This window comes from Malaclemys terrapin, chromosome 5, assembly GCF_027887155.1.
Source record: "Malaclemys terrapin pileata isolate rMalTer1 chromosome 5, rMalTer1.hap1, whole genome shotgun sequence".
NCBI classification, from domain to species: domain Eukaryota; kingdom Metazoa; phylum Chordata; order Testudines; family Emydidae; genus Malaclemys; species Malaclemys terrapin.
In genome coordinates, this window is record NC_071509.1 from 133,253,189 (window position 1) to 133,397,367 (window position 144,179).

General features: G+C 43.6%; 3 protein-coding genes across 4 annotated transcripts; all 3 read left to right on the forward strand.

Annotated features, from left to right (window-relative positions):
• The first annotated feature begins 10,174 nt into the window (after window positions 1-10,174).
• On the forward strand, window positions 10,175-74,818 carry MTHFD2L (methylenetetrahydrofolate dehydrogenase (NADP+ dependent) 2 like). Its single transcript, XM_054028790.1, has 8 exons — window positions 10,175-10,318; window positions 33,303-33,487; window positions 36,951-37,073; window positions 43,912-44,064; window positions 45,456-45,563; window positions 59,374-59,466; window positions 64,388-64,513; window positions 73,167-74,818. Exons 1-8 carry the CDS (start codon window positions 10,206-10,208, stop codon window positions 73,277-73,279), a joined length of 1,014 nt encoding a protein of 337 aa, XP_053884765.1. The 5' UTR covers window positions 10,175-10,205; the 3' UTR covers window positions 73,280-74,818.
• A 7,043-nt stretch (window positions 74,819-81,861) lies between these two features.
• EPGN (epithelial mitogen) lies at window positions 81,862-93,435 on the forward strand. 2 transcript variants are annotated; one of them, XM_054030462.1, is made up of 5 exons: window positions 81,862-81,898; window positions 82,435-82,524; window positions 89,965-90,082; window positions 91,012-91,164; window positions 91,513-93,435. In XM_054030462.1, exons 1-5 carry the CDS (start codon window positions 81,862-81,864, stop codon window positions 91,544-91,546), a joined length of 432 nt encoding a protein of 143 aa, XP_053886437.1. In that variant the 3' UTR covers window positions 91,547-93,435. The 2 variants fall into 2 exon arrangements, with proteins under 2 accessions (XP_053886437.1, XP_053886438.1); XM_054030463.1 differs by lacking the exons at window positions 81,862-81,898; window positions 82,435-82,524 and adding an exon at window positions 88,136-88,244 and having other exon boundaries at window positions 91,904-93,435.
• Window positions 93,436-128,432: 34,997 nt separating this feature from the next.
• Window positions 128,433-142,329, forward strand: EREG (epiregulin). The gene is made up of 5 exons (XM_054031005.1): window positions 128,433-128,816; window positions 137,011-137,097; window positions 137,663-137,786; window positions 138,618-138,764; window positions 140,355-142,329. Exons 1-5 carry the CDS (start codon window positions 128,768-128,770, stop codon window positions 140,443-140,445), a joined length of 498 nt encoding a protein of 165 aa, XP_053886980.1. The 5' UTR covers window positions 128,433-128,767; the 3' UTR covers window positions 140,446-142,329.
• Window positions 142,330-144,179: the final 1,850 nt, after the last annotated feature.

The window sequence follows — 144,179 nt, forward strand, 5'->3', positions numbered from 1 at the left end:
GGAAAATGTTCAAGATGGCCAATTTTTAATTTTTCTGAACTTTTGGAGAGTGCTCCGGTTTCCCCCCTCCCTCCTTGCAGACTGTACATAATGCCCCATTTCTGTATATTTCAACACATCAGTTTATTTGCTACTGCTATGCAAGATTATCAATTATATCCATTTAAAAGAAAGCACCACTAGATACTACCTGAAAGACAGCATGCAAGCACAGTTTAAACCAAGTGTTTTAGATAGGGTAGTATTAATGGCCTATACATGTTAAACCCCTTTACTGTATACGTCAATGCTGTGTGTCATTAATATCTTTTTTTTAAAGTGTGATGATCAAGTATATCACTTCATGTATCAACAATGCTACAGTAATAACTTCAAATAGACATAAAACTAAATGGGAAAACAGCTCATCTATTTGCTGGATGAACACACAGATGATAATACAACACAGGCAGAGCATGCTGTCAGCCAAGGGCTCAATCTACTTTATTCATGTCATTGCTTCCAGTGTTCCATTCCCCAGAATGACATTTCTGTGCCAAACAATGCTGGTTTAGTAATTGCTAGACCATCATTCCCAGAAGCATTGGATCTTTGAGGGCAGCAAATGCCGTTTTAGCATTGGTAGTTCTGTGACTAAAGAAAGGCATCAGTAAGTAGTTGAGGTAGAAGATAGTTTATTGTCTGCTAATCTCTAACATGTGCAGATGACTCCAGCTTATCCTTTAGTCAAGAATTCTTTCATTTCTGATTCTAGGAAAAATCATATATTTTTTACAAGACAGACTTTCTTGTGGGAATAATACGATAATTAAACTAATTCCCATTGGTGTAAACCAGGGGTCGGCAACATTCGGCACGCGGCTCGCCAGGGTAAGCACCCTAGCGGGCTGGGCCAGCTTATTTACCTGCTGACGCGGCAGGTTCGGCCAATCGCGGCCCCCACTCGCCGCGGTTTGCCGTCCCGGGCCAATGGGGGCAGCGAGAAGCGGCACGGGCTGAGGGATGTGCTGGCCGCGACTTCCTGCCGCCCCCATTGGCCCGGGATGGCGAACCGCGGCCAGTGGGGGCCACGATCGGCCAAACCTGCTGCGTCAGCAGGTAAATAAACTGGCCCTGCCCGCTAGGGTGCTTACCCTGGCGAGCCGCGTGCTGAACGTTGCCGACCCCTGGTGTAAACTCTGATGACACCTAGTGGTTATATGGTTACAGAGACAACTATTTTTGACAGGTTTCAGAGTAGCAGCCGTGTTAGTCTGTATCCACAAAAAGAACAGGATCCGAAGAAGTGGCTGTAGCCCACAAAAGCTTATGCTCAAATAAATTTGTTAGTCTCTAAAGATTTTTGAGAAGGCGTGCCTAAAGTTTGCTGCCTATATCTTTATTTAAGTGCCTAAATAAGTGGCCTGATGCTGATCTCCCCACAGCTCCCACTGAAGACAGCTGCTCTCTCATGAATGTAGTTCTTGCAGAGGAATTTATGTGTATTTGCCACTTCAGATGTCATCAGCTATGTACATGCTGTGTGGCCTCCAGTTGTTCTCGCATTAGATATATTGCACTGCCATTATCTGTCAGAAAGATCGTTATGGAGATTCTAATACTAACATTAACAGAAAGATTTGAGGATCTTATTTCTTGTGATTAATTTTCTCTATTTTACATCATGATGGTCTTAGCTAAATCCACTGTTACTGTAGTATGTGTGACATTTTTAAAGACTAGTTTGTGCATTTCAAGTGTTTTTCCCCAAAGTACTGTACTGCTGTTTACATAGAAAGTTGCACAAGAACTGGAAATATGCAATAGTGTGGATCAGTAACATTTAACTAACATAGCCCCTGAACTCATGTAATTGCTGCCATCTAGTGTTTAGTTTTATACCATGCATTGTTTTCTAAACAGACCTGACAAGTACTTTGATTTCTGTAACTGTCCCTTGCATCTGATGAAGTGGGTATTCACCCACAAAAGCTCATGCTCCAATATGTCTGTTAGTCTATAAGGTGCCACAGGACTCTTTGCCGCTGTCCCATAATAGACGTTGATTTTATGGGAGTGCGAGGGATGGGGGAGTCGCTGTGATATACAATCTTGCATACAGGTAAATGAGGAGATCACAATGACTGTGCAGAATGGGAACCTTTAGACCTTGTTTTGACATAAATCTCAAGACTGAAGGTCCAAAAACCTGGAGATTTTTTGAGTAATATGCATTTTTTTCATTTATTTGTGTGAATTATGTGACCACTGAAAGCAATAATGAGCTGGAAAATGAATAAGTAATCACAAACTATTTTCATGTGTGTTTTGGCACACAAACTATCTTTTAATATGGTGAATCTGTTCTTTTAGAAGGATAGCGTGTATTTTCTCCTCCAGCTGAGTCAAGTGCATCTTTATTGATGAACCACTTATCTGTGGTGTTGCAGGCATGAAAGATAGCAGAGATATATTGTTTAACCATCCTTTTTAATGCCTCGCCATTTAAATGTTTTAACATAACAAATATCTGAGATATTAATCCAAATAATTCATACTTGTTAGTTTTTCCCATGTGTTTTGAATTAATGAGATGTAGAGTGACTGACATGCATGTTCCCATCTTACACAGGGTACAAACCTTTTTAATAATGAAATCTCTTTCAGGGCTATAATGGACTGGGTTATGGGACCCAGCATAGTGGGAAGCTAATAGCTGTGTGGCTCTGCTGACCACTACCAGAAATCTGCTACCAGGACAGCTGTACACCCCACTATTCTTTGCAAAATCACTACAGGCAACATCTAAGAATCCAGGATCACGGACCTGGAGAAACCATAAATGACAAGCATTCACCATAATCACCTCCATTTTCTTGTTACTTGGCAAAGTATTTCCCCAATTTACAATAGAAGTAGTTTACAGTAAATGAATCTCTTTTCTGTATTACTTAGAGATCAGCCTTTATTTCAAGTTCACATAGTATCTCAGAGATGTTTGTAGGAGCAGACAACATTGGTGTGTTCATGGATGCAGCCTGCAATAATCTATGTATTTATATGGTCTCAGCACCATAGTATCTCAGTGCCTCACAATCATTAATGGATTTTATCTTCACAAACTCCCTGTGGGGAAGGAAAGTATTATTCCCATTTTGTAGATGGGGGAAGTGAGGCATAGGGTAGATTAAATTAGTTGCCCAAGGTCACACAGGAAGTCTGTAGCAGAGCCAGGAGGGAGCAGGGAAGACGATAATCAAGTACAAGGGTTTCAAGCTCATACAGTGGAAAGGGCATAATTCCATTTTTATTCATGGTCTATGGGGTGGGATATTCAAAGCAGAACTCCTACTGATGTCAAAGAGAAGCTTGCACAAAAGTTAATTGATACGTTCTATGTACCTTGAGCATCACTTAGTGGGAAAATATGCTGATTAGAGTAGCTTGAAAACAGGGGGGGGAGGGGTCATGAAAAAGTTTTTAGTGAATGAAATCTTTTTGTAATCACTTTGATAACACTTGATAAAATGTATATAAAACATAAAGATGTTGACAATTACAATAAAGGGGCTTCACAACATTTTCATTTTAGAAAAAAGGGTCTTTGATGAAAAAACTTTTCCTTTGAAAAATTTCAACCATTTCTAATGCTCATCTTTAGGACCACTGCCTTTTTCTGCCCATTGGTTCTCTTCTTTCCCCATCCTCCTTTCTTTCTCTCCGCTTTTCCTGTCTTTGTGTCTCTCCTACTTTCTCTTCTCTGAATTTCTCTCCCTTCAACAACTCCAAGTTTCCCCCATGTGGTTCTCTCACTCCCTTTCCCATTCTATCTGCTAAAATGATCAGCAATGAAATAGTTACAATTCAGTGAAATAGTTAATAAAGTGTCACTATTAAGCCTTAGTGTCAGCATCCCCATGAGATGAATGGGATATGGGGGAGTTCACACCTCTCAGAGCCATTGTTGCAATGATTTATATTTGTTTCAAGCTTGGGGTTGGTTTTGTTTAATATCTTTATTAATGATCTGGAGGATGGTGTGGACCGCACTCTCAGCAAGTTTGCAGATGACACTAAATTGGGAGGCGTGGTAGATACACTGGAGGGTAGGGATCGGATACAGAGGGACCTAGACAAATTAGAGGATTGGGCCAAAAAAAACCTGATGAGGTTCAACAAGGACAAGTGCAGAGTCCTGCACTTAGGACGGAAGAATCCTATGCACTGCTACAGACTAGGGACCGAATGGCTAGGAAGCAGTTCTGCAGAAAAGGACCTAGGTGTTAGTGGACGAGAAGCTGGATATGAGTCAACAGTGTGCTCTTGTTGCCAAGAAGACTAACGGCATTTTGGGCTGTATAAGTAGGGGCATTGCCAGCAGATCGAGGAACGTGATCGTCCCCCTTTATTCGACATTGGTGAGGCCACATCTGGAGTACTGTGTCCAGTTTTGGGCCCCACACTACAAGAAGGATGTGGAAAAATTGGAAAGAGTCCAGCGGAGGGCAACAAAAATGATTAGGGGTCTGGAGCACATGACTTATGAGGAGAGGCTGAGGGAACTGGGATTGTTTAGTTTCCAGAAGAGAAGAATGAGGGGGGATTTGATAGCTGCTTTCAACTACCTGAAGGGGGGTTCCAAAGAGGATGGAGCTCGGCTGTTCTTGGTGGTGGTAGATGACAGAACAAGGAGCAATGGTCTCAAGTTGCAGTGGGGAAGGTCTAGGTTGGATATTAGGAAACACTATTTCACTGGGAGGGTGGTGAAGCACTGGAATGCGTTACCTAGGGAGGTGGTGGAATCTCCTTCCTTGGAGGTTTTTAAGGCCCGGCTTGACAAAGCCCTGGCTGGGATGATTTAGTTGGGAATTGGTCCTGCTTTGAGCAGGGGGTTGGACTAGATGACCTCCTGAGGTCCCTTCCAACCCTGATATTCTATGATTCTATGGAAGGTTAACTTTGCAACTAAGAGGGATAGAAACATTTTGTCTTAAATAAAAGTTTAAATTCTCCAGAATCTGTGTACACAGGTCACATAAATACATCAAACAGAGCAGGGGTTTGACTCCATTGAACTAAGTCTAGAATGAAAGAAGCGGAAACTTTGTGGTTGTTTACCTGAAAAATTTCCTTTCTCTAAAGGATAGGTCCACAGATCCTCAGTCTGTAGCTGAAGGGGGCAGAATCAAAGCTGATTGGACAACTGATGAGGGACTAGTCCCCACCTTCCAGAGAACCCCTGAGTTTGAAGATATTTCCAAAGCTAGCTCTTCCAAACTCCAGAAAAAAAACACAAATCTCTTATGCTGCATCAGCAGCTTGCAATACTGATATTCAATAAGAAAATATTATGAACTTTAAGAAAAAATTAACTACTGCAGAGAACTTTAACCATAAGTTACAGATCTCCCTTTTCCAGGTAGGGCCAGATCTATGGACCTATTCCTTCAAAGGGAACATTTTTCAGGTAAGCAACCACAAATTGTCCTGTTCTCTCTTAGGGTTAGGTCTACAGATCTTCAGTGTGGGATTGTCTTAGAAGTGACAAAATTCTTAGAGAGAGAACAAAATAAAGTCACTGAGAGAAAGAATTCCCTTATTCTAAGGAATCACCACAGCATGCAGGACCAGCCTGCCAAAGCAACAGCTGAAGATTGACTATCTATCTTGTAAAATTTGGTAAATATATGCAGATTTAATTGTAAGGGGCTTGCCCTTTCTCTGCCCATGGTGCCGCTACCACTCAGATTGAGAGAGCTCTGATGCTCACTGGAGGACCAAGTCCTTTTGTTCTATACTCCTCAGCAATGCACCAGCATATCCACCATGAGACTGATGATTCAGATTCCTTAGCACCTCTTATTCTTGGATGAAATGAGACCACTAAGGCTGTTGTTTTTCTTATGCTCTCAGTTCTTTCAAGATAAAACATTAAGGTTCACCTTACATCCAGCAAATACCAGTCATTCTCCTTTGAGTGAGAAGTTTGTGGACAAAAAGAAGGCCATGGCGTGTGCTGAAAACATCAAAGCATCCCTGGCTGCACTGGCTATGAATACAGAAGCCACTGAGATTTTCTTTAAGTCTGAACCTTACTGTAACTATTTCTTAGCCTTTTTTGGCAGTGTGGCTGCCCAACTGTCAGTCCAGGCTAGTACTGCTCTTGCAAAATATGTTGCCATAGCAGAAACCACCAGAGAGGAAGATGCATCCTCAAACATACAGTACAGTGATATTTCCATTCTGCGGTCATTGGGTTCTTTCGGGGAAAAAGCCCCCTTTCATTGGGACAGCAGTGTCTTTGATTAGTGCTGAAACTGCCCTGTCCACTTTGGGAAGAGACACAAAATCCGCTTTGCTAGAGTGCACGTTGTAGAATTTTTTGGCATGCTTGGACAATCTCATAGACTTTGCTGGTGTTTCCCAGTTGACCATAATTACTTTTTCCAAAAAGGCATGAAGGGGAATGTGTGGTTCAGACTTTGAAAATACTTTGTTGTAATTTCTGTACAAATCCTCTATTCTTAATCCTTAGAATCTTTTCTAATGGGTTCATCCTCATCACCTTTCATAACATTGTCTCAAATTATTCAGTTGGAAAAAGAGCCTCTTGTTTCACTTAGTCCTCCTGTGAAGAACATCCTGGCTTTCCTCTTGACTTCTTTTTTTCCTCTCTTGGACTTAGATTGAATGCATTTCCTAGTCTTCCTTTTCTTTGGTGATGCCCATGAATATGAGGATGAAAATGAATTAAATGATGATGGAGAAGAATAGACACATAACAATTCTATTTAATTCCTTTTATTATGTTTTTCTTTCCATGTATGGAAACTTTGTGAGCAGAACCTTTAGCTCTGATGCGCTTTGGTGATATCCGAGGTACTGCGGCTATCTTCAGAACAGGCCAGTTGTCTCCTAAGTTTTGGAGGTAATTTCCTGAACATTTTAAAACTTGTTTAAATATTACTACTTAGAGGAGGTGGAGATTGGGAACCTGAGTCAGATGAGTAGTCCTGAGAACCTCTTCTGCTAACAGACGTCTCTCTATCTTTGCCCTTTTGAGAGTGGATAGAAGTTCTATATGGGACATTGCAACTGCTGCCTGAGGCTCACAAGATGAGCCTTCTGAAGTAAAGATGCTTTTTGTGCCAAATCCAAGAGCTCCCTTCCCCAAGAGGGAATGTCTTCCTGAGGGGGAGATTCCCTTCAACTCCCATCCATGCAGAATTCCTGTCTTTCCCTGGGGCTTAAGGAGGGAGACTGAATTCCACAATGAGGGAAGGGGGAGGAGGGATGATGAGACCTGTACTGCAGGAGGACACACGTCCAAAATGGTCTGACCAGGATGCTTCTTTCTCTGTCTGTGGATTCAGATGGTTCTGCTTTTGTTTCCACACGCTGGGCCAATGCCCTTTGTTGTAACTCCGACATCCGAAGAGCTCTCTTCATTTTCCTACCATTCTTCAAGACATTCATATGGCCTGGCTGTCAGACCCTGCTGGAGAGGGAACTCCTGGGGAACCAACTCTTGTCTCAGGGTAAGGGGGCCAAAACTAAACCTTTCTGATTTGGTAGACAAGGAGGCTGGAGTGTCCAAGGCATAAACCTCTCCTGCACCCTCTGGCAAGGACACAGAGCAGGACGGACAGTCTGGTTTCCTGTTTGGACCTTTCTCCTCCATCCTTCTAGCCTGTTATCTAAGCCATCATAGTGGTGGTCTGTGTGCTGTGGTAATTCTAGGCAACTACTGTATTCCACCGCCCTGTCAGTAGCTACAGAAGGCAGAACAAAACTGAGGGGGTTTCCAGAAAGTGAAAGAATATTTCCTTGTCAGTTGTCCAATCAGTTTGATTCTGCCCCCTACATCTACAGACAGGTTATGATCCCCACTGAGGATCTGTGGACCTATCCCTGAGAGAGAAAGGAAAATTGTTTTCTGTAAACAATTTTAAAAGTAAGAATTTGTTAATTTAGAACAATAAGAAATGCAAAAATAAAAAAACAGGTCTGTGTATAATGAAGATACATTTAAATCATCAGTGAGTGAGGCACTATGTACTAAGATGCAGACTAGTGTAATTTTTCTAAGCACCTACGTAAACACAGTCTCAATATATAAGTGGCTATAAGGCATCCTTTTGTATCTGTGCATTGTACATAAACATGTATTATTAGCAACAAAGAGTCCTGTGGTAAGGAGCCACAGGTAAGGAGCCACAGGACTCTTTGTTGCTTTTTACAGATCCAGACTAACACAGCTACCCCTCTGATACATGTATTACACCTCTACCCCAATATAACGCGACCCGATGTAACACAAATTCAGATATAACGCGGTAAAGCAGTGCTCTGGGGGGGCAGGGCTGCGCACTCCGGCAGATCAAAGCAAGTTTGATATAACGCGGTTTCACCTATAACGCGGCAAGATTTTTTGGCTCCTGAGGACAGCGTTATATCGGGGTAGAGGTGTATTAGATATCACAATGTGAGAATATGCTGCTCCCTTCTTTCAATGAGAGGAAATGAAACCCCTTCCTTGTTTTATCATTTTTAAGGTTATTTCTCATAAGATTTTAGCAGTGGTGATCCCTGCCTCTTTTGTTAGGACGCTCATTTTTGCACAAGATCCTGGAACTTGTTCTTTATACCACAATTATAAATTTGTTTCCAATTTTTTTTATATCCTTAGCTTGCTGCCATTATTAACTATTGCAGGAGCATGTATAAGCCTGTATGACTTACACGTTTGCTAATAAATAGCATTTTATTAATAGCTGGCAACATGTATGACATCACTAAGAACAGCAGACCATGGTGTGCTGGAGGCTATTACCCAGCTAGCACTTGTTCTGTCAGGTCTGCGATACAGAAATATCCTCTGCTTTTATTCTAATCCTGCCTGCGTATTTCATCTTGTTAAAACAATGCAGGGGGCTGGACTAGATGACATCCGGGATCTCAACGCCCTTTTCAGCCATACATTTCTATGACTGCAGGCCAGCAGAGTCTGACTAGTTCAGAAGAAGATGCCCTGGCTTTGGAGGGATGTTTTCCCAGTGGGGATGGAAGGTTTTGTAGCATATGTCTGAGGAGGGTGGTTTTGAACAGTAATTTTACATCTCTTTCTGATCCTCCAGTCACTTAGCATACGTCTACATGTCAATAAAACACCTGCCGCAGAACCATGTCTGACTTGGGCTGCAAGGCTATAACATTGCAGTGTGGATGTTCGCACTTGGGCTGGAGCCTGGCCTCTGGGACCCTTGCAGAGCCCCAGGGCAGAGCCTGAACCTCTACACCAGGCGTGGCCAACCTGAGCCTGAGAAGTAGCCAGAATTTAACAATGTGCGTTGCCAAAGAGCCACAGTAATACCTCAGCAGCTTCCCAACAGTTCCCCCCGCCCCACTCCCAGCACCTCCCACCCACCAGCAGCCCCACGGATCAGCACCCCCCTCTCCCTTCCCTCCCGATCAGCTGTGCAGGAGGCTCTGGGTGGGAAGAGCGAGGGCACGGCAGGCTCAGGGGAGGGGGCAGGAAGGGGTGCAGTGGGGGCAGGGCCTGTGGCAGAGCCAGGGGCTGAGCAGTGAGAACCCCCCAGCACGTTGGCGCCTGTAGCTCCAGCCCCGGAGTCGGTGCCTGTGCAAGGAGCTGCATATTAACTTCTGAAGAGCCGCACGTGGCTCCGGAGCAGCACGTTGGCCCCCCGTTCTACACTGCGATTGTGTAGCCCCAGGAGCGGGAACCTGGGGAGAGGGGCCAGCCACAGGTGTTTAATGGCAGCGTAAACGTACTCTCTGACTCCGCTACCTGGGCCGCCCCGGCCCCACTGCTGCAGTACACCGCCCAGTCGGTAAGAGTTTATTCTCCCGCACCCCTGGGCGGGAAGGGGCGATCAGGCCATCGGGGGTCCAGACCTGAGGCCCAGAGGGGCCCGTCTCCGCCTGCTGTCACGGGGAGTGAGGGCGGGGCCTAAATACCTTTGAGGACCTGCCCATGGGCACACCTGGGGCCAGGGCACTCGCCCCCCTGAGGGGCCTGCAGCTCCCAGAGCCCCACCTGGCTGTGACCGGCCGCTGCCCCTGGGCTCCCGCCTTACACTGACACCTGCGCGGCTGCGGCTCCTCCGCCATTGTGCCCGCGGGCCCGGGGCGCGGCGCGGCGCCTCGGGGTGTGGAAGGGAGGCGGGGCCCGGGCTCTCTGCGGGCGGCGGGGATGAAGAGCGGACATGGCGGCGGCCGGTGGCGTCTCCCCGCTGCGCTCCTGCCTGCTGCGTCTGCGGAGATGGCGACCCCCGCCCGCCGGCTCCAGCAGCAGCTGCTCCCCGCGCAGAGCCGCCAGGTACCGGGGGCAGGTCATTTCCCTCGCGCTGGAGCCGCCCCCCGGGCGGGGAGAGGGGGCTGGGTGGGAGAACGCCTGGCTGCCCGCCCCGTTAGCGGCTGGGGGCGGCGGTTAACGGCTGGAATTCGATGCTAACGGCTCCTCCGCGAACGTTCGGGGGGGAGCAGCGCGCGCGCGGCGGGGTTCGGCCACCTGGGGCAGCCCGGGCCTCGGGGCTTCTTCCCCCCGCATCCCTGTGCCCATTCAGCCCCTCGGGGGGGGGGGGCTTTAAGACCACGTGACCCCGGTTGTGACGTTGAGCACCCCAATGAGGTGCCCAGCTCCCATGTTTGGGTATCGAAATGGGTGTCTGCCCTTCCAGACCGCCCCCAGGTACTGGGGCGCTCTGTCTGCGCCCTGGGTCAGTGCCAAGCCCAGGTGTGCAAAAATCGTTAGCCAGGCCTGGGAAATCCTGAGATTCTGCCTGGAAATCGTGAGATTTTCTTTCCAAAATAATGCACGTCTGTCTCTTTGCCTTCTGGGTTCTGCACCTCAAGGATTCCCTTGCCTCCCCTTTTCTAGCCTTGCTCTGCAACCATGGGGGCCACTTGTTTTTTCCCCCCGCTCAAAGCTGAGATTTGCATGCACTCCTCTGACTCCAGTAGGTGGAGCTTTAAGCAAAACTACAAACATTGCCAGACTCACAATGAAATCATATAAGAGTTGCCTGACTGAGAGCTAAAATATAGGTGCTGGGCACCTATGTAAGCACTTACATTTGGCAGTTGAGTTCCCGGATTAATCTTTCCATACAGTCTCTGGATAGGTATATGCTACAGGGACTGTATTGGCATAGCCACATTACTATAGCTGTGCTGGCATAACCCAATTGTGTAGACACAGCCAACAGTGACAGAAGAGTTTTTTCCATTGGCGTAGGAACAGCATCTTCCCAAATGGCAGTAGCTAGGTCAACAGATGCATTTTTCTGTTGACCTAGCTATGTCTACATTGGGAATTAAATTGGCATAGCTACCCAGTGTGGATTTTTCATAGCCCTCTCCAACGTAGCTATGTGGATCTAAATTTTAAATGTAGACCAGTGTCACAAGCCGTTCAGACAGATTGAATGAAGGAAGATAGAATTGCAAAATATTTATTCTGAAAATTTATCTGTTAATGGGTTTATTGAAACCTAAGAAAATCCTTAATGCCCAGAAGCAAACACTGTAAACATGTTTTGAACCTTAATTGCTCCTGGGAGGGGTACTTGGAAATCGATTTGTATTATTAAAAACTTTTATTTGACCAAGAGCCCCTTTTTGCTACCATTTGTTCTGGGTCCAGAATTGTTTCTGTGTTAATAGCCCACAATCTAATATTTTCACTTTGTTAAATAGTGTTCTTCTTTATACAAATACAATACAATATAATATTGTGGCACTTGTTTGTCCTTTTGTATGTGATGTGAAAAAAAGAAATGAAAGATATTGTAGATGGATGCATTGTGTGTGTTTGTTCAAGAACATTGTACAAAAAAGACCTAAATATTTTTTGTGGAAAGTTTGTTCAATTTATCACAGCAATGAACAAAAAGCCTTGTCAAGTCTCTCACCTAGAATGTGTAACATATAATTTAATGTGCTCGCCTGCTGGTTTACTAAGTATTCTTGGTACCATGGTATGACAATTCTTTGCTCCTGTTGGATATGGAAGAGGGGATTTTAGTCAGTCTCTTACCAGAGACCCTTTTTTATCTAAAGAGTCTGTTCCAAGATAAATATTAGTAACACTGGACTTTATGTACATCATGAAAAATATCCTACATGGATGCAATGCCATTTGATCTTCACTAATTCTAAAAGGAAACAATCCGCCAACACTACTGTGACAACATTAAGTAAATGTCCACCCGAATCACTCTCCTTTCATTGTTCTAGAAAATAGTGGAGAGAACTGATCCCATTGTTCCTGAGATGGATGTCGAAAAACATTGCCTTTTTATATGACTAGCTTTTTGGATGTGTGGTGCCAAAAATAATTGCTTCTAAGATAATGAATTCAGCAAATCACATAGTTTTGAGTGTATTGATCTTAGGGCATTGGGATATCAGGGATTGGAAGGGACAGGATGTAATGGACCATGTGATCTCCTGGGTTTGTAGTATTTCTATGACCCTCTGAAACTGATGCTAGGCAACTTTATCTTTGTTATACTTTATCAGTTACTGCATTTATTAAGAAGAAAGTATATACTATAGTAAATTTATACAAGCTTTAGAAACATAAGACCACATTATTTCCCTGCTGGGTTTTCTCAGAGCTCAGTTATTGGGGCTTTGTCTATATAGGGAAAAAAACATGTTGTGTAACCTAAGCTGAGAGTTTAAACTGATAGTTAAACGAGTATAATCGCCCTGTGTAGACATTCTTATTCTGGCATAAGAGTGTCTTTTTTGTTTTAATTTATGTTGCTTGGGAAGGAGTTTTAAGATAAACTGAAAAAAGCCACTCATATACTGGAATAAGAACATCCACATAGGCGCGTTACACTGATAAAACTATGTTAAGTATAGCTGGCTGAACTTGCCCGTGTAGACAAGGTCTAAACAAAAAGGTTTTTCTTCAACTGTTACTCTCATTGACTTGTTCAGTGCACAGAAGCACAATCTCATATTTGTTTGTTTGTTTTTCTGAAGTACTGATATTTTATTTCTTGACTTAGTAGTTTAAGTACATATATTAATTTTGTTTTATTTGGAGTAAATTGTCTAGATTTTGACCTGAGTAGGCAAGTAGGGGAAAAGGTTTAAGCTGGGCTTTTTTATGCTTTAAAAAATTGTTGAAATCCCATTTCTTGATGAAAAGTCGTATAAACTGTTCTTACCAATATCATAATTCACAATAGAAGGAAAGTAGTTTGAGAGTATCAGGGTGCCAAAGGGAGAGATGGCAAAATATTAGAATTTTCAATTTGTTTTTCTGTTTCAACAATACCTTCTAGACAGAATCACTTGTGATTAAATGGGCAATTGAAATAATTTCCTGGCGTTTGCTAGTCCAAATGCCAAAAGTAACAGTATTTGCCGGCTGTTATAAAAGAGCGTTCAAATAGTTGCCTCAATTATATAGGGAATCCCTGGATAGTTGGCTTTCTACAGATGAATAAATTAGAGATGTCTCATGCAAAACAATCATCCTATATGAATTCAGAAAATCTCAGTTTTTTTTAGAAGCAGTCCATGTTGGTTTTACTTTAGAGAATTCATGTTCCTGATGGTCTCTTGAATTAGGAAATGAACTTATTTGGAATGTTTTTGTATTAGGCCAACTAAAACAAGAGAGAGCGTGCATGTGTGTGTTACACTATGAAAGATATACTGAAGTAGTATTTGTCCCACCTCCTTTAAAGTATGTAAAAACTCATTTTAGCATTAATAGCAGTTACAGAATTTAAGAGAATGTACTCTATAAGATTCCATGGATAGCTAGTGAGCAAATAAATGGTTGAAACCCTCATATTTAAGATGAAAAATATAATTTACATTACATGATCTTTGCTTTCAGTGTAACTGGTATTTTACACTTTTTTTAGAATGTTTGCTGCTGATGTGAAAGAATATAGACTAATTTTAAAGAGAAATGCACAAGATGGAAAACGTTTACTTTGGAAGGAGTATATTTTTGCTTAAATATTAAATGGTGGCATTATCTTCTGATTTTTATATCCATATGGATGCTGGGAATTGGTTTGCAATTTCTGCCTGTTCTACTGTAGTCCCAAATAATAATTTTCAGCAAGTTGGTAGATATTAGCAGGAGGCTTAGAAGTGATAGTAAAAATTTGCAGTTTAGATATGGTGAAAAAAATTCTCATAATAGGAATTTCCAGAATGTTATACTGATAAAAGTGATATATTTCTTAATATAACATAATTCATGCAAAACAGTGCCATGAAGAATTAGCGTCAGGTTGTGAATGGCGTCTTGTTGAGTTGTGGGACAAGGCTGGGGTGGATATAAGGCAGTGTGTTTATTCTTATTGGTTTCTCTCTTCTCTTCTAGGACCAGCAGAGAGAAGAGATTCCATCTTCCAGAATTCACCACTGTCTGCTTTCCCCCATATGCCCCCTAGACTGTTTTTTTTTTTGTTTTTTTTTTTAAATCACTAAAGGGACACTGCCAAGTAATATTTTAAAATAATCCTTAATATTAATTTTACCCTAAATTGTGTTTAATTGCACTTAATCTTAATCTTCTTAATCATTTTAGAAGTCTAAACATCTGTATCTATATTTTTTCTATATCTTGAATAATCAACAATTTTCATGTTATTTTAGTGTCTTATTGTCATGCCAAAACATCTTCCTGTCTGTAGACATGTACTCTATTGATGTTACTTTGGGGAAGCAATTTAAGTGTTGCTCTAGTAGAGAAGGAGCACAATACTGGTTTTAGGAGACTTGAAGAAATATTGCTTCCTCTAAATACATTTATTGTTTGATCAAATAATAAGCTTAAAAAATGAATTCAGAGGACTGTACTCATCAGACATCAATTTAAAATTGGTCAAAATTTTAAATCTAAAAACTCTGACAGTGTCCCTTTTTAAAACTCGTTATAAATGTCAAACTACATTTTGCATTGGTGATTTTTAACTGTTGTATGTGTATTTGCACAAGAAATTGGGTGGTGGTTTTGTATTGAACATAGAGAGTGGATAGCCTCTCCCTCTCAAAAAAAAAATCATATTGATTGCTGTCACAACAAAACATGAGCAATTTATTTTACTAAATCGAATAAGAAACTAGAAATTAACAACCAGCATTTTTCTTTTAACATGCTCTTCTTTATCATCAAAATCAGCATATTCTCTATATAGCTTTTTACTGAAGTTATAGCCACACATTTTGTGCAAATCAGACTAATATACTTTTCCAAGATGCCTTAGACTTGTACATTAGGCCTGGACTTCTAGGATGAAATTCTGACCTCAATGGAGAGTCCGGTGGCACCTTAAAGACTAACAGATTTATTTGGGCATAAGCTTTTGTGGGTAAAAAACCCACTTCTTCAGATGCATGGAGTGAAAATTACAGATGCAGGCATTATATACTGACATATGAAGAGAATAATAATATGTATTAAATTATATATTTATTAAATTAAGACTGTTAGGCTTTAAGGTGCCACCGGACTCCGTGATGTTTTTGTGGATACAGACTAACACGGCTAGCCCCTGATACTTGACCTCAATGAAGTCAATGTGAGTTTTGCCATTGACTTCAAAGGGGCCAAGATTTCACTCCCAGTTGTTCTTTTCATAATGTCCCACATCCATATTTGTCAAACAGAGCTTAAATAGAAATACATATTATCAAATAACAAAGCACTGATAAGAAATTTAATTAGAAAAATCTCATTATAATAGCCATTGTTGGTATTGCGCTTTATAAAGTTATCCTACAAATGAAGAATAATTTATTACTCTACTGCACTAATACTTGACGTGTACAAGTCTATTCCTTTTTTAAATGTTGAAATAAATAAATTTGTTGATGTTGTACCTAAAAAAAAAAAAAAAAAAAAAAAATCTCCATTGTATATCTACTATAGTAGTCTCAGGAGTTCTTGTCTGTGTAACTGAGATATCTCAACACATGTGGCAAATATGGCTAATTGTGAAAATATATTAATATATTCTGTCAATGTGCGTTCTGTTTTTCTGAATAAAACATGATAAAGAGAATAAGTGTTTATGAATAGCCCCAAAGCATTTAATATCTGTACTTCTTAAAGAATTAATACGATAGTCGACGCATCACTATTCTTTCTTTGTCCTTACCTTGGTTTGAAATAATTTAAGTACAAGTGGAAATTGGGCAAAAATTTTGCTGGCTGTTTGGCCAGTAAAGGAAGAAGATGGAGTAGTCTGCAAGAAAAAAGAGGCAGCCTGTAATTATTTTGACAAGAAGAGTACATATGAAGAGGCGGCAAGCCCCAAATCTATTTTATTTATCTTCTCTCCTTCTGGAAAGAGGTTTCTTCAGGTTGTTGTAGTTCCAGAGAATAACTATAGGCATAGCAAACAGAGAACTGCTGCACCAAACACGGATTTGTGCCACAGAACTATCTACATTTTGGCTCTTGTTGTGTCACCTCATGTATCTTTTCATCTTATAACTGGTCCAGTGGATTAGGGAGACATTTTTAATAGTCTGGGAATAATATGGTAGTTGTGATGTTAGATTTCTGAATGAGTAAAATGTTGTTAGTCTTTGCTCTTCAGGGAATTTGTATTGATGACAGTTGTGCTAAGATTTTGTAAACTATAATATGGCTAAGGCTAAAGAACATTAAAAATGCAATATATTAACGTAGTGTTAAAACTCTAATGTTAAAGCCAGGCAAGCAAACAGTTTCAAAACTGGTGATTGTAGCTATGACCTCAAAGGCACACTATTGAATGGTACAGTAACTCCCAGAGTTCTGCTTGGCATAGATGGAAATACATAAAGGCAGTAAAAATAAGATGTTTGGGTCCCAAGGACCATGCTAAAGACAAGAGGTGAAATCCTGGCCACTTTGAAATCAATCGTAAAACTCCCATTGCCTTCAAATGGGGTCAAGATTTCACTTGATGGGTTTGATTCACAACTTCAGTGAGTCTTGAGTGAGTAAAGGGCTCACAATCAGATCCAGAGGGAGTAATCAATAATAGCTTCATTGATAATACAGAGTTCTATCACCCTCATTAATACAGATAACTAAAACTTAGGGTACGTCTACACTTACTGGAGGGTCCGGCGGCAGGCAGTCGATATTCTGGCATCGATTTATCGCGTCTGGTTTAGATCCCGGAAGTGCTCGCCGTCGACACCGGTACTCCAGCTCGGCGAGAGGAGTACGCGGCATCGACGGGGGAGCCTCCCTGCCACATCTGGACCCGCGGTAAGTTCGGACTAAGGTATTTCGAATTCAGCTACTTTATTAACGTAGCTGAATTTGCGTACCTTAGTCCGAAGTGGGGAGTTAGTGGGGACCAGGCCTTAGTGTCCTTAGTCGCAAAGTTTAATAATTAGCAAAATAAAACGTATTCCTTTTACATAGCCAGTTTCAAACTGAGAGTTTCCTTTAAAATAGAGATGCATATCAAATAGTTACCATCCGTTTCTGCAGAAGTACTCAGCGAGAAGTACTTAAAAGTGAGCCATGTGTAGGGTTATAGTTCACTTGCTTTTTCCTCGGTACAAATAATGTTTTAAATAAAATATTATTAGCTCACTGTTACCTACCTTACAAAGTGAAATGTACAAAGTCACATATGTTTTCTGATAAAGATCTGTTTCATCTCTGTAACTGCTAATAAAATAATTTCCGCATCCTTAAAATAATTTAAATGTATAAATTAAAGAATACATGGAAAAACCAATTTGGGGACAAACAGGAATTTTCGGTCATTTTAAAATTTAATCCCCTACATGTAAATAATCATCATAGCATATAATGCTCTTTATACCCCAAGAAGACACTGGTTTTCTAGTAATCCTTTTATTTATTTTTTTCAAACTTGATTAAGGGGCTTTCTGCAATTACATTTGGGGGTTAAAAATTCAGAACACTTGAATAACCTCTACGATGGAAAATGTTCTCTATGTATTTAACGCAGCCTGAAAAATCTGGCCTGTCAGCTCACTTAGGACTTATTTTACATGCCTGACCACAATATATTCTATATTAGCCTTACCAGCTTGGTAAAGGTGAGAGAGAAGATTCAGTGTATGGGTTGTTACATTTCCTTAAAAAATGTGCAAGACTGCTTTAGTGCATGCTTTTGTTTGTTTTCTATGTCCATGTGTCTTTTTGTTTTGGTTGCTGAGTTTAAGCAGACCCATCCAGCTTTAGCAATTTTGGATAGAATGGCAAACTATTTATTTTCCTACCCCTCCAAAATGTATGCATTCACAAAGGGACCAGCCTAAGGCCTTGGCTACACTTGCAGATGTACAGCGCTATGAGTTAAACCTGACTGCGTGCAGCTGAGTAGGGAAAGCGCTGCAGTCTGTCCACACTGACAGCTGCCCAGCGCACTGTCGTGGCCACATTTGCGGCAATTGCAGCGCTATTGGGAGCGGTGCATTATGGGCAGCTATCCCACAGAGCACCTTTTCCCATTCTGGCACCATGGGTTGTGGGAAGGGGGCATGGGTGCAGGGGATTCTGGGTCCTGTCCCAATGCCCCGTGATACATCGCTTCACATCCCAGAAATCCCTTTGTTTCCGTCCACCTTTGGCGCCATCTTTCAACGGTTTCTGTGCAGCGCGATCTGTCTGCAGGAAATGGAGCCCGAACTGCTGAGGCGTATGCTGACAAGTCTCGCCAGCACGTCACATTTGGTTGTCGAACTATTCCTTAAGATCCAAAGGGACAGTGAGAGTGAGGGTGAGGAGTCTGACGATGCTATCGAGCCGCGTAACGCATATGACACGAAATTGCTTGTGGTATTCACGGACATGCTCAGCACCGTGGAATGCCACTTTTGGGCTCGGGAAACAAGCACCGAGGGGTGGGATCACATCGTCATGGAAGTCTGGGATGACGAGCAGTGGCTGCAGAACTTTCGGATGAGAAAAGCCACTTTCATGGGACTGTGTGAGGAGCTTGCCCCTACCCTGCGGCGCAAGGACACGAGATTGAGAGCTGCCCTGCCAGTGGAGAAGCGGGTGGCTATTGCAATCTGGAAGCTGGCAACTCCAGATAGCTACTGGTCGGTCGCAAACCAGTTTGGAGTGGGAAAGTCGACGGTTGGAATCGTGTTGATGCAAGTTTGCAAGGCCATTAATCGCATCCTACTCAGAAGAACCGTGACTCTGGGTAACGTGCAGGAAATAGTGGATGGCTTTGCACAAATGGGGTTCCCTAACTGTGGAGGGGCGATAGATGGGACGCACATTCCTATTCTGGCACCACCCCACCTAGGATCGAGTACTTTAATCGGAAGGGGTATTTCTCTATGGTTCTCCAGGCGCTTGTGGATCACCGTGGGCGTTTCATTGACATGTACACAGGCTGGCCTGGAAAGGTGCATGACGCACGCATCTTTCAGAACACTTGGCTGTTCAGGAAGATGCAGGCCGGGACTTTTTTCCCAGAGCGGAAGATCACAGTAGGGGAAGTTGAAATGCCCATTGTGATCCTTGGAGATCCCGCTTACCCGTTAATGCCCTACACAGGAGCCTTGACAGCAGCAAGGAACGGTTCAACTACAGGCCGAGCCGGTGCCGAATGACTGTGGAGAGTGCCTTTGGCCATTTAAAGGCCCGCTGGCGATCTCTGTTTGGGAAGCTGGACTTGGCCGAAAACAGCATCCCTGTGGTTATATCCGCATGCTGTGCCCTCCATAATATTTGTGAAGGGAAGGGTGAAAGCTTCACTCTGGCATGGACCTCTGAGGTTCAACACCTGGAGGCTGAATTTGCACAGTCAGAGAGAAGGGCTATTACAGGGGCCCAGCGTGGGGCTGCAAGGATTAGGGATGCCTCGAGGGAGTGATTTGAGGCTGAAAACTAACAGTGATATCTCGTGCCGTGCACGGGAGTGAAGTGCAGTAGTTCCAATCTTTAGGAATCAGTGTTTGCTAAGCAGAAAAGCAGACTTGCAGTGCCTGTTTATTTCCTGGGCTAAGGAGTCTTTTACTTTATGCAAAAATAAAGAATGTTTTCAAAGCCAAAAAATCCATTTATTGAAAAGAAACAAGGGGGTGGAGTGGGGAACAATACAATCACAGATTCGCGTATGTCCTGTCTGGTGTGCTGTGCAGTGAGTGCTGCACTTCAGGACAGCTAAACTGCATGGTGATGGGGGTTGAGTGCAGAGGGTTGGCTCGTGGTTTTCAGGGCTGGGTGGTGAAGATACTGGTGTTGGAGGCAGCGGGTGGCGTAAAGAACACGGAAGTTGGGGAAAGTGGGTTGGAGGTGACAGTGGGGCACAACGGAAAGAGTTTTGGGACTAGGGCTATGTGGGGGGGTGGCGTTTGCGGTTCTGCTCCTCTTTCTGCATGACTACCAGCTCCTGGATAGCGTCTGCTTGGCGCTCCAGGATGCTTATGAGCCTATCAGTGCTTTGCTGCCGGTGCGCTGTGCTTTGCCGCCGGTGCGCTACATTTTCCTGGCGGATCCTGCTTTCTCTTTCCCTCCAGTTCTGTGCTTTCTCATTCTCTTTAATAGATTGCCGCATCACTTCTTGCAGCATGTCTTCTTTGCTTTTTCGCGGTCTCTTCCTGAGTCTTTGCAGTCTCTGAGCAGGCGATAAGAAGGACGGCTGAGGTCTCAAGGTTGATGCAGTTGTATAGGCAAAATGCAACATTTAGACTCATAGACTCATAGACTTTAAGGTCAGAAGGGACCATTATGATCATCTGGTCTGACCCCCCTGCATGCTGCAGGCCATAAAACCGTCCCTACCCCTTCCCTGGACTCTGCTGTTGAAGTCCCCAATCCTGTTTTTAGTGACTTCAATCGGCAGAGACCCTCCTGCTAGAGATCCCTGCCCCATGCTGCGGAGAATGGCTGAGCCTCTGGAGGTTTTTCGCCTATCTGCCCTGGAGGAAAATTCCTTCCCGACCCCAAATGTGGCGATCAGTAAGACCCCGAGCATATAGGCAAGAGTCTCCAGCCCGACCCCGTTAGCCATTATACTATTTACCCACCATTGCTTGGCTTTCCTTGACTACTATGGTTTACCATTAAACCATTCCCTCCATAAACTTATCTAACTTTATCTTAAAACCAGACAGGTCCGTCGCCCCCACCGTTTCCCTTGGTAGGCCGTTCCAATATTTCACCCCTCTGACGGTCAGAAACCTTCGTCTAATTTCAAGTCTGAACTTCCCCACAGCCAGTTTATATCCATTCGTTCTGGTATCCACGTTAGTACTAAGCTGGAATAATTCTTCTCCCTCCCTTGTATTAATCCCTCTAATATATTTAAAGATAGCAATCATATCCCCTCTCAGCCTTCGCTTTGTCAGACTAAACAACCCAAGCTCCTCTAGTCTCCTTTCGTACGACAGCTTTTCCATTCCTCTGATCATCCTAGTGGCCCTTCTCTGCACCCGTTCCAGTTTGAGTTAATCTTTTTTAAACATGGGAGACCAGAACTGCACACAGTACTCCAAATGAGGTCTCACCAGCGCCTTATACAACGGAAGCAGCACCTCCTTATCCCTACTAGATATACCTCGCCTAATGCATCCCAAGACAGCATTGGCTTTTTTCACCGCCACGTCACATTGTCGACTCATAGTCATCCTGCGGTCTACAAGAACCCCTAGGTCCTTCTCCTCTTCCGTAACTTCTAACCAATGTGTCCCCATCTTGTAACTAAAATTGTTATTAGTCATCCCCAAATGCATCACCTTACACTTTTCACTATTAAATTTCATCTTATTTCTGATACTCCAATTCACAAGCTCATTCAAGTCTCCCTGCAGGATATCCCTGTCCTCCTCCGAATTTACAACGCCTCCCACCTTCGTATCATCCGCAAATTTTATCAGCCCACTCCTGCAATCGGTTCCGAGGTCAGTTATAAATAGATTAAATAAAATGGGTCCCAAAACCGAACCTTGAGGCACTCCACTAGTAACCTCCCTCCAACCTGACAGTTCACCCTTTAATACAACCCGCTGCATTCTCCCCAGTAACCAATTCCTTATCCACTTCTGGATTTTCATATCGATCCCCATGTTTTTCAGTTTAACCAATAATTCCTCATGGGGTACAGTATCAAACGCTTTACTGAAATCCAGGTATATTAGGTCCAGAGGCAGCATTGTTTATACCAGACAGAGTAATGATTCCCCCCACACTTAAGGAGTAGAAAACACACAGGGTCTACATAATAGCTGAGGGTGACCTGGGAAGCAAGGGAGAGTCTTCTACTGCAATGCAGCTTCCGCCCTGGCCCATATGTAGCTTGCCTGTGGGCAGCAATGGTCCCCCTGCCCCTCACGGCACAGTGGCGCAGACACGTTAGCCTGGCTGGGACAAGGACCACTGTGGCTCTCCCGATAAACCTGCGCAAGTGCATTGCTCACGTTCTGGATGAGACATTCAAGGAGATTACCGAGGCTGATTACCGCGATGTGATAAACCACATCAATGCATTATTCCGCATCTAGGCACGTATGCCTAACCCTCCTCTCCCAAAGAGTCCGCAGCGAAAATTTCCTTCCCGAAAAAAAACCCTGCTTAGCGGGAACCTGCTCTTCTGTTTGTCCTCCACCAAGTACTGGCCGCTGCGATTGGCTACCTTCCTCCTGGCTCGAGAAGAGCTCCTGGCTGCATGGCTCCAGGGATTCCAGGGTGTCTCCATCCGGCCCACCACCATCACTCCCATTTTCCTCCTCCTTCTCCTCTTCCCCCGCTCCCCCGCCACCGGCTCTGAAGTGTCCATGGTGGTGCTCAGAGTGGAGGTGGGGTTAATGCCAAGTATCGCATCCAGCTCTTTGTAGAATCAGCAGGTCACGGGGGGGGGGGCACCCGAGCGGCCGTTTGCGTCTCAGGCTTTGCGGTAGACACTCCACAGCTCCTTCACTTTAATCCTGCGCTGCAGGGCGTCCCGGTCATGGCCCCTTTCCATCATGTCCTTTGATACCTTCCCGAAGGTATCGTAATTCCTACGGCTGGAGCGCAGCTGGGACTGGACAGCTTCCTCCCCCCAAACACTGATGAGGTCCAGCAACTCCCCATTGCTCCATGCTGGGGCTCGCTTGGCGCGTGGAGGCATGGTCACCTGGAAAGATTCACTGATAGCACTCCACACCACGCCGGGCTGAGCAAACAGGAAGGGGATTTTTAAAATTCCCGGGGAATGTAAAGCGTGGGTCTCATGGTTGGTTACCTGAGGCCAGGGCAGTAGAGTTTGAACTGATGACCAGAGTGGCTAGAACAGGCATTGTGGGATACTGTCGAATAATTCTGGAGGCCAGTCACAGCGCATTGGGTGGCCATACTGGCGCCGCAGCGCTGCAGCGGCAGCGCAATACTCGCTATTCCTCTCGGGGAGGTGGAGTACATGCAGCGCTGCAACCACGGAGATACAGCGCTGCAAATGCCTTGCCAGTGTGGACGGGGAGTGAGTTACAGCGCTGTAACTCGCAAGTGTAGCCAAGGCCTAAGGGTTTGGGGAAGGTTTAACAAGATTAGGTTTGTTTTTGAAGGGAGGTGATACCTACAACTTAACAGGCTCTTTTTACATACGAAGTGTGAAAATAGCCTTTAATGCTCCATTCCCCGAAGGCCTAATGATTCCTTTACATTGATTTGCATTTTAAAGTTTATCTTCACAAGAAAAAGGGCTTTTCATCTATACAAAATTAAATATTTTTTAACATTTCTACTTTCCCCATATCGTGGGAATCTGCAGTGCCATGCTTCTTGGGTTGTAAAGACCATTTCCATAAACAAACCGCAATAAGATCTCTCTCCCCCAGTGGTCTTATCTTCAATTTATAGAAGCCTATCATAGATAAGGCCGTCACTACTGTTTGAGTTTTCATCTTCTTTGGACTTTTCTCCAGAATTTCTACATAGGCCTTGGCTACACTCGGGACTTCACAGTGCTGCCGCGGCAGCGCTATGAAGCGCGAGTATAGTCGCACCGCCAGCGCTGTATATACTCCGCCTCTCCGAGGGGAATAGCTTGCAGCGCTGCGAGCGAGTGTGCAGCGCTGCAGGCTCTGATTACACTGATGCTTTACAGCGCTATGCTCATTGCACTCAGGGCGGGGGCGTTTTTACACCCCTGAGCGCAGCAAGTTGCAGTGCTATACAGCGCCAGTGTAGCCAAGGCCATAGTTGTGGAAGTAATATGCCTGAAACCGGGCATGGTATTCAGAGGGGCTTTGCCATGGCCTTCTACAATGGTATAATTTTTCTTGTTTTGCTTATGTTTATTTACATCTTCTGATGTAGCCTGGAATCCTTTTGATCTTCTGTGCTTTAACTGAACAAATTGTGTCCATTTTCATATCAGTGCTAACTTGAAACCTTCCTTTCATTGCCAGGATATTCCAGTATTCTACCTTGCATATTGTAGTTTTTAAGCAATCCATCTCGGCTCTTAAATTTGCTCATATTAAAATCTCTCAGCTGTTTGATAGTTCGCTCCCTTAATGTGTTTAGGTCTTCTTGAAGATTATCTTTCTTGCTTAAAACATGGATATTTTGAATGTCAACGATTTCAGCAAAATACACCACTAGGTAGGAACAACCCTCCATTAGGTTGTTAAAATACATTGAAAAAGCTACATTCTTTTGTGAGCTGTTGCCATTTACAATTAGCTCTGGCTTATGCTTATATGATTTGCTTTATATTATATTTAGAAGGGACACTAAGTAGGTACAGGTATATCATATCTTCTAAGAAATGTATGTTACCTCTCAGCCACAATACATTGGCATAACATTTGTTCTTGACCAAGGTCAATGCACTGTATTGATCCGTTACATTTTTAATTTGGCACTTCACGCTCTAAACCATATTAGTTTATACCACCAATTTCAGCTTGATGAATGTTAGAGAGTCCTAACTATTTTGTGTGTAAGGTCAGACTTGAGTTATGACCGCTCTTTTAGACCTATGCCATGGGGCTGGTGTTACTCTTTAAGGGTACAAGCTTGCCCTTAGACGTTTTAGAAGGTTAGACTGTATATGTAGGATTAAGAAAATTAGTCCTTTGATAATACAATTACAGTGAAAACTAGGAGGCTAAATGAGAATAACATGATTTCACTTATATACAGTATGATATGTTTTAAAGAGCAGATTAAATACGTACAGTATTGCCCAACACAGGTGACTTTCAATATTTAATTGGCATAACAAGTGCAGAAAAGGAAAGATCAGAGCCAAAGTATTGTAATAGCCAAAGCATGTAACGTGCAAGACAAGAGAGTACCACAGGAAGGGTAAATAAGGGCATGTATGTAACTGAGAAGCGTGAAATTACATCTGTCTCCTATCTCTGGTATCACAGTTAAGGAAGGATAGTGTTTCCCAGTACAAAACATTGTGGGAGAAAACGGCTAAAGCCAGCTTTTGAATTAAAAGAAAAGAACAGCAGCTGTATATTAGTGGTTCCATTTAAGCTGATACATATTTATCGTTTTAGTGGCTTTGCTGTGGAATAAATTGAGTTTGTTCTCACTAGGCTGTTCATACCAAATACTGACCTTTCAAGGATACCTCCTGGGTTGGTAGTATTACACCTTTTCGTAAAAAATACTTTCTAAACAAAGTTGTTCTTGTTACTCACGTATAATTCACTTATTCTAAATTGAACTCGGTTCAAAGCAGGGCTTGGTCCCTTGCATAGTGTGCATGTGCGTATGTATAGACACAAAACTATAGTTCTCTTTCAGAAGAAGAAAGCAAGATGTGTGAGTGGGAGGGTGTCTTGCTCATAGTCCTGCTTCCTATCTAGAAAAGTGGGAGCAAGCTTCCTATAGGATTCTGATCCTTGTGTCATGGATATGTGGACCACCAGCAGTTCTTCTGATGCTGTGTGTAAGAATAGAACACTGGTATCCTCCACTGTGCAGTTCTGTGTTTCGCAGGAAGAGTAGACATGTCCACTGGTACTTGGCACTTCATACATATCTTATTTAATCCTCTGAAAGTAAGATTTACGTTCTCTATACAAATGCAGTCAGACATAATAGACATAATTTAATATAGAAAGATATAATATTCCTGTCTAGAAACAATATTAAATATATATATTTATCATGCTTGGCTTCCTTGATTTTCCTTGGAGTGTGTGAAAAGACAAGGAGTTGAAATATTCGAGGAGATAAACACATAACTTCAGAGGAGGGGTAGTCCAACCAGGGTTATATTGTATGCAGGCAGTGTTGGCGCAGAGCTAATATGCACATTTACATATATCAGATGAGACTGGAAAACTCAGTCAAGGAAAACCGAGTGGGTACAGACAGGAGAGTCAAATGGGAGATCTGGATGGAGAAGATGGAATTGCTCCTGAGGATGCCCTTGTCCAAGTGAATGACTTCCATTTTCAGACAGTTAACTGAGGGATGTTGAGAGAGAGCTGCAAACTCGCTTTGAGACAAGAAAGTCAACAGAAAGGAGTTGGTAAAGAAGCAGCTGAAATATAAGTTCAGTTAAGTATCAGCAGCATAAGAGTGGCCGTTAAGGTTAAAGGTAGTTATAATAGGACCGAGAGAAAAAGTTAGTTTACTCAAAAACTGCAGCTAGTGAGGAATTCAGCTGCTCACTTGCTTAGCGGTGCTTCGAGCAGGCTGCCTATTAAGCTGTACTCCATAGTCCATGCTCCTATTTTCAAGTACAGTTCAACATATACTTACTACTTAAAGACTATATATATATTTAAAGGGGAGTGAATAGTGGCAGATTTTAGAGAGTTTGAGAATGAAAGTTCCTATAATTTCTGTTGCCCAGAGATGTGGGAAGTTGAATTTTGGAATTCTTGGTTGAAACTGGTTCCAAGAGTCTGGGCTTTTTTTTCAGAGCTACAGTAATTTTACAGTGGCAACCTGACAAGAGTGAAAGATTCTTTAGTTAGAAAAAAAATATGGGTTGTGTTTCCCTGCAGTTCTGTATTTGGTGGATTAGTTTGGCCCCGTGTATCTGTCTGGGTCAGTTAATTTTCGTTCTGAGGTCCATTCGGACAACAGCCCACATTAATATTAAAGAGGATGCACAGATTTCTGAAATAATAAAGTAGGGTTGTAAGAAGAGATTGGTGTAAGGAGGGGACAGTTTGATATTTTGCTAGGAAGGCAGACCTGGCCTGATGCAACTTAAGCAAAAATAGAGGTTATAATTTTAGATTTTTGTTTCATTTTTACATATAAAGGTGGTCTTGGATTGATTGGGTCATGCAGAACATCTTGTTCCAAACCAGATAAATGACTCAAATTTTCTCTTTGATTAACAATTTTATTGCTTTATATATTTAAAGGTTGCATTGCCTGGCACAGCAAAAATGAATCGTCTAATATCTGAAAGTCACACACTTTAGCTTTTCTGTGAAAAAGCAATAGGCTGGAGTATAAACATAAAAGATTAACAAGTGCCTGATCTGGATAATGTAACCTGTAACCAGCTGGCCCAAATGTGAAACACTGTAGAAGAAAGACCCTAAATAAGGAAAAGAACAAAGTAAGATGACTAGATACTTAAACAATGTGGGACTGACCTCTCTAGAATTGCTAATATTATCTATAACCTCATCTTCGTGATCTGACAATTTTGATGACTAATTTACTACAAGGTAATTGTAGGACAGGCAATATTGTATATAAAATGAAGCATTTCTATTACAATCGGGGACAACTGAATGGCATGATGGACACGTTTTTAATGTTGCTCCTGCTTATAAAATGCAGATCCCATTTTCCTCATGTACCTTTTGAAATCAATGAGAGTTTTGGCTATATAAAATGTACAGGATTGAGCTTTAAAGGTTGGGGAGTTGCTGTCTTTATGAACTGTAATACTTTACTTCAGCTTTGAAAGTGTTTAACCCCCTTCTAAGAGAGAGAGATTTTATTTTTTAAAATGTTATTCATAGTTATAGAAGTTGTCTGACTTCTAGTTGTTGGATGTGTGAAAGAGAGAGAGTGAAGCTGTGAAATGGTACAAAAATTCTCAGTTTCTTCGGTCTTTATCTCTAACAATATATAGCATGCTGGCTACTAAAAATACAGTATTTAGAACCCACTTACTCTGCCTCTGAGTCTTAGGCCTTGTCTACGCTACTATGTTTTGTCGACCAAAAACTGCCTTTTGTCACCAAAACAGTGAATGCATACACGCTGCGATGCGACTTTTGTCGGGAAAAATGCCCGGTTTTGGAGACCAAATACAACCACCCCAATGAGAGACGTATGTCTTTTTCCTCTCAATTTTTCTTGACAAAGTGCCAGTGTAGACACCATGCTTGATTTCGTCACTTTAATTGGCCTCCAGGAGGTGTCCCACAATGCCCATCATGACTACTTTGGTCATCAGCTTGAACTCCACTGTCCTGCAGCCAGGTAAACAACCATCTGTCACTCCCCCTTAGAAGCCCCAGGAATTTTTGAAATTCTATTTCGAGCTGGCTCAGCATGGAGAGGTCTCACTGCATCTTCCCAGGTAACCATGTCAGGTTATCACACCAAACACTCTCCCGCTTGGACCACTGTGGAGCTGTTGGATCTGATCAGGATATGTGGCGAGGAGGCTGTGCAGTCACAGCTGCGCTTGAGCCATAGGAATTGGGATACCTACGGGCACATTTCTTGAGGCTTGTGAAAAAAGGGCCATGATCAGGAACACTGCAGTGCAGAGCGAAGATAAGGGAGTTGAGGCAGGTGTACCATAAGGTGAGGGAAGCAAACCATCACTCCGGTGCTTCACCTAAGACCTGCCGGTTCTATAAGGATCTGGATGCTATCCTTGGGGGCAACCCCACCTCCACTGCCAAGATCCCTGTAGATACTTCAGCAGGCCTGGAGGTGGCGGAAAGAGGACCTAACCCGGAGGACGAAGTTATTGATGAAGAGATGGAGTTAGATGACAATGTGGAGCTCCCGGTGCGGCAGGCAGCCAGGAACTGTTCTCCACTCCAGAGGTGTCTAGCCAGTCTCAGCAGTTGCTCTCTGGTGAGCAAGAAGCAGGAGAGGAGATGGCTGTGATTTGTGTAGTGCAGAGGTGGGTTCAGGGTATAGAAATGTGGGAGGCTGTCTGTGTTTCTGGATGCTGGACATTTCCCTGTGTAGCTAATCATTACGGCGGAATAGAGTGTTGATGCATGCCGTGATCTCACAGGAATCCTCCAGAGAGATCTCCAGGAAAGTTTCCTGGAGGTACTTGGCAATCCTCTGCCGAAAGTTCCGTGGCAGAGCAGCTTTGTTCCTTTCCCCCATTGTAGGAAACTTTCCCGTGCCATTTGGCAATCACTTGTGCAGGGACCAAAGTGGAACATAGGCGAGCAGTGTAGGGAGTAGGGTGGAAGCCACGAGCATGGAATAGATGTACCCTCATTTCCTTGCTTACCCTTAGCAGTGAGAGAGCTGCTACAATGACCCCTGTCTGTGGAGAAGTGTGGGAGAATTTTAGAATTCTTTCCCTAGTAGGTTGCACCACAACCCTTGCAGAGTGTGTGCTCTTTTCCCCATGTGGAGCGCTTTCCCCAACCCCACCAACACTCACCATGCTTTGGGTGTTCGCAGAGATTTGTGCCTGCCAAGGGTCAATGAGAAAGTGATTGTTATGTCGCAAAAAGTGTATTTAACTGAAATTTTTCAATGCATGAGTGTGAATTTAACAATCCCACGTCTATGCATTGTCCCTTGTGCTTCGGCAGATGTGGCCTTCAGGAACACCCCACGCACCCCGGCGGAGCGTCTCTGCCAGATAAGAAAGCGCCCAAGACACAGCAAATAAGACATGTTCCAGGAGGTACTGCACTGCTCCAATGCAGAGAAAAGGGAATGCAAGGAGTGCTGGGAAGCCAAACAGCAGGACAGAAAAGAGAATCAGGAGTTTAAGGATGGAACTAAGTGGATGATTAAAGTAATGGAGGAGCAAATGCAGATGCTGAAGTCCTTAATAATGCTGCAGACTGAGCAGATCTGAGCCCGCCCTCCCCTGCAGCACATTCAGAACTCTTTTCCATGCCCGCCCCCCAACTCCACCCACACAGTCCTTTCCGCTTTCCGGGACTTCTCGGTTTCCCCTTCACTCCACCCCCTCGGACAACTTTCAAAATGGTAGCTGGACTTGCACACAGCTGTGAAAATCTGCCCTTCCTTGGTATCTCCTTTCCCACCAACCATCTCTGTATGTTGGTGTGTGTTGTTTCTTGTACAATAAAAGCAAAATTTTTGAATGGTAACTCATCTTTATTTGTTTCCTACAAATTGAGATAGCAGGCACTACCAATACATGCACAGGCATGTTAATCATGTGCTTATTGGAATGTAGGGCCCCAAATACATTGCTTCCTAGGAAAACTATGTGTAATGTAACATTGAAGCACCAATCACCGAGATATACATCACTGGTTCTCATTTTCAAAGTGTTGCCTCAAAGCCTCCCTGATTTGAATTGCCCCTCTGGGCTCCTCTGATAGTCCTGGTATCTGGCTGCTCAAAATCAGCAGCCAAGCGGTCTGCCTCAACACTCCACCCCTGAGCAAACCTTTCACCCTTAGCGTCACAGAAATTATGCAAGGACAGCACGCTGCTATGACCATGGGAATATTATCCTCATTGAGGTCTTACCTGCCATAAAGGCATCGCCAGTGCACCTTTAATCTGCCAAAGGCACATTCAACTGTCATCCGGCACCTACTCAACCTGTTGTTGAACCACTCCTTACTGCTGTCCAGGTGTCCTGTGTAAGGTTTCATGAGCCACGGCTGTAAGGGGTACGCCAGGTCTCCCAGGATCACTATGGGCATTTCAACAACCCCCACTGTAATCTGGTTTGGAAAGAAAGTCCCCGCTTGTTGCTTTCTGTACAGGCTGGTGTTCCTGAAGATGCGTGCATCATGCACCTTCCCGGACCACCCTGTGTTGATGTCAGTGAAACACCCACAGTGATCCACAAGCACCTGCAATGCCATGGAGAAGTACCCCTTCCTTTTGATGTACTCCATCACAAGGTGGTCTGGTGCCAAATTTGGAATACACCGCTACCTCGATATAACGCCACCTGATATAACGCGGTAAAGCAGTGCTCAGGGGTGGGGGGGCACTCCGGTGGATCAAAGCAAGTTCAATATAACACGGTTTCACCTATAACGCGATAAGACTTTTTGGCTCCCAAGGACAGCGCTCTATTGAGGTAGAGGTGTATGTGTGCCATCTATCGCCCCTCCACAGTTAGGGAAACCCATTTCTGCAAAGTTGTCCATTATTTCACACACATTTCCCAGAGTCACGGTCCTTCATAGTAAGATGTGATTTATTGCCCTACGCATTTGCATTAATGCAGTCCCAATGGTCAACTTCCCCACTCCACACTGATTCGCGACCATCCCGTAGCTTCCACACAGCGATTGCCACATGTTTTTCTACCGATAGGTTAGCTCTCATTCTGATGTCATTGCACCGAAGTGCTTGGACAAGCTCTGCACACAATTCCAGGAAGGTGGCTTTCTGCATCCGAAAGTTCTGTAGCCACTGCTCATGATCCCACATCTGCATGACGATACGATCCCATCATTCAGTGCTTGTTTCTCAAGCTAAAAAGCAACAGTCTACCCTATGCAGCTGTTCTGTGAGTGCCAAAAGCAATCTAAAGTTGCTCCTATCCATATCGCGCAGCATGTCAAGTGTCTGTGAGTCTTCTTCAGTTAGGAACTTCACAATTAACTGCACTGCCATCCGTGATGTCTTCATGGCAGTTAACAGAGCATAGGAGAGCAGGACGGGATCCATCCCTTCTCACAAAGCTGCCAGGGTGCACAGCAAAGAAGGGCCATTGCAAAAATGCTGTGAAAGAAAGCTGGAAGCCCATGAAGTGCTGGGACAGAAAGCAATGCACTACGGGTCATTGAGCCCAGTCCCAAGATGTGCCGCAATCCGCTCTGCCATCCCACAACACCTAGCAACAGAAAGTGTTGAGCTGGACTGTAGGATAGGTACCCACAATGCATTGCTCACAGTGTCGATGATAGTGCCCCCACTGTGGATGTGCTCTGCCGACAGAGGGAGCGAGTGTGAACATGACTTTCCTATTTTTATTATGTCAATTTTTGAGTGTCGACATCACTTTTGTCGACAAAACTTTGTAGTGTAGACAAGGCCTTATCTGTTTAGGAGAGACTTTAGAACTATCTACTCCAACTGCTCTGTGACCTAGCTTTATTTTTTATTTTTTAAAATTCTTCTCATCTTGCATCAACAATGTTTACCTTTATAAATTTGGAGAAACTGGTGAACTAATTGTTCTTGTAAGTGGAGCATTCCCAATCCCTGTCGGATTTTAGTTCCTTGAGTTGCTTCACCCTATGAAATAACATCCCTGCTTTTATCTAGATCAGAGTTCGACCTTTGGCATGTAAGCCCCCTGGCAAGCTGGGCTGGTTTGTTTACCTGCCACGTCTGCAGATTTGGCTGATCGCGGCTCCCACTGGCTGCGGTTTGCCGCTCCAGACCAATGGGGGCTGCGGGAAGTGGCGCGGGCCAACGGATGTGCTGGCCGCCCCTTCCCATAGCCCCCATTGGTCTGGAGCGGCGAACCGCGGCCAGTGGGAGCCGCGATCGGCCGAACCTGTGGACACTGCAGGTAAACAAACCGTCCTGTCTCGCCAGGGGGCTTACCCTGGCGGGCCGCGTGCCAAAGGTTGCCGATCCCTGATCTAGACTGAGCTTCCACCAGCTTGTTCTCACCAAACGCCTTATCTCAACTAGGCCCTGGGAAAGCAAAGAAATGGCACCACCTAGATATGATAAAAGGGATTATATTGTAAATAACAGGACAATTATAGCCTTGAACTAAGTGTGGGGCAGCAGTATCCCCTACTTTGTGTGTGTAGGGGGGAGAGCTACAAGAAGGTTTTAAGGGCGGATATCTCCAATCGGATTCCCTTGGACTTTATCCCCAGACTCTGTCCCCAATACATGGGCTTCTGGGCATTAAAATAATGCAGCCAGCTGTGTGTCTGAGGAAAGTGGGGCAACAGTGCCACACAGGTGTCTGAGCTGCTCTTTGGTATGTGTGGGGGTTCTCTGGACGCAGGACCTTCCACTTCTTTATGGTTTAGCAAGCAGCTGGCATGCCACACTGGAACTTCATACTATCATTTATACATCATTCAAACAGCAGGTCGATCTCCATTGGCCTCAACATTTGTAAATATATAATACAGGAGATCTGAGTATTTTAGATATTTTGATTGTGAAATTTTTTACTTAAGATGGTAGGTTTTTAATGCTTGAATTTGTATCTTTGTTTTTATAGTGATGAAGCAACCATTATCTCAGGGACTCAGCTTGCTAAACAAGTCTATAAAGAAGTCCAGAGGGATGTAGAATCATGGATGTCCCTTGGGAACAAGAGACCTCATCTCACTGTCATTTTAGTAGGAGACAACCCAGCCAGTCATACATATGTAAGAAATAAGATGAAGGCAGCTGCTGCTGTAGGTATGTGATGAGTAAGAACAAATGTCTGCATATTAAGCATGAAATTTGTTCTTGTTCAAAATGACCAATATCTTGGTTTCATTTTGCGTCATTTCCCTTTTTGAATACCCCTGATTTACATACTATGGACAATATTGTATTGTCATACTGCAGGAATGTAGTCAAGAGGCAAACAAACGAAGAACTACACCTCTACCCCGATATAACGCAGTCCTTGGGAGCCAAAAAATCTCACCGCCTTATAGGTGAGACCACGTTATATCGGATTTGGTCCGGTACGGTGTACCGGCAAGAGCCGGTACACCGTGCTGGACTGGACCGGCTTCCCCAGCGGTGATTTAAAGGGCCTGGTGCTCCAGCCGCTGCTTTATCGGGTTATATCCGAATTCATGTTCTACTGGGTTGTGTCCTATCGGGGTAGAGGTGTATTTTCATATTATATTAATATTAGGCATGAGAGTGGTGTTGGAGTTCAGTGAAGTAATTTTTTACACTTTAAATGTTTTTGAATAAATTATTTGCATGCTTTCCCTCAGAAATCAGAAACTAAGGGAAACCACAGCGGGAAAAATGCTTATGGCTTCTCAACTCTTTGTATGGTACTTTATGGCAATACGCAATATTTGCCTGCTCTGGAAAGACCGATGATTAAGGGTAATCAAGTGGAAGTCACTCCAGTTTTTGGTCCTTCCCACAAGCCACCCCAGGATAACTTATTTTAAACTTTTAGATAAATTTAAGAGATTACTTTTCCAATCTGAATTAATCTTTCTCTATAACTAGTACAGCCACCTGAATCTCTAGAAACAAATTCTAATATCCTAGAATTTGAAGGAACCGAGCTTGTGAATTGACATGTCTCAAAAGAAGTAGCTACGTTTTGTAGGAAAATTTCATATCATGATTGTAAGGCATTATATAAAGTTATAGCCACAGTACCTTGTGGAATTCCTTTTGCCGCTGAATACCTTCTTTCTGGATTCATAAATAAAAGCAACAGCGTTACACCTCTAAATCCAAAAAGCAGCAGTCTCAGCATTAAGAATAGCCGCTTAGAGTTGGTATGGCTACTTCCACCTTTTCATGTTCTCTGTATGTAGATATATCTTCTTACTATATGGTCCATTCTATGCATCTGATGAAGTGGGCTGTAGCCCACGAAAGCTTATGCTCAAATAAATTTGGTAGTCTCTAAGGTGCCACGAGTACTCCTGTTCTTTTTGCGGATACAGACTAACACGGCTGCTACTCTGAAACCTGTAAATAGCTCATAGATTCTGCAATTGAGTGCCCAATCAGCAGACCACACTGCCTCACCACTACTCCCCATAACTCATCTAACTCTTTTGCACTATCAAAATTCTGAAAAGCTTCTGCTTACAATTCCATCTCCGAGGTTGATTATATCTCAGTGGGATTCACCATGCTAAAGGCCTAGCTTCAGTTCTTCAAATGTAAGTTCTAAGCAGGGCCGGCACCAGCCTGGCAAGCAGGTGCTTGGGGCGGCCGCTCCGGAGAGGGGCGGCATGTCCAGGTATTCGGCAGCAATTCGGCGGACGGTCCCTCACTCCCACTGGGAGCAAAGGACCTCCCGCCGAATTGCCGCCGCAGATCGTGATCGCGGCTTTTTTTTTTTTTTTTTTTTTTTTGGGCTGCTTGGGGCGGCCAAAACCCTGGAGCCGGCCCTGGTTCTAAGTGTGCTCAGTTCTCATTCACTTCTGAAAGTCAGTCCACTTATTTATATGATGAAATAAGGATTTAGTTGCTTAACTTTAGATACCATTTTAAAAATGCATGCTGTTAGCTATGGATATCTTTCTCGAATCAATCCCCTTTAATAGCTTCTACCAAGTATCATTTATAGCAATAATATCGCTGGCTAGGATTAAGTTGCCCAAACTTCCTGACGAACATGTCTTTCAGTATTTCTTAGAGCGGGCTCAGGGTTCTTGCTTAGAGAGGGTATCTATTTTCATAAGACAAAGCACATTCTTTCTTTGGTTCAAATAGCATCATTAAAACAATAAGAAATTACATGAAAACCACAAAGAACCTCACCAAAAACAATCACAGCTTTTCCCCCTCAAGCAAAAATGAAGCGTATAAGGTCATCTAGACTAGACCATCTCCCTGAAAAATGAGGGAGAAAAAGGATCCAGGTCTTCCCTAACAAAATAGGTTAAAATCAGTTTTTGCACCCTTCGTTTACAGGGTGACTACAAGAAGTACATCTACATCTCGGCATAAAGAAAACTGTAATTCCTAGCAAATATATGTAATGCAGCCAGTTGCTCAGCTACAATATTATTTTCATTCTACCTAATAGACACACTACTTCTATAGAGGCAGAATTTCACCTCTTATCTTACATCAGTCTTTTGATTGCAGTGAAAATTCAGTAGCAGTGAAGAAAGGAATAACAGGAGAAACACTGATATATAATTAATTTAACAGCGCTAGCTGGCTCTGTGTCCACACTACCTTAAAGGGGGCAGACCATCCTGTTACAGTCTTGCTTTTTACCCCTATTTTCATCATCTTCAGTTTTCACATCTTTACCCTGCTTGGAAAGGGTTGTAGATTATAGTATGGGACAGGATGCTCTGACACCAGGGTGATGAGTGTGGTATAAGAATATAAAACAGATAGGGTGTGGGTGTTTCTTTTAGATGTCCTTAAGAATACCGGCTTCAAACAAAAATCCTTGTCTTATACTTTATTACCTGTAGTAGTGAAAAGAATGAATTGACCCAGTAATAGTCAGTTGGTTTTATATATTTTTAGATTAAATTATATTGTTTTCATGCACTAGGTTTGATATTCAGTTAAAAACAAAACAAAAAAATTGAACTGCTCAGGAATGTCATAGGATGTTGCAAAAATCTTTATTTTCCCCCTATAACTTTATTATTTCAATTCATAGGGAAGATGGAGAACTTGGTATATAAAATGAAATTAGAATTCTGTTATATTGTCTCATCAATAGAAGAATTGCTTTTATTATTATAAATGTTTCCTCTAAAATCCTGCAGGAAAAATGCATTTAATGATGACTACATTGGAAGAATAAGCAGCCCTCCTGACTTAACACCACAGTCTAAATGGAAATCTGAATCACTTTGATATCAAGACAACTACAATTCTATGATGTTGCTTGACAAATTATTTGATGAGGATTTTCCAAACATACATAAATCTGTTTTTAATATTGTTAGACCTACTGAATTAAGACATTTAACTTCCTATGAATTTCTTTATAAGATTACACATGAATTATATATGCATACTATTCAAATTAAACAGAAAAGGTGAGAGTTTCATAAGTGCTCATTGAAGACAGTCAACGGGAGCAGAGTTGGGCGAGTGCTGGGCACTTCTAAAAAAAACCTCGCCAAAAATGTCTCCGCTCACCTTAGAAAAAGCTTGCACTATGCAAATGTCTTTTGCTTTGCTTTTTTATCAGGCATTTGTAGTGAGATAATATTGAAGCCTAAAGATATTTCTCAGGAAGAACTTCTAGATCTGACTGCCAAATTAAACCATGATTCAAGAGTTAATGGTATATTAGTCCAGCTACCTCTTCCCGGTAAGTAATGCAATTTTATTATATGCTTTACATTTGGACAGTTTTAAGAGCAAAACTGTAAACAACTTGTGTATACAAGCTGCACCCCATTGGTATAAAAAGCTCGTCAGAGGAAACTGCTGATTATAATGAGTCTGCTGCATGATGCTTATACCCATTATTTAATATTGATTCCTTATTTTGTCCTGTATCTCACAAATGAAACACTGGAGATTATTCTTATTGAAGCCGAGGTTTCTTATCAAATGCACAAATTTCCCTGTTAATCTGATTAAGAGGATAGGTATCAGTTTATGCCCTGGAATATTGTGCATCTCACATATTTTCTCAAAGGTGGACAGGAGTTACTCTATAAGTCAGTCTCTCTTTATAAACTGGCCAGACGTTCTCCCACTCCCTTGTGTTGTGTGTGAGGGGGGTGGGGCTATACTCACTGCCTGGGGAAGCTGTGACATACCTGGGTACAGTCCAGACTAATGAGTAGCTGCGTCACTCCGCCCTGTAACCTGGGATGCCCTTTCCAATGCTTTGCTACTGAAGCCACCAGCTTGGACTGCTCACAAACAGCCTCCAGCATGTAAGTCACTCCCAGCTATGTGTCTCTGTGTGCTGCAGCCAGCCAGCCACACCTTGTCTCTTACCAGCCTTCAAAATCCCCACTGGGTGATCCCAACACACTCCCAGTTCCAGATTTTTCCCCAGAATAGAATCATAGGGTTAGAAGAGACCACGAGGTTCATCTAGGTTAACCACCTGCCAAGATGCAGGATTTGTTGTTCCAAAGCCATCCAAGACAGATGGCTCCAGCCTCCTTTTGAAAATCTCCACTGAAGGAGCTTCCACAACCTCCCTAGGCGTCTGTCCCATTGTCCTCCTGTTCTTACAGTTAGGAAGTTTTTCCTGAGATTTAATCTAAATCTGCTACGCTGTAGTTTGAACCCATTGCCTTTTGTCCTGCGCCCTGTGGCAAGAGAAAATAACTTTTCTCCATCTATTTTATGGCAGGCTTTCAAGTATTTGAAGACCACTATCATGTTCCCCCTCAATCTCCTCTTTTCCAAAGTAAACATACCCAGTTCCTACAGCCTCTGTTTATATGTAGGGCCCTACCAAATTCGTGGCCATGAAAAATGCATCACAGACCATGAAATCTGGCCTTTTTGTGTGCTTTTACCCTATACTATACAGATTTCACAGGGGAGACCAGCATTTCTCAAATTGGGGGTCCTGACCCAAAAGGGAGCTGCGGGGGGGGGTGTCACAAGGTTATTTTAGGGGGATTGTGGTATTGCCACTCTTACTTTTACGCTGCCTTCAAAGCTGGGCAGCTGGAGAGCGGCAGCTGTTGGCCAGGCACCCAGGTCTGAAGGCAGTGCCCCGACAGCAGCAGCACAGAAGTAAGCGTGGCAATACCATACCATGCCATCCTTACTTCTGCGCTGCTGCCTTCAGACCTGGGCGGCCAGAGAGTGGCGGCTGCTGACTGAGGGCCCAGCAAACCTTACTTCTGTGCTGCTGCTGGCAGTGGCTCTGCCTTCAGAGCTGGGCTCCTGGCTAGCAGCCACTGGTCTCCAGCTGCCCAGCTCTGAAAGCAGTGCTGCTGCCAGCAGCAGCAAAGAAGTAAGGGTAGCAGTATCTCAAGCCCCCCAACAGTAATCTTGCAAAGCACCCCCCCAACTCCTTTTTGGGTCAGGACCCCTACAATTACAACACCATGACATTTCAGATTTAAAGAGTAGATTTCTACTCAGGAAATTTACGATTTTTAAAATCTTATGACCATGTAATTGACCAAAATGGACCGTGAATTTGGTAGGACCCTATTCGTATGGCTTGCATTCCATCCCTTTGATCATCTTTGACACTCACCTCTGGATTCTTTCCAGTTTCTCTGCAGAGGTGGTGGAATCTCCATCCTTAGAGGTTTTTAAGGCCTGGCTTGACAAAGCCCTGGGTGAGATGATTTAGTTGGGAATTGGTCCTGCTTTGAGCAGGAAGTTGGACTAGATGACCTCCTTAGGGTTGGAAGAGACCTCATCTTCTATGATTTTATATACTGGTGACCAGAATTGGACACAGTACTCCAGCTGAGCCTAACCACCGCTGAGTAGAGCAGTATTATCACCTCTGTGACTTGCATGCTATGCCTATGTTAATGCAACTTAAAATTGCATTTGCTTTTCTTTTTTGCAACAGCATCGCATTGCTGACTCATGTTGAGCTTGTGGTCCACCACAACTCCCAGATCCTTATCAGCAGTGCTGTTGTCAAGCCAGTTGTCCCCCCTTCTGTATTTGAGCACTGTGTTTTTGCATTAAGTATGCAATTCATTTTTAAAAAATAAACACTAGCCTTTTCCCAAGGTAATTTGGTTCTTTTGGGTGTTCTCAAAGATGAGGCAATATTCTTCCTTACACTGCTAAGAGATTCAGTTGCATCTCTTTCCTTGTCTGGTAGAGAATCTGTTCCTATGGTATTTTCATACACATGCACACACGCACACGAAATGAGAGCTGTCTTTGCTTTGAGATCTGGGAATGCTAGGTCTATGTAGCTTCTCTAGAATGAATTAACAACGGATGGTCAGCCACAAAGAGCCTCTTATTTATTTATTTATTTATTAAACTGTAACTGTTGGAAGGACAGAACCTGCTTTTTCTTTGGTGTTTTTATATTCTGCAATCTCTTTCTTTTCCAAAGGTATTGGAACACTGCACAGACACAATATAGTAATTAAATATGTATCATGGAAAATACTTTATAATATTAAAATATAATTGTTATAATAAAAACTAATTATGTAACACACACACCTATATGAGGGACGGTAATTATAAAAATGGGCCATTAGAAATATAAGATGTGATTGCTTTGCTAACTGCTTCACTGTTTCTGACCCCAGGGAAATCCTAATTGTACAAGTAGTAAATAGATAGAAGTACTTTGAACTACTTAATGATTTGCTTCAATTACCTGTTAAGTTGCACAAGTGGAGCTCCAGAAAGCATTGGTTAATGTGACCCCGGTATAGGTGTGCATGGAGGGGTCCCTTCATAGGTGGCTCTCAGATGGATGCATGTGCAGAGTGGGACAAGCATATGAGATGTCCATGTTTATATAGCTCAGTGCGCTCCCAGGGATACTATGGTGTAGATGCAGTCTGGTAGTACAAATGTCAAGAGATTTAACCATTTTAGGCCTTTATCTTTTAGACACAATCCTTTGCTTGAGTCCCAGTGTGTGGGGGAGAGGTAGGGTCCTGGTCCCCCCCTATTCATTTTGGGGTGCTGTGTGTCATACTGGCATTTGGCAGCTGCTGTGTATTCCCCTCCATCGCAAAGCACAAACATTTTAAATAAAGTACTTGCTGTTTCTTAATTAGCATCCCAGAAAATTTTGTATTGATTGCATTGCATCAAACATCTTTCTGTTTTCTACTTGACCATGGCCAACTTTATCATTTTCATGGGATATGCAAGTGGGGTTTTGTTTTGTTTTGTTCTGTTTTTAGATTACTTGTTCTGCTAATAAGGTTTTTCATTAAAGGTGACCCCTTCAGACCTGCTAATCATAGGCTTTGGACAGCATTTTCTGCATGTTTTTTTCCCCATGTGAAAACAAACCAGTATCCAACTAATTAACAAATCAATAACTAATTACAGCTATTGTATAGCTTCCAAAGAAAAACATCATTTGATAAAATAGTAGCTAGAATAGAAGTGAGAGATTTAATTTTTTTTCCAGCGGAAACATGGTATCATGGCTAAAGCAAGCTTCTTAGGGCTATGTCTACACTAGTACTTTTGTCAACAAAACTTTTGTCGGTGAGGGGTATGAAAAAAGCACACCCTGACCGACTCTTCCGCTGACCTAGCTACTGCCCTCGTTAGGGGTGGTTTAATTATGCCGACAGGAGAGCTCTCTCCTGCCGGCATAGAGCTGCTACACAGGAGACCATACAGCGGCTGTAAGGTCTACAGTGTAGACATCCTCCCAAACTACTCTTCTACATCCCAACATCTCTCTGTCACCAAGGACAATACTGTAGTCCTCCTTGTCACTTTATCCTGGCATCTTCTTTTGACTCTGCCCTCTTTCTAGATCCACACATCCAGGCTACATTTAAATCTTGCTGCTTCTTTCTGGACAATGTCTCTAAAGATATGTCTACACTACGAGCGAGGGGTGTGATACGCAGCTTCTGTACGCATACTTGTGCTAGCTCTTTTCGAGCTAACGCACTAAAAATAGTAATGTAGCCACTAGCTGCCCGGAATACAAATTCGCCTGAATCCTGTGGGTACGTATTCCGGGCAGCTAGCCTGTGCCACCACTTGCCACTGTCCATGTTACCATGCCTGTTCTACTGTTTTTAGCATGCTAGCGCAAAGAGAGCTAGTGCAAGTATATGTATATGAGGTGGGTATCACACCGCTAGCTCACAATGTAGGCATACCGTAAGATTCAGCTTCTCTTCTCTGTCAACACAGCTAAAACTCTCGTGCCAGGCTCTCCGCATCTCCCAACTTGACTACTGCAACCTCTTTCTTTCGAGTCTTGATAAAAGTCACCTTGCCTACCACCCATTAAATACACTCAAAACACTGCCGCAACGATAATTTTCTTGACTTGTTGCTCTGTCACTTCCTTTTGCATTCCTCCATTGGTTCCCCCTTCTCCACCACATAAAACAAATGGTTTGTCTTCACTTTTAAGGCCTTTTTATGGCATATCTCAGTCCTACCTATCGCGTCTTGTATGCTATCAAGTGGTCAACCTCACCTCTGTTCCGCCAACAGTGCTAACCTTTATCACCCATTAGTCCAATTTTCCTTCAAACAGCTTCATGCTTTTTCTCAAGTTATCTCTTATGCTTGGAATGAGCTATGTGTAAAAATTCACAAAGCCTTTATGTTATCCTCCTTTACGTCTCTCCTAAAAGCCCACCCATGCTGTGATGCCTACAAAACACTCAGCAATGACTAGGCAGTTGGTGCGCTGCGACTACTGCTTACTGAACTGATCATAATCTGTTGCCTTGTGTTCCCCTCTGTTGTGTCCACCTGCTGTCTCATCATGCACTTAGATTGTGAGCTCTTAAGGGCAGAAACTGTCTTTTTGGTACACATGTGTACAGTGACTAGCAGAATTGGGCCCTGACTGGGGTGTCTAAGGTCTACTGTAATACAAATAATAGTAATAAAGCACAGGACTGCGAGTCAGATCAGGTTTCCACCTTTGCCACCAGTCTTGCTCTTTGACCTTGGACACCTCTCTGTGCCTTAGTTGCCCCATCTGTAAAATGGGGATAAATAATCTATATTTCACAAAGGGTTTTGAGGTTTAATATCTCTTAAGTTGTTTTGAGATCTGTAGCTGGAAAGTGTTGGGTTTTTTTGTTTTTTTGTTTTTTTTTTAAGTGTAAAACTTTGTTATCTAGTATTAATTTCAGCTGTTTTCAATCAGTGAAATGAATTGGCCACATGATGGCAGTGTAACATAAGTAAGGACGACAAAGTCTGATTTACTGACTAATGATTGACTCTGGGAATAGATTGGAGTGTGCTGGCTTTTAGCTCTAGAGTCCTTGTTTTTGTCTGAAAAGCAGCAGCAGCAGCGATATTAACAGATTCAAGAGTGGAGGTGAGAGTTGTTCATTAAGTATTTCTTGTGAATTTAGAACTGGTGAAAGGTGCCACCTCAAAGCCTGGGGATTGAAGTCCTCTCTATATACTCAGAACAGTTATAGTAGTGGCTTTGTAAACTCCCCTCTTTCTTGCAGAGCCCTGCCTTTAGGCCTCTGCACTGATCTAGAGGGGCCACCTCTAAGGCATTGTCTACACTAGGCAGCTTACAGAGCACAGCTGCAACAAGATCTCTCATGTAGCTGCTCTGTGCTCTCCCATTGACATAATTAAACCACTCCCAACGAGCGTGTCTCCCGCCAACATAGCACTGTCCACACCAGCGCTTATGTCAGTGTAACTTATGCCACTGAGGGAAGTGTTTTTTACACACCCCTGAGCAACATCTGCTGAGATAAGTGGTTGTGTACATATCCTAAGCCCTGGTCTACACTGGGAGCCGGGGGGGGGGGGGGAGGGGAATCGATCTAAGTTATGCAACTTCAGCTACGTGAATAATGTAGCTGAAGTCGATGTACTTAGATCGACTTACTGTGGTGAGTCGACTGCTGCCGCTCCCCCGTCGACTCTGCCTCCGCCTCTCACGGTGCTGGAGTACAGGAGTCAATGGGAGAGTGCTCGGGGGTCGATTATCGCGTCTAGACTAGATGCGATAACTCGATCCCCACTGGATCGATCGCTGCCCACCAATCTGGCGGGTAGTGTAGACACACCCCAAGAGCGAGAGGGTAATTCACTCTCCTTTCTCATTTGGTCCTTCACTATTCTGTTTAGAGTGTCATTTATGGTGGTGGTTTCTGAGTGTTGCAGACATCAATCCACTGGAACCTGGACTGAAACCACTACACGATTTTCACACAGACCAATTAACACTATATTTTAACAACAGATTTAAATTTTAACTCACGAGGTATCTGGGCTTGTCTATATTACAAAAGATGTGATAATTTAATTAAATCTGTTTGAAATAGATCTCAGTTAAACTACTGCTTGCCATATGTGGGGTTAGCAAGGATTTTTCCCCCAGATCAGGCTGGCAGTTTAGTCATGGTGAATAATAATGGTGACCTGACAGAGTGTTGAACTGAATAAAATACATGTGGTTTTCCTTCAAAATAAAATAGTCAGGCTGGGAGTGCTCACTTCTGCTGACAGCTGAGAAGAAATATAATTTTTAAATAACAATTTTCCAGATCATATAGATGAACGAACAGTCTGCAATATTGTTGCACCTGAAAAGGATGTGGATGGATTCCATATTATCAACATTGGACGACTGTGTCTTGATCAACCTTCTGTAATACCTGCCACTGCTGCTGCTGTTTGGGAAATTATAAAAAGAACAGGTAGGAAACTAAATGTCTATTGAAATGCTCTGGAGAAGAAAAATGAATGCTGGCAAGAAGGCATATACAAAGATATTTACATGATAGGATACAGCAGGATGGATTGATTTAAATCAAAGCGATTTAAATAATCAATTTTAATCAGTAAGTAGGAAAGCTTGATTTAAATAAACTATTTCCTGAAGGAAGTCTGATTCTCATTTGTTGGTAACCTTTAAAACATGTTGAATTGCTACTAAATATAGCCTTTCACTAAATTTGGTCCTTCTTTTTGCTAACCAGGAGGATGCACTATATACATTTGTTTAAGCGATTAGTTGAGCTTAACTTCTATTCATTGAGATTCTTAACTTTTACACATTTTATTATATTAGAAAATGAAGGATTATGCTTTTCTTATTTATTAGATGATGATTCATTTTTTACTTGTGATTTGTGCCAAATTCTATTTGGATGGAAATTCAAATTACATTAAAAATGAACAAAAACAGAATTTTTTATTTATTTTTTTTTAAATAAAGCTACCTTAAATGTGCTGGATGCATAAGAAAAAAAAGTTTTTCAAAACGTGTGATAAACTAACTGATTTATTAAACAAAGTAAATATTATCTGTAGTTTAGTGAATTGAACAGATTACTTCTGGTCACCATGTGCTTCCAGATTTTAGAACTAGTAGATCCCATGCACTTTCACCAAGTTTTTATTCCTAGATCAGAAGAGGAAAAGAAGTTTTCCTTCTTTTTCAACTCCCAATTGATGTTTTAACTTTCAGTGAACTCATCCTTGAATTTAACTAGTTGAATAAATTGAAATGAAAGAAGTGTTCTCTCTGCATTGAAGTAGTGCAGTCTCTGAAGAGACTACTGCTGTCAAAAGTTGGTTTGGCATTTCAAAACTTGGCAGCAAACATGTACTGCTTCATATTATTTTTTATGTTACAGTACTGGACTGAATGGAGAAGAAAGGATTAAAAGAATATTTAAAGAATAGTAAGATGGATGGAGCAGTATTCTGCAGATAGAATAAGATATTTAAAGCCAGTAGATGTACAATAAATTGAGCACGGCGAGAATAGTCAAAACAATGTATTGATCTTTCATGATGTAATTTCATGGTCACCAATATCTTTTGCATATTTTTGTAATGTCATATGCAACTACCTGTACTAGAGTTTATATGAACCTCAATTTTAAGTAATGAAAGATAATTTAATTGATAAATTGGATAAGTTCTGCAGAAAAATATAAAATTGAGGGCAAAAATTCCCTATTATGAAAACACCTATTTTAAAACTAAAATAGGAAAAAATATATTCAAGTTCAAGTGGTGAGGTTTTTTTGGGTCTTTTAGACTAGCTGAATTATTTTTTATTTTGTTTTTCCCCTGTAAGGAATACAAACGTTTGGAAAAAATGTTGTTGTAGCTGGAAGATCTAAGAATGTAGGAATGCCTATTTCAATGCTCTTACATACAGACGGAGAACATGAAAGGCCTGGAGGTATGTCCAAGAGTATTATGCTTTACCTTAATAACCTGATCAGTGAAGGTGCCCAAAATGAGAGAGAGGAAAAGGGGCAGGGGAAAAGAAAATGGACCATTTCATCCGTAGTACCATCACTTAATTTTTTTAGAATCATACTCAAACAATCTTTTCTGTGTTCCGAATATGTTTGGATTAATAATGTTTCCTTCCAGTTTCCATGCAGAAAACACCGTGCTCGTAATCTCGTGAAAATATTTGTTCTTGCAAAATTTCCAGCTTAATTGTTTAAACTCTTGAGGTTCAGACTGTTTGGATAAGAATCTGAACTTTTGGATACTTATCCAAATTTGGCCCAAACTCTGCACTTCTGAGATTCATCAATCCCTACTTAAAATAAACATGTTCAATTTGGCCAGGAGGCAGTTGTCGTTTTTCGACCACATCCTAGCAATCTTGTTAATGTATAGTTCCTAAGTTTACCTTGTTTAGGTGCATAACCAACTATTTGAAATCTCTCTACTCACCAACAAATCTATTCCACACAAACACAGAACCAGTCTCCCAAGATAGATATTCCTCTGCGCTGAATCTGATGATAAGCACAACTGAAGCAGTTAGACAGTGGTCTCTAACAATGTATTGAGGAAGGGGTTGATTAAAACTAAATTAAATTTTCTATAAGAAATGTTGACCATAGAAATGTTTAAAATGATATGCAGTGACTTAATTTTTTATACATGCCCATACTTAGGACCTGACTGAAAGCTTGCTAAGAAACAGAACAAGAAGCAATGGTCTCAAGTTGCAGTGGGGGAGGTCTAGGTTGGATATTAGGAAACACTATTTCACTAGGAGGGTGGTGAAGCACTGGAATGGGTTACCTAGGGAGGTGGTGGAATCTCTATCCTTAGAGGTTTTAAGGCCTGGCTTGACAAAGCCCTGGCTGGGATGATTTAGTTGGTGTTGGTCCTGCTTTGAGCAGGGGGTTGGACTAGATGACCTCCTGAGGTCCCTGATATTCTATGGTTCTATGAAACACAAATCTCGAAGCAGAAATGGTAGTTTGTTTCTAGCTCACAGTGTCAGTATGACAAACTATCCAGAATCCCAACTCTCCTTCTCTTCCTGTCTTCCTTGTCCCTTGTTTTTTCTGGGCCAATCACAATATTTCATCACCGAGAATAGTCTCAACAACCACCATTTCATCTTGATTTCAAAGCTATGCGACAAATGCAGTTTGTCTTTCTCTCCCAAATAATTACATTGACTTAAATGGGACTATTCGTGTATGGCCCTTAATTTGGACTTCATCTTACTGAGCGATAAGTATTAATTTACACAACTGATTAGGATCAAATCCTGAAAGGTGCTGAGCGTCTGCTGAATTCCCGCTGCTACCATTGGCCTTAGGATCAGGCCCTCCCCTTTTGCCCCCATATACCTAAGGCCCTGATTCAGCAAAGTACTTATACGTTCTTAACTTTAAGCACATAAATAGTTCCATTGACTTCAGATAAGGATGGGTTTTTAAGTTATATTAATGAGAAAATGCATCCAAAACAAATCAACTTTGTTTGCTCCAATATAGCTTAAAACTGTTGACAATGATTAATTTTTCAATGTATTAAAATAGTATCTTCTGTCAGTCATGTTGTCACGGTTACAGGGCGAGATGCACTTTAGATCCCTTTTAATCTCTCTCAACTTGCACCACTTTGGGGAGAGGTTTAGCTACCTTCACCCCTCTCGGGTGAAACCTTGTGGTCCTACCGCTCTTAGACTTGATCTCTGGGCTTCAGTCTCCTGTTTACTAACCATGTAAACCCAAAAGATCCAACTGCGTTTGGCACCTGACAACTGTTTTCCGCTGGGAGCCTGAAACAGCTGCTGATTAAAGTGACTCAAAAATATTTTATTCAAAAGAAAGCATTGTTTATTCAGCCAAATGTACATAATTCACACAACAAAGGATAACAACAAAAACATTTATATGCATAGGTCTTTACCTACCCCGTAATCTTTCCTTGCAAGCTTTTGTAAGTTCCCTTCTGCCTGGCTGTCTCCATCTCTGGGTTGAGAGAGAGAGTCGGTTTGCTGTGGTTTAGTGTGTCTCTGTCAGAGTCTTCTCCCCCCAGGCAGCTGCTGACAACTAACTCTACCTCCTTCTTCCCTAAGCCAGCATCTTTAAGGTTTTAGCATCCTCTATAATCCTAGGTATGGAAGAGTAAACTTTGCCAGCCTAGTTGGAGTCTAGCCCAGGGTATTTCCCAATTGATAGCTTCCTCATTGTTTCCACAAGGTGGTGTTCTCTGGACTGTACCTTATTTTTGCCATAGTTTCATTTCCCATTGATTTTCCCCTAACAGCATCCTTTGATATAATTCTGTGGAGCCAGGCAGGGTGAAATCACAGAGGTAAACTGAGGTACACATGATATTTAGAAAAAAATAATGCAGAGACATCCTCATTTTCCAAACTTGTATATTACTTTTAATTTTTTGTATATTCTTTTAAATTATTGGTATGTATATCTGACTCCTTTTGTAGTATACCATATTATTTAGGTTGTGCTTATCAACATTTATGAATGAAAACCAAAGTATCTTTTCATCTGAGACCTAGAACGTTAACTCTTAGCCTGGAGGAATTTAGTTATGGTTCAATTTATGTTCCCCCCCTGAAAATAAGGTTTATAATGGAATGACTGATGCTTCCTTAGTTATAGCGGCACTGATATGCCGCTATAATGGCAGAGTAAAAAGAATAACAAATGCTATTTAATTTTAAATAAGATATTACCCTATTGCAACATTGTTTTGATGTTCGAACTTCAGAAGTGTCATTTATAAATGAAGTAAAAATGGGTGTTGCTTAATTTCAGTCATGTTTAGTAGGAGTGTAGCAAAATGTATTATTAATATAATGAAATGTTGAAAGCTTCTTACTAATCATATAGTTGTTTTTTTCCATGAAGCCTCTGTGGGAAAGTTAGTGTTTGGAACTTCTCTGTATGTTTGTGTAGTAATTATAGTCAGTGAAAAGCTGTGGGCTCAATTCTGCTCTCATGAAAATCAATGGGAATTTTGCCATTCATTGCCCTGGAAGAAGAATTAATTCTCTTATATTGTTAGTTATGAGGTTTAAGGAAGCAGGATTAACTTTCCAAGTTCCCATCTACAATGCTGATCTAATTAGAGCAGTGACGTTTGATAGGCAAAAGTACTGTACAGTTTTCTGGCTTCTACCAGCCAAGACTCAGAAGAATTAGTGATCTGAGACACCTTTTTGTTTTATAATCAGAAAGAGAAATTGCTATGGAATTAGTAATGACCTGTTTCACAGCTTAGCTCTGCGGACCAGTTAAATACCTGTTTTCTTCACTTGTATTCAGGATTTGCCTCTGTTCTCCCATGCTTAGAATTGTTGATACAGTATTTAAATGAACCAGTTCTCCCAGTGTTTTCTTTGTAGCGACGGCCGTGTGAATGTATTTGCTCCTGCTTCCTGCGCATCCTGTTACTACTGTTGTCCTTTAGGCCCCTAACATGTAGCCTAAATTACATTAAAATTTAATTAAAAATCTGCACAGCTACATCCATAACTAATGTTAAACCTTTTCCTTAAATCAGTAAGAATAGCAGAATGTGCAGAAAGAAGAGCAAATATGGCAGGTGACCAGCTTGGCTTAACAGTGAAGTCTTCGGTGAGCTTAAACTCAGAAAGGAAGCTTACAAGAAGTGGAAACTTGGACGGATGACTAGGGAGGAGTATAAAAATATTGCTCGAGCATGCAAGGGTGTAATCAGGAAGGCCAAAGCACGACTGGAGTTGCAGCTAGCAAGAGATGTGAAGGATAACAAGAAGGGTTTCTACAGGTACGTTAGCAACAAGAAGAAGGTCAGGGAAAGTGTGGGACCCTTACTGAATGGGGGAGGCAACCACATGATGTAGAAAAAGCTGAAGTACTTAATGCTTTTTTTACCTCAGTCTTCACAGACAAGGTCAGCTCCCAGACTGCTGCAATGGGCAACACAGTATGGGGAGGAGGTGAGCAGCCTTCAGTGGTGAAAGAACAGGTTAAGGACGATTTAGAAAAACTGGACATGCACAAGTCCATGGGTCCAGATCTAATGCATCCAAGGGTGCTGAGGGAGTTGGCTGATGTGATTACAGAGCCATTGGCGATTATCTTTGAAAATTTGTGGTGATCGGGGGAGGTCCCGGATGATTGGAAAAAGGTAAATATAGTGCCCATATTTTAAAAAGGGAAGAAAGAGAACCCAGGGAACTTCAGACTGGTCAGCCTCACTTCAGTCCCCGGCAAAATCATGGAGCAGGTCCTCAAGGAATCCATTCTGAAGCACTTGGAGGAGAGGAAGGTGATCAGGAACAGTCAACATGGATTCACCAAGGGCAAGTCATGGCTGACCAACCTGATTGCCTTCTATGATGAGATAATTGGCTCTGTGGATATGGGGAAAGCGGTGGATGTGATATATCTTGACTTTAGCAAAGCTTTTGATATGGTCTCCCACAGTATTCTTGCCAGCAAGTTAAAGAAGTATGGATTGAATGAATGGACTATAAGGTGGATAGAAAGCTGTCTAGAATGTCGGCTTAACGGGTAGTGATCAACGACTTGATGTAGATCTAGTTGGTAGCGAGTATCAAGCAGAGTGTCCCGGGATCAGTCCTGAGGCCGGTTTTGTTCAACATCTTTATTAATGATCTGGATGATGGAATGAATTGCACCCTCAGCAAGTTTGCAGATGACACTAAAATGGGGGGAGTGGTAGATACACTGGAGGGTAGAGATACGGTCCAGAGTGACCTAGACAAATTGGAGGATTGGGCCAAAAGAAATCTGATGAGGTTCAACAAGGACAAGTGCAGAGTCCTGCACTTAGGATCAAAGAATCCCGTCCTCCATTACAAGCCGGGGACCGACCGGCTAAGCACCAATTCTGCAGAAAAGGACCTGGGGATTACAGTGGACGAGAAGCTGGATATGAATCAGCAGTATGCCCTTGTTGACAAGAAGGCCAACGGCATAATGGGCTGTATTAGTAGGAGCATTGCCAGCAGATTGAGGGAAGTGATTATTCCCCTAGATTTGGCACTGGTGAGGCCACACCTGGAGTATTGTGTCCAGTTTTGGTCCCCCCACTACAGAAGGGATGTGGACAAATTGGAGAGATTCCAGCAGAGGACATTGAAAATGATTAGGGGGCTGGGGCACTTGACTTATGAGGGGAGGCTGAGGGAATTGGGGTTATTTAATCTGCAGAAGAGAAGAGTGAGGGAGGATTTGATAGCAACCTTCAACTACCTGAAGGGGAGTTCCAAAGAGGATGGAGCCCAGCTGTTCTCAGTGGTGGCAGATGACAGAACAAGAAGCAAAGGACTCAAGTTGCAGTGGGGGAGGTCTAGGTTGGATATTAGGAAACACTATTTCACTAGGAGGGTGGTGAAGCACTGGAATGGGTTACCTAGGGAGGTGGTGGAATTTCCATCCCTAGAGGTTTTTAAGGCCAGGCTTGACAAAGCCCTGTCTGGGATGATTTAGTTGGTGTTGGTCCTGCTTTGGGCAGGGGATTGGACTGGATGACTCCTGAGGTCTCTTCCAACCCTAATATTCTATGATTCTATGATTGCATGAATCCTCCATGTACATTTGATATCCAGAACTGTGTAAAGTATTCGTAGCAAATAGTTTATTTGAGTAAATTAGTTCTTTGTCTGTTTGCAGATTTACTTAGATCAACAGACTTAAGCTAGCATGAACTTCTTTTTCAAGCTCATTTGATTAATGTTTTATGCAAATATCTTTCAGTCTGGGATTGCTCACAGATTATAAGCAACTCCTATTCACCATCCATAATTCATTATTTATGCTGTGTGACTGGACATCTGAGTCCCAGGGCTATTGTTTTTGTTCCATGATTGGCTGTCTGAAACTTTTATATGTGGGGGAGGAATTGAAGCTGTTTAAGTCAGTTTCCAGATGACCATGCAAATGCTTCTGTCGCAAAACTTTGCAACTATATATTTGCACAGGTATTTGTAAGACTTTTTCTTTCTATGAATGTTCTTGCACATGAAAGTTATTTGTATGAATATTTGTGAAAGACAAATGAAAGGGTTATGAATTACCACTGAAATACATCTATAGATTTTTATTCCAGCAAATGTTTGCAAATGCTGTTTTGCAGTATTCACTCAGCTTTCTGAAAACCCCCTCCTGGAAATATTTCCTGTTTCATTATTTCACCCCAGAGGTACTTAAAAGCTATAATAACACTTCCTTTGCAGTCACCTTTTCTCAAAACATATCTTTAAATTCAATGAGCCTTGCTTCATTGGGAAATCTTTTTCATGCCCCTTAAGCTAATTTGTCAAGTTCTGTACTCTTTCCAGAATTTGAATATCTCTATAGACTCAATATTCATTTCTGTATTGTACACAATAGACCGTCATCCAACATTGCCTCCTAAAAGGGTAGCATTATCTTATATGGTCTTTAAATGTTCACCCGGCATATACTTTGTAGGACTTCATTTGCTTGTTTTATTTGTCAAGGATGAAGCCTCTACTTTCTGACTATTGTTACTAATAGGTCCTTTTCCTCCTGTGTCTCTGTGCATAATGTACTATTCAACATATAAGTGGCTTTTTCATTGGCTCTCCTTTGAAGTAGGATTTCATATTTACGAACTTTGGGGAAATGAAGCAGGGGGAACAAGGCAGCGGACCCAGCCAAAAGCCTCACCCCACCACTGAATAGAATCCATTTTCTTTGTTGTATAGCTTGATAAAGGAGATCACCATCAAGCCCCTGGCTCCTCCTCACATTCTCTCCCCCCCCATAAAACTCAACCACAGTATCTGCTCCCAACTTGTGCCTCCAACCTACTCTTTCCCCCCCCCCCCCATGTTGAGACTCCCAACATGCTCTTGGTTGGCAAAGATAAAATGTGCTGCTTTCCTCCCAGTCAAATGTATTGTACTTCTAGAGAGGTGTCTTTGTATTTTTATAGGCTAAATTATCTATTCTTCTAGTCAAAGCATCCGTAACAAAACAAGTGCGGGAATGAAAGGAAGATGGATGTGTAGGTGTGTAACAGGGTTTTTGCCAACCCAAAAGCTGGCCGTAACTTGGGAATTGGGTGACTTATTAGAGGATGAATTAATTAAAGATGCTTCTATCAGTTTAACCCTTATTTGGCTTGATAGGAGCTTTGTAGACGATCCAAAAGTTGTCTTTGTGGGCATGATTTCCATCCCTATTTAATCCGTCTTTATAAAATGGTTGAATTACAGACACAAAGGGCTAGATTCTGCCCTGTGTTGTGACCCCTGTATGATGGCTCTGTGGAAAGCTCCCAATCTTAGAAGGAGGGGATTCCCTAGAGGCATATAGCCAGCAGAACTTATACAGCCCCTGTCATAGTGGAATGGAGCTCTGCACTTCAGCCACACTGTAGTGCTAGGTGGCTCTGTGGGGAGTCATTTAGAGCAGCCCCTGCTGTAGCCTACTTTGGGAGGTGCAAAAGAAGTGTAGAGCCACCTTTGTACTTACGAGGTGCCCGCAACCTCAGCTCAGCCGCAGCCCCGGTGAATCAGGGCCCAGGTGAGAGGGAAGGGAAGTGTTTTGTTGGTTTCCTCAAAACACTCGGTTTACACATACTATAATACACATACTATACACAAAATAACTTCACTTTGTTTTATAACCAAAGATGTGAATCCTGTTGCAGATTACAAACATCTATTATACTTACATGTTTGTAATCTGCAACAGTATTCACATCTTTGGTTATAAAACAAAGTGCAGTTCTTTTATGTATACTATGTGTATTATTTACTGCATTGTAGTCAAGTTACCCAATGCTCAGATAATGGACAACATTCTTGTAATCTCTGAGAGCAAGGAGATAGTTGCTAAGGGATCCTTCATTGGATTTTCTATTATTAATTTGAAATCTCAAATTTAGCATTTTGGCATACATTTTTTACATACCTTTTCCTTGTTTTAATCTATAAACGAGAGTGGATATACTAATTGTGGTGAAATGATCTAATGGGATACATCATTTTTTAATGCGTGTATGTTTCCTGGTTACATTAAGAGTTATAATTTGCATCATACAATGTTTGAACCTACTCTCATAAACCAGCTACCTCTTACCATCTGACTTCTAAAAAGTAAGATACTAGTCAGAATTCTTCCCTCATTCTGATCCCGACTTCCCTGACAAATCAAAAACCTCACAGTGTGATGTCCCAAGACCATCCCACCAATGATGCCCCACCTTGCATACGGTAACCTGTTGTTAAGGAGCATCTGGAATCCAATGCACATCATTTTGGCTCAGGGTAATTGATGATGATGAGTGAGGAGAAAAGAAGAAAAGCTTGACTTTCAGATCTCACGGAGGGCTTAAAGGTCTAACATTTTTTAAAATGCATATTTTTACTTATAAAATTAAGAATTGTATCTGAAATCAGTGAAGGCCAATAAGCATCTAATCCCACAGTGTCATTTTTGCAGCCACTGGTTAGAGTAGAACCACACTTTAAACATTTATGACCTCTTGATGGAACAGCCCTCAGTTCCTTGCCAAATCTCACTAAACCAAGTCCCATTCTGTATTTCTTCTGAGTGGTTCTTTCTGTGACAACAATGATCCCTCCTCCACCAATAAGGGCAAAGGTGAAAAGTAAGTAAAAATAGTCACCCTCAGTTTCTCCTAAGAATAAGACATCTACCCCCAAACAAACCCACACACCTTCAAAAGAAACTTTAAAAGGTTTTCCTCTTCCTCCTAAGAACCCAGTGAGTACAATAAATACAAATCCTCTAACAATGACTCTTTGAGGAACGTTAAATTGGATGGCATCAATAATCTGATTAAATTATTTTCTATGGATTTAAAGGCTTGTCTTAAAGCTGAAAAAGTTGGGGACACGGGGGGATCTTTCTAGATGCTGAGAGGAGATACAGAACTTGTCTAGATTTATCTGATCAGGATTAGGTTGTATCGGAGGTCAGAGATATTCCTGATGAGGAATCCCCCATATCTAAAAGTTTTGATAAATTGATACAAATTCTTTACAGACATATCACAATTATGGGGCTCTTTTCCTGTGCTGGATTCAACTATACTGATATGTTTCTAGAAGTCCTTCTGTCCTGCAGGGCAACACCTTCCTATCTGATCCCTCTGGCAGGAAAGTTGATGCTGGCCTCAGAAAGGAAATCGTATTCTTCTCTAGAACAGGGGTTCTCAAACTCCATTGCACTGCGACCCGCTTCTGACAACAAAAATTATTACATGACTCCAAGGGGTCCAAAGCCTGAGCCCCCCCGTCCCGGGCGGGGGGGGGGGGGGGCAAAGCCGAAGCCCAGGGGCTTCAGCTCCAGGCAGGGGGCCTGTAACCTGAGCCCCGCCATCCAGGGCTGAAGCCCTTGGGCTTTGGCTTTGGTGCTGGGCGGTGGGGCTCGGGCTTTGGCCCCGGCCCCAGGCCCCAACAAGTCTGAGCCAGCCCTGGTGACCCCATTAAAATGGAGTCCCACCCCCTTTGGGGTCCTGACCCACAGTTTGAGAACCGCTGCTCTAGAAACCAGGCTGCAACCCTAACTCTATTTGCAGGCTGGTGGAGTGATTCAGCAGGAGCACACAAAAAGCCGTGGTCAGCAAAATCTTTTCCTCCAAGTTTATTCTTGAGGTAATAGTGTATAGAAAAAATATATTTATGGTATTTTAACCTAACCACAAAATAAACAGAAAAGCTCCCTACTCTGAGGTTCATACAAGTCCCGTGATAACTGGTGTGGATGTGAAGCCCATTCTTCAATGCAGCTGGTAGTTCTTTGGCTTTAGGGATTGCCTAAGGACAAATCCTTACTCAGAAGTTCTAGGGAAAGCCTGTAATGTTCATCCTAAGAAGCTGATTAAGTTTCCAGCCTACTCTTGACATTGCAGAATCTCTGGCCAGCAATATAATAGCTCAAAAGGCTGTGTGATTATGTGCATGAAGGAAAGGTATTTTTTTTTCTAAACAAGCTGGCATTTCCTCTCCTCAGAGGAAGTTTCTTTGATGAAAGTTGGTGTGGAAGGGCTTTTCAGCTTTATAAAAGTCTTCCTTTCTAAAATCTTAATGAGAACTGTACCCATATTTACTGTTGCAAAGGTGGCTCTTTTTTCAGAGATCCCCTATTAGATACACATCTGTGTTTCTTGGCTCTGGATTCCATAATGTCAGGGTCTATATTTCCCCTCCCTTGACTCTTTTCCCTAAGGGAATGGAAACTGATAACATCAGTTTCTAATTGCTGCCTCATGGACATTTCCTCCTCTGTGGCTTTGTCCCTTTTGATCTTCCCATCAGTCCAGAAAAGAGGGCAGGTCTACAGCACTGCATCTCTGGTATTGCAGTTTTAGCCCAGAACTGGAAGGTAGGCATGCTACCTTGTTCTTCACAGTTCATTTGAAGTTTAAGGATACCAAGCAAGGATGTAAAATAGCTGAATTCTTTTGTTTTTTACAAGAAATTTGAGCTCAGTGGCGGCGGCAGCTCAGCTGGGGCATTACTTATGCTTGGAGGAGTTGTGTTACACATTCCAGTAGCTCCACACCATTATCAATTCCTGCACTTGGTAACATGGAATGATTAGTACCAGCATAAAGCTCTTCCATTCAGGATAGCATCTACACCTCAGGCTGTTTTCCAGAGTCTAGATTGTTCTGGCAATGTGAGGCATTCAGTGCTCTCTCCTGAAATCTCAACAATAATGGATCAATGCAGACAATCTGGAGCCTATTATTTATATCAATGAACCCATAGCATTCATTTCCTAAGAGGAGATCTGGTTCTTCTGCAATTTGGGTGGAAAAAATAAATTAACTATAAAAGAGGTTCATTTCATATAAGCATCTCAATATGCAAGCAGGTTAGCTAAAGTATCCATTCACTTATGTGAGAGAGAGATCCTCGAAGAAGATAAACTTTTGCCATCTAAACAACCAGTGGAATTGCTCCCTCATTAATTTTTTTTGTGTCAATGATAATCAGTAAGTTGAAAGATATGAGAGCAGATTTCCAGAAAGAATAACATCTCCTTTCTGTTTCCACAGTACCTGGTTTGTACATTTCCTTTCATTTATTGATCCCTAAGATGCTAAGGGAGGAAAATGTAGCCTTAAGTAACCTCAAGGCCTATAGGATTCTTGGCAAGAATGATTGGGGGTGTTGCTGTCACAGCAGACCTATTAGCTAAGAGATTATAGAAGAATAGTCCAGCTAACATCCAGAGTCAGCTGCAGCCAGGCTCTTCATCCTTAGAGCCTGAATTTGAGTACGGAAAGTTGCTGCCCTCCCTTTGACCCCTTATCACCGTTTCTGTCTATCTCCTGTCACTTAGAATTGTGTTTCAGCCAGCCAACCATCCAGGTTTTTTTCCCCCAGGGACCCCATCAACAAAGAGCCTCAGAGCTGAACAGTTAGATCTGCATGCTGATGTCCAGAGGGTACTTTGTAGGTGATTCACCCTTTCCAGTCTCTGAGTCTATGCCTGTTTGTTTCCTTTAGCTTATTTGGTTTCATTTTTTCCTGGTTTGTTTTTAACATTGGTTATGGATAAGCTTTAACAGATAGGTGGGTTTTGCAACAGCTTTTTAAATTCTCTCAATGTAACCTCCGCTGGTCCACTGATTCAATGAAGCTGTTCCCACACTCAGGGTGTCTCCCTGCTGCCAATTACTGTAGTATTCATGATTCATTTCTCTTGTGGGAGAGCACATAAAGTACAGGCATATGCTGGAAGAGGGAGTGACCTTCACAGTAGGGTGGATACATGAAGGATGGATAGGGAAGAAGAACAAAGAATCCAGTGAGGGCACAGTTTGAAGGTATAGGAAGAAAAGTGTAGCAATGAGATGAGGTGCAGATTTGGTCAATAATAGGTGTGCCTGAGGTGTCAGAGCAGATGGCAGGGACTGAAATAGTGAAAATTGTAATGTAAAATTTTAAGAGGAGACAGTGTGCCAAGGGACCTGAGATGGATGGAGGGTGAAAAACATGGGGTGAAACGGGTTCAGGATATGCAGGGAAGATAGCAAAGAGAAAGAGAGCTGGTATCAAGCTCAGGGCCTGGGAAGAGTCTCCTTTGCTGATTGTTACCTTCATTGCTTTCCCAATTATCTCCTCCTTGCTTTTGGAAGACAACAAGGAAGCTTGGTCCCCATGCTCACAAACCTCCTTGATTTGCATGATGGGCTACTCTCAGGTACCCCACAATTGTACGATTTTTCATATCTAGTGTTAGGCACCACCGAAGAACTGTCCTTGCCTAAATACATACACCTATGCAAGGGCAGGTCTCCAGAGCTTCTGAGTTTGCCCAAAAGACTGTAGGCCTCCATTTGCCATGCATGAAAACTCTTCCTATGGTCTCTGGCACAGATGAGTGATCAGCTCTTTGTTTAACAGCAAGTAACTGGAGATGGTGGAACAAGACTTTTCTGCATCTGCAATGAAAGAAAAGCAGAAATGGAGATTTGGGAGACATTTTCCTTTCTACTTTTTTTGGCATCCATATTAATGGAATAATGTGTGTCTGAGCAGTGTGAGATGAGCTATTTTTGCGCTTCTCCTGGGGTTTAGGAGAAGAAGGCATAGGACAGCCAAGATACGTCACTTGATAATACCATATAATTTGGTCTGGCTAATTTCTTCCCCTAAGTGGGCACAGTGACAGGCATTCTCAAGTCTGTCTAATAGGAATTTTACCAGATACACAAATAGTGACAGTGTTGTTAATTGTTTGGGGCATGTATGTTTCTTAAAGAAATCCTCTCCTCTCTGAAATCTGCTAGGGCCACTGCAATCAACAGTGATATTCCATGTGCTGGCCCCCAACGTGAAACTAATGCTAGCCACTGGCAGAGCTTTGTAAGCAGAAAATCCTTGGTGGTAGACTTCCATATTGCTGTCGTAGCTCCCATGAATCCCCATGCAATCCAAGCTCTGTTGTGGATAGAACGGAGGCAGAGCCATAGATGTCTCTTTCCTGCATGATGAACCGTTTCCAAATCTGAGGGGAAATATCAATAAGAATGAATCTGCTCCAGTTAACATTAATTACCACTCGTTGCCCTTTTTGTATATTCAAACTTCTCCAAAACATACATTGAAAACTAAACTCTGACCTGCGGGAAATGCAGAGATGTGAAGGTAACTCTGCTGTTGCCTCAGGTTGTAGACATAGAGAAGTCCGTAGTCTCCCTCAGAATTTGTGCCACAGAATGGCAGGAGAGGTGTACACAGGAGAGAGATGAATGGCCAAGGGCATATGAGGAGAAAGTTATAAACATAGTCCCCTTACATCCAGTGTTTTAGGTTGTGATAAGTGAAGGGGTCTTATAATGCTATACTCATATCACATTTAGTAAGATAGATTCATGAGGCCAGATTCATTCCCATGTAATTCCATGAAACTCAGTGATGTTAACCCAGGAAGGAATTTAGTCCACACTGTTAAACAACTGCACTGAGTTATGCTTTTGAAGGATGGGAGTAATGCGGTTGCACTTCTTTGTACGTGTGGGAAGGCAAGCAATCGCATTCTGCATATGCTGAAAAAGTGTGTTGGATCATAACAAAGAAATATATCTGATGATGTGTCAGATCATAAGACAGGAATTTATTTGATCGAATGTGTGTTCTTCATATACCAAAATCTACTGAATCATTTCCGCCTGTTAATAAATACCGTGTGGGAGTTTTATAAATGACAATTCATTGTGACTATTGTATATTACAGGTGATGCTACAGTGACAATTACTCACAGATATACTCCAAAAGAACAGCTGAAGATGCATACCCAACTCGCTGACCTTATAATAGTAGCTGCAGGTAATGCCAAGTGTCCTTAATACTAAAGTGGCAAATATTAAAAACTCACCAGGTGCTTGGTTTCTACAACTGTGGGGCAATTAGCTGTGTTAAATGTGGTAACTAAGTGGGTTGTGCTCATGCTTGCTGAGGTCTGCTTGTTTTGAGTAAGGAAAGAGATTTGGCCCTCAGTTCTTGCCCTTCATATTTGCAGATTCATAAACTAGTTTCTCATCAGGTATGACACCTTCCCCTTAGGGAAGCTTAAGGATGAACTCAGGAATGGAAACCAGTCAGTGCACAGCGTATACAGGTATAATTATATAAACTAAAACATTTTCTGTACTGTACAAAAACGGTGAGTCATTCTGCTTCTGACAGTAGGGTTTCCTTAAATCAGCTGCAGGCCATGCTCGGGTAACAATAGTGTCTTTCTTTTGCTATTAGAATTAAGGGCAGTCTTGGCAAATTAAATGCGATTGTTTTGGTATTATGTATGTATTGTTCATCCTTGTTTTGTACAATTGCCGAATAAAGAGGTAAATGGAAGAATGGGCTGTTGAAAGAATGGATTTTCTATAATTAGTAACTGGAAAGTTCAGTGGTTTGATATTACTGGAGATATGTAGACAGAAATACTTGTGTTTTGATTTGGCCTTTCTTTACTAAATAAAGAACTAATCAGAGTTCCAACTTTGGATGGCAAATGTTGCTTTAATGGCATTTTTAATATACATCCTAACAACATTAGAAACAAGTTTGGCCAATGTCTATGCAGTTCTTCTATTATTTTTTTTTCACAGTGGTCATTCGAGCCCCTCTTGCAGTACACAGAATTTGTGTCATTTCGCCTCTCCCATCACTCCTCCACACTCCAAGCCTTGCTAACTGCCTTCCAGAGGAATAGGGATGGGGATGGTTTACTCTGAGGCTTATCATTTCTGTTCAAGTATGAAGTGAGGTGCTGCTTTCCCTGACAGGCTAAATGCACTTCTTCACATGCCAGCTTAGGAGCAAGAAAACAAGCTCGGGTCTTGAGCTCAGATCTCCTACATGGTGATTACTAGACTATGCACTTAACCAGAATTCACAAATTGTAAGTGGAAAATAATAAAGGATGTGGAATCATTTTCTTTAGCATGTCTGTGTAGATAAATGCTTCTTAGTAGTTCATCAGAACTTACTGTCAGGGTTTAATCACAGCTTCTGAACAGAGTTAGTTGTTGGCTATGCTTGTAGTTAAACTGCGTTCAGTACCAATTCAGCAATACCTGTTCCTTACACTTTTTCTTCATGTCACTTGTTAGAACAGTGATTCTCAAACGTTTGTACTGGTGACCCCTTTCACATAGCAAGCCTCTGAGTGTGACCCCCCCACACTTATAAATTAAAAACACTTTTTAATATATAACACCATTATAAATGCTGGAGGCAAAGCTGGGTTTGGGGTGGAGGCTGACTGCTCGCGACCCCCCACATAATAACCTCACGACCCCCTGAGTGGTCCCAACCCCCAGTTTGAGAACCCCTGTGTTAGAGGAACACAATACAACACTCATTGCACAATACGAGATCTATCTGGGCTAGATTGTGCAAAGTACACACAGCCCTGTATTGGGTGTGGCGTGGAGTTGCACAGCCCCAGTGGAAGCTCAGGGAGAGATAGTGCCTAAGGAAGGCATAATCCCTTTAAGTTTCCCTGAGTTCACAGGAACTGTGCAGACTGCATCTTTCTCTGGGATGGTGCAATATTCTCACTGATGTGCCTGGCTTGCTCGGCTGCTAGGACGAAGGGAGTTCAGGGCATGAACCTATTTCCTCCCCGCCCCATTTGTGGCGGGGCCGCAGTTGTGACAGGCCTGTATGTGGGAAGTGCCAGCAGGAGGCGGCTCCTTGTGTGTGCCCTAACACATCTATAGAAAGAAGAACAGGAGTACTTGTGGCACCTTAGAGACTAACAAATTTATTAGAGCATAAGCTTTCGTGGACTACAGCCCACTTCTTCGGATGCTGTAGTCCACGAAAGCTTATACATCTATAGAAGGCCCACTTGCAGGCTGGCCCCCAGTTTGACTCCTTTTCTGCAATAAATGCTACTCATGATGCAATCCTCTATCTTCATTTTAACTGTTAGTTTTTGAAGCCTGCATTTTATCAAGCCAGTGGTTTATTCAGTTCCTCAAGTGTTCTTATTTCAGATTTCTCGCAGAGAAGGGCTCTGCCTAAATTGTGATTTTGAAAAAATAGATAATTAGCTTTTTCTGCAAAACCTACGCATTTAAGAATTTCCCACATATTCGAAGTAAAGCATGTTAGGAGACGGTGATCTCCTAGCAGTTGATATACAAAGGAGGCTTTGGTAAATCACAGAATCCTAGAAATGTAGGGTCTGAATCTAGTCCAGCCCTCTGCGCTGAGGCAGAATTAAATAACTTTATTAATTGTGTTGTGGGGGAGGGTGATTTTTTTATTTAGTTTAAGTATTACTCTATTAATGGGGCATGTTCTTAAACCTTTTTATAAAGGATTTAGCTGTGCAACTCCTGTTAGCTTTAATAAGAGTTGTAGAGTATGCCTTTATCCCTATGCCACTCAGATAATTTCCCCCATAAAATTGTGGAGTTGTCCTATTACCAGTACAACTTCCAGTTTATTGTGCAACAGTTTGATGAAATAGACATAGGCCAGCACCTCTCAACATTATTGGAAAGTATATTAGAAAATTTGCCTCTCTCAACACTTCTCAAGCTCATCTATATACAATATATAGAGAGAAATGTTGCATCACCTCTCTCATACAGCAGTCCCTTTCTCCCCTAAAACTGCTTGCATCCAGAAACACTCACTTTTGCTTTCTATTCTCCTGCCCCCCACAGCTCTCTCAAACCATTCCTGCCTGTGACCCAGCTAGTGGGAGAGGAGAAACCTATTGCAATATATATCTCTGAGGGGTACTGCAGATGTTCCGTTTTAGAGTATTAGAATGACCATATTACTAAAGAGTGGCAGCGTCAAGTGAGTGAAGGTGTCCCCATAACTCATGAAGCAAGACTGTATTTTATTTTAAAGATGGAATGTCTTCTCATTTAAAAAGCGGGGGGTTCTGTAATGTAATAGGTAAGAAAATGTGGAAATGGCTTTGAGTGGTTTGAGTGTTGTTCTGATTAGATCATGTAAAATATAATACGTAGGTAATGTACAAGTATTTCGATACTTTATTCCTCAATAGCACATAATGGTTTAGTGTCATATAGTATTTGTCTTAACAGTTGAGGGAACTGTTAATTAACTATTTGCCTAGCCAGAAGTGAGCTGATATCTAGTCAGATCTGTTGTGATTGTCTTAAAGCCATAGCAATAAGTTACATTAAAAATATAAAATGCTATAAAGTTTATTTAACTATTGGAACACAGTTCAAAAAGATGGCACTAAAATTCTGTTCGTGAGAGGTAGGGCTTTTCTCTGCATCAAAGAGAAGTGTTGAAATGGTTCAAAGAGCTTATGTTGGATTTTTAGCAGAGCCTGGAGGCCAGATTAGAGCAGTCATCTCTCTGCACAAGCCTGGGTGTTAAAATCAAGCCCCTTCCGATGAGGATCCTTGCAAAGAGGAAAGTCTTTGTGGACCATTCCTGCTCCCATTGACATCAAAAGAGTTTTGCTGTTGTCTTCAATGGGAGTAAGATTAGGATGAATGTGTGTCTACAAAGAGGTCACCCTTATACTTACCAATTACTTTGGATAACAACCTTGGTATTTGCAGAATTCTAGTTATTTCCTCTCATGATTATAAGGAAATTTAGCTAAAACTGCAAATACTGAGATAACTTTCCATTCTATTCTGGTTCTTATACCACATTCATCACCGTGGTATCTTCCAGTATAGTGTTTTAAGTGATGTAACTATCATCTGTCATGTGTGGTTTTCTCTTTCTCCCATCTTCTCTGTGAGCTGAGGGGAATTATGTGAGTGTTCCTTTTTATGTGTATTAAGTTGTTTTTATTAGTGGTGGCTGGTTGAAGACATGCACCGTGCACTTGAGTTAGATTGGAATTTCTCAGTTGCTGAGGGCTTCACGCTCAGGTTAACTGCACTGCTATAGTCCAGCTAGAAGTTGATGAAAGTATGTTTTACTGAGGCCAGGTCATCATCCATCAGGATGGGATGCAATCTCCTAACTAGCCATAGGTAGTAGAATTATTTATTAGTGTTATTATGGAGTTGCTTAGCATCAGCAAGGAATCCTAGAGCACTCCTAAAATGTGGACTGACTAACCAATTGTGGGTGTGTATCTTCAATCAAAGGAGACTGTTTCCTAGCTACAAGCTTCTCTGCGTTTACTTCTGCCAGCAGCGTAACCTCCACTTGCTCAGGTTCAACCTCAAGCAGTTGTTTTTCATCCATGAACTGATCTCAGTCAAGTACTGGGTTAGCTTGGTGACAGTGGTGTTTTCATATGTAGTGAAAGATAGAGTTGTATGTCACCTGCGTATCTTGAGTCCACAATGTCTTGCTAGATCTCCTAGTGGCTGCATGTAGATGTTGAACAGTTGCAATATTTTATCTGCTTCTAGAATAGTAAAATTTGTGTCAGCAATGTTACGTAAACAGTTTTTTACACTGTTCAGGTAAATGGTTGGAATGTCAAGTATTTAACAATTAAATATATGAAAAATCAAAGAATCCAATGATGTGCTGTAGAAATAGGATCTTACATAGCCTAATTGAAATTATTTGCGCACTGTAGACACAGCCTCTTGACATCAACTTTGTTTCTGACCCTCAAAATGTAGTTAAAACCATAGTGTTTTCTGTGTATCAGAACTATGACAAAGATGCTGAAAAAATAAACCCAATTTTTTCCTGCCTTTTCTATAATTAAGAGCAGATTACTTAGTTCTGTATCTGGCTGTGTTAATCAAATATTTCTTGATGATTTCAGGTATTCCAAAGTTGATTACAGCTGATATGGTTAAAGAAGGCGCAGTTGTGATTGACGTAGGCATCAACCATATCCACGATCCTCTGACCGGGAAAACCAAATTAGTAGGGGATGTGGACTTTGAAGGTAAGAAAAATACCCCTTCTGATATAAAAGGACTAGATAAGTTGGGTTTAAGGTATTTGATTATTTTAAAAATTAGATGGTTAAATTAATTTGTCAAATCAAATCTTTTCTCCTCACCTGAAGAAGTGTATTGAAGAAGCAAGAAGTTGTATCTCAGCTTAATACATACTCTATTAAAGAGCCCAAGTATGATTGTTTTTAAAGGAAACTGGGACGTATAATTATAAAATGCATGCCAGCACTGATGACAGGTGCAGGGGAAGAAATGGCAAAGGGCTGTGGTGCCACTTCCTCCCCAAGTTTCCCTGCTCCCTTTAGGCATCTTGTGGCCATGACCACTAAGGGTATGTCTTCACTACCGGCCGGATCGGCGGGCAGTGATCGATCCAGCAGGGATCGATTTATCGCGTCTAGTCTAGATGCGATAAATCGATCCCTGAGCGCTCTCCCATCGACTCCTGTACTCCAGCTCGGTGAGAGGCGCAGGCGGAGTCGACGGGGGAGCAGCAGCAGTCGACTCACCGTAGTGAAGACACGGCGGTAAGTTTATCTAAGTACATCGACTTCAGCTACGTTATTCAGATAGCTGAAGTTGCGTAACTTAGATTAATCCCCCTTTGCCCCCCCCCCCCCCCCCCAGTGTAGACCAGGCCTTAGAGAAAGCAATTCCCAGACCTCAACAAGTTTAGGGACTCCAATTGCATATAGTACGTATTACAGCATCACTGGTCAAGCTGATGTTATCAAGGATCTTTCTGCACTTCCACTGGAAACTCATATTTTAAAATGATATTAATTTTGCTTAAGTAATTTTCTCCATGCTAAGACTTGCTATATATAAATCTTTTGATCCTGAAAATCTGGGTGCAAACGATCCTATCTTAGATCACAAATGACAATGTGCACATTGATCTCATTTTAGTGTCCTTTTTTGTGCAATGTATTACCAAACAACTGCACGATGCGTCTTGATTGACAATGTCTGCTCAAAAGAAGCTCTAGACTGGACTAGCAGGATTGTTACAGTTCAAAATTAAAGTTTGTTGACAGAGCTGTGTGTGGGAAGTTTACACCTATCCATGTTCTAGCTATTGGCCCCTCATTTTGATATTCATGAAATTCATTCACATTTTTTAAAAATAATCTTTCAAGTCTTGGCATACAGGCTCTCAGTCCGACAGCACAATTGTATTCAAAATGTTTTTAAAAGGAGTGCTAGAGTGTCACATACATAAACTAGTTAAAATCCTGCTTGCTTTACTCACACATAAAGATCTATTAAAGTCAATGAAATTACTCTCATGAGTAGAGCAACAGGCTTGATCCTAGATATATTTTGGACATGTATGTGCATATGTATAATTGCATATTTAAAATAGAGATATACAGGAAATTATTCTGAAAATACAATTGTAACAATGCTCTCTTCACTTGCTGCTTTGTACGGTAGTAAGTAAAAGATGGTAAAATAGTACAAGAAATGTTACATAGCAGATGCTGTTCAGAACTGCAACAAAATATAGTAAACAAAAGTTCCACAAACTACTAGTATATACAAGGAAACATGATTTGCATAAACACATCTTAAATTTGTGTGCCATATTTCTCTTGATTTCTTAAAAAGTTTGTCTGACACTATGAATATAATAAAAACAACGAGGTGTACTTGTAGGACCTTAGAGACTAACAAATTTATTTGGGCATAAGCTTTCGTGGGCTAAAGTGCGTTTTAGGCCATGAAAGCTTATGCCCAAATAAATTTGTTGGTTTCTAAGGTGCCACAAGTACTCTTCGTTGTTTTTGCTGATACATACTAACACAGCTACCACTCTGAAATCTGAAGATAATATAAAGCTATATCCGGATGGCCAGGTCGTGATTCAAAGTTTCTGTACCTGCAGACCTACTACTGTGCTGTGTATGTCTTGACAAGTTCTGCTGTGGGTTGTTCCTCAGGATTTTACCTGGGGTGAGGGAAGATCCCAGAAGGAGGGAGGAACTTTAACTTGGGTTATGCCACTGAAGTTACAGGTAGTACTTAGCTGCACATTGCCATAGGGAGATTGTTTTGTTTTGATTAATGATTTAGTGAAACTTTCACCGATACTAATGAACCAGCAACAATCTGATGCATATAGGCTATAAAGTAAAACATTTACATGCAAATTATTTGATATAGCACTTAAGAAGTGGAGCCAGCTTATCAAGTGAAAATGATATAGTAATCACAATCTGAGTTACTGGATATTTTAGATATTTGCATTTTTATTTAATGTGTTTGTTACATGTTTGTTTTTACCAACAGTATCTTTAAACTGAGCAAAGTATTGTACTGAGAATTAACTTAACGATTCTCTGAATTATAATCAGTTAATATACAAATTGACCATTTGGCTGAATTCATATTTATACACATCTGATTTTTTTTTTTTACAGTTGAGTATAAGATGCTTTAAATGGCCAGCAGTAATATGCAGTAACAGTTTAAAGTGTCACCTGGCTCCATCCTGCCACCCTCCCTGATCTCAGCTGTTCCCTACTATTAAACCATCCTTGACATAGAAAAATGTGCACTGGAATAGAAAGTGGGGCATTAAGTCTGACGTGGGCAATCCAAATTTAAATTTCCTTTATAAGAAAAATGTATAAATATGGCTTGGATTAATCAAGCAGTATGATCACTTTTAACAGCAAGGTGAAAACTTCAATTGCCACATCACAACTAACATCTTGGATTCCCTGCTTTATAAATACTGAAAGATGCTATTTTAAACTAAAGTAAGCTTTAAATGCTTTAAAAGTGGCCAGTGGGGTGAATTCCCACCTCTGCTGGAGGGAATTCAGGATGGCTCTGTACATCTGTTTTTGAAGATCTTATAAAGTAGTACTTTATGGTACTTATAAAATTTCTCTTTATGCTCAAAGAAACGATAACAAAACGAAGTTTTCAAGCTTCACATTTGAGCAGAGATGAGGATCAAAATCATGTGGGTGTTCATGCTTACTCTTCCCCAGAATATAAGGAAAAACAGACATCTGACGGGACTCAAAGGAAACCAACATAAAAATTGTAATATGGAATAGTTGTGCAACATACAAAACATTATATAATTAGCCTGTGGCACTCACTTCCACCAAGTATCATTAAAATAAATAGCTTAGTAAGTTTCAAAAGAGGAATAAGTATTTTGGTGCAGGCCCAACACAATGGGCTTTATGCAGCACTTGATCATGTACCAACTATTCCATGTACATGAATTGATGTCAAAGGGCCTAATCATTGTGTTTGAGTTTTTCAGTATTTCCCCCTATTAGTCCTGGGGGAGATTTTCAAAATCGCCTGAGGGGCTTAAGAGCACAAGTTCCACTGACTGTCAGTGAGACTTGTGCTCCTAATTCCCTTAGGTGCTTTTGAAAACCTCCCCTCTTGTATCTGGTTTGCAGGTGAACCCTGTCCTCAAAGTTCAGAATCAGAGAATATCAGGGTTGGAAGGGACCTCAGGAGGTCATCTAGTCCAACCCCCTGCTCAAAGCAGGACCAATCCCCAGGCAGATTTTTACCCCAGTTCCCTAATGGCCCCCTCAAGGATTGAACTCACAACCCTGGGTTTAGCAGGCCAATGCTCAACCCACTGAGCTATCTTTTCTCAATAGCGACTTCTAATGTGCCTGGGATAACCTGACATTTGCGGATAACTTCCTGGTGTTTCTCATATGGCTCAGCAGGAAGGCTGCAGCAGAGCCTCCATATGTCATTAAGGATTTTGCAGCGGATAGTTAATGTGATGGCTGCAACAGTTTTTGAAGTACCCATAGCATATTTTCAACACAAAACATCCAGAGTTTCTGACCAGGCATAGATGCACACCATATCCGTTCTCAGATGTTCTTAGTTGGTCCAAGTACAGAGATAATGTGAAATTAGCTATGGACTTCCAAGCAGGATCAGGCCTGACTCTTTCCATCCAGATTGTCTCTTACTGCTGTAGGTCTCTGAACCAAATTTAATCCTGGTGTAAACAGCTGTTAGTCCACTGCCTTCAGTGTGTACACCAATGCTTAATTTGGCTCTATGTGCTTACTACACTCCAAACCTATGAAATACATCTATATACAATATATAGAGAGAAATGTTGTATCGCCTCTCTCATACAGCAGTCCCTTTCTCCCCTAAAACTTGTTATATCTAGACGTTGCTCCAACTCACCCATTTTCTCACTCGGGTGGTCCTGGTGTGTTTGGATCTTCTCTTTTGGACCAAAGGAGACAGCTTCTGTTGAAGGCAATGATAGCTGTGGGTACGCAGCACCTCTGAAAATCAGGCCTTAGCTCCACACAACAAACTTCTGCTGGCCTAGCTATGTTGGTCAGGAATATGATGAGGTGTGACCCCTGACAGAGCTGTGTTGGCAAAAGCCCTATACTGGCAAAACTGATCTTCTGCCATTATAGCTTATTCCAGCCCCCCACCCCCATCCCTTCACTCTCAAACAAACTAAGCTATATTGGTAAAAGCTCAGTTTTGCCAGTATTAAGCTGCGTTCACACTAGGAGCGATTTGCCGGGCTAGTACACAGGTATAGCTAGATCAGCAAAGCACTCCTTGTGTAGACATACCCTAAGGGTCTGAGGTAGGGCATCCAACATTAGTGGATGTTTTGAAAAATTGGCCAATATCTGCAAGCATCTCTACCACGTGGATCGAGGCTCTTGGCTGTGGAACATCTTACACACTGAAGATCAGGTTGAGTCTATGTGTTTCCCCTTTCAGAGCAAAGTATGCTCCTAAACATACACAAACAGAGCAACAAATATAAACCCTCCTCCTAAAAACCAACACTTTGGATACATTTCCTTTCCACCCATGGGAGGAGTAGAGTTAATGAGGGCAGACAATGCATGCTTCTTCCTAATTACTTTACAAAGCACCTACATACTATGGTGCTAGGCACTGCACAAATAGCTTGCTAGCTACAGATCATATAGAACAAATATTATGGGCCGGCATTCCTTTCACTTTCACCTTTATAAATCATAAGTAGCGCCATTAGAAACAATGGAGTTACACTGGTGTGCAACTACTGTACAAAGTGGCAAATCACAGCCTAGATGTTCACATAGGGAAAAAATAGTACTATGTGTGAAATATATAATGAAAAAGTTGCATTTGAAATTAATGACCATTTGAAGTAAATAACGTGCTAAACGTAAAGTTTGTGCCAAAATGCTCTTGTGACTGTTGTACACAGATCAACTTTTGAGCCGCAAAAGTTGCAGACTACTCCTTGAGACTGTCACCCACAAATGTTCAGTTCAAAGAGTGAAGTTATGTTTGTATCTGGCTGTTTTTGACAAGAATGAGTCTAGTTTGTTGGCATAAGAGCACTGTCATCTACTCTTAGATTGTGTGATTAATCCTCTTCGATGTCTGAAGTTTTTAACTTTAAAGGAACCTAGCAAATGAAGACTGTTTCCAAAGTCGAGGATCCTGTTTATCAAGGAAACAATCTGCTTTTCATTTCTTGTTAAGAATCAAAGAGATATTTTAAAGTTCTAAAGAAGCTACAAAGTGACAACTCGTTCCCCTTAGGCGCTTAATTAGAATACTGGCGTTTTCCAGACTGCCAAATAAATGCTTAGGGCACTGTATGTTTCAGGAGTCTCCATGCAGTTAAAGCAGATTCAGAGGCTAGAGCTTTTACATCACCTAAAAGTGAAGGTGAGAAAAAGTAATTGCCAATGCACCACGTCATTTGCTGCTGATAGGTCTGTCGTATCCAAACGCCAGCTCAGAAACCGCACGCTGATTTATCAAGCTGCACAATCAAACCAAATCTACTTAGAAGTTTCAGGGCCCAATTTTCAGATCTGGGCACCGAAGTTTGTCTGCAAAAAATGCATTCAACACATCCACATTTACTCCTCTAACTAGGGATTTACCAGACTGCAATCACCCTTTTGCAAGGGCAAACTCATTTTTAGATGGCTTTGCTTAGTCACCTATTGTTCATTTTAAAAATGTGGCCCTTGGACTGTCCTTTGCAAACCGATCCTAGGCAGGTAGTTATGTAAGCCAGTATAAAAGTAAACCTCTGTCTCACTCTGATGCACGATAATGATACAGTACATAACGTAGCATACAGTACCTAACATTCAGTGCAAGAATAGGAACTGCCCAGCATGGGAAAAACAGCACCACATGCATTTAGTCCTAACAGGGACACCAGCACTTCAGGTAATTAATACTATGCATGATTTTCATTGCTAAGCTTTCTACAGGAAAAACATCTTCAGGTTGTATATTGCATCTCTTTGTAAATAAGATGGTATAAATTGCATTCTGAAAAGAAAACCATGAAATATTACCATTTGGAAACAAATTTGTTTCCATTTGAGATGCATTCTGTTTTAATTAGTATTACGTTACTCCCCAATACAGGATAACAGTCTTGATATGTGCTAATATTACTTCAGGCCCGGGTATAGTTCCATTCAGTGACTATGACGTTGATTGGGACAGTGCAGTGAAAACTTGACTAAATTAACACACCAAATTTAATCAAAAAATGAGTAGGAATTTGTTCAAAATTATAAAACTAATAAAAGAAAATGCAAATCATATATCCGAGAATTTTAAGGGTGACTGTCATATTTCATCAAATTCATTCTTATTGTATAATATAAGCAAAAAAACACATTGCAATTTATGTTTACCTTTCAAAAAGCTTTTAACATGTCTGGTGGCATCAATCAATGGAGTAATTAAAACCCTATCACCTTTAATTACCACTACTAGATTTCGCCTCAGTAAGGGCTTGATTTGGCGCTACTGAACTCAATGGGAACTTTGTCAATTACATCAGTGGATGCAGCATCAGGCCCTAACTGCAAAAAAATAGTCTGGAGAGGTATCTTCATTCGTAATCAATTGTTCGTTACAAAGAAACAGCTAGAAAATTAATTAATATCCTGTCTATTAAACTAATAGCAACCCTTAGTTTCTTCTCTCAATGGTTCTTTCTAAGATCTTTCATTTTACTCACCAGTCGAGCACCAGACCCATGTACATTTAATTTATCGGTAGTATTGTCAAGTAACTTTATTCCTCATATTTTAGCTGCCTAATTTTCTAGCCCTTAATCTCCATGGATCTCCTATAATGCTTAATTTGAAAATAATGGTGCAATTTCAGCCCATTACTGACTTTGGTGGGATATTCCCACTTACATCAGAGATGAACATGGTCCACTTAGGAAAAAAAAAAAGATGTTTCCTTCTTAATCCACATATATATGCTGTGCATAGGTGCCTTTCCCAAACTTTCTCCAGCAGAGTCCACCTGCTATGCAGAGTCCAACTCCGTGGCAAATGCTGTTTAGCAATTCCAGTTCACTCCTCTGTTCTGTTTCATGCATTTGGCAGGAACAACAGGGTTTGATTTTTCTGGCAATTCCTTAAGAGCTAGCACTGCCAATTCTGAAGCTGCTAGTGGGGAGGTGAAGATGTACAACCCGAAAATAATCACAAGCTACAGCAGTCTGGACAGTTGAGGGCAGAAATAGACTTTCCATGTAGAATAACCACAACTAGCACATAATTTATTGATTGCATTCCATCATTGGATGGGTTTTCTGAAAGTTACATGATTCCCTTGCAAATGGTTAGCCTGGAGTTCCAATGGTTAACCTAATGCAAAATATATAAGTAGCGCATTGTACCAAGAAATTCCGTCTCTCATGCCAACAGGTTAACATGACACTGTTCTCCATTTCTCCTGTGTCCTTAAAGTCTGTTTTTTTAAATGTCCAGGATACTGCCATTAGTATTTCTCATGAGTAATGAAAGAATGTCCTAACCCTGCGGGGGGTGAGGGGAGGGTAATGTTTCATGGTTTGTGACTGGGTTGCTGGTGTAGTTTTCAGCAGCCTCCTGTGAGGAAACTAGTTATGTAAAACTGATGACCCCTGTGAGAATTTATTACTTGAGGCGCTGGATCCATTCAGCCCCAACTTTGTCTTTTGGTCTTATCCCAGATCTCTAAGCCATGTTAGCCAGTAAATTCCTCTCTCTTTTTACTCCTCCCTTTCCTTTGATGGACACTACATGTCTACACTTGCCTCCGGAGCGATCAATCCACCAGGGCTCGATTTATCGCGTCTAGTGAAGACGCGAGAAATCGACCGCCAAGCACTCTCCCGTCGACTCTGGTACTCCGGAGTTGATGGGGGAGTGTCAGCAGTCAACTTGCTGCAGTGAAGACCCCATAGTAAGTAGATCTAAGTACGTCGACTTCAGCTATCTTATTCACGTAGCTGAAGTTTCGTAACTTCGATCGATCCCCACCTCCAGTGTAGACCAGGCCTAAGTATTCTGGCCACAGGTGGTAGGACAGATTGAGACAGAGAGCTCAAATCTCAACTGCAGCCCTGCTGTTTGTATGTTTTTAGAACAGTGGTGGTGGAAGCCCATCTGTAATTCCATCCACCAGACGCACAGGTGACTTGGACTTCCTTTTTTATTTTCCAAGTGAGATTCCCAAACTTTCCTGAGATGATACAGTAAATTCATGCACACTTGTGAAATATCAGAGCTTTTGAAAATATATTGTTTGGAAATATTCTTACAGTCGTATCCTTTTTTCTGTTTATATTAGAGGTAAAGAAGAAAGCTGGCTTTATCACTCCAGTCCCAGGAGGAGTAGGACCCATGACTGTTGCCATGCTCTTGAAGAACACGCTCATTACTGCTAAAAAGCTCATTTACTAGAGAGCTACTGCTACACGAAAAAGTGAATCCAAGTCATTCTATTTATTGATACATAAAACATTTATTTTTTACTACAAATATATTTATTTCTACATTGTATTTATTTTTTCATGTAAAATATTATGACTCTGAGGATGATTTACAAAATGTTGCAATACCTTCTGTTACCTCCTGCAGCTGAATTGTGAGTAAAACAAAGTGCAGTCACAGCTTTCACATGTGTATTGTTGTTCTGTGAGTCAATCTTGTTTATAAAAAAAAAAAATGACTAAGATGCTTTTGAAAATTTTACTCTTAAGTCCTATTTTCAAAAGTGACTTAGTCAGTTAGGACCCTAAACTTCATTGAAAGTTAATGACACTTAAGCTCCTAAATGCTCAATCGCCTTTTGAAAATTGAACTTAGGCTCCCAAGTCACTTACACACTTTTGAAAAATTTATTCTAAATCTTGAATTCCTTGCAAATCCAAAACTTCTGTTGATGTCAGTAAGAATTTTGCATGCCCAAGTAATGCAAGATTCCAACCTAAGATTCAACTGCATGCCAGTCATGCTGAAATCATAAAGGTAAATCTTAAAGCTCACATTCAGCATGTAGATTTTTTTATATTAAAATAAGCTTACACACAAAAGCCCAAATTCTGACCTTATCTACGTACCCAGAAGTCAGTGGGAGCTACGTGCACTAGAATGGAAACCAGAATTTGTCTCCTTCACAATCCAGGCTTTGTTAGCCAAATGTGTTGCTACACATGCAGTGTGTTGTGTTTCTTTTTAAGCATGCTCAGTGTTTGATATGCCCTGATCCTATGATGTGACCATGTATGGATCACTTAGCAGGATCAAGGCTGGGATTAATAAATCTATAGTAAAACCTACTATAGAAATGTGTCATCGGTAATATAAAAGGGGAGGAAAAGATCATCCAGAATGAAATAGTTGTGTTAAAACTATGAACTGCATTCCCTCTTGCCTCCTGTGATCAGTTTATGTTCTTAGTCTCTGCCATAAGGCCCAATCCTGGTCCCATGGGAGTTTTGCTATTCACTTCAGTGACCACAGAAGAGTGACATTGGGAAGAGGACACTACTGCTATAAAAATAAGAGGCAAACTTGGGAGAATGGGGAATATTTATCTGTATTTAAAGAAGGAATAAAAATGTTGATGCTCACTTATTCATTCAATGAGAGAGAGAGTCAGTTCAAAAACTGGATTAGAGTAATCAAATGCGATGTAAAATTAAAATGGGAATGCCAGTGAATACCAATAATAAGCCATTCTGATGATGATTGCATATATTATTAACACTGAGGGCCCACTCCAGCTCCGACTGACGTCAGTTGGTGTCCGATTGGACCATTGTTTACATCTCTGAATTTCAGTAGAGGGTTTTGATTATTTACTCTAATCAAGAGCCATTGATGCTTGCCAGTAGTTTGTAGATTGCCTGAATGAAAAAAGCCCAAATATAATGCTGAATATTTCTTCAATTACAAAAATGTACTTTCTACAATAAAAAAAAAAGTTGGAAAGTTACACTTGCACTGATTTTTCTTATGACAATTTTTTCTGTTTAGTTTTTAAACACCAAATACCTGCTATTTTCGTTAAATGTACATAAAATACAAAACTGAAAAGTAAAAGTATTTCTATTTCTGCTAACATTTTTCTACATATTTAGAAAAATTAATGGTGGCCAAAATAGTATAAGCCAAGGAAGTAAATAAAACTGTTGTGCCAAATGAACGGAATAAAATGTTCACATTTCTGTAATGTGTTTTTTACAGGAAGAACATTTGAAGCCTGAGGCATAAACCATGTCAACAACCATGTACAAATAATGTCCCAGTCCTGCATACACTTAGGCTTTGTCTATACTAGCACTTTTGTCAGTCAGGGCTGTGGAAAAACATACCCCAGACCGACCTGGTGTGGACAGCACTATGTTAGCGGGAGATGCTCTTCTGCCAACATAGCTACCGCTGTATTTAATTATGCCGGTAGGAGAGCGTCTACACAGAGACCTTACAGCAACACAGCTGCAGCAGTACAGATGTGCAGACATAGCCTTAGGCACATACTTAAATTTAAACACACACATAAGTATTTGCAGGATCAGGGTATAAGGATACAATCCTATTGAACCTATTGATAATGAAGAAGCCACCTTGTGGGTACTGGTACAATTAAGTTCCTATTGTATGGGTGGGTGCATGGATGGATAGATATAGAAAATAAAGCTCGCTTGATCCAGCTATCCTCCTGACTTGTGATTTGTTAGCAAGGGTTACCCACCTAGGCATAAAACACAAGCTGCACCCCACGAATGTGCAGGTGTGCAGTGACTCAGCACAACTGACAAAGTTCAAAACCTCCTGGCTGTAATGCATTCCCAGGAGAGGGAATTAGAATGGGCAAGGCTAACACGCCATTTGCCTCCTGACAAGTGAAGCTCCTGGATCTAATCCGATGGGTCACTGAGGCCTGGTCTACACTACGGGTTTAGGTCGACTTTAGCAGCGTTAAACCGAATTAAGCCTGGACACGTCCACACAACGAGGCCCTTTCTTTCGACTTAAAGGGCCCTTTAAACCGGTTTCTTTACACCACCTCCGACGAGGGGATTAGCGATAAAACCGGCCTTTGCGGGTCGGAATTGGGGTAGTGTGGACGGAATTCGATGTTATTGGCCTCCGGGAGCTATCCCACAGTGCTTCATTGTGACCGCTCTGGACAGCGCTCTCAACTCAGATGCACTGACCAGGTAGACAGGAAAAGACCCGCGAAGGTTTGAATTTCATTTCCTGTTTGCCCAGCGTGGAGAGCACAGGTGACCACGCAGAGCTCATCAGCACAGGTAACCGTCATGGAGTCCTCCCAGGATCGCAAAAGAGCTCCAGCATGGACCGAACGGGAGGTACGAGATCTGCTCGCCATATGGGGAGATGAAGCAGTGATAGCTGAACTCCGTAGCAGTAAAAGAAATGGAAAAGTATTAGAAAAGATCTCCAAGGCCATGAAGGACCGAGGCCATAACAGGGACACACAGCAGTGCCGCGTGAAAATTAAGGAGCTACGGCAAGCCTACCACAAAGCCAGAGAAGCAAACGGAAGGTCCGGGGCAGAGCCGCAAACTTGCCACTACTACGCGGAGCTGCATGCGATCCTAGGCGGTGCAGCCACCACTACCCCAACCTTGTGCTATGACTCTCTCACTGGAGAAACACACAGGGAAGACGGTTCGGGGAACGAGGAAGATGACGATGGAGGTACTGTAGGTAGCTCACAGCAGCAAGGAAGCGGAGAAACCGGTTTCTCCAACAGCCAGGATATGTTTGTGACCCTGGACCTGGAACCAGTAACCCCCGAACTCACCCAAGACCCTCAGGGCACACAGGAGACCTCTGGTGAGTGTAACTTTGTAAATATTTGTAAACATTACAAAAAAAAAAAGCAAGCAAGTCTGTTAACGTGTATGGGGATGGAGCGGAAATCCTCCAGGGACATCTCCAGAAAGCTCTCCTGGTTGAAATGGGGTGATTTTATTAAGGGGGACATTCAGAGGCGCCCGTTCCTGCTCTTCTGACCAGAAATGTTCCCCGCTGTTAACCACGCGGTGGGGGGGGAGGGGTGAAGTGATCATCCCAGAGAATCGTGTGTGTGTGTGGGGGGGGGTGGTTTACTTGTGTTTGTGCCGCATGTTAACCGGGAAACCGCAGCCCCCTCCTTTTACATTGAAACCCCATTTTAAATGGACAACCCAATTCATCCTTGATATGGGAAATGCGCTGCTGTTTGCAACCTTTCCCGCATGTTAAGAAGGTTAAAAAAGCCAAAACACTGTGGCCTACGATGGCTGCCTGCAAGCCGAAATATGCGACCTTGTAATGAAAGAGTGTACCCATTGTTCCCTAAAATGTGTCTTTTTTAACCACCTCTCCCTTCTCCTCCGCCAGCTGCAAATGTTTCTCCTTCGCAGAGGCTCGTGAACATTAGAAAGAGAAAACGTAAGACGAGGGACGAGATGTTCACGGAGCTGCAGATGTCCGCCCAGGCTGATAGAGCACAGCAGAATGCGTGGAGGCAGTCAATGTCGGAGATGAGAAAAGCCCAATATGAACGAGAGGAGAGGTGGCGGGCTGAATCGCGGGAAGAACAGAGCAAGTGGCGGGCTGAAGACGATAGGTGGCGTCAGCTTGCAGACAGACGGCAAGAGGCAATGCTCCGTCTGCTGGAGCATCAAAGTGATATGCTCGAGCGTATGGTTGAGTTGCAGGAAAGGGAGCAGAGACCGCCGCTACAGCCCCTGTGTAACCAACAGCCCTCCTCCCCAAGTTCCATAGCCTCCTCACCAAGACGCCCAAGAACACGGTGGGGGGGCCTCCGTCCACCCAGTCACTCCACCCCAGATGATCGCCCAAGCATCAGAAGGCTGGACTTCAATAAGAGTTAAAGTTTTAAAATGCAGTGTGTCCTTTTCCATCCCTCCTCCCCCACCCATCCCAGGCTACCTTGGCAATTATCCCCCTACCTCTGTAAGGAACTAATAAAGAATGCATGAATGTGAAAAAACAATGACTTTATTGCCTCTGCAAGCGGGAGGGGAAGGGAGGGTGGGGTGGGTGGTTGGTTTACAGGGAAGTAGAGTGAACCGGGTCGGGGGGGGGGGTTGGAGGGTTCATCAAGGAGAAACAAACAGAAGTTTCACACAGTAGCCTGGCCAGTCACAAAACTCGTTTTCAAAGGTTCTCTGATGCGCACCGCGCCCTGCTGTGCTCCTCTAACCGCCCTGGTGTCTGGCTGTGCGTAATCAGCGGCCAGGCAAGTTGCCTCAACCTCCCACCCCGCCATAAAGGTCTCCCCCTTACTCTCACAGATATTGTGGAGCGCACAGCAAGCAGCAATAACAATGGGGATATTCTTTTCGCTGAGGTCTGAGCGAGTCAGTAAGCTGCGCCAGCGCGCTTTTAAACGTCCAAATGCACATTCCACCACCATTCGGCACTTGCTCAGCCTGTAGTTGAACAGGTCCTGACTCCTGTCCAGGCTGCCTGTGTACGGCTTCATGAGCCATGGCATTAAGGGGTAGGCTGGGTCCCCAAGGATCACGATAGGCATTTCAACATCCCCAATGGTCACTTTCTGGTCCGGGAAGAAAGTCCCTTCCTCCAGCTTTCGAAACAGAGCAGAGTTCCTGAAGACGCGAGCATCATGTACCTTTCCCGGCCATCCCACGTTGATGTTGGTGAAACGTCCCTTGTGATCCACCAGGGCTTGCAGCAGCATTGAAAAGTACCCCTTGCGGTTTACGTAGTCGGTGGCTTGGTGCTCCGGTGACAAGATAGGGATATGGGTTCCGTCTATGGCCCCGCCACAGTTTGGGAATCCCATTTCAGCAAAACCATCCACTATTGACTGCACGTTGCCCAGAGTCACTACCCTTGCTATCACCAGGTCTTTCATTGCCCTGGCAAATTGGATCACAGCAGCCCCCACCGTAGATTTGCCCACTCCAAATTGATTCCCGACTGACCGGTAGCTGTCTGGCGTTGCAAGCTTCCACAGGGCTATCGCCACTCGCTTCTCAACTGTGAGGGCTGCTCTCATCTTGGTATCCTGGCGTTTCAGGGCAGGGGAAAGCAAGTCACAAAGTTCCATGAAAGTGGCCTTACGCATGCGAAAGTTTCGCAGCCACTGGGAATCGTCCCATACCTGCAGCACGATGCGATCCCACGAGTCTGTGCTTGTTTCCCGGGCCCAGAATCGGCGTTCCACGGCATCAACCTGCCCCAGTGACACCATGATTTCCACATTGCTGGGGCCTGTGCCTTGTGAGAGGTCTATGTCCATGTCAATTTCCTCATCACTCTCGTCGCCGCGCTGCAATCGCCTCCTCGCCTGGTCCGGGTTTCGCCTTGGCATGTTCTGGCTCTGCATATACTCCAGGACAATGCGCGTGGTGTTCATAGTGCTCATAATTGCCGCGGTGATCTGAGCGGGCTCCATGATCCCAGTGCTAGCTATGGCGCCTGGTCAGAAAAAAGGCGCGAAAGTAGTATCTGATGGACCAGGAGAAGGAGGGCGGGAGGGAGGGAGGGAGGGAGGGCCGAGTGACGACATGGCGTACAGGTACAGGAACAGGGAGAAACACAAACAACTGTCACACAGAATGGTCCCCCCAAAGATTAAACTGGAAACCCTGGGCTTAGCAGGCCGTTGATTTCACGGAGGAAGGGGAAGCAAATGAACACAGAACAAATCTATTTTTTACATCTTAAGGTGGCAGCCGACGGTGCAGCATGAGTATCAGCCATACCAGTATGACGACGATGGGTACCAATCATAATATACCATCATCTGCCAAAAGGCAAGGGGCTGCTGCTGTGTAGCAATGCAGCCCCACGTCTGCCAGTCCCACGTCCGCCAGCACCCAGCATCGCCCTCGGCCTCTTCTGGGTGCTTAGCAGACAATATTGGGCAATTGGCAGAAAATAGTATATTACGACTGGTAACCGTCATCATCAAAACAGTAGCATGTCTGCCCAGGTGGCCATGATTGACAGCCATACCAGTATGACGACGACGGGTACCAGTCATAATATATCATCGCCTGCAAGGGGCTGGTGCAATGCAGCCCTACGGCTGCCAGCCCCAGGGCTATCACTCATGCTACACCGTCTACCGCCAAAAGGCAGTTAGCAGCTGCTGCTGTGTAGCAATGCAGTCCCACGTCTGCCGGCACCCAGAGGACATATGGTGACGGTGAGCTCAGCTGAGCTGAGCGGGCTCCATGCTTGCCGTGGTATGTTGTCTGCACAGGTAACCCAGGTAAAAAGGCGCGAATCTATTGTCTGCCGTTGCTGTGACGAGGGGGGAGGGGCCTGACGACATGTACCCAGAACCGCCCGCGACACTGTTTTGCATCATCCGGGCATTGGGATCTCAACCCAGAATTCCAAGGGGCGGCAGAGACTGCGGGAACTGTGGGATAGCTGTGGGATAGCTACCCATAGTGCAATGCTCCGGAAGTCGACGCTAGCCTCGTACTGTGGACGCGGTCCGCCGACTAGAGCACCTAGAGCATTTTATTGTGTGGACACACACAATCGGCTGTATACAACCGATTTCAATAAAACTGGCTTCTATAAATTCGAACTAATTTCGTAGTGTAGACATACCCTGAGAGGAACACAACACAGAGGAATAACCTGACACAGTGAGACACATTAGAGATGTACCACAGTATCCTTACATCGTGAAATGTTAGTCCCTCCCTCTAGCTCTCTGTTGAGAAAGTGGAAGTGGCTGCTTGTGTTCTGTGAGCATAACAATGTGTGAGAGTTAGGGCAATGGGACTACTTGCATGTACAAGTGCTTTGCTGGACCAGGAACTGCTGATTAAATTAGTGACCCTGGGAGGGACCACTCCTAATTGTAAACACTAATAGAAATGTAACTGATGTTGTACTATCTTTCAGGTATCTTCTTAGGTACCTGTATGGCTTTTGGTGCCCCTTTGTCCTGAGCTGTTAGCCAATATGGAGGGCCTTGCAGGATTGTTTCCATTAGAAAGAGCAGTGAGTGATAGGAGTGAGGTATATTTGTCAGTGCAACCCTGTTTATTTACAAAGAATGTAAACAGAGTCCTGTTTCCCTGCACACAATAGAAACAAACAGGAAGAGTCAGTTTTCTTCCTCACAACTTCCAAGTCTACCTTCCTGCCCAGTAGTCTGCCCAAAGAGAAGCCCTCTTGGTTTCCTTTCACAGCCATGCTACCAGTTCTTCTCTGGCTTTCCCCAGGCTTCTGCTCACCCCCATAGCGCCAACCAAAGAACGCCCCAACCCCTGCATTTTCAATCAGTTCCAAGGAAACCTCTTGGCATGCATGGCTAAGCCTCTGCCCAGGCCTTACATACAGCCAGTACCCTGGGTGGTGGTCTCCCATTGTTTCAGCTATCACTAAACAAAGAGACATTTCATTGCTCCCTTTTTAGCCTGAATGAGAGGTGGCTAGCACACCCATCAGCTTCAGTGAGGTCTGTGTCTTCTAAGTTCTCAGCTAGTGCCTTAACCATTGGCCAATCCTTCCTCTCTAGGAATAATATAAGCCCCCCAAAATACAAGCCACACAGAAAATATCTCTCATTTGTAAGTAGTACATACGTTTAGTTTCACTGACTTTTGCTTCATTGTATCTTGTTACTCTGCTTTGACAGATACCAGTGTCGGAGAAAAACTGAGTTCTCACTATTTGTTTCTCACTATTTTCTCTGCTTCCACACCAGGTTTCTCCATAAAACAGTGTCCTTGCATGCACAATTATGCCTACAGGTAATAGGAAACAGGTGTTTCAAAAGAAAACCCGAACAGATTGCTAGATAATGATAGTTTCCTAAATGAATGTGTGGTTGCCCTGAGGCTTTAGGTTGTTGCCAGATGCACGTTTTTTTTTTATTGGTCAGAACAGCAGGCGACGCTTCACGGTATATAAGTGCAAGGAAGACACATGAGCACAGGTAAGCAGAACAACCCAGCTCTCTGGAAAGAAGAGAAGAAAACACTGTTAATCTGCTGCTAGATATGGCATTTGGAATGCTAATATATATTTTGCTAAGAGGTAGGTGTATTGGGGTTTTTATTGGTGTCTTATAGACATAGGGTTTGTATTTATACATTTGTTTAAGAAAAGTTCACTCATATTTTCTGTAATAAGCAGTGGGGAAAAAAATCCAAAAAGCTCAAAGGAATTCAGAAACAAAATTAGTTTCAATAGTTTCTGACTTCACTGAATTTTTGGATAAATATGATTTCATTTTGAATCATTTTAAAGAGTATCTATCAGTAGATATGCCTTATATAGCATGTTATAATGAACTGTATTGCATACAATATCAAGTGATTACAATGGGATTTATAAGAGCATGGATATGTATTCGGAGACTATACAAACAGTAGCTCGTTTTCTGTTCCCCGTCGTCATAACTAAGTTGTGACCAAAGGAATTCAAAGAGGCAAGAACATAATAAAAAGAAATCCTCATTATTTAAGTTTAGGCATTCAGCAGTCCATTTAATGGACCCATTTGTACAGATGAAATAAGCTTCATGCAAAAGTGTTTTCCTGCTAAAGCCAATATGTGTTTGCATTATACAGCAATGGTAGCGCTGGGTGAAGAGGCAGCTATTACTGTTTCGTCGCTAACCACAGACATATGGAATAGCTGGGCAAAAAACAACACCGAAGGTATTTCTGCTCTGCTCTGTATTGTCTCAAATAAGCATTTGTAGACTGAAAAAAAAAATCCTATCTACTGAGTGTAGTTGAATTGATAACTACTCTTAACGTGACTGTCGTTTAGTCAAATGGTAGCGTTTATTGTAATGCGAACATTTCTCTACTAGTAGCCCTGTTAGTCTGTGTCAGTAAAAACAAGGAGTCCTTGTGGCACTATAGAGACTAACAAATTATTTGGGCATAGGCTTTCGTGGGATATAACCCACTTCATCGGATGCATGGAGTGGAAAATACAGTAGCAGGTATAAATATACAGCACATGAAAAGATGGGAGTTGCCTTAACAAGTGGAGTTGTCAGTGCTATCAAGGCCAATTCCCGACAGTTGACAAGAAGGGGTGAATATCAACAGAGGGAAAATTATTTTTTGTAGTGACTGGCAGTGGCTGGGTCACTACAAAAAAATAATTTCCCCTCTGTTTATACTTATCCCAAGTTATGCAGGAGGGGGGAGGGCTCCAGCTGGGGGTGTGGGCTCTGGGGTGGGGCTGGGGATGAGTTTGGGGTGTAGGAGGGTGCTCTGGGCTGGGACCAAGGGGTTTGAAGAGTGGGAGGGGGATCAGGGCTGGGGCAGGGGGTTGGGGCGCAGAGGTGCAGGCTCCGGGTGGCGCTTACCTCAAGCGGCTTCCAGAAGCAGCGGCATGTCCCTTCTGCGGCTCCTACGCGGAGGCGCGGCCAGGCAGCTCTGCACACTGCCTCGTCCGCAGGCACCACCCCTGCAGTTCCCATTGGCCGTGGTTCCCGGCAAATGAGAGCTGTGGGTGCAGCATTCAGAGCGGAGCCTCCTGGCTGCCCCTATGTGTAGGAGCTGGAGGGGGGCCATGCCGCTGCTTCCGGGAGCCGCGTGAAGTGGCCCCCGACCCTGCTCCTTGGCAGGAGCACCAGAGTGGGGCAAGCCCCCGACCCCGCTCCCCAATGGGAGCTCAAGGGCCAGATTAAAACAGCTGGTGGGCCGTACTTTGCCCTTCCCTGCTGTAGATGGAGCTCATGATGTGGCCTAGAGTGTTTCTCTGTGACATGGGTGTTCTTCCAACATTGGATAAAGAAGAAAAAATGGTGTTCTTTGGTGTCACAGGGTTGTAGACATTTATATGGTGATTCATCGACTAGCCTTGCTGTCTGAAATACTGGTTGTACTAGAGAGAGAGAATTTATTATGGGGCAGATTTTTACAAATGAGAGGTTCACTTGCATGAACAAAGCCACGTGGGCAGCTATACCACCTCAATGTGCACTTGCTGTTGTTACAGATATAAAATGGATATTTGCAGTCAGCAAGACAGTGGCTTTAACAATTGCTCACAAATACAAGCATGCAATTGCACACTGGGGTTTGCAGCTATAAGTATCAGAGCTGCAGCCGTGTTAATCTGTATCAGCAAAAACAACAAGGAGTCCTTGTGGCACCTTAGAGACTAACACATTTATTTGGGCATAAGCTTCCGTGGACTAAAACCCACTTCATCGGAGTCCTCTGCTTTTAAAAGCCGTAACCCTTTAAGAGTTGGAAGACTGGACTTTGGGGTGGAAGGAAGTGTTTAAAGACTCTTGTGTGAAACTGGCCACATCCTTTCACTCCATTCTTGCAGCTTCCATTTCTAGGCAGGTGGAACAGTCATTAAATACTGAAGTAAGGAAGCTCATAATTAAAGCATGTTAATAACAAACCCTTAGGAAATTAATTAACTCCCAAGCGAATGCCAGGTTGGAAATGGCACTATCCTGTGGGATTGTGGATCCAGTCCCACACCCATCAGCCAGGAACCTTCCTTCTTCCCTAGTCCGCATGTCATATAGTCATCCTCAACTGCAAAAATTAGGGGCTGGTGGGTCACCTTGAGTGGCAAGGCCAGCGGGAGGAAAGAAACAACATGGAGAGACAGGAGACTGGGCTGGTAGCTGTCTGGAAGTTGATAGGGAATATGAGAGGGGATGTCTTCCAATGTTCGGCAGGAAGGAATTGGGGAGATAGGAAGGGTCTTGTTTTACTCAGAGTGGGACAGAACTGGGAGAGAGTTAGAAGAGCTGGATCACGGATGAAAATCTACATACTCAGCGTCATCAGCTGAGTGCCAGGAACTGAGGGTGAATATACTACTCTCAAAATGCAGGGAAAAGAACGTGTGCAGGCCCACCAGCCAACTCCTGGTGTGTTTTGCACAGCCTATACCAAATAGCCCCCTGATGGATAAGCTGTCACTCAGCGGTCCAATAAGTTCTTTGACGCATTTACCTGCATCCCTGGGGATGATTAGTTCTCACCTGCTCAGAAATGGGGCAATATGCATCAAAGATAATGCAGAAGAAATGACGGGTCTCTGTCTGATGCAATTTCTATTAAGTGTATTGCAGTCTGGAGCTAAGGCTGGGCATTTGTAGTTTATACAAATCTACCTCTGGAGCACTCAGTGTTTTTTGGATATTTTGCATGTGGATGCGTGTGCACACGTGGACTCTGTGTCTGTGTGTGTGTGTGTGTGTGTGTGTGTGTGTGTGTGCTGGTACATATGGTAACTATATAGCATATACACTTCGTTTTTCTTTTATAGCAGCTCTGTCATTCTGTGTCAAACTGTAAAATCTGTCAGTTTTGTCATGACCAATCCTTCAGTTATCCATTAGTTTAATTTCATGTCAGATCAGGTCAAATTCACCTCTTTGTATGACTCACATGTGGCAAACATCCATCTATATGCATGCTTATATTGCATATTTTCTTCACATGACTTAAAGGGCAAATGGGAACTAATACCTGGCTCTTATATGATGCTTTTCATTGATAGAGCACAAAATGCTTTGCAAAGGTCAGTATCACTATGTGCTCTTTAAACAGCTTATCTAGTATCTAGGTGGATAATACGATATTTAAATTAGTAGAATTGTCTCTGTATGTGATTAGAAAAAAAGTTTTTCTTTTTGTTTCAGATTTTATAATTCATTTGAATGTAATTCCTCTTAAATTGTAGTGTTACAGTATTTAGCACTTTTAATTTTGTGGTTTGGATTTGAGATCTGATCTTGCAGCCCTTAGTTAGACAAAATTTCCAACGATGTCAGTGTGTGTGTGTGTGTGTGTGTGTGTGTGTGTGTGTGAAACATTACTGTAGGACTGGGCCCTTGAATTACAAGATTTTTCTCTCCAAGCTTTGTCTCAAAACATTTTCTAGGCCTGTTTTCATTCCTGTATTAAATGTATTTAGAATAACAATGAGGTCTGATACAGCTATTTTGTACTTTCATCCTATGAAAATGGAATGCTGCCACCTTTTGGCAACTTGCTATGGTACTTCCATACAAAACCAGGAAGGGTTTTTTTTGTGCAGAGTGAAAATATTACAGTTTTATTCTGACAGCGGGAGATTTTGTGCTTTTTTTCTATGTAGATTAGCAAATTTTAATGAATGTTTTTAATTTATTTTAACCATTATACCATGGCTTTAAGTGAAATATATTTAGCAGAATAATCCTACCTTCCCAGTGTTGGCAACAGGGGGTGCTACTACCTCTGAAATGGATGTTAACTGGCTCCTGGCAGAGCAGCTTACTGTCACACCAATGAAAAAGGTCCACCGTCATTATTTTCAATGCACAGCAGTTTGTCGAGAAGGAATTACACACACGGTAACGGGTTATATCAAGCACATAACTCCCGTGTTAGACATTAAGAGCTATACATTACATTCCCTTTAACAAGTTTCAGAGTAGCAGCCGTGTTAGTCTGTATCCGCAAAAAGAACAGGAGTACTTATGGCACCTTAGAGACTAACAAATTTTTTTGAGCATAAGCTTTCATGGGCTACAGCCCACTTCACATGCATCCGATGAAGTAGGCTGTAACTCACGAAAGCTTATGCTCAAATAAATTTGTTAGTCTCTAAGATGCCACAAGTCCTCCTGTTCCCCTTAACGAGTCTCTCTTCCACAAACATACACAAACAGGCCCTGCGCTAGCCTCACGCAGTTCCTGCTTGGCAAACAGAGAAGGTGGTTAACAATTTTATAGACGACTTCTTCCTTCCAGATCTGTTCTTTTCAGCCCTCTGGTCTGTCTCGGATTCCCCTGAAACAAGGTCTCAGCTGCCTGGAGACCCCTCTGGTTCACCGTCCTACTCAAGCCCCTGGAGCAGAGTTTTGACTACTCTGTCTAGCAGCGTTGCTTCTCTAAGCGTTAATTAAGGAATCCCAACAGTAATTTCATTTGCTTGATTTTTATACTCTTTTTTTCCTCAAAGGAGTCACATGTCTTAAGTGCACTGCCCTCTGAGTCAGCCGCAAGAGTTGCTACGGAGTGACAGAAAGGGTATGTCTACACCACCCGCAGCGGGCCCATGCCAGCTGGTTCGGGCTTGTGGGCTGGGCCAGTTCCGGGTGTCTAATTACAGTGTAGACCTACCCAAATGCTCCCGCAATCCAGGTTCTGAGTGCACTGTCTGCACAGCCCGGCCCTCTTCAGCTGACCTGCAAGACTATTGCCAAGCCCCCGCTTTGTTGTACTGTTACTTGATTGCTAGGCCAGCCTCTGTTAACATGGGTATGGCTTATAAGCCTGGTCTACACTGGGGGAGGGGGGGAATCGATCTAAGATACGCAACTTCAGCTAGGAGAATAGCGTAGTTGAAGTCGACGTATCTTAGATCGACTTAGATTGATGTACTTCGCGTCCTCGCCGCGCAGGATCGACGGCCGCCGCTCCCCCATCGACTCCGCTTCTGCCTCTCGCAGCGGTGGAGTTCCGGAGTCGACGGGGAGCACATTCGGGGATCGATTTATCATGTCTAGCTGAGACGCGATAAATCGATCCCCGATAGATCGATCACTACCTGCCGATCCGGCGGGTAGTGTAGACGTACCCATAGTGTGTGACATTTTACTCTGATTGTTAGATACAGGGTCAAATTCTTTGCTACCAAGAGTCATTGACTTCCGTGGTTACAGCAGCAGAGAGTTTGGCTTCACCGCCTAAAAAAGTTCATTTTAAAGTAAGGTGGTTCTTCCCGCTCCAGTAGCATTTCCTGAAAGGGAGGAATAAACCACCTACTTATTTCAAGAATAAATGTCTATGGGCCCTTTCGTCCCCTAAAATACCAAAGCACTTAACAAACCTGAGGCTTGATGCTGCTGCCAATACACATGTTGAGTTGTACTCTTTGCCTCTTTTTGACCTGAGCAGCAGTTTGGAGCTCTGGGGATGTTCAGCTGGGAGTTGAAATTGGTGATATCAGGTAGTTATCTGATGCAGTTTTGTTTACAAAGAATGTACAAAGTCCTATGTCTCTGAGTGAGTGCAGAAAACATTAAATAGCAGGAAGCAGCTTCTTAGCGTACAGCTCCAAGCCTCTTTAGCCAACAGGCCCCAAAATACTCTGTAGCTTTTTCCAGGGTCACACTGTACTCTAGGGTTGTCACCTTTTTAATTGCTGTAACAGGACTCCTGAGGCCCCACCCTCTTCTCTCCCTCTTCCCCCCAAGGCCCCGCCCCCATCCCTCCCTCCTTTCCCTCCCTCTCCCTGTCGCTCGCTGGATCGTCTCCACCTTCCTCCCTCCCCAACTGGGTCCCCCCTTGCTCCAGGGCTGGGACGGGAGCTCCTGCAGCCTGACAACAAGCCTGCCTGCCCCAACTGAGCAGGGGCTGGTGTGGGTTAATGACTTGGCGCCGCCTCCTTCCCTGTGGTAACTGGACTTTTGGTGTCCAGTCGGTACATCTGACTGGGCACTGCCAGGTCACCTTTTCAACCGGACTTTCCGGTCAAAAACTGGGCACCTGGCAATCCTAAGTAGCATCCGGACACTGAAGCCAAAAACCAGGATGTCCTGGTAAAACCCAGATGGGTGGCAACCCTACTGTACTCTCTGGCTACTGCTTGGCTGGCTTGCTTTTTGCCTCTGCCTGCCTCTCTGTGTCTGCCTCTGCCTGCCTCGCTGTGTCTGCCTGCCTGCCCGCTCAATCCGAACTCCTGGGCGGGTTCACAACCCCCTTTTGTCTTCGGTCGAGGGGCTTCTGATTAACTCATGAAGGGTGAGTTCGCATCCAGTCTCAAAGAGGTACGTGATTGATGCAATCTCCAGTCCTTCTCAGCAGAACAATATCTTGGATGGCAGTGGGGCTACTTCCTTAGGGAGCTGCTTCTCAGCTTGAGTAATGGTGACAGGATCAGGCCCTCTATATGTCAGAATGACTCGACTCATCGCTGAAGTGGTTTACGATACAGTGGTACACAAGAGCCATCTAGAGCTGTTTGCACTAGGATGAGAAGAGGACGAGCTCACCCAGCTCAGAGCACGGGGAAATGTAGCAAGGCAGAATGGAATGACTCCGATTGGAATTTGGTCAGGAAATGGGGGATTAATAATGTCACTCTTGAGAAATGTGTCATGGGATCGTCAGTGACCACAAGTGGTCAGGGCAGGACTTTGGGCTTACATCTCTGACGGCACCTCCAATGAGGTAGAGAACGTGAGCGCCCTGCTGGAGCGTTGTTTCAGCACGTACTCGGAGGGAAGCTTTCCGCTTGACAAAAGACCAATACCAGACTTTAGTTACTTGAAAGCAGTGTTGTTCTTGTCCTGTATGTTTTTTGCTTTTTTTGCGGTCACGACTGAAAGCCGGTGTTGTGAAATATTCAGGTAGGAACTCACTCGGCTATGTCTAAAACAATTCCCTGAAATAACAGGCATGGATTGGCCGTTCCACCCAATCAATAACTCCTGCAGTCAGGAGACCTGTTCAAACAAATACTTCCTCCGACCGGCAAGCCTTTGACATCTTCCCTTCCTTTTCCCCACCACACCCCTCCATCCCGCGACCCATTACTGTTAGCCTCTGGCTCGTTCTATCAACAAATAGTGATCTATCCACAATCCTGAAAAATGGTCCTGATTTGTGCCATTTACGTAAAAAAATTAGCTGCTAGTGTTGGGAACAAACTACGGGCAAGCTGCCTTAAAGAAATGGTGTTTTGTCCTTTTGATTAAAAATTAATCACATTAGGCCAGATTCAGAAGCCGTGGCTAACAGCAAGGTAAATTACAGCTCCCTGAACCTGCTAATCCCCTGTGCTCCTATCCTGCTGGGTTTCAGGCTGTGTTATGCTGACATTAACTTGGAATGAATCCAGCATTTTCATTAAACTTCTGCCCATTTACTAAGAGGAAATCATTTATTTAAAACTGGTGTTGGAAAAACTCCATGCTAAGGTGTCCAGCGTCTCTGTTCTGTTTTAGTTGGCAGTGTCGCTATTGGTCAGCAAATTTTACCTCACCTTAAACGTGTGTGCAAGGGGGTTTACTCTTGTAAATGATCGTACTTTTCAAAATGACGTGATTACTGTTTTCAGACCATTTTATTTCTTCAAATGTAACTTTTCCTCCTCCCCTACGTCTTTCCCAATAGACTACACGGAGGAACCTATTGCTCTGAAGCTTATGAAATCCTGTCTTGAAGAACACAAAAGTTATTGTATTAATGGCCTTTGTGCTTTTCACAGTGAACTCAAGAAACCCATATGCAGGTAAATACACTGAATGTTTAAATAGACGCTCTTGGAGAAGTAGACGAGTTTATATTTGTTTTCCTGTGTATGTTACACATAACATTTATCCCAACCTGCAATCTGATTTGTACGCGGGCATAAGTTTAACATCTGAGTAGATCCACAGAAGCCAGTGTGACCTATGCACTAGGATAGCTCAGTGGTTTGAGCATTGGCCTCCTAAACCCAGGGTTATGAGTTCAATCCTTGACAGGGCCATTTAGGGATCTGGGGCAAAATCAGTACTTGGTCCTGATAGTGAAGGCAGGGGGCTGGACTCAATGCCCTTCCAGTTCTAGGAGATAGGTATATCTCCATATTTAAAGTTGGGCATCATGCAAGTTCAGGTTCTTTATTAACACGACAATGGAGCTGTGACAACATCATACTCTTGGTAATTAAAGCTTACTGGAGAAAGCGAAAGCAGAAGATGAAGCGCTTGGAAGCTGCTTTTGACACATTCTGCTATCAGAACTGCAGCATCGAGCTGAAATCTAACGCCGAAGGGTTAAATGTACAGCTGTGCCCATTGTTTGACTGCTGGGCAGGGGCTCCCGGATTCTGGGAGTGGTTCTGCACCAAATCCGGCCCTGACATACTTCAGGGCTTTCTAGAGCTATTCTTGGCTGTCTATGGGCCCAATGGTCATTATAACAGGTAGGTATCACCAGAGCACTGTTCTCTCACTACCCGCTCTGTCAGGGGAAATTCGCAGCGCACCGAATCCAGCAGCTTTCTGGCATACGGGGTTTCAACTGCAAAAGAGAATCTGCCCACCCCAATTTAGTTCCCTTCCACATTTTAATTGCAAAGCGTTTAAAATGAATCAAAGGTAATAGGTATCTTACAGTTTCAAGTTAAGATTTTCTGAATACTCTTGGGGATTTTTCTTTTTTTTTTCTTTTTAGGTGCCTGACAGGTTACAACGGAGAAAGATGTGAACACTTGACGTTAAATTCGTATGCGCTTAATTCTTATGAGCACTATATTGCCATGGGAATTGGCGCCGGAATGTTACTGAGTGGGATCATCGCTCTAATCTATTGCTATGTAAGAAAGAGGTATGGAAAATGGTGTTTTCTGGGGCATGAAAATTGTTATGTGAATTTCTAAACTGTTCAGAATACCTGGAAGCAAGAGCATTATATTAGCCTGAGTGGATAGAGCAGAGGGCTAAGGAATTTGTTCCTGGGTCTGTCCCTCGCTTAGTGCGTGATCTTAGACAAGTCACTGAACTGCTCTGTGCCTCTATTTCTGCATTGGTAACGTGTAAAATTATTCTGAAGCTGCCCACCAGCACTGAGTTCATGGGGACTGCTCATGTGACTTAGGCAAGTAGGATTTGGCTCGGTTTACATCATTACAGTTCTATCGTGTGATTAAATTCACAAATCGGTTATCCATTTTAGGTGCGGGAAGTTGAAATCACCGTACAAAGTCTGAACCAGGGAGACAGCGTTGTGAAGATCTGACATAGGATACTTACCGATTTTCCTGTAAATTACAGGAGGTTCCTAGTTGAAAGACCTACCAGTGCCAACAAAATACTAGCAGGTGCCACTGATAACCAGAGACAATGGAAATCCAATAGCCGGTACACAGCTGGCACGCCTGTAGAACTGGCTGGCTTCACTCATTTTGATAAAAGCCTTCGTTGCTTTAATAAAGGTTGTTGGGGGACTTATCTGAGTGGATTGACATGGCTTCCCCTGTTGTTGGACTACAGCTCATTTGTTTTTGGGTGGAGATCTGACTTCTTTTAGCTGCTTATGGTAACTTCAAGCCTTGATTGTTCAACAGGGAAGGGCATTCTGTATGGAGGAAGACAACACTATGTCTCTCAACGCTCTGAGGCAAAGAATGGAGTTCACGCGCTGCCAAAGGCAAGTAATCAGTCTAGCCCACTTCTGGTTTCCCAATGGCCTATAGTCTGGGTCTGGGCTGACATGAATACTGCGGATCTCTCAAGTGGGTTAAATGCAATATATGCTTCTATTGCCACAATGGACAAAGGCGGCAAAGGCTTTGCACTGGGAAATGGGTGAGTGAAAATTAAATCTAAGAAGAATAAAGATCAGCTGATTTTGGAAAACTAATATTGAGAATGAGAGCAGTCCCTGAGATCTTAGAGGACAAAGGGCTCCTGACGTTTTGAGAAGAGTAAAGCTCAAATGGACTACGAAAGTGTTCATCTGGACAACCTTGATCTTCCAGTACATCACATAGCAGCTCCCCACACTCCCAGACTTGTCAGTCAGGCATCTTCTTGCCCAGTGATGTGCACTGCTGGACAAGAGGCACAAGACTCTACTTGCTATGGAAGTTGCAATTTTGTTATAAGGACTCGTTAATACAGTTCTACCCAGCTGGCTTCACTCTCATGGAACTTGTAGTATATCACCATTTAAACAAGAATGAAATGGGTAGAGGAAATATGCCCAGCTCCACCCTGCCAGATTAATATTATGTGCTTTCTTTTTCATCTTCTCGTGCACAAGATGTCTTCAGATGGGGAGTTTTGTTCTTGAGATAGGGAAATAAAATAGATTCAGAGGACAATGGCTCTTGAAAGACTTTGCAGCTTCTAACTGTGAGTTTTGGAATACTGGTGCTGATCATTTTCAACATTGCTCAGAAGGGTTTTCGTTTCAGGTGCTGCACATTGTGGATCCAGATTTCAGCTGCATTTAGACACCCATGGGGAAACAGTGCCTAACTGTGTAAGCGCTAATTTGGGGACATCATTTGTCTTTTGAAAATCAGGCTTCCTTGTTATGTGTGTTCACTTTTTCCAAGTGATGCGTGTCATGGGTTATTTTATATAATGTCATTAGTAAGAATTGAAATGCTCACAACAAAATATGTAAGATAGGTCAACATGCACATTTCCCCCTTTTAAACTGGACCCTAAGTCCTCTAGTATGACATGCCCTGCTTGATTAGAAGTGCCAGTGTACAATGAATACAATAGCAAGGATGTATTGGCAAGGAGCTGACCTTAGGTACATTACCATCCATTTCCTCCAGGTTTTGAAGTGAGGATTCCTTAAGGCAGGGGTCCCCAACGTGGTGCCCGCGGGTGCCATGGCGCCCACCGGGGCATCTAAGTGTACCCGCGTACTGGCCGGCGGACGAGCATCTGCCGAAATGCTGCCGAGAAGCTGCTTCTCGGCAGCATTTCGGCAGCAACGCCTATTGACGTTGCTGCTTGTCGGCGGCATTTCAACGGATGCTTGTCTGCCGCCACGGTCCTCCGTGGCTCGTCGTCTGGCACCCACCAGACGAAAAAGGTTGGGGACCACTGCCTTAAGGTATATTGTTTTGGTTTTCCTTTTTCTCAAGGTCAACCTCATTAAACTCTCTAGTTAATCATAGAAGATTAGGGTTGGAAGAGACCTCAGGAGGTCATCTAGTCCAACCCCCTGCTCAAAGCAGGACCAACCCCAACTAAATCATCCCAGCCAGGGCTTTGTTAAGCTGGGCCTTAAAAACCTTTAAGGATGGAGATTCCACCACCTCCCTAGGTAACCCATTCCAGTGCTTCACCACCCTCCTAGTGAAATAGTTTTTCCTAATATCCAACCTAGACCTCCCACACTGCAACTTGAGACCATTGCTCCTTGTTCTGTCATCTACCACCACTGAGAACAGCCGAGCTCCATCCTCTTTGGAACCCCCCTTCAGGTAGTTGAAGGCTGCTATCAAATCCCCGCTCACTCCTCTCTTCTCCAGACTAAATAAGCCCAGTTCCCTTACATTATCTTTACTTCTTTCTTCTACACGTTTACAATTTCTCCTCTCTCAATTCATAGATTCATAGATTCTAGGACTGGAAGGGACCTCGAGAGGTCATCGAGTCCAGTCCCCTGCCCGCATGGCAGGACCAAATACTGCCTAGACCATCCCTAATAGACATTTATCTAACCTACTCTTAAATATCTCCAGAGACGGAGATTCCACAACCTCCCTAGGCAATTTATTCCAGTGTTTAACCACCCTGACAGTTAGGAACTTTTTCCTAATGTCCAATCTAGACCTCCCTTGCTGCAGTTTAAACCCATTGTTTCTGGTTCTATCCTTAGAGGCTAAGGTGAACAAGTTCTCTCCCTCCTCCTTATGACACCCTTTTATATACCTGAAAACTGCTATCATGTCCCCTCTCAGTCTTCTCTTTTCCAAACTAAACAAACCCAGTTCTTTCAGCCTTCCTTCATAGGTCATGTTCTCAAGACCTTTAATCATTCTTGTTGCTCTTCTTTGGACTCTTTCCAGTTTCTCCACATCTTTTTTAAAATGCGGCGCCCAGAACTGGACACAATACTCCAGCTGAGGCCTAACCAGAGCAGAGTAGAGCGGAAGAATGACTTCTCGTGTCTTGCTCACAACACACCTGTTAATGCATCCCAGAATCATGTTTGCTTTTTTTGCAACAGCATCACACTGTTGACTCATATTTAGCTTGTGGTCCACTATAACCCCTAGATCCCTTTCTGCCGTACTCCTTCCTAGACAGTCTTTTCCCATTCTGTATGTGTGAAATTGATTTTTCCTTCCTAAGTGGAGCACTTTGCATTTGTCTTTGTTAAACTTCATCCTGTTTAACTCAGACCATTTCTCCAATTTGTCCAGATCATTTTGAATTATGACCCTGTCCTCCAAAGTAGTTGCAATCCCTCCCAGTTTGGTATCATCCGCAAACTTAATAAGCGTACTTTCTATGCCAATATCTAAGTCGTTGATGAAGATATTGAACAGAGCCGGTCCCAAAACAGACCCCTGCGGTACCCCACTCGTTACGCCTTTCCAGCAGGATTGGGAACCATTAATAACAACTCTCTGAGTACGATTATCCAGCCAGTTATGCACCCACCTTATAGTAGCCCCATCTAATTTGTATTTGCCTAGTTTATCGATAAGAATATCATGCGAGACCGTATCAAATGCCTTACTAAAGTCTAGGTATACCACATCCACCGCTTCACCCTTATCCACAAGGCTCGTTATCCTATCAAAGAAAGCTATCAGATTGGTTTGACATGATTTGTTCTTCACAAATCCATGCTGGCTATTCCCTATCACCTTACCACCTTCCAAGTGTTGGCAGACGATTTCCTTAATTACTTGCTCCATTATCTTCCCTGGCACAGAAGTTAAACTAACTGGTCTGTTGTTCCGCTCAGAGTAAATTCATCAGCTTGAATCAACTTACTTTGGCTTCATGCGTTTATAATGAGAGCAAAATCTGGCACGGAACGATTAAATCATTTGGGCAGGTGCTTCACATAGGCACCTGTTAGAAACTTATGCTCAACCTGGAGACAGTGGGTTGGACATTTTCTCACCAATCCTGATTTCTCCTGTGAAACTGGCAATGGTCTAATGGGTCAAAGGAGGAAGACTTCAGGTTTTTTGGGTGTCTCTTTACCCAGCAATGATCTTTATGTGCACACACATTATGCAGATTGCACGTGATTCTGTCTGTGCACAGAATTGCTGCGTGCCAGAATACAGACATACATTAACAAGTTGTTTGAAGGGCACATGTTTTGTGGGTATGAACATCAGCAACTTATAACCTTAAAAGGTTTACACAGAGAGACGTGTTTTTGTTTGTTTTAACATCCTGGTTGCAATTTTTGAAGCCCATTAGGGTGAGCGGCTGACTTGGCTAAGTGGCCAAGTAAGTACTTAACAGGGTGCATAATTAATGTTCAAAGGGGATGTCAAGGCACCTAAGGTGTCTAAAGGTGTGCTCACCTGATTCTTGTGTTTTGTGAATATGGCGTAGTGTATGAGCAAAGTGGGCAGGGAGATGGCTAAGCAGATTGTGTGGCCTGAAATGGAGGCATGATCAGGGCACACCCAAATTGTTAGGCTCTCTTCCAGGTTCCTCTCTGGTGCCAGGGCAGCACTGGAGAGGCTGTCTAGGGAGAACATCTGAGGCTTCTGCTGATGGAGGAAAAGATCAGTAAAAGAAACACCAGACAAGTGAGTGTTGTAGGTTAGATATTGATCGTATAAGCGAATCTGGGACAGAAAGAAAAGGGAAATGAAATGGGAAAGAGCAGAGAAGGAGAGAGGCGGTGCCCCTGCTTTATTTCTCCACTGCCCTTTCAGTGGGTGACTTTCAGGCCTCCAGAGATCGCACCCTCGCCAATCAAGTGCTGTGACTTGGGCGACTGGGCAGGGACACTGACCTGGCCCACATCTGGTGTCGGTGACACAGGTAGAGGTGATTGGTGGAGGGGACGATGTACAGATTGCTCCTGAGACGCAGCCAATGGGGAAGAAAAGGGGTTGTCACTGCTAATCCAAGGTATCGCACCAGGCTCCCGGTGCTTCTGAGGCATTGGAGACAAATGTGTCACACTAGGTACTGGGTGAGCAGGTGACTCAGTGAGCCCACTAAGGAAGTCCATGCTGCAAGAGATTCCTTCATGGAGTCAGCCATGCTGGGCCTTTGCTACCAGTTCTTTGGGGAGTGCCAGCTGCTTTTGGGCTGGCACTCCCCGAAGAACTGCTATATTGCTGCCTAATTTGCCTAACTTCCTGAAGAGCCTCCACAGGTCCTCTTCCGAGATATGTCCCCCTCTGGATGCCCCACTTTAGGTGCATGTGTGCCCCACACACCTTCGATCGCAGACTTCCATTAGCAGTGTCCATTCAGCCCTCTCATGCTCCCTACGCCGCCTTGTGCCAAGCACCGAGGTTATGTAGGGCTGCTCAGGTGAAACACCCTCAGTTCCTTCTCGACCATGTTGGCTTGAGATGGTGCTTAAGAGTCTGCCTTGAGCATGCCTTGTCTAAAAGTTTTTTTCGCCGCATTGCTAGTTTAGTTTTAGATACTGTAGTTTGCTTGTTAGTTAAATTAGTTTAGTTCAGGAGTCAAGAGGACTAGCTTTGTTCCTCTCCCCCCTCTGGGGAAGCTTGCCTTTCTCGGAAAGGCATGCCCAGCTCACTGGAGTTCTAACACGCGTCCCTTGCCGGGTGGCCATCACTGTTAGCGATGATCACTCCACGTTCCTTTATTTCATTGGAAAGTCGCAGATTGAGGCGTCATTAGAGAAGGTTTTGGAGCAAATTGATAAACTAAACAGTAATAAGTCACCAAGACCAGATGGGATTCACCCAAGAGTTCTGAAGGAACTCAAATGTGAAATTGCAGAACTACTAACTGTGCTTTGTAACCTATCATTCAAATCAGCTTCTGTACCAAATGACTGGAGGAGAGCTAATGTGATGCCAATTTTTTAAAAGGGCTTCAGAGGTGCCAAGGTCCCACAGGGAGTCTCTAACAGAGCCAAGAATTGAACCCAGATCTTCTGAGTCCTTGGCTGGTGCCCTACCTACTGGACCATCCTTCTTTTCCACTGATCATTAGTTTCTTAGTGGAATTACGGTAAAATATTTGTATTACGCACTAACAACAGTTCACAAAAGGCAGAAGAGAAGGGGTAAGAAGGAAACAGGCTATCACTCTCAAGGGCAAGCAGTGTTGGAAGACCACGAGCAAATACCCTTTTTTAATATACCTATGAAGTCTGCATCATCACGTTAAAACTTGGTATTTGTCTGTGTAACCGTTCCCAGAGAACTGTCATGACAAATTGGAAGGATATGTCAAAATTATCATTTGAGCCATCTAGCTAAATAACCTGATGGCTGGATTGTGCCACCCTTACTCCCCTTGAGTAGAACCCTGCTCCTCAAGTAGTTCCATTGATTTCAAGGGACACTCCCACAGAAAGGAGCTACATGAAGTGAGTTAGGATGGCTGGGTTGGCCCCTAATAAGTAAGCATGAAAAAGTAATGAAGGGAAAAAAACAGAGCTGTGATTTATGTTTCACTAATCCTGGTCTTGGCCAAGTAGCACGCACAGGTTAGAAGTACTACAGAGGGGTAGTAGCCGTGTTAGTCTGTAACCACACAAAAAAATGAGGAGTCTGGTGGCACCTTAAAGAGTAACAGATTTATTTGGGCATAAAAATCCACTTCTTCAGGTGCATGGAGTGAAAATTACAGATACAGGAATAAATATATATTGGCACATGAAGAGAAGGGAGTTACCTCACAAGTGGAGAACCAATGTTGAAGGCCAATTCAGTCAGGGTGGATGTGGTCCACTCCCAATAATTGATGAGGAGGTGTCAATACCAAGAGAGGGAAAATTGCTTTTGTAGTGAGCCAGCCACTCCCAGTCCCTATTCAAGCCCAAATTGATGGTGTTAAGTTCACAAATGAATTGTAGCTCTGCAGTTTCTCTTTGAAGTCAGGACAGGCCCAACAAGGAAAATAACAGAACACCACTAGCCATCACATACAGCCCCCAGCTAAAACCTCTCCTGCACATCATCAACAATCTACAACCCATCCTGGAAAATGATCCCCTACTCTCACAGACCTTGGGAGGCAGGCCAATCCTCACTTACAGACAGCCCCCAATCTGAAGCAAATACTCACCAGCAACTACACACCACACCACAGAAACACTAACTCAGGTACCAGTTCCTGTAACAAACCCCGTTGCCTTCTCTGTCCCCATATCTACTCTAGCGACACCATTATAGGACCCAACCACACCAGCCAGACCATCAGGGGCTTATTCACCTGCACATCTACTAATGTGATATATGCCATCATGTGCCAGCAATGCCCCTCTGCCATGTACATTGGCCAGTCCCTCCGCAAAAGGATAAATGGACACAAATCAGACATCAGGAATGGTAACATACAAAAGCCAGTAGGAGAATACTTCAATCTCCCTGGACATTCAATAACAGATTTAAAAGTAGCCATCCTTCAACAAAAAAACTTCAAACACAGACTTCAAAGAGAAACTGAAGAGCTACAATTCATTTGCAAACTTAACACCATTAATTTGGGCTTGAATAGGGACTGGGAGTGGCTGGCTCATGACAAAAGCAATTTTCCCTCTCTTGGTATTGACACCTCCTCATCAATTATTGGGAGTGGACCACATCCACCCTGACTGAATTGGCCTTGTCATCACTGGTTCTCCACTTGTGAGGTAACTCCCTTCTCTTCATGTGCCAGTATATTCATGCCTGTATCTGTAATTTTCACTCTGTGCATCTGAAGAAGTGGGTTTTTAACCCATGAAAGCTTATGCCCAAATAAATCTATTAGTCTTTAAGGTGCCACCGGACTCCTCGCTGTTTATGCACAGGTTAGTAACATGACCAGTATGCAGTACACATACAGTCCTATGCTCTGCAAGGCTGATATGGATCTGAGAGCTCTGAACTTCATCTGTCCCCTGTGTTCACAGCGTCTCGTTTTGGCAGTTGCGTTTGTCTGTTTGGTCACATCCCACTCCCAGCATGTTATTGTCCTTGTTGATATCAAGAGGGAGACACCTGTAGAGGTCCCTATTGTACTAGGTAAATAATTTGGGACTCCTTCCCAACCCAGGTTTAAAAAGGGATTGCTCATTAAGAGTTCAGTGTAAACAGTCATTAATTACCATGGCAGCAATAAAATTTTGTCCTATGACTATTTTCTGGACCGGATTCTACTCTCTCTGAATTCAATGTGAGCAAGGCCTATTTGCATGAACCTGGAGGAGCTGGAATATTCCCTGAGTCACAGGGAGGAGGCTGCCATCTCTGGGTTGTCAGCATGGTTGAACGCTGAGTGCATTCTGCAGGAGAGATGCACCCAGGAGAATGACAATTACGGCAGCCCCTAGATGCCCCAATCACGACCGAGGTTCCCCTCGTGCTAGGTGCTGTATGCCCAAAGCGCTTACCGTCTCAGTAGACAAGATGGACGAAGGATGCGGGGGGGAACAGACACACAGAGAGGGGAAGTAACATGATCAGAGTTACACAATGGCAGAGTTAGGACCAGAATACAGGCCTCCTGCCGTCCAGTCCAGGGCATACTGCAGCGTTAAGGCTCTGCTCTTTTATTAGCTACTGCAGGAGAGGTCAGGGTAGTGTAAGGGCCTGAAAAGAAAGGCAAAATAAATCTGGTCCTACACCCCCTGGTCACCAATGTTGCAGCTCACCCCCATGAGCATTGTGGAGGTCTTGGCAGGACAAACAGGAATTTGAAGTGTCCAGTGAGGGCATTTTCTTAAGAGGCGAAAACAAAATTCTCAGCATTCTTGTGATAGTTGCTGCCTTCTTGGGACTGCAAGTAAGTTGATAAACAAAGTCACAGAAAGGATGTCAAATGGCAGGTATTTCGAGTATGAAAGGCTTCAAGAGACCTGGGATTTATCCTTCTCTTGTCCTTCTAGTTCATTTCACTCTACCCCTTTCCCCTTTCTCCCAAAGCATTACGGTCCCAAGCCTGCAATCAATTCCATGTGGACACCATTGTTCTCATTGCGAGACTGGGGCCCTGGCGGTTTAGCTTGTGAGACTCATTCATTGCGTTTGTTGGTTAAGAATCTCAAACACAAATTGGAATACGGACTATTTTAAATGCCCATCCTTCATAAGAATTAGAGGCGGGCTTAGAGAGCGGGTTTAGATGTGTCTTACTGCTCCAGATTCCAGGGGGATTCCATCTGAGGTTTTTGTTTGCCCCATTATAGAGACTGGGCCATCTGTGGAATTCTCATGTGGATTCACAGTTGAATTCCTAACCCACACAAAGTTCAGAGATGTCCAGATCTGAGGTTTTGCTTCAGGCCAATACTTAAACGTTGAGGTTCACAGCAATTTTCGCAATTAAGACTTTGTGATAAATTTATCTGATGAATGTTCTCAAACAGATTGTGATTTCCTCATGTTTGTTCATTATTCATATCTATTCATCTTTTTTTCCCTTCTTTTGCTCAATGGGTGAATTGCGAATAGTTCACTGTGCACATTTAATACTTGATATTTAAAGGTCAAACCGCGTGTCTTAGTCATGACTGGTCAGAGAAGTCCAATAGTATTTTCTGTTCCCTGATTAGATGAGCATATAAGCACTTCCAGCACAAACACTGACACAGGTGATGTTCAAATTTGATTTCGGCAAACATTGATTCCAGCAAAACTCAGAGGTTCCTGGGGAGCAAACACAAAAGGGTCACAAAACAGGGGGATGTATTTCACCCTGTGTGTTTAAAGCAAATCTGAATTTCTACTTTAGTGTCACAGTGGTTTGTCATGGATCTTTAGTCTTTTGTTCTGGATGCTGAGACATGCAGTGATATTATAGAGCAAACATCTCTGTATTGGATGTTTTTCTAAACTACACGTTCTAGTTCAAATAGAAATGAATTCAGGAAAGTCCTATGCCTTGTATTCTACAAGAGATCAGACAAGATGTTCACAATTATCTGCTTTGGCTTCATAATAGGTTGCAAGTTTAACTGTTCGTGGATTATCAAATGTGATTTTTGACTTCCTTTAACTTTGATACACACAAAGCCCCCTTCTTTTGGCCAGAAATGTCTGTCTCTCAAGGGTGGATTTCTTTTCTTTTCTTTTCTTTTCAAGTTCAAAGGAAATTAAGCACATGATTTTAAAGTTAGAAACCTGTTCATCTTCCCGTGCCTTCTCCCTTTTACAAAGAAGCGTCTGCCTTTGCTTGGTGATACATAGCACTCCAGAATAGCTCAACTTCTGGAGTTCAAATGTCTTACGTAATTCAACCCTGATTAATGGAAGCCCTTAAGTACATGCTTAAAGCTAAGCATGTGTTTAAATCCTGTTGAATTCAGTTGGATTTCAGGATGTGCTTAAACTTAAGTGGGTGCCTAAGTGCTTTACTGAATTGGGGTTTAGGAGCCCCGCCCAACACCCATTTAAAATCAACGGGAGTCTTTCCATTAAGTTCAACGGGTGTTGGATCGGCCATGATGCAGTATCAAAGGGCAGAATTTAGTGCTTAAGGACTGAAATAATTTATCAGTACTCAGCAAAGCTCACTAGGTTAGTACAATATCGAGAGACGAAGGGCTCAGATATGGCCCTTGCAAAGCTGACCAAGGCTGGGGATAGAGGGGCAGCGGTGCCTGTAAGTATTCTGCCTTTGAAAGGTATATTTAGAGGCAGGGAGAATGCAGGGAAGGCTGCCTTGCTACACCTGTGTCCAACACACGAGCACAGCTATCCAGTGTGCAGTGCAGGTAGGACCGCAGATCTGCCTAGAAATTCCCCCTCTGGAGTAGCTATCACTGCTGGTTGTGTTAGCTGTCCAGCCTTTCCACGCCCCAGAACTGGAGCCAGATTACTGCTGGCCCCTGGATAGGGAGTTCTGCACCTTTCTCCTTCGCAGAGCACCATGTGGCAGAAGCACCGTGTAGCACCGTTTTTAAAAGAAACAGAAATCAGTCCAAATAATTCATATTCTAGGAGGCTGTGGAAAGATGAATCTAGCTAGCTAGGAAATGTAGAAAAATATAGCAACCAGGGCTGCAATAATTAAGAAGAGGAGGAAGGACGCTGCTTCCTAGACGTGTATGACTAACCCAGGCAAAGCTAATTACGTTATGGTGAAGTATTTAAATGGAACTACCTAGAGATAAGAAAGTGTATTTGTCTCCTATTGTTATGGCAAGACAATAATGAGCTGCATTTTATTGAATTCTTGAGCTGCCTAATATGGGGCAGCAGAAGATTGGGATATGACACACCTTCCAGGGCCCCTCCCAGGGGTTAATAGTGCAAAGCTTAATGGTAGCTAGGCAACCAGTAGATGGGAGAGAGGTCTAATCAGGTAGCTCCTGCAGCTTTATGCAGCAGGGAGGATCCATTTGTGTGAATGGGGCCCCCCTTTGTAAGCAAGGCAGAACGGGCACCAGCCAAACTCCAAGTGGGGCTGGATGAGCGGAGACAAGCTGACCATATAGTGGAGGAGGTGAGGGACTGTTATCCCTAAATCACACGCCTGGGGAGCTGGACAACGGGACATGCATTTTGTTGACGTCTTTGTGAATTTCTGGGTCTGCGTATGCGTTTGAGGGCGGCTATCAGGACACCCAGGGACATAGTGCTGGAAGCAGGCTGCCAAGGCCTTGTCTGCGTTTGTGTGTCCTTCAGAAATTCTCCACTCTTGTCTGTCGCTGGTAGGGCCCTGCCTATGGTGTTAGCTGATGGAGACAATGTCAGGGTACAATGCCTTGTCACAACCCAGACATCTAGACCCTGCTCTGAGCACTCTCATGTGACTCAGTGATTAAAAACATCTATGCCCTGTCTGCTCTAGCTGCACCAGTGGGAGAATCACTGACAACTTTTAGTGTAGACGCAGCCAGGTCGAGGGAGAGAGAGAGACTGTTGGTAAAGGCACCCGTGCAGGTGTTCTAACTGGAGCTCTCAAAGGGGAATTGTCTCTGTGAGGTTTTGAGGTCTTTTCACTGGCTTTGTCTAGGTGAACAGGACTGGGATACATATTGGTCCAGATCCCCTGAAGTTGTACATAGGTGTAGTTCCATTACAGTCAGCAGAGATGTGTTTATTTTCACCAGCGGAGGATCTGGCAAGTATCCAGGTTTCTGTTCCACTATTTCCCTCCCAACAAGGAAAATAACTGAGTCTAAAGTCCCAGCGTGGCAGGCAGGATGGTATTTGTTTACTATGGGCCTGATCCTTCCATTGAAATCAGGGTCAGATCCTTATGCAGAAATAAGAGCAAAATCTAGGATGTGTAATGGGTGTCACTGGTACAGGGGTGGCTGTTAAAACCTTTATAATTGGTTTCCATTAATAAATGTTACCATCAGATTTGCAGTCATGGTTCTTAAGCAAAATTGTAAAGATTTGAAAGGTATGAGGAGAGATTAAAAAGACTAGGACTTTTCAGCATGGAAAAGAGACGACTAAGGGGGGATATGATACAGGTCTATAAAATCATGACTGGTGTGCAGAAAGTAAATAAGGAAGTGTTATTTACTCCTCATAACACAAGAACTAGGTAGCTGGTTTAAAACAAACAAAAAGAAGTATTTCTTTACACAACGTATAGTCAACCTGTGGAACTCCTTGCCAGAGGATGTTGTGAAGGCCAAGAGTATAACAGAGTTTTAAAAAGAACTAGATAAGTTCATGAAGGATAGGTCCATCAGTGGCTATTAGCCAGCATGGGCAGGGATGGTGTCCCTAGCCTCTGTTTGCCAGAAGCTGGGAATGGGCGACGGGATGGACCACTTGATGATTACCTGTTCTGTTCATTCTTTCTGGGGCACTTGGCATTGAAAGACAGGATACTGGGCTAGATGGACCTTTGGTCAGACCTAGTATGGCCGTTCTTATGTTCTAACCACTAAACATACTAAGTATCCAGTTGAGTGTGATTAGCTGCGTCTGGGTTGCTGGCTGAAGTGCGCTGTTCTTAATGAGCCTTCCACATACTCACTCAAGGATTGCTCCGGTACCATTGAAGTCAATGAGAGCAACACTGAGCACTTAGGGACAGGATAAAAATTCAAGAGACAGCTCCTCACTTGGTGTCAATTGACGTAGCTCCATTGAAGTCAATGAGATCTGGGCAGATTTCCATCAGCTGCAGAGCTGGCCTCTACTACGCAGGTGTCTAAACAATCCAGCAGTATGTTTATGGTTTCTGGGTTATTTTTAAAAGGAGAAACAGTTGCCTGCCCCCCTCGCTTTGAGGTTTGTTTGTGGTGGTGTGCTCGCATCATCACCTAAGAGCTGGCTGGAGGAAGACCAGCTGGATTTGGTCCCAATTCCCACTCACACCAGAAGTTACCCATTTTAAGGCACTGCTTGTTGCTTGCTTCTTCCGCTCACGCTTTGGATATTACGTGGGCAATTTCCTGTGCACGTATCACAGATAAACACAGGCTAAAATGCGATTGCTCCCTGGTTTCCAGTCAAAGCTGTTCCTGAAGAAGAGCTCTGTGTCACCCGAGAGCTTGTCTCTTTCGCCAGCAGAAGTTGGTCCAATAAAAGATATTATCTCATCAACTTTGTCTCCCCGATATCCGGCTACAACAGTGCCACAAATACACTTGCACGAGTCACAGCTGAGTAGTCCACCGAGCCTTCATCACAACCCCCCATTCAGTTGTCTTGGATTGTTGGAATGGACCAGCATACAGAAAATACAGCCACAAGGAAAGCAGGATGTCTAAAGATGCTGAAAACAGGAAATTCTGTTGCTCACCTGGCCTCCTTCCCACTGCCTCATTAGTACCTTTCTTGACTTTTTTCCTAGTCACACACTCAATACTTTCACACACAGGCATTTCTGAAAGTACGTAAGCCGAATGGTTCTTTTCCCGCAGGCTCTTCAATAAAACCCCCTAAATTCTTTCCTCCGTCTCTATCTGCTTTTCCATCAAGATTAGAGTCACAAAAATGTTCTCCATTGAGGCTGTGGGCCGAATGCTTCCCTATGCATGAAAACCTGTGCTGGAGCCAGCAAATTCCATCATATTTCCCTGTAATCATTTCAAAGGGTGAGAGTGAGACAGGTCAGGGGGGTGACTCTCCAAATACGGCGCTGTCCTGAGGTCTTCAAAGAAATCCTATGGATCTCGCAGGATGGCAGTGAGAAGCAGGGCAAAGTCCCTGCTGCTCTAGAGCTCCCATCCCCTATGGCAGCATGGCTACTTCCACAGCCATCCTTCTATGGCTGCTCCAAAGCACCCCACCAAGGGCAGAGGTCTGTCTGCACAGGGAAATGTACCAGGTCCACTTTTCCTCTGAGGAAATCTCCATGGCTATGCTGTGGGCCAATGCTGCAGACAGTAGCCTCACCCTGGCCCTGAACCCTGCATGCCCTTCTCAAAAGCTGAGCCGTACCCCTGTGGAATGAAGAGCAGAGAGGCTTCTGCAGGGTGAGGAGGAAGGACAGAACATGCCATAGTGTTACTGCTTCACTCTTCAGTGACCCCCTGGCCAGTTTCCATCACCTGTGACACTCCTCTGCTCACCGTAGCGGAGGGAAGCCTATGTCCTTGTGCTAAGATATACGGTAGTTGCTCTGATGCTATCACTCTTTAATGCTTCAGGGTTTGTATTCAGCACAGGTGAGCTGCAGGTTGGAAGGCCATGCATTAGGCATTCTGTAAGGTTTTCGTCGGAGCTTTTCTTTCTTTTTTTAAAACCAAGTATTTGTGGGATTTGGCCAGTTAAAAATCTATCTTTACTGAGAATTTTTAAAAAATAAACTGTACGTGAGGCTGAGATTTTCACAAGCACTCAACACTGGCCTAACTCGGCCCTGCTGAAGGCAATAATAAAACTCCTGTTGACTTCAATGGGAACAGGGATAGGCTAGCATGAAGTGCTTTGTGAAATCTCAACCTAACTTTCAGTAAATACAATCATACAACCATAGGACTGGAAGGGACCTTGAGAGGTCATCTAGTCCAGTCCCCTGAACTCCTCGCAGGACTAAGTATTATCTAGACCATCCCTGAGAGGTATTTGTCCAACCTGCTCTGAAAAACCTCCAATGACGGAGATTCCACAACCTCCTTAGGCAATTTATTCCAGTGCTTAACCACCCTGACAGTTAGGAAGTTTTTCCTAATGTCCAACCTAAATCCCCCATGCTGCAATTGAAGCCCATTGCTTCTTGTGCTATCCTCAGAGGCTAACAACAATCGAACTCCCTCCTCCTGGTAATAACCTTTTATGTATTTGAAAACTGTTACCATGCCCCCTCTCAGTCTTCTCTTCTCCAGACTAAACAAACCAAATGTTTTCAATCTTCCCTCATAGGTCATGTTTTCGAGACCATTAATCATTTTTGTTGCTCTGCTCTGGACTTTCTCCAATTTGTCCACATCTTTCCTGAAATGTGGCGCCCAGAACTGGACACAATACTCCAGCTAAGGCCTCATCAACGCGGAGTAGAGCGGAAGAATTACTTCTCATGTCTTGCTTACAACACTCCTGCTAATACATCCCAGAATGATGTTTGCTTTTTTCTAAAAGTGTTACACTGCTGACTCATATTTAGCTTGAAATCCACTATAACACCCAGATCCCTTTCCACAGTACTCCTTCCTAGGCAGTCATTTCCCATTTTGTATGTGTGCAACTGATTGTTCCTTCCTAAGTGGAGTACTTTGCATTTGTCCTTAATTGAATTTCATCCTATTTACTTCAGACCATGTCTCCAGTTTGTCCCAATCATTTTGAATTTTAATCCTATCCTCCAAAGCACTTGTAATCCCTCCCAACTTGGTATCGTCTGCAAACTTTATAAGTGTATTCTCTATACCATTATCTAAATCATTGATAAAGATATTGAACAGAACCGGACCCAGAACTGATCCCTGCGGGACCCCACTGTTATGTCCTTCCAGCATGACTCTGAACCACTGATAACTACTCTCTGGGAATGGTTTTTCAACCAGTTATGCACCCATTTCATAGTAGCTCTATCTAGGTTTAGACATTTATCTAGTTTGTTTATGAGAAGGTCATGGAAGATGGTATCAAAAGCCTTACTAAAGTCAAGATATACCACCTCTACCACTTCCCCCCATCCATAAGGCTTGTTACCCTGTCAAAGAAAGCTATCAGGTTGGTTTGACACAATTTGTTCTTGATAAATCCATGCTGACTGTTACTTATCACCTCATTATCTTCTAGGTGTTTGCAAATTGATTGCTTAATTATTTGCTCCATTATCTTTCCGGGTACTGGAGTTAAGCTGACTGGTCTGTAATTCCCTGGGTTGTCCTTATTTCCCTTTTTATAGATTGGCGCTATATTTGCCCTTTTCCAGGCCTCTAGAATGTTTCCCATCTTCTATAACTTTTCAAAGATAATTACTAATGGCTCAGATATCTCTTCAGTCAGCTCCTGCAATATTTTACCATGTATTTCATCAGGCCCTGGTGGCTTGAAGATATCTAACTTGTCTAAGTAATTTTTAACATATTCTTTCCCTATTTTAGTCTCTGATCCTACCTCATTTTCTCTGGCATTCACTATGTTAGACGTCCAATTGCCAGTTTCGGTGAAAACTGAAACAACAAAGTCATTTAGCCCTTCTGCCATTTCCACATTTTCTGTTACTGTTTCCTTCCCCCCCCTCCCCCCCATTGAGTAGTGGGCCTACCCTGTTCTTGGTCTTCCTCTTGCTTCTAATGTAAAAGTTCTAAAGTTTTCTTGTTACCCTTTATGTCTCTAGCTAGTTTACTTTCATTTTATGCCTCTGCTTTTCTAATTTTGCCCCTACATAATTTTATTTGTTTATATTCATCCTTTGTAATTTGACCTAGCTTCCACTTTTTGTAGGGCTCTTTTTTGAGTTTCAGATCACTGAAGATCTCCTGGTTAAGCCAGCGTGGTCTCTTGCCACACAGATAGAAGGAAGGGCCCAGACCCAGCATTCTCAGGCATGTGTGTTCCCTCTCTCCCTCCCTTCTGCGTGGCTGTTTATCCCACTGCTGGTCCATTCAACCTCCCCTCCCATTGGGAGAAATGGGCAGGGTGGTATTCCTGCTTGTCAGCCTGTAAGTTCTCCCTTCCTTAATTCTGTCCTGTTACCCATGTACCACCCTAAATAATTACTGTGCCTCCTTGGTGTTTACACCTTTCAGATATGTGTGCACTCTTCGTTTTGCCTCCGAGTTGTCATTATAGGCAGAGCGGACAGCGATGCCTGTAGTTAAGGTTGCCTAACGCTTTCCATTCTATACCCCTGGTGTCAGTTCTTATAACTTTGCCAAACTTGAACCATTTGGGCTGAAACTTTCCATGGTGGGTGTCTGACTTTGGCTGAATTGTTTTGGAAAGTTTCAGCAAAAACAGTTCAGCTGTTTCCAAAAACGAGATTAGGGAAGATACATTATTTTGTCTATGTTAAAAAATATTCTGACCGTTGAAATGCTCTAGCCCCCTCATGCTTTGGAGCAGAAACTTGAAATTTGGCAAAGGGGTTATCTTCATCCTGGGAATATTGTTGTCTCTGTAAAAGGTCTCTCTCCGTATTCAGTTATTTTACAGCCAGGTCTTCCGCTGGCATAGCTCTAGTGATGTAAATAGACCTAGCTCCATTGACACCTGCTGAGGATCCGGCCTATTGACTTGGATGGAGCTAAGTTGAGAATGTGGCCCTTACCCTTTCTTCACGTCATCCCCCCAATGAAACTCAACAAGTGACCTCATACACCCGTATCTGCCACGAAACTAAACTGTGTTTCAACCCGTCTAGCAAAGTGCTTGCAGTTTCCATTTTGAAGCAGGTGGAACAATAATAAAATATGGACCAAAGTCCATATGTATCCCTAGCATTTAATAAATAATAAATCCTTTTAAAATGACATCGACCCCTTGGCTCTTGCTAAGGCATCTTATCATATAGGAGTGGAAAATGATTTGTTTGTCCGTTAAACATTAACTTGTTGCAGTAAGCCTAAAAAACCACCACGCTATTGTACTCCTGTATCAAACCATGCTCCGAAGCAATACACCTTACGTTATAGTCACTGACAAAAGGGAAACCAATCGAGACGGATAATAAAAAGGCAATTAAAAGATCTGCTGCCACACATGCGTAATTTCTGCTATGCCCGATGACTTTTAGTGTTATGGGTTATTGGCATGCAAATACATAATCAAATGTAGTAAATGCATTCCATAGGCATATAAAAATGTCTAATTTTAGTATGCATTCCACAGCCTATGCTAAATTGGCTGCTTGTTTCTAGGGGAGAATGCTGTGGATACATATTCGCAATACAAAGCTCGGCTAACACATAATGGATCCAGTACAGATGTCCAAAGGGGTCGAGTTAGGACACTATACTATTGTAAGTTGGGCCAGGATGTTGGGGCTGGGATCTGTGTGTGTGTGTGTGTGTGTGTGTGTGTGTGTGTGTGTGTGTGTGTGTGTGCGCGCGCAATGCCTAGCAGGATAGAACCCTGATCTTGGGGTCTCTGTACTACTGCAATTCATATCATCTGAATAATATAGTTGTATATCGATTGCCCCCTTTCGTCTTCCATGGCTGAGTAATGGTAAAACTTCAAAAATGTTTCCACTTCAGGCTGAGACTTTGATTTCAAAAAGTAAGAAAAGATAAGAACAGGCCTGCAACTTTATCCTTAATTCCTAAGGGAAAACTTTGTTAAGGTGGAATTAAGGTTGTTCAACGCAATTACCTGGGGGAAAACCCTGCAGAGACCGTTACCGTTTTCTTAGACCCCGCCCCAAATAAAAGTTGCAGGATCAGAGCCTACGTCATGTAACTTCTAGCATGAGGACAGGCTGCTGTATTCTAGCTACGCCCCATGGCAATCACACACAAGAAGTTGCCAGATAAAGACTTATGTATGGAGCAGACCTTGCTAAAGTACAGCCTGGCATTGCAGACGTTATCCAATGCATGTGTCAGGCTGGTTCCAACACGAGCCCTTGGTTGCTGTTCTGGCCCAGCCCAGGACTCAGAAACTCCACAGATGTCCATCTAACGACTGTAATGTGAACGTATTTATATGTTCTGGGGGAACGAAGGGCAGCACTACTGAGCAGAAAAGCTTCGCGAGCCAGGCAGTCAAAATCAGTCTCTGAAAGTTTTGGGGGAAACTTGTGGCCGTGCGTTTATAGGGGACCCCTTTTAGAGGCGACTGCTGATTAATGGGCCCGGACGGCTGTGCGTCAGTGTAGCTGCTTCTGCTGGGAGTGCAAAGGTGCAGCCTCTGCAAGCGTTTCGGGACAGAGACGTAGCTGGTGACGCAGAGTGGGCTCCTTTTATATTTTAAAAAATCCTTTACCCACCCTGTGTGAGGCTACATACGTTAACGGGTGTGAGGAGCTCAACTGCTATGGGAGTGGGGGCCATATAATAATAACCCCTAGCTCTTATATAGCACCTTTCACCCCAGGCCCTTTGGTGTGGTGCTACAAAGAGAGCCAGCTGACCCCCCAGCTCCGGGTCCTATTCGACCCTTCCACCAGCCCAGCGGACTGTGGGCAGCCCAGGGTGGTTTAGTGCACTGGTTTTCACCCTTTTTTAGGCTGTAGTCTACCACGTACCGCCATCTGAGATTGGGTCGTAAAATACCTGTGATTAGATTGCCAAGGCGGACTAAATAAAATGCGTTCCCGATGAGAGCTCGCATACCTCAGTTTGAAAACCCCGGGTTTAGTGGCTCCCTACAATCTCCCTGACCTGCCTGCCACACCTCCCTCAGCACTAGGTGCAGACTTAAGCAGTCAATGTTCCCTTTGAAACCATACTCCTGTTACCCTATTCCCGGGCATTGCAGGCAGCTGCAGAGACGGGCAGCACCCAGCTCGCACCCTTTGCAACTCACATCACTCCCCACCGTCACCACCACCATTACCAAACAGCAGGGGGCGTTTCCCAGGGGTGGGAATGTCATAGGGTGCTTTTAGGTTATTGTTTGCCTGAGGAGCTTTCACAACCCTCACTAATAGAGGCTTTTGGTGAGAGCAGTAAACCAAACTGCTCCCGCCCTCCGTCGGCACACAATGTACAGTGAGCAGTGTCTGCCCCCTGGGTCATGAGCTGGAGAGGCTAAATCCAGCAACTCCTGCTTGGCTGGAAGGCTGGTGTGAAACGCCGGAGTCCTCTTGCCAACATCCAGAGCCGCATGCATAGACCCAGTGTTTCCATTGACAGGCCGAGTCCCAAACAGAGCTGAGCATTTTGGGTTGGTGGGAAGCATTCCTTCGGCTGGGGTGCGCATCCCTGCAGTGTGCTTAATTAAGACTGCAGTTTAAGGCCTGATTTCCTTTCTTTCGCGGGCTTGCGTCAGTCCTGGGAGCATTATTTGAACAGAGAGCTTTGTTTATCTGTCGCTTTGCCTTGTGAGGGAAAAGCAAGCAACCTTTATGTCTTAAATACCTCACATAGCTCCCTGAGGGTGTTTGGTTAAGTTGTTCCTTGGCTCTCGCTAGTGGGTGCGCTGGTACAGTTTCCTCCTGCTGTCTCTGAGAAGTAAGCTGGAAATACACCCTGTGAAGCCCTGCGGAGTGTAGAAGGCCAATATGCAACGCCGTCTCCAGAGCAAAACTAGTGCCAGCCTAATGCTTTGGGTCTGACCAGTGTTTTCACCTAAGTTCTGGGAAAGAAAAAGATACAATTATTCCCTTGAAAAGTGAATCACTGTTGGAGGCACTGGACTGTGCCTTTCGGTCGTGCTGCAGCACAGCGTCAAGAGCATAGACGTATCCCCTGCCTATGGTAGTTCCTCAGGCAGTACAGAACTACTGGAATGACTCTACACCAACCCCCATTCCCATCCTCCATCATAGGAGATGCAGAGAGGGTGTGGCCAGAGCATGCACAGTCTCCGATGCCCACAGGGCCTGTAGACAGCTAGATTGTAAGTTAGGGTCCCCCCGAGGCTGCTCTAACTTACATGAGGAGTCAAGCATAATCCTCAGTTTTTTCTGAGTATAGGCGCCAACTCCGTGGTGCTCCAGGGCTCAAGCATGCACGGGAAAAAAATAGGGGGGTGCTTATCACCCACCAGCCACAGCTTTTTGGCGGGGCTGCCAATCAGCTGTTTGACGGCTGGCAGGAGGTGCTCAGGGGAGGGCAGAGAGCAGCGAGGGCCGGGCAGGCAAGGGGCCTCAAGGGAGGGGGCAGAGCACGAAGGAGCGGAGAGAGGGTGAGGCAGGAAGAGATGGAGCGAGGGTGGGGCCTCGAGGCGGGGTGGAGTGTGGGCAGGGCCTCAAGAAAAATAGAAAGTCAGCACCTGTGGCTCTGAGAATATGGGGAGCCATCTTTGCTCTCCTTCCGTGTGACCTATGTCAGAATGGAGGGAAAGAACCGCGGGGCCAGCGTTATGGTGACAACTCCATTGTTGGGGTTGCACTGGGAAACAAGCTTCAAATGTGGCATGCATTCCTGTTCTCCTTCACGGTGGAATGGTCCTCGGCCTACACCTCTTGCACCCAGCATGGGCCTTCAGGATGGCACTTTCGCAGACCCTGGATCTGATCAGCGTTTGTCTTGCTCTGTCTGGATCTTGCCCCGGCTGAGAAGAGTGCTGCGCAGAAGCACAATCCCCACACTGGTCTGATACATCTGGGAGCGCTAGAAACCTGGCCTGGTGGTGCAGAGAAAAGGAGCCGTGGCGATCCTCTGAGCAAGCAGAGCTGGGGGGAAGAGAAAGGAAAGGAAGAGGAGCAACAACCCCCCGCCCCCCCATCAGCGGGGAGTTGAAAGGAGAGTGAGACAGAGATGGCACTGAAAGGAACCAATGGCAATGGGAGGAGGGATAGCCCAGTGGTTTGAGCATTGGCCTGCTAAACCCAGAGTTATGAGTTCAATCCTTGAGGGAGCCATTTAGGGATCTGGGGAAAAAATCTATCTGGGGATGGGTCCTGCTTTGAGCAGGGGGTTGGACTAGATGACCTCCTGAGGTCCCTTCCAACCCTTATATTCTATGACTCAAAGGAGCTCTGGTGATGAGGTACCTTGGGGATGCAATGTCACCATTGACTAGGGTGACCAGATAGCAAGGTTGAAAAATCGGGCCATAGATGGGGGGTAATAGGCACCTATATAAGACAAAGCCCCAAATATCAGGACTGTCCCTATAAAATCGAGACAACTGGTCACCTTACCATTGATGTTTCACAGCACGATGCAAAGAAATGTCCTGATGACTTTCTGGCTCTCACGGACTCCACTGACTGGGGCTCTCCAGCCACTCAAAGTTGATATCACTGTGCTGGTCTAGACTAGAACTATCTGAAATGTTTCAAATTGGGAATTTTTTTAGTCAAAAAATGGCCTTCTTTTGTAGGGATTCTTTTGAAGGAAAGGCTGCCAACAACCCTTTTTTTTTTTTTTTTCACAAAATGTGCCTTTTGATGTTTTTAGTTAAAACATCAGGGGAAAAAACTATCACGGGAAAACTTTCAGCAAACAAAAAGGTCCGTAACCATTTCGAAAATATTTTCAATATTTTTTAAAAAACAACAACACTAAAAATGTGGCAAAAAAGCCCAAACGGGTCTATTTTGAACACTTCAAAATACACCCAATTTTGAAAGCTCCGATATTTTGCCAAACAGCTCCTTTTAATTTTTCACCCAGTGCTAGTATCCAAAGCAGCTCAACACACTTGGGGTCTGCCGCCATGTTTTAGTAGCTCTGAGGTGAAAATATCACTGGAAAAGGGCTGTTCCTAAAATTCCCACCTATGCCTATGGCTGACTGCGTGTCTGGGGGGCTTTACCTTAAGGAGAGCTGCCAGGCATTTCCTTGCACACAGAGAATGGCCAGGGCCACTGCTGAATGCCCCAAAAGAGCATACTTCATTCCAGGGGTGAGGGAAGCAGAGACATAAAGGTCGATGATCCAAGCCAGTAGAGAATTAGGTGGGTGGAGGACACCTCCAAAGGCCTTACAGGTAGGGCTATACTGCACACTAAGCCCAGGCCCTGATTCAGGTTTGAGCACAGAGCCCCCTTCTGTCCACACACAAATTAGTCTGATTCAGGTTAGGACCTTAGGACCCGGGTTCTAGAACCCCCACTGGGGGAGGCGTGGGTCAGAGTCCGAGTCCTGCTGTGATTCTGGTCCAAGCCCTGTCTTTTTGCAGTGTGGACACAGCTCAAGCCACAGACCCGAGTCAGAAGGTCTGCGTAGTGCAGGAAGGATGCATTAGCACGTCTGTGAGACCCAGGTCCAGGGAGTCTAAACCCAGTTTTACAATGCAATGCAGATGCTTAAATGTGGGCTTGGAAACAGTGTCAGGCAGGATCAGTTCCCCATTCCCCTCTTATCTAGCATCAGAGGCATGCGCCATAGGGCCCAGAACAACCAGTGTCCAGGGAGAAGCCTCTGTCTATCTAGGCACTTACATGGCCCCATCACCACAGTGTTATGAGTGCCTAGGGCAGCTGTAGTGTGGAGCTGTGCAGAGAGCAGTGACTGCAGGTAGGTGCCATAGAGAGGGGAAGGAACGGAGAGGCAGGGGGAAGCACCCTGGGGACTGGTAGGAAAAGCCCCTGGAGGGAAGAGAGGTGATGGGGAGATAAGCAGTTCAGCAGCTGGAAGGGGAAAGAAAGGGGCCAGACAGAAGCCAAAGGAGGCTACTGCAGGCCGCCTGTGGAGCTGGAAGGACCAGCAGCCTCCTTCAGCATGGTGCGTGACGGAACATAAAGGAACAGGGCAGGAAGGACTCCGCAGAGATGGGGAGCAGCCCGCTCAGAGCAGCGAGAGCTGATTGCAAGGGTGGGGAATAGACCAGAGGCCCTGCAAAGACACAGCCCCTGCAGAGGGGCCTTTTGCAGGAGCCAGTCCTCCAGGTTTCCCTTAAAGGGCAAAGCCAGTGAATTAGGCCCTCTTCAGCATGGGCAGGAACTGGGGCAATAGAACCTTGGCTGTGGCCTGGGTGGCAGGGAAGGATCAGACTGGCAGGAGTTGTGGACCGTAGTAGAGTGTCTCTGTATGGGTACCTGCGGTGGGAGATTGTGTGGTCTGTCACCCCTAGTGAAGCACATGAGACCACTAGCACAGTAAGCTGGAGGGGTGACAATGGAGAGGGGGCCCCAATTAGACCTTGGATATGGGTAAAGCCCTGGTCTGCCCACCAAGAGAGAGAGGGCTTAAGGCTGGAGCCCCAAGGGACAAGGTTAGCCCAGTACATGTGCCTCTGGCATCTTCCCCTAGGGGTTTTGTTAAGAACTTGCTCTATGTAACTTCAACTGCACCTGGCTGTCTGGACCAAATTCTGCGCACAGATATGCACGTCCAGCTCCCATTTAAGACAACGGGGCTGCAGATTTGTTCTTGCATTTCCAGGGTTTCTCCACCCTTTTCTTTCTGCCAGTGGTACTTAAGACTCCGTTCGCATTAAACGTGTTTGCGAGTGCTGATTGAGGCGCTAAGCCACGTGCTGCCTAGGATCTAGTGATTTTCCTCTGAGCTAGTAGTGTATTGTCAAACTACCAAGTGCTAACACACTCACAGTGATCCCTGCAGAAGGGAATTAGGAGTAGCAGAGCTTTGTGTGGTTAATTCTTCTCGGTCGACTATTCTTCAATCAGAGCATTTGTATTCCCTTCCAAACTAGAGATTCCACATGCATGTAAGCAAAAACTGCCCATTATCTGGAACTACGCAAGGGAGTACCCAATTTTTTCAGTACTTGCCAAAAATCCAGGTTGACTGTGTTCTGTTTTACATTCGTTAATACACTCGGTATTAGAGAGACAAGGCGGGTGAGGTGGTAGCTTTTATTGGACCCACACTAGGTATTCAGTCCCAAAGAAACGTTTCACCTCTCATTTGTCATGATGACCTGTTATGTCATGGTACTGGATGATGTAACACAATGGAATGTGCTGACACCTTTACAAAAAAGTATTTTAAAATTTATTGCAGACGAATGTTGTGTTTATGGGCCGCTAAATGGTGATCCACCCCATCAACACCCATTCATCAATGGTTTAGAAAAGTCTTAGCAAATTCTTCTACGGCAATGAGTTAATAGGAATTCATGTTCACATGTGTGTGGACGAGAACCTTTATAATCGCCAAGTAAAGTCGCAGGGCAAGATGTACTAAAATGAGCTCGGCACAAGCATGATTCAAGCAGTTTTCTGTATTCGAAGATGATCAGAAATGCACTACAGCTGTGCAAACCCTTGAAAAATGAGGATAGCAATAACGTATTACTTCAGCTAATTACTAAAGTCATGATTTATAGTCACCCTGTTTACTAATAAAGCCATGATTTATAGTCCCCATGCACCATTGTGAAGGCCCTCTGACTCACATGAGATGTAACCTTTCCAATTCATGAATTAAAATGCTGAAATACGTAAAACTGGAGGCAGATGTCATTGTTAGCAATGATTGTGCAACTTTACCAGCGGATTCTTAATAAATCGAGACAAGTCACAAACTAGCATGTTTAAGCTAATCTGCAAATTCACAGCTGAAGAAATTTCCAGCAGGATATTTACGATTTGTTAATATCCTGTTTACAAAAACTGTGTAGACAGTGGAAACCCATTACCCAAAGATCCACGTAAAGGATGCTTCCAGTGTTTGTAAGACAGATGGCAATTCAGATGCTATGTGATACGGCTGATGCATATTGTAATCAAATAATGCCCCAACATAACCAAAGGAATGTTGCAATTTGGACTGCATAGCATAAGACTGATATAAGCAGATTTCCTTAAAGATCTTATTTTACGTGCATTAAACCTCTGTGCCCATTAAAACCATGCATTTGGAAGGATAAGAAATAAGTTGTACCCTGAGGCCTGAGGAACACCAGCCATTCATGGAGCGCTAGCTGGTGCTCCACAGAATGGAATATTCTGAGACCCAAGCAGATGAAGTGATGGGAGATGAGGCGGGTCTGAGAGAGGCGCCCTCTGTTGCAAAGTGTTCTGGCGGATTTAAAGATTGGCAAATCCCTGGTTTGTTCTGGCCAATCTCCTGTACTAATTTTGTTCCGATTTTGAATGGAGGTTGCTTGTATGTTCAGTGATGTGTGTTACGGGCAGGGCAGATTAATATGAGTGTGGAGTTGGACTGGGAATATATGATGTATGAAGGGACAAGTCCTACTCTGACACCTCTGTAGGACTCCTGTTGAAGTAAAGGGCCAAACGTTTGTAACCAGGGTGCCTGAAGTTAGGCCTCTAAATCCAATATTTAGCCTCCTAGATAAAAATGACCCAATGTTCAGGGACACAGAGCCCCCGCTGAAGTTCTCAAATCAGGCCACTTTCACAGAGGAACCTAAATATTGGATTTAGAGGCTTAATTTGAGGATTGCAGATTTGACCGTGATTGGATTCCACAGTCCAGTCCTCCATTCTTCATGTTCGTTTTATCTCCTTCTGGGCTTTTTCACAGCACCATCCCCGGTGCCTTCCATACATATGAAGAACAGAGTCCCTGCCTTCAGGAGCGTACAGCACAGGCTGTCTGTCCTGGGTTAGCGATAGTCTCCGTTCAACGGCTAAGCCAGGTCCAAGTTTCTAATACTGTCGGGTAGTTAAAAACAATGGTCACTGTGTTCAAAGAGCTGGCGTATCACTGATGTAGGGGGCGGGGAAACCCTGCAGGCCATGGGACGTTGTAGCCCCAATACGGGGCAGGAGGTGTCTCTCTCTTTCTTTAATGATGTGGGCTTTTGGAGGAGTCCCTGGTAGCCCCCTCTCCTCACTCTCATTCAGGAATAAGCTCTGTCCCCTGCTGTAGCATCCAAAGAGGCCGCTGAAAGCTCTCCTATGAGAGCAGAAGTCAGGCAGCTGCAGGAAGCAGCCTGGCTGCTGGGGACAGCAGGTCTTCAGGAGATACCACCAAGGGAGAGCCCCACCAGAGGCCTCCTAAGGTCTGTCTGCGCTGCAAGAAAACACCAGCGTCTGGCCCATGCCTACGGACTCAGGTTCGTGGGGCTCAGGCTAAGGGGCTGTTTAACTGCAGTGTAGACGTTCTGACTCGGGCTGGAGCCTGGACTCTAGGACCCTGCAAGGTGGGAGGATCCAACCTGTAACCCTCCTGTCTTGCAGGGTCCCAGAGCCTGGTCTTCAGCCTGAGCCCAGACATCGACACAACCAATTTACAGCCTCCCGAGCCCCACAAGCCAGAGTCAACTGCCCCGAGTCAGCTGCGGCCCTGCCGCGGGTCTTTCATTGCCATGTTATCACACCCTCATAGCTAACAAGCAGCGTTGCAGGACAGCCTTAGCCAGCCCGTCCCCACAGGCCAGTCGATGCACTCTGCTCCCTGCCAGGGCAGCGGCGGCACCTGCCACTGGGCGGGCAAACGGGCTGTGTTGGGCTGTGGGAGAGGATCTGGCCAAATACCTTGGACCTATTTCCTCGTTCCTGGTAGCTGGCAGCATCTCTGCCTGCAAAGGGTGGGAGACGGGAGATCGGTGCCTCAGGCAACTGGTTTCCATGGGTCATGAAACTGGCTGTGGCCTTCCCGGCTCCCCGCCTCCTGGGGTGTTTGTGGCTTTTTCTCGCGGGGCATGCTTAGGGCCAGGCCAGAGCCAGACTGGCGGATGTCTTGGCTACTGTATCTCTGGCGAGGTTCGTGCCACAGGCTATGGCCTGCCGGCGGGATGGTTGGAAGGCAAGGACAGGGGCCGCTGTTGCTCTCCCATTACTGCTGGACTGTGGGGTTCTGGCTATAGGGAGAATAAATAACAAACCTTATAGTGGGCTGTCAGGGGAAAAGTGCAGCGCTGGAAACCGTTTACTCAAATAGATCATGGTGTCTGTATGGGGGTGTGATATAGACATACATATATATGGTACCTATCGGAGAGAGTAAGATAGGTACAAACCTTGCACAGCTCCATGTGACTTAGCCAGGTGGTGAGCCACTGGTTTGCTCAGCTGGTAGAGCAGCGGGCTGTGGGCCACAGAGGGGCCAGCGGGCATTGTGACAATGGTGATGAAGTGGACACACCGATTTAGAAGCTTTCTAGGGCAGGGACATCTTTTCACCTGTGCGTGACAATGCCTCGCACAGTGGGGCCCTAATCCTAATTGAGGCCTTTGGATGCTACCGAAATAGAAATGATTAATGGTAATTATAACAACATTATACTGCTCCTGGATTGGGGAATTCCACTAATTGGCTGAGTCTGCTCCAGTGCCTAGCTACAAGCTACCAGGCAAAACAAATACAATATGCACATAGATTTCATTTCCTGCTAATGCATACGTTGGCTAAGCTGTCTGGATCCTGGAGTTTCAGGTGAATGTTGTTTATTCCGCCACTTGTCCTTACCCAGTCATCGTTTCTGTGCTGTCCAGTAAAGATTAGGATGCTCATTCTAGGTTGTTGGGCAGCCAGAGAAAAAGCACATAAAGCTACTAAAGTCTACCCCCTACCTGGGCATAAGATATGAGGGTTACTAGCCGAAGTGTGGATACAGAAAGCCCACCCAGAAAGCCCATAAACAGACCAGTATACACCAAAGGCCAGACTAGAGCATAGATTCCACTGTCCACATAGGGTAGGCTGCTGTCCTGACTCAGGTGAGAATGCCGATGGCTTCATAGGGACTCTTGCCTGAGTCAGATTAGCCAGGGTACGCCTAAAGTGCACAGAGACTGACCCAACTCTTTATATAATGTACATTATGTAGTTACTTCAAAAATGGCGGGGAGGGTGTACAGGGCTGGGCCCAGGATTTAAGGGCCTCAGAACTGTCTGTAGTCTCCAAAAGCTTCAAACATTCCTACTCCACCTCTCCTTCCTTTGATTCTCTCACCCACTTCAGTGCGGAGATAGGTGGCAGTGAGATGTTCCCCTCAGATGTTCCCTCTCCCGCGCCAGCGCCAAGGGACGTGTCACAATGTGCAAAGTGATGCACATTGGAAAACATAATCCCAACTACACAGAGAAAATGTTGGGGTCTAAATGAGCTGTTACCGCTCAAGAGAGAGATCTTGGAGTCGCTGTGGATAGTTCTCTGAAAACATCCCCTCAATGTGCAGCGGCAATCAAAAAAGCAAATAGAATGTTGGGAATCATTAGGAAAGGGATAGACAATAAGGCAGAAAATATCATGTTGCCTCTATATAAATCCATGGTACGCCCACATCTCGAATACTGTATGCAGATGTGGTCGCCCCATCTCAAAAAGCAAATATTGGAATTGGAAAAGGTTCAAAAAAGAGCAACAAAATGATTAAGGGTATGGAACGGCTTCCGTATGAGAGATTAAAAAGGCTGAGACGGTTCAGCTTAGAAAAGAGATGACTAAGGGGGGATATGATGGAGGTCTATAAAATCATGACTGTTGTGGAGAAAGTAAATAAGGAAGTGTTATTTACTCCTTCTCATAACACAAGAACTAGGGACCATCAAATGAAATTAATAGGCAGTGAGTTTAACAAACAAAAGGAAGTATTTCTTCACACAACGCACAGTCAGTCTGAGGAACTCGTTGCCAGAGGATGTTGTAAAGGCCAAGACTATAACAAGGTTCAAAAAAGAACTAGATCAGTTCATGGAGGAAAGGTCCATCAATGGCTATTAGCCAGGATGGACAGGGATGGTGTCCCTAGCCTCTGTTTGCCTGAAGCTGGGAATGGGCGACAGGGGATGGATCACTTGATGATTCCCTGTTCTGTTCATTCCCTCTGAAGCACCTGGCATTGGCCACTGTCGGAAGACAGGATACTGGTCTAGATGGACCTTTGGTCTGACCCAGTATGGCCGCTCTTATGTCACCATGCTGGTTGAGATCTGAGTATTTACTCTAATGGAGCTGTTCAGAGCATCTCCCGAGTTCCCTCTATGTAGCTGATCAGAGGCAATGGACAAAGGGCTGCTGAGGAAATGCATCATGTATTCGCTATCCAGGCCTCAGTTTAGGTGGCAGAAGAAATCCCCACTGAGTGCTTCTGAGGCCCAGGCCCTGGACCACATTGGGTGCAGGCTCAAGTTCTTATCTGCCTCCTTGTGAGGGCAGCCTGGTAGGATTCCATACAGAACATCGTCAACATCCCAGAGTTGCCTTTGTCAATATCCGAGCCGGCTGTTCAGTTTACAAACAAAGGAGAAGTACCCAAGCCAGGTGAGGAAAACCATAGCCAGTGAAGGCCAGACAGCACAAACTGGAGAAGCCAGTTCCACCAAGCAAAGATCCTCTTAGTCATCACAAATCCCTTTGGCGGCTCTGCTGCTATCATTTCTCTCCCCTGAGGTCAGTGTCACTCTCTGGCTTGCACCTCCCATTCACAGCGCTGCTGTCTGTGGTCAGCAGGCAGGAATGCTGTCACTCGTTTCATGGAACCATTTTATTTGCTTGTTGTTAAAAATAAACTGTGTGTCAGCCATTAGACAGAGAACTGCAAAAATGATCGGAACATGCTTGTCAAAGTACTGTAGGGTGACCAGATGTCCCGATTTTATAGGGACAGTCCATATATTAGGGGCATATATTGTCTTATATAGGTGCCTATTACCCCCACCCCCTACCCCAATTTTTCACACTTGCTATCTGGTCCCCTAGAGCACTTACTGTAGGCACCAACGCGGGATTGAGTCTCTACAGGAAAACCCCCAAATGGATGACAGGATTAACCCCATTGCAGTCTGTGACAAAGCTCCCATTGATTTCACTGAGGCAGGTTCAGACCCGAGGGTTATACTGGCTACTAGTCAGGAATTCAAGGGCTGCACCCAAGTTGCATATAGTGATCTATGTACACAATGTTATCAGCAGGAATAGAACAGTCAGAATATTTGCATGTGGTTGTATCTTCCTGGATAGGTTAAAATGTATCTTTCTTGAGAGAAGCATCAACAGCAAGATCTAAAGCCCACTGAAGTCAATAGAAAGGACTTCCCTGGACTTCGGGTCAGGCCCTAGGTTTGGACATCACATTTCCAGGAAGATATTAGCAAAGTGGAAAGAGTTCAGAGAAGAGCAACAAAAATGATGGGGGGTGTGTGGAGGGAGGGCAGGATTCATTTATGAGAAAATATTTAAAAAAAACTGGTGGTGGAAGGCAGCAGAATCCAGTGGATAGAGCACTGGACCAGGAAGCAGAGACCTGAATCCTATTCCCAGCTCTGCCACTGATCTGCTAGATGGCCATGGGCAAATCACTTCCCCTCTTTATGCCGTTTCTATGGTTTGTCTGTCTGGTCTCTTTAGATTATAAGCTTTTTGGTACAGGGACTGCCTCTTAGTAGGTACATGCCCAGCACTATGCACAAGGGGGCTTTGATCTTGCTTAAGCCATCTAGGCACTACTGTAATTGAAGTAACATGTACAGCTAAGCAACAAACAAAGGCAGAAGGGCATGAAAATAGGCTACAAATATCTGAAAGGTGTAGACCCCAGGGAAGGAGAGGAATTCTACACTGTGGGGAATAGAGATACAACTAGGAGGAATGGGATGAAATTAAGAAAGGGAGCTTTTCTTGAAAGTCAATCTATCTGTGAATCGGCTGCAGAATAGTCTCCCAAGGGAAAAGGGTGGAGATTTTTTAAAACTGGACAGCACGGTTCTCTAGAAAATGTCCTGTACAGAGCAATCAAGCATGACCTGGCTGATCTAATAAGCCTTTTCTGTCTCTATTGTCTATGGTTTTGTGGGATGACTAGGAATTTCTTTTTAGTCTATTTTTAGGTTTACATACAGCCTGCAGCTGTGCTAAGGAAGTGCAAAAATCCAACCAAACAAAAACAAACAAAACCCTGTAGTCAAATAGCTTTGTCCTCACTGCATTATCTTTATAAATTAGAGACGGTGTTTCCTCATCTCCAAATCCTCTATGACATCAATGATAAATAAATCAATAAAACAAACCCTGTCTACAGGCTGGTCCATACCTTTGGATTTTTCAAAGATTGTTGAGCTGTCTGAAAGAAACAGGGACCAAAGATAAAAATTAGGGCTGTCAGTTAATCGCAGTTAACTCACGCGATTAACTAAAAAAAAATTAATCGCAATGAACCCTACTTATAACAATAGAATACCGATTGAAATGTATTAAATATTTTTGGATGTTTTTCTACATTTTCAATATTGATTTCAATTACAACACAGAATACAAAGTGCACACTTTATATTATTTTTGATTACAAATATATGCACTGTAAAAATGATAAATAAAAGAAATAATATTTTTCAGTTCACCTCATACAAGTACCGTAGTGCAATCTCTTTATCATGAAAGTGCAACTTACAAATGCAGATATTTTTTGGTTACATAACTGAACTCAAAAACAAAACAGTGTAAAACTTTAGCACCCACAAGTCCACTCAGTCCTACTTCTTATTCTGCCAATCGCTAGGACAAACAAGTTTGTTTGTATTGATGGGAGATACTGCTGCCTGCTTCTTATTTACAATGTTACCTGACAGGTGTTCGCATGGCACTTCTGTAGCCGGCGTTGCAAGGTATTTACGTGCCAGATATGCTAAACATTCGTATGCCCCTTCATGCTTCAGCCACCATTCCAGAGGACATGCTTCCATGCTGATGATGCTCATTAAAAAAATAATGCGTCAATTAAATTTGTGACTGTACTCCTTGTGGGGAGAATTGTATGTCTCCTGCTCTGTTTTACCCGCATTCTGCATATATTTCATGTTATAGCAGTCTTGGATAATAACCCAGCACATGTTCGTTTTAAGAACACTTTCACAGCAGATTTAACAAAACGCAAAGAAGGTACCACTATGAGATTTCTAAAGATAGCTACAGCACTCGACCCAAGGTTTAGGAATCTGAAGTGCCGTCCAAAATCTGAGAGGGACGAGACGTGGAGCATGCTTTCAGAAGTCTTAAAAGAGCAACGCTCTGATGCAGAAACTACAGAACCCAAAGCACCAAAAAAGAAAATCAACCTTCTGCTGGTGGCATCTGACTCAGATGATGAAACTGAACATGCGTCAGTCCGCACTGCTTTAGATTATTATCAAGCAGAACCCGTCATCAGCATGGAAGCATGTCCTCTGGACTGGTGGTTGAAGCATGAAGGGACATATGAATCTTTAGCGCATCTGGCACGTAAATATCTTGCGACGCCGGCTACAAGACTGTCATGCAAATGCCTGTTCTCACTTTCAGGAGACATTGTAAACAAGAAGTAGGCAGCAGTATCTCCTGCAAATTGTAACCAACCTTGTTTGTCTGAGTGACTGGCTGACCAAGAAGCAGGACTGAGTGGACTTGTAGGCTCTAAAATTGTACATTGTTTTATTTTTGAATGCAGTTTTTCTTTATATAATTCTACATTTGTAAGTTCAACTTTCATGATAAAGAGATTGCACTACAGTACTTGTATGAGGCGAATTGAATTTTTTGTTTTGTTTTTTACAGTGCAAATATTTGTAATAAAAAATAAATAGAAAGTGAGCACTGTACACTTTATATCCTACGTTGTAATTGAAAATAATATATTTGAAAATGTAGTAAACATCCAAAAATATTTAAAATAAATGGTATTCTATTGTTGTTTAACAGCGTGATTAATCGTGATTAATTTTTTTAATCGCACAATTAATTTTTTTAATCACTTGACAGCCCTAACAAAAATGTATAACTGCAGCAGAGGGCTCCAGGATAGAATCATGTACAGATGTGATCAAACAAAGTTGATCGGAATTGGGCCAATATACTTTTGAACATGTGTTTTCTTCAAAGGTGGGCATTAGCTAGTAATTCAGTTTTCTGTTACTGCAAGCATCCTGCATTAGTAATTTCACTGTAATCATAAACCATGTTATACATCCTGCTTGAAATGGGAAGGAAGGGAAAATAAGCCATAATCAGTCTGTTGTACAAATTATTTGCATATTTTGTAAACAGTGTGTGATAATTGACCGAGTCAATAGGCATCTTAAAAGGGGGAAATGCCTACCCTAAACTGTAGAATTCCAGAGCCAAATGTTTAGCTGGTTCAAACTGGTGTAGCTCCACTATTAACTTCAATGGAGCCGTGCCAATTTATACTAGATTAAGAGCTCACCCAAATGCTGAAGTATATACCCTCAGAGCGCAGTTGTGCTACCCTACTCATATGGAAGAGTCCCCTACTACATACCCAATCTCTGTGATTTCAGTGAGTCTACGCACATAGAAAGCACAAGTTGGCTCTTAAAATTAAACATCCAAGTCAACTGAACCATTGAAATTTACAATTTGTAGAAGACTGTTTTGTAGTATGGTCAAAGAGGCAAACTCCACTTCTCAAAGCAACATTTGTAGAGAATACAGTGTAACAGAAGTGGCAGCTAGGATGGGTGATGAGAAATTATACGCCACAAGACAAAGAAGATGACAAGAACACTAAACAAAGATGGTTATATGATAATTGTTTTCCTTACATTAAAATTTGAAAGAGGAAATTCCCATGAATTGCTGCGATTGTGTCAGCTTTAAATGGTATCTGGGTACCAATCCAAGCCTGTAATTAAATGCTCTCCTAGCAATCAGAAATCATATGAGAGTGTAAGAGAGAAATTAATTATAAGGTCATAAGTCAGTGGAAGTGTTGTGGTGATACTGCTTCTCAAGCAGCTTCAAAAATCCCCATATGAACAAATGGTATAGAAATCGTTCAAGCTCTCTTTCTTTTAATCATGTAGAAGCATGCAATAAAACACTTCCTAAAGGGGATCAACCCTTGTAAAGAAGAAACAATGCTGTGGGATCAGAAAAGCTGCCATCTGTTGACAGCAATGCAGAAGTTTGATCTTGTTGGGATAAGCGATTACCCTAATGCTGGGTGATGAGGGGGGAATCACATGGAGACATTATCATCCTTTAGAATGTCCTGATGGTATGCAAAGCATCTATCTGTCAACGCTCTGTCCAATCAGAAGACTTACTTTATCATACTGCTTTCCCTAACCCTTGCACAACTTTGATGAGCAGTGTGTGATATCAAAGCACATAGTGACCTACTGCCTTTGCCGAATGTCAGCATTCTTACACTTCCTTGAGGCTTGTCTACACAGGGGAGTTATTCTGGAGTAAGGCTGGGAGTTAATTTCAAGTGCTATAGCTATTCTAGAATAACTCCCTGTGTGGATGCTCTTATTCTGGAGTAAGTGTCCAAATAGGGAGTCATTCCTGAATAGTTATCGCAGAATAGCTTATCCCCAAATAGCTATACTGGTCAATTTCTCTATGTAAACAAGCCCTTCAGAAATGGAGAAATCTATCCACAGATTTTTGAATCAATCTGCTATTAAATGTCACTGCTCAAACTCTTTTACACATTGAGGGAGACACATCAGATGTTCTGGATTAAGAGAATAGTGTCTCCTCCTGTGTTCTTAAGGTGAAAATCACAAAGCAAAATGGTTCTGCTACTTTAAACAGACAAAAACTTTGCACCAGTGTGAGAGGAGAATGAATCCTACGCTGATTTGGATAGTTCAAAAAAAATGGTAACAGAATACCCCGCCTTTTACTGAGTTACTGGTCAAATCTAGCCCAGTTCAGTAGTGATCATGAATTGCTACCATCTGATGGCTCTTCAGTGAAGACATGAAATGAACTGGAGGTCTCCGTGGTACTTAATGGACTGGTGTTCTCATGACAAAAACCACAACCAGTATTGACACTAATGGTCACCCTTGCAGGCAGGCTGTGTACAGGGCCCGGGGGGCATGGAGGCTGAACTACCCTCAGACCTTGAGAGATGAACCCTCCAGGTCAAGGTTAGGCACCAGGGTGGAGTACCTGGCATTCCCGTTGCCTGTGCAGTGATTTAATGGAGCATTTCAGACTCCCGAGCTGAGATTCCATGGCAGCCGGATGCTGTACTGCCCTGGTGGGAACATGAGAAATGTAGATAGACCAGAGATTAGATAAAACAGCTGCCAATCCACCAAGGAGCACTCATTCTTTTCAAAGCCATTCAAGGAGTGCTCTTGGCAAGAGAACAGCCAAACAGCTCCTCCTACACATGGCGGATACAGACAATGGTCAGCCACTGGTCCTTCCTGCTAGAATGAGGTCTCATCCCACTAAGTTCGTGGTAGGTAAATTTAGAACAAATAAAAGGAAACCCTCCTGACAGTGTTCAGTCAGCCACTGGAATTTACTGCTGCAGGAAGTGGCAGTCCAGTGCTGGGGCTGGAGTTCTTTAACTGGCTCGCTAATGTTAGGACCAATACTAATATTTAAAATAATGCTTGCTAAAAATAAGTACAATCAAACCACATGCTTCAGGGCCTCTGATGACAAGGGTCAGGAAGGAATTCCTTGTCCGCCACCCCGGTACAGTGCTGTGCAATGGGCGAGGTGCATGGTGGGAGGTTTGGGCTCCTCTCTCCAGCACCAGGTATAGGTCACTGCTGAAGTGACCTGCTGGAGTAGAATAAACAATGGCAGATCCAATGTTTCCACTGTATTCAGTGCTCTACTTTATAATGAAAGAGGTGCCGGGGCTCAAGCAATATTTTTGCATTCATAACGGATGCAACCCCAGAGGTGCCTGGGCTATGAACTGCCAAGCCTGGAGGTGCCAGGGCTCAGCTCTGGCACAAATTAAGCACTGGCTGGATTGATTCTTGCAGAGACCAAGGACATACTGAGTGAGTCCATTCCTAGCCGGAGCGATACTAGTGTAAAGTGAGGGTTTCATGGAAGCCCCTGGAGTGTCTCCAGAAGGACGGGGGCCTTGGAGCAGAATTGCAACCACCCACGTGGGGACCGCTCTCATTCCCCACCGTGTAAATCCGGAATAAATCCATTGCCTGTGGGGTGGGGTGTGTGTGAAAGGGAGTTACTCCAGATCTACCCCAGGGTAACTGAGAGCAGAATTTAGCCCAGTGATTTCCAGCCCTTGGAAACTTTCGTTTCCCTCCTGCCCTTCCGCCAGCAGCTCCTCCCTTGGGCAGCAGCAGGTGCCTGGGTCTCGCCTACCCCGGCAGCAGCAGGGGGCCGTTGCGTTGGTTTCGGCTCGGCGCCCCTGCAGCGGGGCCGGGATCTCCCCCCCCACGCCCGCCCGCCGCTGGGGGTCCGGCCCCGGGGCCCGCTAGGTGGCTCGGGCGGGCTAGGGAAGCCGGGGGCGGAGGGATTCCCCGGCCGGCGCTGGCTCTCTGAAGCAATCCTCCCCGGGGCGCCGGGACTGGGCGGCCGGCCCCAGGATTTCGTCACCCGGGACTCCAAGCCCGCAGTTTCCGCCCCGGCAGGGTATAAAGGGCGAGGCGGCAGCGGCCGGGGCTGCAACCAGCTTGTCGCTGCCGCCGGAGCTGGCTGCTGTCCCCGTGAGCTCAGCCGCGCCCCAGTGCAGAGCCAGCCCGGGATCCGGAGCGCTGCGGGATGGACGCCGGCGGCTGCCGGAGGATGCGGAGCGCGCTGCTTTGCCTGGGTAAGCGGCGCCCTTTGGGGCGCTCCCCAGCGGGTGACATGCCCCGGGGCTGGGGCTCGGAGCCGCTCCGGCCATACCCGCTGCAAATACCCTGCGTGGCTCGGTCCCGCGGTGCGTGCTCCGCTGTCCCGCGTGGGAGCGGGTACCAGGAGCAGGGCTGGCTCCAGCCGCGCCTCGGTGGCCCACGGGCGGCAGAAGGGAACGGACAAGCCTCTGCATGTCCTGCCAGCAGCCAGGCACCTGTTCCGCGCTTCCAGCCGGGAGGTTCAGAGTGACTCAGGCGGCCGGATTCGGCGGTGCGGCTGTGACTGCAGCCCGCTGATGAAATCGCCCAGGGGTGTTTTCGCTGACGGCAGGTTCCGGCTCGCGGGCCTCCTTGGGGTCTGGAAAGTCTTTAGCAAGTGTAGGGCCAGATTTCATCCGCACTGATCGGGATCTGAGACTGGCCCCATGGAAAGCAGTGGCGTTGCTTGGGTCGGAAGGTGGCAGGGAAAGGTATCGAACCTGGCCCTGGTAGGTGTCCACAAGTGCTCCCTTGTTTTCCACCACCTAATGGTTTTAGAAAATATTAATCCCTTAAGGGGAAAAAAACAATTCTGTGTTCTGTTATGTCTTGTAAGCAGGGTAGCTTGGAGCCCTGTTGGTCCCATGATATTAGAGAGAGGAGGTTCCGGGGGAAATATCTTCAAAGGACCAACTTGGACTCCAAAGTTTCTCTCTCTCTTCAACAGAAGTTGGTCCACTAAAAGATGTTTCTCCACCCACCTCATCTCTCTCTTTCTTGGGATCTGAGCAGCAAATGGGGCTTTTAAAATCTCCGGGCCATCCTTGCAGTCCCAAAACGCCCATTGACCTCAATGAGAGCTTTGCCTCTGTAAGGACTGTGGCATCCCAGCCTCTAAATCGGGTGTAACCCTCCTCCCATTCAGAGAAGATCCTGCAGTCTTTAATTCTCAGTGACCTCAATGGGAGGTTTTTCCCAGGCCAGACTGAAGGGGAAGGGCCTGCCTTTTACTAATAAAACGGTGACCAGTTTCCCCTGATGTCTAGATCCTTCACCTTTTCAGTGCGGTGCATTTCAGTAATAAATTCAGTGTATGTCTGAAAGTTTGGCAGAGCGTTGGGAGCCTAAACTGTGCATCTGTAGAGCCGGGATCCATGTTGATGGAGCAATAACAAATGCTTGGACTGCACCTTTGCTGGGCAATGGTAGTGGTGACCCAGGATTATTGCTGCAAACTGACCAACTAAGAGCATGACTTGGCTTTGGTGCAAGGAAGTTCAGAATCCGGCCCAGTGGGAATTGTGCCAAAGTATCTGAGGGCAGAGTTGGGCCCAAAGTGTTTGAAAATGCCATTCATTGCTCTGTAATTCCAAAGTCTATTTTAATGTCTACAATGGGTTGTTAATTGAGACATTAAATAACAGAATTCCATTGTTACCCTACGTCTAGTGCTTTTGAGCCTTCGCAAAGGTGCTTAACCACTTCATTGCAGCACTTAATTACAGTGCAGGTGTTTCATCATCTGCCAAGTCTATTTCGGCATGAGCTCATCAGTTTCTGTTTTCCACATTTACTTCCATGCCATTTTACATTCCAGCCATTATACAACCATTTTATTTGCCAACACATTACAAATAAAGCCATGGCCTTTTTAATCTGGGCATCGACTGTTTCCAGCACAAGGATGACATTGAAATGTGTTGTGCAAATATCTATGAACCTATGTCTCTTTTGGCATGTGTAAAAGGCTAGATTTGACCACCCTTACTCACAGAGGGCCAGATTGTGATATGTCATATTAAATTGAGTTGAATAGTGTGTTACTCTACAAATGGATCCATTGACTTCAGTGGAAGTAAGCTGCTACTCACTGGAAGTCAGAGTATTTCACTCTGGCCTATGGAAGAAAAATGCCCCTTCTCCCCCTGAAATATACTCTAGTTTTGGAGGGGATGTCTTTCCTGTAGCCACTCTAAAACCCTAGTCGATTTCATGACAGAATCTTATAAAAAATATTTAGAGAAATTACTGTGGGCCACATTGTGATCCTCTTACTCATGCTGAATAGCTCCTTACCCCCAGAGGTTGTCCCAGTTAGTCTTTGATGCTGCTTGTAGAAGTAAGGTGCTACTTGGAGAGTCTGGCCCTTTATCAGGGGGTAGCCGTGTTAGTCTGTATCTACAAAAACAACAAAGAGTCTGGTGGCACCTTAAAGACTAACAGATTTATTTGGGCATAAGCTTTCGTGAGTAAAAACCTCACTTCTTCTTCTGGCCCTTTGTGATCTAAGGAGTTTTGGTCCAGAATCTTTAAACCTCTTGAACAATTCCTCAGCTGACTTAGAGCACTAATGTAAAGGTGAAATTGTGTTCCAGAAGGTAAACCTGGAAAGGAATCATTAGCATTATAGCCCTGTGATAAAGGCTTATTTTTACCTACTTGTAGCCAGTCCTGTACAAAACTAACTAAAGATGTATTAACTAGGCAAAAGAAACGTTATTTACAAGGTTAAAGCAGGTAAACATGCACACAAATGAGATAGACTTAGGTTCTGAGAGATGATAGTAGCTGCTATAATCTGCAAGCTTTATATGTCCTTTAGGGCTCACTCAAGCTAAACAGCTGGGGACCCCTTGCTTATGCTCAGAAATTTTCACCTCTCAGACTTCAAGCAGTATCGGGATAATAATTCCTTCTTGATAGGGATTTTTTCCCCGTCCCCAGCATTCACGCTGTGATGGGATGAGGGCTTGTGCACTACCCTCTTCAGAGATGTGGGGAAGCAATCAACAAAGTCTCTTGTCTACTGATGCTCCACAGTCTATAGTGTCTATAGGCCTTTTTTTGTTGGGGAGGAGATAACCACAAGAGGGGTTATTTCACATTTGGTAATGCTTCTGTCCTGACTCTGTGGCTTTACAGTCTTGGCAAACGTGTTTATAGTTACAGAACAAACTCTTAAACATTACCTTATAACATAGGATACAGATATAACATGCAGCATCCTACAAGCATTCCATAAATTTTGAGCACGTTCTTGTAACTCTGATATCTATTTTAACAATACTAACACAGGGACAAGCCAGACAACGATGTGTTTGTCAGCGTTCAGTGAGGCCAAGTGGCGTTGGCATGAGCTGGCACTTGATCTGCCAGCGTCACGGTGATAATGCCCTCAATTTGATTTTCCGTAATCCCCACTTAAAGATGCATCTAATTGCACTGAATTAAAATATTAGCTCATCACCACTAATCTACATCCAAATGTAATGATATGTTAAATAGCACATTTGCATATAAATTAACACATTCCACTGATGACCGTGGAAACTTTTTCCAAAGACACTTTCCCAGAGGTGCACAGGGAGGAATTCAGACAGCACATCCTAAGTGTGGACATTATAAAACACAGTTACTTTTAATGGGCCCAATCCTGCCTCCTTTTGACGTCAAAGGCAGTTTTGCCATTGACTTCAATGGATGTAAGATCAAGTCGCAAGTGAAATAAAGCGATTAGTTGAATTATGCCTTCCATGAACAAACTGCTACCCAGCATGGCCCAGAACTTAGTAGTAAAACACACTCCTTTGTGCCTGCCTAACTTATGCCCCCAGATACTAGCTGTGCCTACACAACTACCTGATTTACACATGTACGTTTGGAACTTGCACAGCTGAGGCATGTGCACACAGTTATTTATGTGTGCGTAGCTTTCGCTCTCTCGTACTGTACTGAAACGTGGGGATGTGACCTGCCTAACCGGGGTCAGGAATGTTCCTCCATGTTCAATTAGTATATTACTGATGACCAGTAAAACCCGAAAGTGACAAAATGACATCTGAGAAACGATTTCAAAAATAAAAAGATTGCCCTATATTGCCTTAAAGGGGGTTTAAATTTGCTGGAAGGCCGTGGCGTATATCACTGAGAATCAGGTTCATTGTAATTGGAACATATTAGAATTACGTTTACCTAACACCAGACTGACCACTCTTGGTAGCTGTTGCATATTGCACGGGTATTACGGGAGATCCCTGGTATTCCACCCTTGGTCTGATTCTCTTCACCCCACACTTGGTCAACAGCAGTAAGATTCCAGTAAGGCAACCTGCAAGTATGACCATGCTAACCTTTCGTAAAGCAGGAAAAAGCATTCCACTTGCATTCCAGCCAGGCAGCGATAAGTGTAAAAGTAACATTCCAGTGAATCAGTAATAAATACCCACCATCCCACTACACTCTGCCGTACAAGATAACAGTATTTGCTTACTGATCAAGGTAACAAACAGGACCCCACCTTTCCCAGATTCCTCATTCAACGCTCACCATAGCAGCAATAGACACATGCGAGTTGTGAAATTAACAGCCGCCAGCAGGTAATCATTCTGGGAAAGGCTCTCTGCTTCGATCTACAATGCAGATCCCTTATCCACACCCCAGATCTCCTTTGCACTCCCATTGACGTCATTGGGAATTACGTGCATGGAAAAAGGTCAGAATGTGCAACAAAGATCCCCGGTGCAGATTGGGGAGGAGAATTTTGTCCTAATGCCAGAAGATACAAAGGTGTATCTGAAAATGTACTTGCCATGTTGTGCTTTGGTAATGAACTTATTTCCCCCGCCTATGTGCAATCGCCTAACGAAGGAGCCTATCAGCTATTCTGCATAGGCAGAATGTGACAAGTTTTAGTCTGGGCTCTGACATTGGTGGCTTATTTTATTTCTTTCTGTTGCTTAACTATGCATGTGTTCACTGTTTCCGGATGTACAGTACTGGGCCATATTGAAGGCAAGTGTTTCTAGGGGCTGGTCCACAGTAACCCCCCACTTCGAACTAAGATACGCAACTTCAGCTACGTGAATAACGTAGCTAAAGTCAAAGTATCTTAGTTCGAACTTACCGCGGGTCCACACGCGGCAGGCAGGCTCCCCCATCGACTCCACGTACTCCTCTCGCGGAGCAGGAGTACCGGCGTTTACGGCGAGCACTTCCGGGATCGATTTATCGCGTCTAGACAAGACGCGATAAATCGATCCCAGAAGATCGATTGCTTACCGCCGGACCCGGAGGTAAGTATAGACGGCACTTGGTACATCATTCAGGACTAAAGGAAGTTGCAGCTTTTGCACATACCGGGATTTCCCACTCTTTAGTTGGGGTTTTTAGTCAGGCCAGGTTCGATCTCATTTACATTGGTGGAAATCCATCAGAAATCTCTTCATTTTAGCAGAGTCATTCTGGATTTACAGTAGTGTCAATGGGATCAGAATCATACCTATGCTTTTTCTTTTTCACCCATCAGAGCCTAATGCCTACAAAGGCTCTAGAGCCTCTTGGGTTAAATTCTGCTTTCCGGTACATATGCACAGCCCCCGTTGGCTTCAGTGGGATTGTCTGTGTGAACCTATCAGGCAGAATTTGGCTTGTGCTAGTCTCTAGAGACTCTATGGAACAGGTGAAGCTGGTCTCTTCCATTCACAGAATTTTTGTGGGTGTAAGTGAGATGAGAGTTGGGGTACTGTGTATTGGAGAGATGCCTTCTTCAAAACGTACACATTCAACCTTACCCTGTGGTACAGAAGTGTGAGCCGGGGGCTCACAAACACCCCACTCACTACCTTGGATTTCAATGGCAGCAGAGTTAGGCCAATGTTGAGCACTCTTGAAAATCTCAGCATCCATCCCCAACTCCCAGGGGCAAGCATTGTGAGTCAAGGGTCTCATACAAGTAAACCTCCCATTCAGGGAGATATTTACTTGGGGAAGGAGCTCAGGATTTGGTCTGTGTTTTGGCCCAAGTCCTCAGCTGGTGTAAAGAAACAGAGCTATACTGTAATAAATGCAGCAACATTGATTGACGCCAACTGATGATCTGGCTCTTTGTTCCCAAATGCGAATTCATTTGGAAGATCAGGTTTTGGGGTTGTTTCCCCCCCCCCCCCAAAAGTGCTGTGGCTAACTCTGCTCCACTCAGTCAAATGGTCCTATTGAAGTCAATGGCCAACACACAGTGCCTTTGAAAAACCCAACCCTAAAGGAAACCCCCCCGGGAAAATAGGAATCTATGCCCACTTTTCCCATTACACTAGTTATACTAGCTGAAGATGTAAGAAGAGTAATAGTCTAATTTTTTCATTAAAATATTGTGTTTCAGACTAGAAAGTGACACATATATATTTTAAGAGGGAGAGAATTGATATGACTCCATGGTTAATGTTAAATACACAGTACTTAGAAAAGCCTTGTTAACTGACATGAAGTAAAAGAGGGAAGCCTATTAGCAATAGTATAAAATGGAGTGGCAGCAAGAAGTCCATAATCATTCTGGAACTGACGTGGCTGAAACATAATAAAACTTTCTAATAACTGGAAGTTTAATAAAAAGGATGATCGGGAAATTATGAAGGCACGCTCCCTTCATTAGGCACGCATGACCTGACAAGTCGAAAGATGCTAGCAGCCCAAAGGCAAAGACTGAAATTACAGACTGCACTGGAATGGGGCTGACAGTTAAACAGTTCATGAGAGGGTTAGCTTGTGACCACAGCAAAAGTGTTAGCAAAGCGGATTTCCTGACCAGTTGGGGCAAAGATTGATTATTCATCATGGGACTTCCGAATATTTGTAAGGATTACTATAGAAGCCTGTGCGGGGATGCACATTCCATTGATAGAATACCTGAAATCTGTATGTGGGCAGCACCTTATAACTCGAAGGATGCCAGAGTGCTTTACAAATTGTGTCTCTAGGATTTGCCCTCACTGCTATAACGTGGCCACCTCTGCTGTGTAAAGGCAACAGCCATTCTGTGTCAGCAATGCTGCACTATGTGGATTTCTGGAGGTGAACTGAAGGGAAATGTACCCAGTTTAAATTATAGAGCTGGAGACGAGTGACACTTTTCCTGGGATCTTGTTCCTATTTCTAAATGGTTCACAAACCAATACACATGCAAATACAGTTGGAATTTTCCAAGGCACTGAAGAGAGTTAGGCGCCTAACACCCATTCATGTTCAGTGGTGGCTGAGAGCCTGACTTCCTTAGGCAACACTGATAATCCCCACCTGCATGTGATTGCATGCACAAATGGGAGATTTATGTGCATAGATGGCCAGGTAGGTATCTAACTAGCCACTTGAATGAGCAAATACCCTATTTGTGGGCTCAGGCATAATAACCATGTGTGTGGCATACAAAATCAAACTCTTGGTGACAAAATCAAGCAGATGGTGTCCCCTGAACCCCAGAGCAGGGTGTTGGTTCAATTCTGAGTCAGCAGAAAGATGCCATCTGCTGAGTCACCAACACTTCCTGCAGCATCTGGGGTTTCCTTTGAAAACTCCTCTTCAGTTATTGACCAACCTTGATCTTGTTTGGTTAACGAGCTCTAACGATTAGTCTCCCCATTAACTTCAATTGATCAAGCCCTGGGAACGGGAGCCTAGCGTTTAAAAACAAAGTTATTTAGGAGATCAGCCAAAGCTTGAAACGGTAAATGGCAGTGAAGATGTGCACTTTCTCATATTTTGGGTGCAAATTTTGTGTGAGGGGTTCCTGTTGCATCAATGGAGTATGTACATCCCAGTGTGGCATTTGGTACTTAGTTAGATCAGTGTGAGATCCATAGCCCCAGTTCGGCAAAATGTCTAAGCACGTGCTTAAGTCCCATTGAAGCCCATGGGATTTCAGCATGTGCTTAAAGATAAGCATATGCTTAAGTGTTTTTCCATAGTTGGTCCCATGTCCATGAGGTTCATAACACTAAGACTGCATGGGTCAAATCCTGCTCCCCTTCTCATTCATAGAACCCCAGTTCAACAAAGCATTTAAGCACATACTTAAATTCATCCCTACTGAACCTAGCAGTTAAACACAGGCTTAAATTAATCCCTATTCCTATCACTATGTACTTTGCTGAATTGCGGCCATAGACCTTTAACATGGTTGTTTTATTATTGATTATTGCATTTTAGTATTTGTGTTTGGATTGGTCGATCCTAGGGACCATACCGGTATCTGTTCTCTGGCTATATTAGTAGGCTTATGTTGAGCTTGTGATTAAACTCTAGAAAGAAACGCTCTCAAATGAAGTACTCCAAATACTATAACTAGAAGAAATTCCTCCAATGCTGCTTTTAGTTCTTTGCGCCATTAATAGGAATTTTTGTTATTTGTCTGTCCCATAGGCTTTTATCTATTGCAAGCTGTCTTTGGTACAACAGTGATCCCATTATGTGAACCAAATGAAATGGAAAACTGTACAACAGCACTGAGTAAGTATGACATTTTAACACTGCCTCTTTAAAAACGGGGCCCGTTCAGCAAAAGTCTTCAGTGTCTGGCAATTCCCATTTTTCTCAGGGGGGGGGCTGAGCACTTTTGAAAATCTGGCCCATAAACTTGAAGCCACATTTTAAAAACAAAGTGAGTTAATATTTTAGGGCCTGCAAGATGCTGGGGCTCAGAAGAGTTCCGAAAGGTACTAAGCATCTGGCAGGATCCAACCCTGAGTCTCTACTACCTTTTATTAAACCGAAAGTGTTAAATAATTATGCCTCAGAAAACAATTCACTGTGGTACAGTATCCACTGATATAGCTACCCTTGTACCTTGGGCCCAGAATTCCCAATAGAAAAAACAATCAGGGTGGAATTTTCAAAGCCCATCCCAAGGGTTTGGCTGCCTAATCCCTATTTATTTTAATGGGAATTGGCTTTGCAGATTTCAGCCCTAGCCTAGGTTTCATAAGAATAAATGCAAATGATACAGTTTTAAGAAATGCAGGCACAATGATTGAGGGAAAAACACTAACGAAACATTAACCAAATCTACTTCCAGTTCAGACGGAGAATAGCCCGCGGGTGGCTCAAGTCGCGATAACCAAATGCAAGCCTGAAATGCAAGACTACTGCTTCCACGGGCAGTGCGTGTACGTTGTGGATTTAGATGACCATTACTGTAGGTAAGAGGAAATTTGTAGAATACCATTTTGCATTTCTTCCTGAGTTCGAGTGCATACATGAATTACACGCAGTTGCATGAACTGGCTTTGATCTCTCCTTTCACCTGCTTTCAGACTCTGTCACATGAAAATCAAATGCAATTTAGGGCCCTGATGCAGCAAGGTATTTAAGCACTTGCCTAACTTTAAGCATCTGAGTAATCCCCTTGACTTCAATGGGACTTGAATTCATGAACTGACTGCAGTCAATTGGACTATGCGTGTGCATAAACATCTTGCTGAATTGCGGCCTGAACCTGAAGAGGGAAAAACCAAAATAATGGCAAGTGCACATAGGATGGCCCATTATTATAGATCTTAAACTAGTCATTGGTCAATCATTGGGGCAATGCGTAGGTCACTTATGCTGGGGTAAATGAGGAGTAACTCTCTGGATTTAAACCAGTGCAAGAGAGAGGAAAATCTGCCCGACAACTTCTACATACAGCATGTGACTTCCCGAGCCTGGTTTGGGCCAAACGGCCCATTGTTTCTTTATGAGCTTTGCCTCCACATGGCTCTGCAGGATAAGATCCTGGATGTCTTATGACGGCATTACCCTCTTCCCAGAGATGCTAGAGCACTGGGGTTTATTGAGGAAACCAATTCAATCCTAGAAATTAGAAATGGAAAAGAGCTGTTAGATCATCTGGTCTTGCATGTGCCATTGCGTGATTGTTCTCTGCAGGACATTTTCTGGAGCTTCCCCATCCATAATCATCCATACTGACATTGGGTTTCAAACCAGCACAGTGTATTTTTCTATAACTGTGACTCCCTTTGTTTTTTCAGGTGTGATGTAGGCTTCTCCGGGGTCCGATGTGTGCATTCGGAACTTGTCACACAGCACCTGAACAAAGAATATTTGGCACTGACCATTATTTTAAGCCTATTTTTCCTCATTTCAATTTTGGTTGCCACATACTACTTCTACAAATGGTAAGGCGCTCTCATATTTTACTGTGTGCTCTTAAAATATGACTCCACTTCTCCAGCTAGGGTGAAAAGCTTTGGTTTTAACAAAGATGTCAGATGAGGAGTTCACAAAGAAGTCACGTTGAGTTTTATTTATTTATTTTTGCTTGATTACATTAAGTTTTTCGGATACCGTGCATGCTTATTATGCTGCACTTATTTACTTAACTCCTTTTGAAAAGGGCGGATTAATTATGTTTGCTTTGGCTACATGATCGTAAATGAAACGTTGTGTTTTTGCTAAAATGTATGATGCATTGTTGGCATCATGAATAGCACTAGTTCAAACAATACACTAATATTCCTCGGGCACAGCTCTATCCACTGAATATAGAGAGAAACTAGAATGAAATCCATCTGGGGTCATGCCCACAATCCGGACAGCAGGAAGTGTGGGCTCACACTTCTCTGTAAGGACTATAGGGGTAGTTCTATGGAACCACCACTAGATGGGTCACAGACTTGGCTCAGTTATCTACTCCAGACTATGACTCCTGGTGACGAAACATCCAAACCAGACAGGTTTCCACTTTATATATAATCTAAATAACTAAGCAAAAAGAACAAAAGGGGGTTAATATCAAATAACCACCTTAATCTAATTACTAGGTTGGTCCAACCATAACCATTAAACCAATTGTTCTTTAATAAGTTGGAAGCATGGGATGTTTGTTTAGCAGTCAACATTATCCATCTCCATGCCAATTGGTATTTTTAGATATACTGCAGAATGGCTGAAAGAGGGGTTCACATCACTCCCAGGTTGAAGACTACAGCTCTGATGCCAGTTCAGGCAGCCTCCCCAAACTGTGGGTGGTTAAGTGACCGCAAGTCTCTTCCTCTATCCCTAGGGTTATATGAAACGTTCCAATATAACTCAAGATGACATCATTTGTTGCACTTTAAAATTCAAAGGAATCGCGTAGGGGAAGATAACAACATGATTTCTCAGCATTAAATACACAACTTCTAATGTGTAATATGTGATCTTTCAAATAGCAAGATTGTTTAACCTAGGGTGGTTGTGGGTGTTTTACCTAGTCTCTGGATGCTGTTCACAGTTAAATTCTGTGGTTTCTTTGTGTGCACATATGCACACCCTCTCATTACTAGCAATGTGCTGTAGTTCAAAAAAATTCCAAGGGCAGGAATATTAAGATGGAGGCATCCCTTTACTACCAAAACTTAGAAAAAGAAAACCAACCCCCAAAAGGTCAATACTTATGCAGGAGGCTTGTTGTATCTGCTGTGGTTTAATTCAGGTCTATGGTTGAAAAGGTTAGCTGGTGATTTTCTTGGTTCAGTTGTTGAACATAAGCTCTAGCCAGCCAGCAGATGTCTAGCTCTTCCTGGGATTTAAGAAAGTGCTTATGTACTACTTTGAACAGGGAAGTTTTTTTGCTCAACAACCTTGTAGGATGGAAGCTTCTATGGAGAAGTGGAATAAGTCCTAGAGCTGTTAAGTAGCCTTTTCTTTCAGGCACAGTTATGTGTTTTATTGCTTTTTCTCTGGAGGCAATGGTTTAACAACCTCTCTGATCTTAATATTTCCAGGTACCAAAACAAGAAGGAGAGGCAAGCCAACAACCAAGAATACAAGGAGGTTGATGTCCATGAGAAGAACACAGCGCTGCTTCCCCAGTGAAGGGGGAGAGAAACACACACACACACACACAGACCAAGAATTTGTCAGCTCGCAGCTATTTAATATTAACCTTATTTTATTAATATTTATATGTTCTAAACAAAACCATTTAAATTTGTATTGATCAGAATCAATATACAGGTCAAAAATGGACATTTTTAATATAAATATTTGCTTTTTATTTTTAATGTTTTTATTTTTATTTTTTTATTTTATTGTTGAATATTTAATACTATGCAATGTGGAGAGAAAAAAATCCTGCCTCTGTAGGATTATATATAGATATATATTTTTGTAAGAAATGTAAGCTTTTTGCCAGTAATAGCTGGTCTACCAAAATACTTTGTTTAAAAAAAGAAAAACCACAACACAATTTTGTATTTGTTCATGTGAACATAATGAATGTACTTCTGCTTCTTAAAATTAAATCTTCTAAATTGGGTTGAATGAATATGGTGTATCTCCTGTTGTATACTGTGGTAACAACAGCAGGCAGTTTACCTGATCCATGCACTAGCCTTCAGAGAAGTTTCAGATAATCAGACATGAACACATGGAAAGTACCTCTGGCCCTGGGAAATGTTGCTCCTCTAATCAGACAGATGTTGATTGCTAGTTTGTAGTTTGTGGGGGGGAGGGTGTATTGTCATATATTTGTATCATGTTATGTTTCATACCTATGCAGGGGGGTTTTCACGAAAACTAAACTGAGGTCTAATATTCAGCTTTCGGTCAAGGCCTTGTTATTGGCACAATTTTGACACCCATGTGGGAAAGTAAGGAGGTGTAAGATGTTCTCTTACTTTTCTAGGCAGGCTACTTGCTGCCCCTTAATTAGGGAAGATTGGTTAATTTACAGTCATTTTCACAATCATTTATATACACCGTGAGGACTGTCTTCTTATTCGGAATATTTAAGTCACACGTTCCCTGACTCAGGAATGATCTCTTACAACAACTCCATTTGCATTTTGGGACCGATAGGCAACTGTTCCGTTAGCCTCATACCTGCTGCTGGATAGCCTTGTCCACACTGGAAAGGATTAGCAGGCATAGCCAGAACTTCCAGTTGAGCATTAGAAAGTCTGACCCACATAGGTTAAAGGTGTGGAGAGGTGGCTGTAGCCAGGCAATTTGTCCCTGTATGTGTCCAGTCTGTCTCTCCCCCTCCCGTGTACATCCCACATATGGAGGCTACCACTGGCTCTTCTCTTCCTGTGACCAGACATGTCTCCCTACTCCCCCCTGCCCACACCAGAACAGATAAGGCACAGCTGGTGGCTGAATGGCCATGGGTGAGAAGAAACTGAAGCATATGTTGCTACTGGGTCTGTCATACAATGGGGGGAGGGGGAAGTAGCTCCCTTTGATGGACACCCAGCCAACTAGTTAGCTGTAAAATCCCTCTTGGTCTATTCTCTGCTTGCTTTACCTGTGAAGGATTAACAAGCCCACAAGTTTTTTTTTTTTTTTAAAAAAGAGTGGGCACCTGACCAAAAGAGCCAATGGGAAAGTAGAACTTTTTAAAACAGGGAAATAAACTTTCCCTTTGGTCTCTGGGCTGCAGGGACGGAGCAGGAATGCTGTGTAAGGCTTGAACCAGGTATGAACATTCATCTTCCAGCCCTAGAAGAAATTATTTGGATAGGGAATGTTTAGTTGGACACAATCAGGTTTATTTTTTTTATTTTGGCTTGTGGATCTCCTCTGTGCTAACCCCTGATGCTTTTGTTTGCTTGTAACCTTTAAGCTGAACCCCCCCAAGAAAGCTAGTTTGGGTGCTTGATTTTTGGAATTGCTCTTTTAAAATCTAGCAAAAAATTCCAGATGTAATTTTTTCCTTTTTGTTTTTTTTAATAAAATTTACCTCTTTTAAGAACAGGATTGGATTTTTGGTGTCCTAAAAAGTTTGTGCATGTTTGATTAGCTGGTAGCCACAGCTAATTTCCTTTGTTTTCTTTCTCTGCTCTTCCCCGAAGGGGGGTGGGGAGCTGAAGGGGCTTGAGCGTACCCCACAGGGAGGAATTCCCAAATGTTCCTTCTTGGGTCTAAAGAGGATTTTTTGCATTTGGGTGGTGGCAGCATTTACCAAGCCAAGGTCAGAGAAAAGCTGTAACCTTGGGAATTTAATACAAGCCTGGAGTGGCCAGTATTAATTTTTAAAATCCTTGCGGGTCCCCACTTCTGTACTGGGAGTGACAGAGTGGGGAATCAGTGTTGACAGGGAGCCACTGATCACTCAAAATGGCTGTGCATGTTGCTTTCCTCTGTTCCCCTCTGCTGTGTGATGCAGCAGATGGCCCATCAGTCTTCATCAACCTCAGCTGTAGCTTCCTAAACCCAATGACGTCTTTGTGGGAGGAAAATCTTACGGGGAACAAACTCAGTCCCATTGTACGTTGGCGTTGCTGCCCATGTGTTCCTCTGGCAGGTGGACTCAAAGCAGGGGTGACAATGACTGCACTGTACTGCCTACCAATACCATGACTGGATCTCACCGCCAAACTTCCATTCTTCTCTGGAACAAGGCAGGAGTAAAAAACAAAAAAAAAGAGGGGTGCTAGCAAACTGGGTTTTTCTTTTTCACAAAGCTCAGTACAGGCACAGGACACAACTGGAGTTAGCAGAGCAAAAATAATGTTAATGCATAATTAATGGTGAATACTAGTGACACTTTTGCAAACCGTTTAGGCCAAAATTTGCCAGACTTTTACATTAGCAACTAGTAGTTTCTGGTAGCTTGAAATCCTTAACAGACTGAGAGTGCGATTTGGTGGGATGGTGCCGAATTGGTGTGGCCGTACTGAATGAATGGTGAGAACATGGCTTGACATGACTGAACTGCGAAAGAGGATTCTGGGAGCAGAATCCTTCTCTTAGCATCAGGCAGATGCCAGAGATGAAGCTGACTGGCTCCATGCTGCGTGTATGATCAATACTGATCTTTGGGTCCGCAAATATGCCCACTTGAAAGTAAACAACACGCGTAGAACATCCTGAGCGGCGCATGGGCTGAACCCTGTTGAAGGACATCACACAGGGGGCTGAAGTGAATGATTGATAAGGGAGAGAATGTGGGGTAATGTTCAGTTGGCACCACTCTGCAGTCTCCTCCGAAAGTACTAACTGGGTAAAAATTAGTAGCCACACGCCCACTGGGCATGCTTTTAAGACATCTGACCCTTTTGAGCAAAAAGTATAAAAATCAAGCAAATTAAATTCCTGTTGGGGGGAATTCTTTAATTAACGCTTAAAGAAGCAACGCTGCTAGACAGAGTAGCCACAAGTCTGCTCCGTGGTCTCAAGTAGGACTGTGACCAGAGGGGTCTCCAGGCAGCCAAGGCCTTGCCTTGAGGGAATCCGAGATAGACCAGAGGGCTGAGGAGACCAGACCTGGAGGGAAGAAGAGGTGGTGGTTACCAATTCTATGGATGACTGTTTGCCAAGCAGGAACTGTGTGAGGCTTTTACCGCTGGTGTGATTCCTTCTCAAATAAAGTGCATTGTATGCAAAATAATTACTGTGGACCTTTTTCACGGGTATGACAGTAATCTGCTCCACTGGAAGCCATTAAAGATCCACTCAGGTGCAGTAGTCCCCTGGTGCCAACACAGTTCACCAGCACAAATAGGACCATATATACATCATGTATACAGGAGGGTGTAAGTGGTGCATGGAGTCTTGTGCTGGCCTTCTGGTGAGAATGAATTGGCTTGTGTGTACACTTTCCTTGA

Excerpts from the sequence above, each read along its gene's own strand:
- EREG (XM_054031005.1), top strand. The coding sequence starts at position 128,768 with ATGGACGCCGGCGGCTGCCGGAGGATGCGGAGCGCGCTGCTTTGCCTG. Across the intron at positions 128,817-137,010 it reads GAGCGCGCTGCTTTGCCTGG|GCTTTTATCTATTGCAAGCT; the intron begins GTAAGCGGCGCC and ends TCTGTCCCATAG. Across the intron at positions 138,765-140,354 it reads ACATACTACTTCTACAAATG|GTACCAAAACAAGAAGGAGA; the intron begins GTAAGGCGCTCT and ends TAATATTTCCAG.
- EPGN (XM_054030462.1), top strand. The coding sequence starts at position 81,862 with ATGGCATTTGGAATGCTAATATATATTTTGCTAAGAG. Across the intron at positions 82,525-89,964 it reads GGCAAAAAACAACACCGAAG|ACTACACGGAGGAACCTATT; the intron begins GTATTTCTGCTC and ends CTTTCCCAATAG. Across the intron at positions 91,165-91,512 it reads TATTGCTATGTAAGAAAGAG|GTGCGGGAAGTTGAAATCAC; the intron begins GTATGGAAAATG and ends TATCCATTTTAG.
- MTHFD2L (XM_054028790.1), top strand. The coding sequence starts at position 10,206 with ATGGCGGCGGCCGGTGGCGTCTCCCCGCTGCGCTCCTGCCTGCTGCGT. Across the intron at positions 59,467-64,387 it reads CCTTATAATAGTAGCTGCAG|GTATTCCAAAGTTGATTACA; the intron begins GTAATGCCAAGT and ends TGATGATTTCAG. Across the intron at positions 64,514-73,166 it reads AGGGGATGTGGACTTTGAAG|AGGTAAAGAAGAAAGCTGGC; the intron begins GTAAGAAAAATA and ends TGTTTATATTAG.